Genomic DNA, 138,117 nt, shown 5'->3' on the forward strand with positions numbered 1-138,117 from the left:
GAGATGTGGGACAGTGTGCGAGACGGTTGGAGCAAGTTTGGAAAACGACAGAACTGATACCTCCGGTGCCGTTCCGCCTGCCTGAACTGTTGAGGATCGCCGCCGATATTCTCTTGCCGCCACCTTCCGACAAGGATGGAAACCAGTTTTCCCTTGGGGGCCAGTATCCTTGCTCCAACTTGCTCCGTATCGCCCAGTGAGAGAGAGAGAGAGTAGGAAACGTGCTTTCTTCCCAGAGTTCATCTTATCCAACCAGCGTTCCACGGCTCCCTGTCCAACCACCCCGAGTAAGGCATCTAGTGCCTTGCGGTAGCTTAATGATCTACTCCACCAGACCCGGCTCGGCTCGGAGAACTGTCTTTGGTGCTGATTTTAAATAGTGATATAAATCGTAGACTTCATCTCGGGCACTGATCGAACGTCGTTTGGCAATTGGCTTGCAATTCGTAGACGTTCAAATGGTAAGCACACTCTGCTCAGGAACGCCACCGTTCTATCCACCCTACCTGTTCATTGCCGTTGAAGTTCTTAGCATCTACATATTAATGGGTCCAACGGACAACGGCTAGACATCGAACTAGTTCGATCTGACATGATGATAATTTGGTCTGGTGTTCTCTTTCTCTCTCTGTAGCTCTAGATTAGGGTTTTCGGAATCCTGCTGGTCATCCACAGGCAACAGCAAGAACGTCCCAAGAACAGCCCGAACATGCTAGAGAAAGTCCCATTCGCTGCGGGAGTGTTTCTAAGGGAGGTTTTCGGGGGTTTTCTTCCCCCTTCTATCGCTCTTACTTTAGACCCCTTTTTAAGCGGCCGTTCACCTTGTGCGTAATCTGCACAAAAGGACGTAACGAACGGATTTTGCGCTGTCCAGCGATCCCTCCAGATGTCTATGACCTGCCCGATCTGGTGCTTGATTAGAAGCAATAAGCAGTGTCGTCTTCGTGGTCACCAGCGTTGAACCAATGTTGAACTCGACGTCGGAGCTGACCTCAGCCAACTGTGCGGCCTGTGTGGCATGGGAAATGGCATCCTTTCTCCTGCTCCAGAACAGTTCCAGCAATGACTCGTTGCCGCACTGTGCAGCAAAACTGATTAAATTGCGGCTCAATCATTCGCTTGCGGAAACGCTTCCAAGCCATTAATTCAGGGTTATTATTGATTGTCGCACGAAACTCCGCTTCCCGATACGTCCAATCGTGCGCGACACGGGAGAGTGCGCCGGCTGGCGCCAGAAACTGCAGACACTGCCGGCGTACGTCACTGCCGTGCAATCTCGGTGTCTCGGTCGGTGCAGATGCACCACCTAGTGCTTGACATTGGCACGGCAGTGTGTTTGACCGCCTTCCACGATCACGAACCACATCGTGGAGACCCAATGTGGCCGCGGTGGTGCTGAAGGTATGCGGAAACGGGCAGATGCAGATGGTGGCATCACTTTTGCTATCGTAGAGCACGCACCCACCCCCAGTTACGCTGTGGCGTCATTCAGGTATTGTCGGCGGTTAATAGTGGGTCCGAAAAAGAAAAGAAAAACCGGCAGGACAAGTTTTGGCACCGTAACCGGTAAATCCCGATACTGCCCGTGGCTTCCCGTGGGATTGGATCCGGTCTACACCCGAACTCGCCGGCTTTACGGCTTTCTTCGCGGTGTAAGTTCTTCGGCCCTTCTTCGGCTTGTGGTTGCGTGTATATACATATATAAATTCTTGGTTCACCGTGGTGTATGACATCAGAGCCGGGCAGCGATCGTTTCCGACCGTCCGGTGCTGACAGGCCGCTCACAGGTGGTAGAAGGAACGGGTGAAAATGAGATCATTCGGCCGCAGGTAGGCAGGCTTTTCGAAATTGGCTGATCGAGTCCACTGTCAAGGTTAAGTGCTAGACTCTCTCCCCTTCCGCATCTGAGCCGTGCCGTTTGCATAAAAGCTTAAAATGGTTCTACCGGAAATCGCGCACCACACACTAACTAGGGACAGTTTTGATGCCTTGCTGATAGGGACAGGCACGACCATAGGTGCAGTCTAATGTCCGGGATCTAGTTACCGCCATATAAGTAGTGGACATCAATTGCTCAGGACATGATTGCATAACTTGCGACACACATTGGCACTTCTGGCGATCACTGGGAGTCAATGAAGAATGCCGTTTTGGGGCACACATACGCGTGTGTGTGTCGTGAAAAGAGAAAGGTCTGCCCATACTTCAGGTTGACGTCAATAAGTCGTACAAGCTTTGAGGATCCTGTCCATTCTAGTAGACTGGAAAGCATTCCTTCTCCCACGGACGGAACTGTCACAGTACGGCCACAGTGTTGATTAGACAATTTGCTTTTGCTTTTATAATTTGTGTGCCTGTGTGCGTGTATGTGTGATTTTTTTTTTTAATTTACTGCTTTCTCTCACACTGCTCTTGTTCACGAAACGGATCATTTACTCTCTGTCTTACTTTCGTTACACGGGAAGTCCGGGGCGTCCTGGTGTGCTCTTTCGCACCAGCGCGGCCACAACCGGGGCAGTCCCCGGTGTCTATCTTCCTTTTCGACTGCTTTCACATCACTCGGGTCTTTGCGCAGTTTTTTTTTTCTCTCCTGTTAATTTTCCTTTCCTGCTGCTCGTTTACCCAGTTCGTTCTTTCGCTGCTTCTGACAACCAGAGCTCCCCCTCCCTGCTACTCCTTTCTTCTACACACACATACAAACCGACACACCCCAATTAAATCTTGTTGGAGCGATCCAAGAATTCTTAGGGTTCGTCACCGGCGAAGGAGTTTTCCCTCCGGTGTCGGTGGGCGGAGGGCGTGTAGTGTCCTCTTAGTATTCTCTTCTATCACACCTCTAGCCCTATGCGTGTTATATTCGCGGTCGAAGAAACGGTGAAGATGGCAAAAGAAAAGCGAAGAATAGCCACCTGTCATACGCCAATGGCTGAAGAAGGGGGGTGTAGGGAGGGGCAGAAGCAGAAGAGGATGGCCGGTCAGGTGGAAATGGGTCGTGGTGGGTTCTTTCATCGCCACGGGCCCATCAACTCCATCGGAACGCCATCACTTTTGGTCTCGCTCCGGCACCGTTTCGCTTCCCGATGGCACCAGATTTATGATTGTTCTGATTATTAATATCACCAATGGGCGTCAATCGACGACGGCACGATCGAGTGGCGGGCAGGAGAAATGAGGAACACGACGAGTAAAGAAGGATGAGGAACATCACCCTGTGCTGTGAAGGGAGAGAAAAAGACTGGATAAAATGAAGCACAGATAGCGCAGATTAAGGCGTTGAAGTCAGCACTAGGTTCCCTCTCTTACGGAACCTGCACGACCTGATTAGATTAGGGACTTCCTGGACAAACTTCAATTTTTATTCAACCAACATACTCAAGTAGAACCTCCGAAGCTCAGCGGATAGAGTCTGTAGTTTTTGGATATCTCTGAGCACCTCCAACTACCTGTAGTACCGGTAGAGGTCCTTAGAATATCGTGGAAAGCAGTACCGCTGATGGAGACCTCCGCTGGGTGGGTGGCTCCTCATGCAGAAGAACTGATCTTCACCTGACCCACACCAACCGCAGCTTCTTTCACCCTCGGTCGGAGAGTCTCTCACCTTCTTGTACTGCTCGCTCGCTTGCTTGATCAGGGTATCTTTTGTCCCTCTCTCACTCTCGCTCTTTCTCTCTAGCGGTGTATCTTTTTCGGACCCGTACACCACACCAACAGAGGGGGAAACCCTTGGGCAGATTTTCGCTCGCGGGTCTCTCGCTTCTTTCTCGCTCGCCTTCTCTTTCTCCCCTTAGTGCTGAGCCCATCTCCCTCACAACTGACCCACCGTTTCGGTCCATTCTCACTCTCGCTCACGCATGACCCACCTATACCATCATACAAACACTCGCTCTCTTTCTCCATTGCTCTCTCTCTCGTTCTCGCTCGTTCTACTATACGGTCGCACGGTGCAGCTATCTCCCTCCAGCAGGCTACGGGTCTGCCGGTTGCGAACAGTGCGGGCTCCTCTTTTTGATACACTCTTACGCTAGGCCGAGGGAGCTTCCATCCGAAAACGGCCGTCCGGACAGGAGGAACCCTGGGCGTTCTCCCGTGCGATGTCTCGCTCACACCCCGTCCAGGCTCATGGCGCACCGAGCACCACCGAGTCTTCAATCCCATCCTGCTCCTCGTCCCGTTCTCCCATCATTTCTTCCTTCCTTCCTTCCTTCCTTCCTCTCGAACCATCCTTGTTTCCCTGTGGTGGAGTGCTGGTTCGCTCCCTCTCTGTCTCGTGCGGTTGCGAGGGCGATCGAGTGCGCGCGCGCGCGCACACGCGCTTGCACACACTGTGCCTCCGCGCGGCGCGCGCGCGCGCTTGCTCGGCACGGATTGCCCAGCATGCCGTTTCGAACTCTATATAAACGTTGGCGCATAATCCGCACTCGATCAGTCTAACTTTTTTCGTAGCTAATCGTTGATCGCCAACCAACCAGGAAGCGACATCGTTCTCACCGTGTCCGTGTTCCATCCTCGTTTGCTTCTTTTCCAACCCGGCAATCTCGACTACCACCCAACCGCTACCGAAACACGGATCCTTGGATCGAATTTAAAGAAGAGAGAGAAAAAAGCACTGCAGTAGTATCTGGTTACAATCAAAGAAACCATCCTGTCCACATCCACACCTGTCGTTTGCTGACCTGGTGCCAAAAGCAAGACGACGCACAGGCATCGCAACCAACATCCTTCAAAGAGCATCCTGCAGGATACAACCCTTCCACTGGGGCTGCGATCAAAGAGCATCAGCAGGCAGCGATAAAGTTAAGACCCGATAGAGTTAGTACCCGAGAGCAGAACGTGTGGACCGGGAGTGGAAAATCAACCCTTTGCGGCGGCGACCATCTGCAAGTGTTGAGCAGCTGCAATATCAGAGTAGCGCGTGGTGCGATAAGGATCCGCGCACGGTTGTTCGCACGGTTGTTCCGATCAGTTTAGTTACGCGGGTGTTGTTACACGTTTTCGCTCGTGCACTGTTCGATTTAGCTAAGGAGGCAACTTGATTGTTTGTACGTTATCGTTGCATTTCGTTTGCCAACCACCACTGGTCAGCGGTTAGCCAAGTTTTGTTTGTTTGGTGGTTTGGTGTTGTTACGTTTTACTAAGTTTTGCACTAGGCAGTAAGGTACTGTTTTGTTGTTGTTTTTTTATTTGTTCGTTACGATTTGTCGGGCCATTTTAGTTATCCTCGTGCTCGGTGTAACACGCGCGTGTGTCAGTAAATCGTTCGGAACAAGTGATGGTGTGTTTGTGCGGTGTATGGTGAGCGACTATTACGAAGAGAAGAATTTAAAACGCGCCCGCCCGGACGTCAGGAAACGCACAGCACACTGGACACTGTTTTGGGTGAGTGCTGCCGGAAAGGATCCATACTCCGCTCGCTAACTCGCCAGAGTGCGTCAGAGCACACAGCCGAAAGCAACCGAAAACAAAGACACTAATCAACCCGCTGGTGAAGAGTTATAGGACAAAACCCAACACAAAGTACAATGGCATACACTGGACTGATATTGGCCGTACTGACTATCGTGCTGTCGGTCGTGTGCTACTTCAAGATACTGTACGAATGGCACCGGAAGGTACGCATCCAAACCGTACGTCCTGCCCGGCTACAGAAGCTCGCGGTCCGTGCCCCAACACCACAACAATCAACCACCGAGCTGATGACGTTCCCGCAGGCACCCGGACCGGTACCGTGGCCGATCCTCGGCAGTCTCGCCTTCCTCGGCCAGTACGAGGTGCCGTTCGAAGGGTTTACCGCGCTGGCAAAGAAGTATGGCGATCTGTACAGCATCACGCTCGGGTCGACCCGCTGCCTCGTCGTCAACAATCTGGACCTGATCCGGGAGGTGCTGAACCAGAACGGACGTTACTTTGGCGGACGGCCCGACTTTCTGCGCTTCCACAAGCTGTTCGGTGGCGATCGGAATAACTGTAAGTACCACAATAGCTCTTCATAATCTAGATCTGGCACCATCTCCGAGGTGACTTAGGTTTAAGAGACTTTTATCCATGACCCTAGAGGCTTACCTCGTTAAACCTTAGACTGATAGGTCCAATTACCCTTTGGAGTAGTACCCTTCCACTTCGTAGCCTTATATCTCCCATCGATATGAAATGTCCTGATCAAAAATCTCAAAACTGAAGACAACCGACAGCAGTTACAAAAAAAAAGGCCAACAACGGGTCCCCACTGCAACGATGGCCGAGGGCCCTCTAGGCAGGGTGGCGCCAAACGGCGACACAGGTTTAATCTGGGCCAGAGAAAGTGAAACCCCATGCGCGTTGAGGTCCGGCCGCCGCCCTATCACCTTCACCGCCTCCACCAAAACCACCACCACCACCACCGCCACCCGGAACGCCCGGAATCGGATCTAACCGGACCGGCTTCAGGTCGAGTTGGGTATGTGTGTGTGTTTTTTTGTATTTTCTTTTCTTCGTCTTGTTCCTCTTTTTTTTTTTTGGGGTGGCCTGTGAGACCCAACGAGGCACGGCCGATTGTGCGGACGCGTGCCACGCGCCTGCAAAAACTGTCACTTTGCCTTTTTGCCCTAAAGCGGTCTTGCTACGCTTTGGCTGGATTGCTGCAGAGGGCGAGGGCCACAGAGATACGCAAGAGGAACTGCAGTGTTGGTCGCAGGGAGGAGGGGGGGGGGGGCAGAGAGGGGGCAACGGAAGTATCCACCGGTGGATGATGAAGTTGAGCTTGGTGAGCGACCCCCATAGACCGAGGGCGAAACAGGCTCAAAGGGAAATGGGAGCGAATTGGTGTAGGTGAGGGAGAAGGAAGGGATGGGGGGGAAGCTGGTGATAGATTGGCGAGAGGAAATAGGAAACAATCAACCGCAAACAAACAAGCGGGGAAAGTTGTAGCTGCGGCGGGGAGGAGTTGAAGCTTGCGAAGGATTGGAGAAGGAAGAACCAGGGATGCCAGGGACAGGATGAACTGGAGGGAGGGAAATGCTGACCAGAGAGCCAGCACCCAGACGGATGTGGAAAGGCACTTTCGGAAGAAAAGGGAATGGCTCGCATTTGCGTGTATGTGCACTTCTGCCTTTGTTTTGTTTTGCAGAATGATCAACTCCTCTAGCGGGAAGCGTGGAATGTGGTGGAGAGAAAGTGTGGACAGGAGTGGAGAGAAAGAGTAAATATTAGTTAACTTCCAGAACTGACAGACACATCACCTATGTGAAGCAGTGACCCAGAGTATGGGATCATGGGGGAGTTGTATATCAATCTAAAAGGGAAAGGCATCAGGCAAGAGGTCTAACACGTTTCCCCAATGACCCTTTTTGGAAGCTCAGCTAATGGGAGGATATAGGTAGGGCAACTAGGTTGCTCTGGGTCAAATCTGATCGAGACTCTTGATTAGTACATCCTACCCACAGTACTCGTTCGGTATTCTACCGGAAAATGGTGTGGAATATATATGGATGCATCACAGACATTCGACTAGTCGTCCAAAAATTGTTCCGAAAAAAAGTAGAGACATCGTCGCAGGTTGTATTACGTCAATCAGCACTTCCCGAAATGGTTTTGCAAAACATTTCGCAAACAGTCTGCGGCCGAGGATAAAGGGGGGCTGGACAGTAAGGGTTGGGCGTTTTTTCTTTCCCTTTGGTCCGTACAAAGAATTCATAGTCTGTAGTTGTTTAATATACTTTAACCGAGTCGTCTGTCATCGCTTACGTAGTCAGAACAATTCTGGGACACTGGTATGGATACGGTGGGAAAGCGACAACTAGACCACTGCATTCGTTGCTTGGACACGCTGTTGGGTATGTCTTTTTATGCGCGTTTCGGTGCGATTGGTGTTACTCCATAGTTCGAGCGGAAGTTAAAGGTTGCATCATCGAGGAACAGTGCAGGGGTACGGTAAGAAATTCTGGAACATTTTGTCTGAAGGGACAAGCGTTATCCACGGGCTTGTGTCCAGTGAACTTCGCAATAGTTCCGCATGGCATCGTCCAACAAGTCCGTTGACCATAATGGCCAAGTTGTTGACGTTGGCGCCCGTATTGAAGCATAAAAGAGAGAAAAAAATGAGTTTACAAATGAAGTCGAGCTTGTCAACTGAATGGTGCATTTCAAGTCACGCGAAGGGATATGAGCGACAAAAAAAACTGTCTACATCAGCATACTGCAGCACTGCAACCTGAGCTCAACGCTGCAAGCTTACCATCGAACATACCCATTTGTGACGACATTCGACGCAAATGCAGCCATAGTATCCGGGGCGCCCGTGCATATATTGGCTAGCAGTGTGAACAGGTGACTTGTTAACCTGGCGCTCAGGTTTTGCGTCCCGTAATTGTATCCAGACATCCAGACGTAGATCCAATTCCCTGAAGCTAAGCTGTCAAACCGACTCGAACCAGATAGCGGATTGCTTTGTTTGCAATCGAAAAGCGATAGATTCAGCACGCATCAGGTTGGTACTTGCGGGTGATTAGATCGGATTCTGGCGATCTTTCATCGCATCTGTCACCGATCAGATGAGCCGCATGACGATAGATCATGACCGGCATCCTCTACATTGTAGTTGAGACGTTCGACGATGCTTGGAGAAATCGCATCAATCAACTATTGAAGCGCGTCCAGTTAATCGTGTTTGTTTTGACACTTGACCCGTACACTTAGTTGTTAGGTCCACGCTGTTGCCGTTGTGCTGCCTCTCCTGTTAATTGTAGCCGGCTGTGCGTGTGTGTGCGAGCTCTTCGATTTGACGGGTTTGACAGCAATAGGGGATCGTTCTTGATTGCTGCGGTGCGATGCGCGAGCGGATCATATGGAGCGGTGAGCCATTATTTAGAAGGAAGCGCAAAGAATAAGATCACAAACAGCCAGGGGTGCCAGATATAAGCAACGAACCCGGAATAGATAGGTGAAACAGGCAAAGATGATCATCGAACAGCTCGAAACAGGTTGGTGCGGTTTGCATAGGCGGCCTATTAACCCGAAAGAAAGGAAAGACAGCGTATGGAGCGTGTGCGTGAAAGAGAGCGGGCAAGACTGTACCAGTAGCTGGAGGAGCTGCCAAAACAGAGCGGACGAGCGGATAATCGTCTTACACCGTCGAGCGATCAGGACGAACAGGTGATCTGTGATTGTTGAGCATCGGGTGTTCCTGAATGGTTGTTCGACCGATGTTCACACCTACTTAAGTAGCGGAGATCAACTGCTGGCTGCTGGTACAACAGCTCCACTTGCAGCGTAATGCAACAAGACCTAGGGCGAGATTTCTCAGGCCCCGGTGTGAAGTGCCCGAAACAAATGGTGCGCTCATACATAATTCCTTCTCCTTCCAAAGCAGATGAGATTTGTCTGCTGACGCTAGGCGAGAACTCGTTCCCCCTGTAAAAGCTATCAGCCGCCCTCGATGTTCCAATCATGAATAATTCAACCGCAATTGATTGGCCGGGTGTATTTAATTTGTTCCCTTTCCCTTTCGGCCCGATCCGCATGCTTCACACACCGACACAGACACGCGTAGCTACACATGATGCCTCGTGGAGGCAAAGGTAGAACAGTTAAGCGAGCCCAGATCGCATTTATTGCCCGCAGCAGCAGCAGCAGTAGTTCCACCCGCTCCGACTTCCGTTTCGACCACGGTTTAATTAATATTAATGCAGGCGCAAAAGCGCAGCGAACCAGTTGCTGGTCCAATGGTCGAACCCTGCAGTCTGAAGATTCGCGCCCCGGGTATAGGGTAGGTGTGTAATCACGCTGGATACGATCGTACCGGAAGCAAACGCTTACCTTCCACATGGGTAGCCTGGGCTCTGGATGTTGAAGAACGTACAGCAACTTCGTAACGGAGCAGGACTTCCGGGAGGCTCGCATAGACGGCCGGAGGGGTGGGAATACTGACACAGACCTCTAGATCTGATGGGTAGAGAGTATAAGAAGTAGGACTAGCGGGAACTTCTAACCAACCTTCAGAGTATAGGATCGAGCAGATGAATTTCGATTTCATCTCACCAACATAGCTTACCCTACTACTTCCGGTTTGTGTGCAGATACCAGAGCGTAAAGACTTTCCTCCTGGATGTGTTGCATTTGGTAGGCTTGTGACTGGTTCTTCACAGCTGACCAAATGCGAAGGTATTGTTTATGCCACGAGGGTAGAATAGGCCCTCGTGAACCAACCGGAACAGAAGGTGCATTCAGCGAGGTATGCTCGAGTTGGACGTATGGCATCCTGCATGGCATGACACCGCTAGGCTACACGCGCTCCTTCTTAACTAGACGCTACAGTGACATCGTGACTCACTTTCTGGAAGGTCGCTGAAGCCGGTTAGATCGACCGGTTCCGTCGCCATTCCAACGCGCATCGACAGGTCGTGCCCTCAGCAGACCTCCAAACTCAGGGTGTCGTTTTTTTGGCTATGTGTGTGTGTGTGATTTCGCCGGATCTAGCTGCTCCGATGGCCGGCAGTCCAGTCCAATTGGTGAGCTATTTACATTTGGCACGTGAGTGTCAGGCGCACAACCACACGCGAAACCACGCTACGTAGGACGCGCCACCCCAACTGTTGACCTCTCGCAAGGTCTTGTGTCTGCGAGTGTTGCAAGCGTTATCCACAACCGGAAGAGATCGTTCTACACCGTCGCCCGCCATGTGACGTAACTTTACGATTCATTCACATTTGCGGGCGACGATGGTGTTCTGCGTAATGGGGGAGCGTAGGACCAAACGGATCGCGTCGCTAGTGATCGTTGCACCATTCGGGGAGTACACCGCCACGTACGTGCTTTGCCCAGCCGAGCGCCACTCGGTTGGCGGTCAAAACGATATATTTCGATATTTTATTCGCGCTTCCCAACTCGCGTACATTGGGCTGTTCGCTCGCTCAAGGACTAAAATATTTGCAGACGGGTATATTTTGTTGCCCTCGTTTTGCCCTCTGCGCGCCCACACCATGTCACCGGTCCGCGATCTGCCAGATACCACGATCGTATGCGAAGGCCAAGGATGTGAACTTGGTTGGGTTGGTGCGATTTTAGCACGAGGCACACTCGTACCGGGCTAGAGTTGATGACTGTTTTAATACGGACGGAGGTAGCGTACCGATATTGGCGAGACCTTCAGCTAAAGTTACATAAGCAGGAAGCAAACCGTTTTGGGAAATTACGAAAAGACATAATGCTTGGCGAATCTCTCGTTGACTGGGTGCTGGAATCAATGGTGCAGGAAGGAATATCTATACGCCGTTGCGCCTAGTTGCTACAGCCCTACCACCCTATTTGCTGTACCGAATAGATCCTCAATGTGTTCTATCCTTTCTCTCTGTTTACAGCACTTGCCCTCTGTGACTGGTCGACCCTGCAGCAGAAGCGTCGTAACCTCGCCCGGAAGCACTGTTCGCCGAGCGATGCCTCCAGCTACTATCAGAAGATGAGTGATGTGGGTGTGATGGAGATGCACCGCTTCATGGACCAGCTGGACGAGGTGGTGTGCCCGGGTAAGGACTTCAAGGTGAAGCCGTTGATTATGCAGGCGTGCGCGAACATGTTCAGCGAGTACATGTGCTCGGTCCGGTTCGACTACAACGATCAGGGCTTTATGGCGATCGTGCGCAACTTCGATGAAATCTTCTGGGAAATCAATCAGGGATATGCGGTTGACTTTCTGCCGTGGTTGGCCCCGTTCTATCACAAGCACATGAGCAAGCTGACACGCTGGTCGGCCGAGATTCGGGACTTCATTCTGGAGCGGATTGTGAACGAGCGGGAGCAGACTCTTGGGGACGATGATACCGAGCGTGACTTTGCTGATGCGCTGCTGAAGAGCCTGCGTCTCGATCCGTCGGTAACGCGTGACACCATCATGTACATGCTGGAAGACTTCCTTGGTGGACATTCGGCGATCGGCAATCTGGTGATGCTGGCCCTTGGCTACATTGCCAAGCATCCGGAGGTTGGTCAACGGATCCAGCGCGAGATCGATCGCATCACCGAGCGGGGCAAGCGCAACGTTACGTTGTACGATACCGAGAGCATGCCGTACACGGTCGCCACCATCTTCGAGGTGTTGCGATACTCGTCCTCACCGATCGTACCACATGTCGCCACGGAGGATACGTGCATAGCCGGGTACGGTGTCACCAAGGGGACGGTCGTCTTCATCAACAACTACGAGCTGAACACGAGCGAACGGTACTGGACCGAGCCGAAGCGCTTCAACCCGAGCCGGTTCATCGAGACGGCAACGCTGGCCCAGATCCGGACGGACCTGCGTGACTCCCCGACCGCGAAGCAGGATCTCACCAACATCATCAAGACGAACGGTGTCAGCAGCGAGAACGAGCGCACATTACAGATCGAGCGGGTGCGCAAAAACATCCCCCACTTCCTGCCGTTCAGCATTGGCAAGCGGACCTGCATCGGGCAGAATCTGGTGCGTGGCTTCAGCTTCATCATCATCGCAAACATTCTGCAGAAGTACGACGTGCACTCGAATGACCTCAGCCAGATTAAGATGTATCCGGCGTGTGTAGCCGTACCGCCCGACACCTATCCGCTTGCCTTCACACAGCGCGCGGCCGTGGCGGCACAGTAGCCCAGTCGTAGCGAGTAGCTAATAGTAGTAGTCGTAGTACCAGTAGGTTCGTAACAGGGACCATCTATACCCGCGAGGATGTCCGAGATGTCCTTATATGTCAGAGGCGTGCGTCACGACGAGACACTGTACATAGTTCAATGCCTTCCTCGAGCGGCACTAGACGCTCGACAGTACGCCTCTATGAGATATACGCAATTTATTTGTCAACGCACCGTAAAAAAGGGAACAGAGAGACACACGCACACACAGGCACTTATTTATTACTAATGAACTTTGCGGAGGTGTTGCACTAGTACACGCCTTGCGTTCAGATCACATCAGCAGTTCGTTTGCAGCTAGGGTAGATCTTCGACCTGCAGATATGTGCGTTCGTAGGTTAGTCGTTCGCCCATGGAATTGATGCCACCGAGAGGAACTGATCAATACGGTACTCCAACAGGGTCCTAGTAACTTCGTCTAACATGTTCGCAGGACTCGTAACTTCATATTCCGGTTGCAAATTTGTGCATGTGAGTGTGTCTGTGAGTGTGTGTGGGAGCGCCCGTGTATGTAAGCGCTGAAGCATCTACTTATCTATACGTATGCAAGTACATGGACGCATACAGACATACAACTATAAATTAAATAAGAGCTAAGACTGATTTTTTTCATCTTTACCCTGTGAGACAGATCTAGACGAATTCTATCAAATTCCAAACGAAAACAAAACGATACACTAAGAAGTTAGTAGCCGTTAGACGAATCTCCTTCGCCCGAAGAATTTGTTTTATAATTATTATACTTATATCGTCGACTCCCGTTTTGGCAGCCTTGCCAGCCAGGCCTTGCCCCCTTCCCCTCCCCCGGAATCACCCTGTGTTTCTTTTTTTTTAAGACAGCACGTGCACGGTCCGCCGCGATCAGAAGGAGCAAAAGCATAGCTATGTTAGAGTTTTTTTTTTCTTCAGGGATTTACTGTGAGACGTGATTATTTATGAAATGAAAGTAAAATAAATCGCATTTAATTTGTTATTTGCCGCGACGAGTGTAAACGTATATTGTCACTGGCAATAAGTATTGTATATGATAGAAAAATAAACATTCTATTACGATAACTCATGCGGATCGGGGTTTTTTCTTTTATTAGGTGCTTTCGAAAGAAAAAGTTTTATGTTGTTGAAGTTGTTGAAAACTACTCTCATTGAGTAAGAATTGGTTCCAGAAATTTGAGAAATACTGCGAGTGGATAAAAATCTCCCAGAGACTACCACAAAGGGCCAGCTCCACATCGAAGGATTTGTCTGTCTTCTTCTAAATCTGAGAGGGTCCTCCGTGACTCTCTTTTTCTCTCTCTCCACCTCCCATCCGTGACTAGGAGGTGGAAACTTCGGCGATCATCTGCTATAAGTCGTTCCAGGTCCAGGCCTACGCTCTGATGACCTAGACATAATTGGTCGTCCAACGGAAGTCAGCCAAAACTTCACCTTACTTTGGGCAAAGGTCTCCTCCGACATTAACATAGATATTGAGAATTGTTAGCTTCCAATCAGTCGAGCTACTCCTCTTTTTTTCCTCTTCTTCTTCTACAACTTCTAAAGGGTTTGGTTGTGCACTTCTGGCTTCCTTAACTTGATTGCACCAGTAGCTTTGTACTTTTGAATTACACCAGAACCCCTAGCTCTGATTCCGTCCAGCTGGCCAGACAACATGTGAATGGCACCGTACGACTCACCCCGTAAAGAGGAGATGTGGTTGAGGCCGAAACGGAGATGCGGTTCTGGCATTGATCCACCTGCAGGCCGAGATATGGAATTAGCAGACAATAGTGCTCGATTTCAACTGCAGGTCAAAACTGTGATGCTAAAATCGCGCAATTCAGATAACGTTCGAAACAAAACAACGGTCATTTCAAATTGGTTTGCTCACCCTTCCGATGTGGCTACATTTTAGACCACTTTATGAAATGTTTCACAGGTTGTGTGAACCATTGAGTTTCGCATTGCTTTATTACCATTACTTTATTAAACACTATCACGTGATATTCTTAAGCTCTAGCTTAAGCACTATCGCATAACATCGTTTCATTATATATTTACAAAACTATTTATTTGAATTAACGCAAAATCATCGTTTCACCATTTCGACCCGTAAGGTGATGAAAAGAAAGGTCATCATATTTCAAGCAAAAAGAAAAGAAGATAGAGAGAGACCAATATTTGTATTGTTTCATAGAGTTAATGCAATCTTTTTAAAATACATAAAAGAGCTAAGTTATCGAAATATTGTTGCTAATTAAAACTACAAATAATCCACAACCCAAATCAAAACATTGAAACATTTCCGTTGCAAGTATTAAAACCGCGGGATGTAAACATACCCCAGTCACACTGACAGCTGCACAGCAAATTAACGCAAGCGAAGCGCAACTGTTGTACGGTTCCGTACAGGCAATTGCTAAACAAGAAGCAGGCAACGAGAGGAGCCAGGCGCTCGGATTCGTTTAGACAAAAAGAAAAACATTAGTTACGTGCGTCTAGCAGAGGTTCCGGAGCATCTTCCATAGCGTAGTGCGCCGCAGATTAGCTCCCGTTGCTACTGATGCGATCGCCGTGACTGGCCGTGGTGTGCCGTCGGGGTTTGCGTGTGTGCCATAGGTGCGCCCGGGTTGTGCGAGACGGCACAGTGCGTCGATGTGTACGCGCGCGCTCGTGTATGTGTGCGTGTGTGTGTATATATGTGCGTGCCTCCGTTCGGATCCTGCGAAATACGACGGTGCTTTCATGCCAATTAGGATCAACATTCAACAACAACAACAACACATCCATCACCCATCATCATCATCAGCAGCAGCACCAGCATCAGCAACTAGTCGCACACACAGTCGGCAGTGGTGGATCGGTGTACCGAACGGGATCCCAAGGGAAGCAGCATCTTCCTGGCAGTAGCGAGACCGTCGGCACCCAATCAACAAACCATCGCCCATCAGCCGAACGCGGGACGAAAATAAAACCGCAACGCGACAGACAAACAACCGCAACCGACGAGGACCTGTTTTGTTTGTCTTCGCAACAGGGAGAGCGTACCGTGTAGCACCGGAACACCGGAAACCGATACAGAGCCGAACACACACACACACACACACCCACAGGATGGCCATGTCCAGTTGGATGATCCGAAGAAGCTTAAGGCAAAGAAGTAAGTTTCCTTTACATTTTGCCGCCCATTCACACGCGGACGGGCGAGCATCGTGGTGCCATTAATCTGCGGGCGGAAAGGTCGTCCCCCTCGCCACCTGCCCTTTGGCCCTCACCGCGAGGGTCAGTGACCACGCGAAAATAAACAAACAATCAATACACTCTACACGGATGTAGCGCGAATTCGGAAACGCGCGCACATCGCGCACGATCACTTTCCTTTGTTTTTTTTTTTATTTCGCTTCTTCTTTCCCTTTTTTTTCTTTGCGAACCTCACTTTGCCAGTTCGATAAAAATAACAGCCACCTAATTGAAAAAAACTCAACGCGCCCTTTCTGTTCCGATCCCTGCTGCCCGTTACCCCTTTAGTCCATACACACTCGCTTATTGACAACGTTTTCACGTGCCTTCTTTTTTCTTGCTTGTAGGTCGCCCTGCACCGGAAGATTGTTACCGGCTGGACACGGACAAAACGCTGCAGGAAAATGCAAACGACATCTACACCGGGCTCTGCTCGTTTCACACCAGCATCAACAAGCGGCTCAGCCTGCTGAACGGTTTGGTAAAGCTGATCGATCGGTGGAAACGTGACGCCGGCCTGGACAGTAGCGTATCCGTCGATGTTACGGCACCGCCGTCGGCGGGTGGACGATCGATGGCGGTGCTGTCGGGCGAACGGGACGCTTGCCTCGGGTATACGGCGCAGCAGTGGATGTGTTGCGTCGCCCGCAGCCTCGTACACCAGCTGCCACAGATACGGGCGGGTGCGTTACGGGTGTTGCGCCGGCTGCTGCTCGCACCGTGCGATATGCGTGAGTTTAATCGGCTGCAGCTGGCCCACCTGGTGTGTCGCAGCCTGGACGTGATGCTTCGGAACGGGGAGGAACGGGTGCAGGCGCTAAAGCTGGTGCGGAGGATGCTGGTGGTCGCACCGGACGAACTTCGGCCAGCAATCGTACGGTGTCTGGTGGCGCTCTGTGAAAGTGGTGCCGGAGGTGGCCCTGGTGCAACGGGTCCCGGCGGAACGGGTGGTGGTCCTGGTGGAGGTGGTGGTGGTGGTGGTGGTGGTGGTGGCGGTGGTGGAGGACACATAAGCGGTTCGGGTGGTACGGGTGAGGATCGGCTGTTGCGCTGCTGTCTCGCTACCCTGTGCGAAATTGGCGTGCTAAATCCGCTCCTGCTGATCGAGTGTGGTGGTGTTGGTGTAATCACACGCAGCGTGCTGGAATGCCACAGTCCACGCATCGCGGAAAGCTTGTGCGGTGTACTGCTGTATCTGTTGGAGTGGCCCCGCACGCGCAACATTGCTGGCGTACAGCTAGACTGCTTTGCGGCACCGTACTGTGACTTCACGTATCGGGTGGGCATCATGGATCGGTACAAGGATGCCCGGGAGCTGCGGTTCACTTGCAGCCGGCTTGCGCTGCTATCCGTGCTACGGTCCTGGGCCGGCACGATCGAGTTCTGTGATCCACATCGACCGTCCGGGCTGCGGGCGCTCATCGACATCCTGTACCTGAACCAGCTCGAGATACGGAAGGCGGTACTGGATCTGCTGTACGAGCTGATCGGTCTCCCCCAGCCGGTCTGGACGGACGAGTACTCGGTCGCGATGTCGGTGGTCGATCCGGCCGAGTATCAGGACGCGTGGCGCCTGCACGAAGGTTTCGTGGCCGCGGAAGGGACCGCCATCCTCCCCAGTCTGGCCGGTGCCGTACCGAACTTGTGCGAAATTCATCTCGCACTGCTGCTGTACTGTTTCGTCGAGAACGGTTTGCTGAACGCGTTGATCGAGGTAATCATCTCGAGCGATACGTTCATCTCGGTCCGGGCGACGATACTGCTGGCCCGCATCACCCACCAGATGCACTGTTTGCTGCCGGCAGAAATCTGTGCCCGCACACCGACCGCCACCCTCCCGATGCTGGTGACGCGCGCCATCGAAGGGAATCATCAGGCACGGGCCGCCATAACAGCGCTGCAGCAGCACCATCTCATGTTGCAGAATCGGCCCGCCTCCTGCAGCCTGTACCTGGACTGTATCATCCAGAGCGGTGAGCTGATCAATACGCGAGCCTTTCGCCGAGAGCTGGTACCGCCGACCCGAACCGCGGGCCAGCCGGCCAGCTGGGACATGACCACCCCGTTCAAGTACGGTACGCTCGATGGGTTGAAGCGGGTACGGCACGATTCGAGCGGTTCGAGCGGTGGCGGAGGTATCGGCAGTGCGGCCGGTGGTCTCGGTGGACTGTTTGGGAATCTTTCCTGGAGCAACAACTACGACGGATTCGTGCGGGACGTGACACGCGGCAGTACCCGAACCGGTGGTACGATCAAGCGCACGTCCAAGCGAAACGTGCTGCAGCAGCTGTGGGCAAGCCTGACGGAAGGCGATCGGCTGCTGAAGGAATCGAACGTGCTCGCGGTAAAGGATGCGAACATGTGGGATTGGGACATCATCATCACGATCTTGCGGGTACAAACTATCGATCATAAGCTACCGTTCGAGCCAAGTAACGAATCGCGTGCGTTTTTTTTTTTTTTCAGTCGGATCTGCTCGGTATGAAGCTGGACGAGCAAAATACCCGGTTCGTGCGCCGGATTGTGGACTATTTTAAGCCGAGCAACAATCGCTTCTCGCATCAGGATTTTGCGCATCTCAACAGCAACCGGCAGATGCCGGCATACGTGACGGCCGGGCTGGAGTTGATCGATGCGATGCTTCAATCGCCGGAGGTAAGAAGCCTGGATGCCTATACGTAAGCCACAAATTGTAATACAATGTTCCCCCCCCCATTCCGGCTTAGCTCGAATATATACGCATCCTGACGGATCTGTTCACCGACATTAGCCGACAGCTGATGGCAATTCACGCGAAGAAATCGGCCCACGAGTGTCTGTTCAGCCCGTTGCACATGACCGGTACGATGTGCCAGCACTACTTCCTGTTTATCGGGCGCATGTGCCGGACGGAGGGCGGTCTCGAGATACTGCGCAACACGGACGTGTTCAAGGAACTGACCACGATTGTGCTGAAGACGAACCATCTGTGCTACGTGAAGCTGATCGTGTCCGGGCTGGACTACAGTCTCGAGGGTGAGCCTCGGCTCATCCTAGCGAAGGCATTGCTGCGCCACCCTTCGCCGAAAGCCCGGCTGTACGCAACACAGATGCTGCGCGTGTTGCTCCGTGCCCGGTTGCCAAACTTTGAGGTGTGGGGCATTCAGCTGATGTTGAAGCTAGTGGCGGCAATGCTGGGCGACGGGCAGGCACGGTGCGTGCAGACGGCCGCGCTAGACCTGCTGGAGGAGGCATGCTACGAGCGGACGTACCTGGAGGAGCTCGTGTACTCGTGGCCCCGGTTGGATCGGCTGGGGCCCCGCGGGAAGATGGTGATGATGCGCTTCTATTCGATTCCGCGCGGTATCAACCATCCCGAGGCACACACGGAGAAGGAGCTGGAGCAGTGGGTGAACGTGTACAACGAGCAGTACGTGCTGTTGGTTGAGTCGGATACGCACGCGCACCTGACGCAGCACATCCGTACCGAGGACGGCACGTACAGCAGGCGGCATATGGCGAGCAGTGCGCCGGGCGAAAGTACGGCCGCCGGTGCACCGAACCTAGCACCACATCTGTACGGGCAGCTCGTGCAGACGAGCAAAGGGTTCTCGCAGCTGCTGAATCACGGTCGGCTGCAAGAGCTCGCCGAACGCGTCCGCGTCGGTCGGTGCAACAACGAGCAGGACTGTTTGCGGTTGAAGGCGGCCCTGTGGGCGCTCTGTCACACCTGCACGAGCAAGGAAGCGATCGAGTTCGTGAGCGAGCATTTGCCCTGGCTGTTGCCGCATCTGGTGCAGCTCGTCCGGACCGCTGACGTGTACTCGATACGTGCAACGGCACTGGGTGGGCTTTGTCTGGTGGCCAGCACGGCCCAGGGTGCCGATGCTCTGCGTACGTTGGGTTGGGTTTCGGTGCGGCACGATCGCAACACGCACTGGCCCGTAAACGAACCGGGCGACTGGGAAACGGCGGCACCCGTCGCATCCTCCACCGGTAACGAGAGCGATGGAGGCGATGGGCCCGGCCGGCGACGGCACAGCTTCGCCTCCACCGAGGACGACAGTACGGCGAACAGCTTCTCCTTTCTCGCCTCTACCTGTCTCGTCTCGGTCACCGGTGGAGATCTTTCGCCCATTCCGAGCACCTCGTATCTGGCCGGCAGTGACGACCGGGAAGTGGTCAGCGGCCGTAAACAGCACCGACAGATGTTCCACGTACGGCGACCGCTCCTGTCCAGCTCATCGGCCGACATGACCGATACGGAGGATGTGCCGATGCAGCTGGACAGCGGTGAACGGTTGTTTTCCTCCTTCCGCACCTCCACGATACGAAGCCTGGATCGGAAGTATCATCGTCTTAGCCTGCAACAGTAAGTCAAAGTTTGCGAGAGATTGTTCATCTGAGCTAAAGAAACTCATGTATTGTTTGCTCCGTTTTAGCTACTCCTTGAGCGAAGATGGTCATTACCCGAGCGTTAAAGTGAAAGCTTCCATTTTTCCACCCAAGCCAAACACGCAGGGTCCCTGCTTTATCGGTAAGTTTTGGGGAAACTGGAGACGCTTATCGGGGGAGGGAACCTTCAAAAAGGTACCCAGGATCAAGGGTCCAGCGCGGCAGAATAAGACCCTTTGAGCTGGGTTATGTATCCACGACACTTGGCCCATGAACCCTTGGACGTTCCTACGCCCGTGTTGCGTAACGGACGATGCTGTTCCCGACCTTTACCAGGGACTTCCTTCTGCTGCTCTTCGAACCACTCTTGTGCGGCTTGAGGGCGGTACGGGATGCCTTGCTACATACAGCCTCTAGATGCCGGTACTGCTGCGACTCTGTATAGGCGACCGCGTGTCCACCCGCTCGTTGTTGGCCGATCTGCGGGGTGTGATGGGTGCAGAAGATGCAGACCGTATCCCCCCATCCAACGCTCGATCGTTCCCAAGTTCCTAGTCGCTGCGTCGCTGATCTGCTGGATGTCCCGCCACCCGATGAGGGTGAATGCAACGTCGTCAGCAAACCCGATGATGTCGGCGCGCGTCCCGATCAGCTCCAGACGAAGAAGGTCGTCGTACATGACGTTCCACAGTGTTGGCCCTAGGACCGAACCCTGCGGAACACCAACCGACACCGGTAGCGAGACCAATCCTTCATCCGTCTCGTAGTGAAGCGTGCGGTGAAGTAGTTCCGCAGCATCGCCTGGAGGTACCGTGGCGTGTTTCCTCTCTGCAGAACTTCCCCAATCGGAACTTGGAGACTCTGGGAGTTGGAAGAATTGAACTAAGAGCCGACACCTATTTTCTTCTGATTCGGCTCATCGGGTTCAGATGATTTTTTACTGTCCTATAACCTCGGACTGGTCTCTGTGCACTCTTTATTAGACGGGAAGGTAGTCCTACCGGGGATTCAATATCGGGTGCTACCATGTTAATTTAAAATTTCAAAACTTATTCAAAACTGTATCTTTTACAGGTATCTGCTTCCCGCAGGACATAATGGATCTGTTTCCGGAACTGGAAACACGGCACCCGCTTGCACTCGGTTCGCTGATGCAGCTCGACCGTAGCAAGGTGCGATCGAAGGATGCGGGCCGGTCGATGAAGGTGATGAAGGTGCGGGTGAAGACGGGATCGGACGTAGACGAATGGATCACCGTTGACTACGAGCAGGAGCAAGGGAAAGGGAGCGCACCACCGAACCCGCCAACCGTCAGCTCACCTACACCATCCTCGGCCCCGGAAGACCCGGACCCGGACGACGGCCGACACCAGTGGTGGACGCACGAGAAACACAACCGGTCGCAGTGCGTGCGGTGCTGTCGAGGCAAACGGGCGGACGAGCGATGGAATCCGACCACCGACGACGACACCGACGGTGGCACCCGTGAACGGCCCGTGCTGGACGAAACGATCGCCAACAACGTACTGCGGCACGTCCAGCGTATGGCAAACCCGGTCTGGAGCAAACAGTCCCGCAGCGTCCTGCTCGACATCAAGCAATCGCATCCGGTCGCGTTCCAGGACGTGTGCCTGTACTCGGAAGTGTGCCGCTTGCTGGGCTGCAACACCTACCGGCTCGGGTCCCGCCGCTTCCTGCAGGAGCTGTTTCTCGATCTGGACTTTCTCGGCAGCGGTAAACCGACGGCACCGGGAGAGGTGCCGAGCGTGCTGGACGGTAAGCAGCAGCACCAGCAGCAATACCTAGCCTACCTATCCATGTCGAAAGCCCTCAACACACCGCTACAGATCCAAACGCAAAATCTTCCACCGAGCACGATAACGGGCAAGGGTCCACCGTTGCCTGCCGGTGGCGTAGCGTTTCTGCTGCGCTCCCCACCGCTCGCCAGCGTGCACGAGGCGAGTGTGGAGAATCTGGACGAAATGTCCGCCACACCGAAACGTGAGCAAGGGCAGCCTGCCGTACGTGATCCACCACGGCAACCAGCGGGACCACCGGGTGACGAAGAAGCAACTGTGCGTTTGCGTGAACCCACCACCACTACGTCCTCCTCCTCGATGCCACCGCCACCTGCTGTCCATCGGCCCCGCTCGATCGGTGGCCAGAGTGGTGCTAGCGTGCTCGGCGCATCGGCAAACGCTCGGCCCCGCTTCAACACGCTCGAGCTCGATCTGAGCTGTTCCCGCAACAAGTTCCCGATCCGGGATCGGAGCAAGGTCGACTATTCGCCGACGACGCCACCGGTCGCACCGTACGGCAGCGGGGTACCGTCGTGCCCGGTCGGGTTCACGCTGCCACTGTCCGCGAGCAGCTCGTCGGCATCGTTCGTCAGCACCGGCAGTGCGTCCGCCGTTACCAGCCCGACCCAGTGGCATCCGAACGTGGCGTCCACGTTCGGCCGGCTGTACTGCGAGCAGCGCTTGCGGCTCAAGACGTCCAAATCGGAAGCGACCCTTACGAAGAACCAGTAGCGAACCGTTGCATCATCGCGTCTAGTCAGGAACGCTGTGGACAGCTAGATAGAGGCACTCGACCCCGTTCGATTAGTTGTTTAGATGTATCGTTCCTTTGTTTCTGTTTTGTTTCTTTGTTCTCATATGTATTGTATAGGAAGGAGAGGGATTAACAGAGGGAAAAAAGGGAGAGATCGCAGGGAGGAGCTGTAGCAATCCAAAGTTACGTTAATTCTGTTCCTAACATGGACATTTCCTCTAAAAGCGCTCTACATACATGCACTGCGATACGTTACATCTTTAGTTTGAATTAATTGTAGTTTGTATTGTAACAAGGCACTCATTGTCTCGAGGAGTTGCTTTAGAATGTTTATTTGTGCGTGTGCGTGTGTATTTTTTTGTTGTATTCTTTGTGGAAGCTCCCTCTCGCAAACGAGCATATACATGTAGTGGTGTAGTGGTGCGGGAAAGTGTCAGGCCCTTGTTCGTGATAGAAGCATGGCTCGTCCATTTTCCGACCACAGCCCAACCCAACATAGTAGGGAGGACAGTAATGGTCAGTCCTCGACTGCATCACACCCTCACAATCACACCACCCAAAAAAACAAACGATTGTATTATACTTAGTGGCGTAAGGTTAGCTAGGAGTATATAGAATTTGGAACAGCGGTTTGTTTCTTACCACCCACAACCCCCCCCCCCCGCCCCCCACTACCCCTTTTTGGCGCTCTATACATATATACATACAACTATTAGCCCCGTGATGTGATCGTACATAGCTGTTTGCCTGGTTGGGTGTTACTGATATGTATACCGGATGTGTTCACCGTGCCGCCCCGTGCATCAAACCGTTAAACTAGCAATAATGTGACCGGGTTTTTTGGTGTGTCTGTGTGTGCGTGTGGGTTTATTTGTTCTGTTGGGAGCGTACAAAACCCCCCGTGGGGTCTGTTTTGCTAAACCGGCATCGGAGGCGGAAGCTGAGGAGACGGCACTGCACGTGAAGCCTGCTCTGCTTTGCCACACCGGGACACGACCAACCACCCCATAATCGACAGCTAAAAAAGTGAATAAACAAAAACCAAGCTCCCTTGTTTTTTGATGCACCCGAAGAGTTTTACTTGATGGAATAGGAAATGGCGTCCTGGCCAAATGCAGACGACAGTCGCTGCCCACTCTAGGAGGACATCGTGCACGACCGGGGCAACCTGAAACCGTCGACCCTGACCCGCTGTGAATCGTAAGGTCCTGATGCAGCGACTTCGGTACGCACCACAAACGACTCGAGGTCGCCCCGCACGGCAGAACCCAGGGATCAAATCCCATCCTTAAAGAATATCCTGCCGCTACGAGTAAAATCAAGTCAAGGCAGTCTGAAATGGGAGAGCTAGCCCTTTCGAGGTTATGTAGTGCCAACGAGAAAGTAATCGGGAGCCTTGGAAGGTCACGGCCACTCATCTTTGACTTCCTTGACTTATTTTAGTATCCTACCGAGTTTCTTCTGCCATGTCATTACGGGGCAGTTCTCATTACGGGGGGAACGGCTCAGGTGGGACTGCAACACCGGTCCTGCCGTGTAAAAACCAGCGCTACCTACCATCGGGCAGTCCTTAACGGTCTAACGTTACCCAAATACTGACAAATTCAAACCGTGCACTGCGCATTGCCTACTCACAGGCGCAGACACAATGTTGTAACGCTTCGTAACGGTTATTACGCCGTCTCGCCCCAAGTTTTCAAATATCTTAACGCCTGAGTCTATAAACCCGTTGTTAAAAAAATATTATCGTGAGCTTTGGCCATCCTAGCGCATTATTGAAGCCAAATGTTGTGATTGTATTTGATACAAGCCGAAGATGTGATATGTCCTAAGATCCACAATTTTGGATTAAGATGTTCTCATGCTAGGCAGAAGCCACAGTTCAGTAACAATGATGGATTGTGCGAGGGTTGCTGTGAACAACACGGGTTACGCTATGTCGATCCCATAGCCTAAACATTACTTGATGCGAATGACTTTATTAACAAACAAACCATACACAGACAGTACGTGAAGACACCGAAAGCACCTATGAAAGGTTTTTGAGGACGGAAGCACACGGACAATTAAAAACGCCGCGAGTGGTCCTACTAATTGGCGCAGTTTCTTCGGCGATCTTCAACACACAACAAAAAACTTGATCCCAACTTGATGCGGAAGAGCGCGATAGGTAGAAGGCGTTGCCGGTCGGTAAACGATCGCATTCATCATGCGATCCGTGCTGAACCTTTTTCTGTTACGGATCCTTTCGCTGCCAGCACGGTAGAATCCTTGTTGGGCGACGGTATATGATGGGACGTTTGATGATTAATTGATGGCGCTCCGTAGGCGGCATTTGCTCTCCCTCTCTCTCTCTCTCTCTCTCTCTCGCTAGAGGCGGCGAAGAATCGGGTGGTTGCTTTGTGGTTCGGCAGAAAGGTGGAGTCACTTATCACCAACGCACTCTTGCGTTCCGCATGGCTTCCGGATGATCCGCCACGGGACAGGACAGGAGTGCAGTGCTGGCTCACCTGGTAGGATCGTCCGGGTTTTTTAGAAGTCTTGAAGACTTCAGTCTCGTTAGAATGCAAACCCAGATGTCCGAGTCGGCACAATATAACAGTTGACCGTCCTGCCTGGTAATAGCTTTTCGTTGTCGCTGTACACCGCACCGGGCGCCCCTGTAAATTTATGCCATTTAAAATAATTAATGCGATTAAATGCAGCCTCTCCGAGCGTCGGAGGAGTACTCCGAGTGTGTAGAGGGCTGCCCAGATAACCGGCCCAGAGCAAACACCGCTCTCCGCACCCGTCATGGACGAAAGCCGCGGCATGATAGATTAGGGGATGCATCGGCAAGATTAGCAGCTCTCTGGCGACTTGTGGACCGGGGCGTAGCAAACGGAACAACAAAAGCACACAACAGAAAATAAAATAGTGTACGAATAATACGAATCGCACCGGGCCGCCACTCTGCGAAATTCGTGTCCCCGTGACTTCACAGCGAGAATGGCGGCACGGAAGATGGAGCTGCGCGCGCGCACACACACACACACACACACACACTCGGGGTTTCAAATGCATTTTGAATGTTTTCTGCCAAGCTGAGCTGCATTTATTCGACCGATAAAGTGTAACCCATTATCAGCAGGGTTTTTAAAGAGCGTAGCCACCAGAAGGCGCGCCATTCGCCCCGTACAGCATGGCTGCGGCCGTTTTTGCCGGTCTGGTGGATATTAATCAGTCGACGAACCGGACCAGGTCTGTTGCCTTTTTTTTCTCTGTGGTCGGTCTCAACAGTTTGCAGCTCCAAAAACAGCGAACGAAACCACAACCACAGCCACGAAGCTATTTCGCTCGGTTAGTGAACTGGGTGCGTGAGAAGTCTTTGGGCAATTCCTGACGTAAAGGAGTGAAGATATACATAAGGCTTGTATCACCTCCAAGTCTTACTGGAGAAATGGAGTCTAATATGAACTGATTCTACAATACTAACTTCAAGTGTCCTCTAGTTAATGTACAAATGAAGAGTTTAGAACCGGTCAGGCCTTCAGATCTTCTGGCCGAGTTCCAAAGATGACGGGACCACACTTGGTCTCAGCTGGAAGGAAAGACAGCCAGGGTGTATGAGTGGTGACATTGGACCCGTTAGTCCCGAAGAACCAACTCCTTCTAGCAGCAAAAGGAGGAAAGGAAAAGAACGCACAACCGCGGTGACATTCAACGCCCAAACTCGAAATGTCATCAGGTGTGCGTTCCCTGTGCGTACAGTGTCAGGTGCAGTTCGTACCGTGTATGTCCCACCCGCGCTATTCATCACTCACGGCGCTATCTGTGATCGAACTGTCGGTTAGCGTTTTTGTCCCGCCCGCTCCCTCGTCACATAATTGTTGTTGGGTTTATCTTTTTACAGCTCCTTTCGAGAATGGTTCTTCTCTTTATGTCCACCTTCTAAATCGGTCCCCTTTTTTTTTGGTCTAATTGTGTTTTCCTTTCTAAGGAGGTTTATGAGGACAGTGTTGACGTTTCGTTCGGCTACTTCTCTTGAATGCTATCCACACCTGTGCTAGGGTTGTCCTGTCCTGCAGTGCAAAGATGTACCTTGATGATTAAAGACTTAGTTTTGAGAACGCTTGTCATTAAATTAAGAGAGTTCTAGACATAGTGGCCTTTCGACGAAGTTCCTCATATGAGGCCCCTAATGCGAGGCCCTTAGTACGAGACATCATCACTCTTGAGCAATGTTGAGAGCATCATTGTATCATCAGGTAAATCGAACAACCAAGAATCAATATCCACTACATTCGAAAATGTCCGCAACTTACGAGGATATCTCTTCTTCTTTTGCTTCCAGAAGTCTTGGTCTACCATGTCTGAATTCCTAGACTTGACTTGTAGCTGAATTTTGATTGAGATTTGATATGAGATCCCTCCCCAGAACTCCTAGACTTGATTTACCTGTAGCTGAAAAGTCCGGACGAGATTTGATATCATATCCCTCCTTCTGTGATCTGTGAAGAGAAGAGTGCCAAATTAGTCATCAAATGTTTATCAGACCCATAACGATAGATCATGCTTGGTGAAGATAGCTCACCCAAATGCCTTAAAAGAGGTTTTAAACGAAGAATACCCGAAATCCAGGCAATCAGTCAAACTGCTTCAACTTGAACCAGTTATCTGAATTAAGAGCCCTATATTTTCGACGAGACTCTGAGAGCTCTTCCCACCAATCAGTCAGAGTTCAAGACGCGGTGCACTTTCAACCTCAAGTCTTGCAAAAGAGAAAATACATCCCCTCACCGTGTCCCGCAGAAGAAGAAGAAGAAGCAGAAGGAGGTAAACAAAGCTGCCCCAACATTTTGCCCGAAAACCTGGGAACTCCATCCTGTACAACACCGCGTACCGTACAATGCCGTGATGTTGACCGTAACGTGGCGACATCTAATTTATTGCCAATTTAATGCGTATTTTATGGACCCATAGAGATAGCGTTAAGTATTCATTTACATTAGCATTATCGCCCAGCGTTTCGGGGCTTTGCTCGCTCGCGGTATGTTTATATGCGCTCGGCTCCGTCTACTGCTGCTGCTGCCGCCGCTGCATCCTTGCTGCATTGGTGTGCCGTGCCAAAAATCGTGCTCTCCACGAATCAATGACCAGGTCAACAATCTGCGAAGATCTTTACCTTCGCGCTTGGGGATGGGAGTTTGGTTTCGCAGTGGTCGAAACTACGCCGAAAGTGTGCAATGTTCAGTGTAATCGTGCGGTGGAAAGAGCACGGTGAAGGTGATCGCTTGTTTCTTTATCGCTTAATTTGCGAATACAAGCATTAAGAGGTGACGACATGGATACAATGGTGGGGCATCACTCACCGACAGTTTTCAATGGGGTGAAGTCCAGCACGACATTGAAACTGTTGGTGGACAAGTCGTACACAGACGGAGTAGAAAGATCCCGCATCGAACGATTTACCAGATGCGGTACAGAGATTAGCTTGGAGTATCTTCTTTTAATTACCGACGCTTAATTAATCGCACCAGTCAGAACTGGTCCAGATCGAAGCCAGATCCCTAACATCATCCGGCACGAGGAAAACTTACGGGACGCATGAATTATGCCCATTATAATGGACAGCCATCGGAAATGGCATTTACGATCCTTTCTATCGATCTGATCTCTAGTTTCATGAGGTTCGTTAAACCGCTTTCATAGGAGTGTAAATTTAGTTTTACAGCTCCGCCGCTGACAGTTGGATGGGTGCAAAGCCCGCAATCGCACACACAACAACCCATCCCACCCGATGCATTTTGCACCTCGTTAATCCAGTGCAAATATTCCATAAACGGTTGGCTAATGGGATTGTGTTCTTTTTATTACCTTAGCTCCACTCATTTATCGTGGCTCGCCGATCGCCGATAGTGGGTCATAAAACGCGACGCAAAGGTACCGCGCCTCGAGGAGAGACTAGTTTTTTTTTGTGGGCTATAAACCGATCGGTCGAGCCTGTTTGTGAAGAAAGTGACAAAGCTGGGTTCGGCGTACACCGACACGTCGATTGAGTTTTAAAATGTCAGCAGACGGTGAAGAGGAGGAGGGAGAAGATATGGCTGAGACCGCTATAAGTTAATGTCTTTCTGCTGGACAAGTTTGGAGGAATGTTTGAGATGATCAACCTCGACTCAACTTAAAAGCAAACCTTATCACAGATAGGGTCGAGATAGTTTTATGCTCAAACAAACGAGTTTGATAATAAGATTCCAATACTCTCCAGCTGCTCTTCCATAGAAAAGGTCATCTTCAACGCATGAAGTAGAGTCCTCAAAATTGACGATACAGGTATTTATAACTGGAGCGAAGAGAGCTCGAAGATTTGAGTCTCAGTCTGAGATTGGAGGCCTTTTGAAATATCGTAGAATCCAGTGATTAATCAAATGATGGCTGTAGTACGCCACTGCCTAGAGTCCCGAAGCATGAGCACGGGATATAATTGAAGCCTCCAACATCTATTGTATACAGGACATCTAACGAGTTTGATCCACCACTAGCAGGAAGTCTCTGAATTCTATTGAAGTCAGTGGTAGATCAAGGTCTTTGGAGGCTCAGAGCGGAATGGCAATTAAGGCCCTTCTAATTGTGAGTTGTTTGAGAGTAAGACCAACAGGATTTCCCTCGTGGACGAGACCCTGAGAAACTTTGAGGTTATGCTCTTAGAACTATTGGTGAAAAAAGCATGTCACAGAGCTCAAGTAAATCGCAGGGTTTGAGGTTCAAATCTGATCCACCTAAAAGACTCTCTCTGCTTAAAGACTGTTCATAGTCACAGGCAGAAGGACGTGAAGTTCCATGAGGTCTAGAAGCCAGAATGTATGGCTGCTAGTTCCGCTCCTCTAGGAGAACTATCCTGAAGAGTTCAACTGGCAGTACGTCGTGATTTGTTGCCTTGTTTTCAATTCTCTACTCCCACCGTTCTTGTTCTGGGTTCAAGTCTAATTATCACTATTTCTGCACATCGATAAGACATCATCTCCATCTTTAATGTACAAACGCAAATAAGTCACCCAGACATTACCGTGAGCTGCGTAAATCCTTCATCTTCATTAACAAACCACATACCAACGCCTGACTGCCTGAAACCGCGCACACCGATTGTGCGTTGTGCAAGTTGTGACAACCAAACCCCTCATCTGGCGCTGCTTAACGCGATAAAATAAGGCGCTTGATGCTGTTGCATCCCGCGCGCGATTGCTGAGATCGTTATGCTTATGGCCACTTACCCGGTACTTCACGTCACCGGGCAACACGCCACGGCCGAGACTTGAAAATCCATCCCTTCCTCCCCTCCCCCAGGCGCACTCGGTCGGTGAAGTGGATAAACTCTTGCATCGTATGCACTCGGTAACCGCGGGGTAGAAGCACGGTAACATCCATCACGGAAATTCCACACGCGACATCTTCACGCGCATCGCCGAACGAGAAACCTCCGTCAAGTACCTCGGGGTCCTAGGGATTGCGTACCGCGGGTCACATTAGCCTAATGGGAGACCCTGTCGTCGCGGTTATGTGCGTCGGCGGGGCTTCGCTTGTCACCGGAATTGTCAACTGCACTCAATTACACCCTTTATTTAGAGTGTTTTTAATCTTTTTCGGCGTTGTTGTTGCGTTCCCACATTGCCACCGGTCCGTCCGGACAACCCTTAAAGGGCCAGCGCAAGCTGTGCGATACTCTCTCTCTCTCTCTCTCTCTCTCTCTCTCTCTGTCTCTCCCTTTCTTTCAAGGATAGATTGCTAAGTGGAAAAAGATGTCCCACTTGGGTTGGTACATTCTCCGTTAACCATTTTATAGACTTCCGATCCGTGTACGGTCCCTGGTCCGGATTTCCGAAGTCATCGCGGTAATCACAGGCAGGAAGCCAGCCCTCCCGACACCGAACGCAAACAACTGCTTATGTACATGAATGTGTGTCTCTTTTTTCCACTTTCGTCCCCTGGCACTGTGTTTCAGTGCGCTTCTTCCCTTTATTTAAGGACACCGTATGCCTTGGTAGGAAACGGGCACCCATTACATCCGCACGGATACAACGTCACTTTATGAGTCCTGCGGGAAATCAGGAAACGTATTTTAAAAATTAATTTCAATGACGTACAGAACGCTCGGTGTCTTCGGGGTTGGAGATGAAATCCCAACCGGAGTGCTGTCTAGCGGGAATGATGCGTAACGTCACGTGTACTGCGTGGGATTTAAGATTAGCTCCTTCTTGTTTTTTGCTTTCGGAAGATAAATCGAATGGATGGTGCGAGCACTAGAGTATCTTGGATGGTTTTGTAGCTTTAATTGGAAAGGCTCTAGGCGTTGAGTTTTCTGAGAAACTGTATTTCTATTTCAAATTTATTTTAATTGAAGAAGTTATATCAGATATTGAAATCATTGAGTCCAGGAAAATTTTCTGAGGTTTGGACGGGAAGTCTGAGGACTTCAAAGAATAGACTGATAAGGATTTCTCCGTGTAATCATTGATGCTATCAAGTTGGGATTCATTAGTATTATAGTTTATCTAATCAATCTAGGGGAGGTTCGATGGTAGAGTCGATAGAGCCATCGGTCTTCTCTCATCAGGACTAGAGATGGAATCCTTGAAGTGAGCACTGACCATCCCCGACCATGTGAGGTATCAATCAATCAAGTCTAGTAAACCATTATACGGCCTGGATGACCTAGAAGGTCCTTAGACCAAGAAGAGATATTCATCTAGTTGTGTCTCTCTCCATAATCAGAGGCTTAAGCTACTCCATCTGGTCTTTGGCTTCTCCGGGTTTATTCCCAATGTTTACAAACAGTTCGAAACTCATCATGGCTAGTCCAACTTCAGCATTTTAGCAAACCCAACTCAACCCCTCCAGAATGTGCCCAACAGCAATGATTTTACTGAAGCCCACACTCCACGGTCCACCATTGTCGCTCTATGTGTTACGCTTCGTTGGCGCGGAAAATTATATTACCCTCCGAGAGAATCTTCACCGTGCCAAAAACCTTGACGCCGTACCCTTGTTATCCTCGGTAGCGCCGAATTTTTTTCCCTCTCTCTCTCGTTGGCCTTCCATTTTTGATGTCTCATTTATATCGAACGGGTCGGTAATCCCGGATTCCCGGCTACCAAAATCCACCTGATCCGTCTCGGTTCCAGTGCGCGTGTGTGTGTGTGGGATAAAGGTAACAAATGACTTTTCCGTTCCGTTGCACACGACCCTAGCGAGAGTAGCGGAGGTAATCTAGGCAAGGATGACTTCCAGCAAGGATAAAGTACGCCAACTACCCTTCATTGCCGCATGAGCCAAGGGATAATGGTGAGTGCTTTGGGTGTAAAATATGGCAAAATAAGACTCTAGCCCGCACGTGGCATAGAACGTGGGGGAAGTGGTGGTTGGATGGGTGGATGATACAAGTGAACCGTTAAAAGTCAAATGAAAATTACATTTCCACTTGATGCAGATGGCTCGAAGGGGTTCTGGGAGTCCTAGCTTTTTGGGCAGACAGACTTCGATCTGAACCACTGGATGGTGGATGGTCTGGTGCACTAATTTGGAGCGGGTTAATGGTGTCGAAGCTACCACAACCGATGCCTTTACATAAATCTTGCCCCGTAAATCGGGGGGGTAAGTAGCGAGAGTTATCGTTTGTCACAACGAAAGGGTTAATTGAGAGTCGTGAAGTGGATTTGAGAGAAAATAATTACTTCAAAAGGTTAACAGGAGTGCGTTGGGCAATTAAACCTGAAGCAGGACAAATTGTTGGAGGGCGAAGTGATGAACAATATTTGGGGGACGATGCAGATGTTTGGAAGTCTCATTGGCAGACATAGATATTCCTTATTTTGTCCGAGCTTTCACTTCTCGAGCTTTTTAATTTCAATATCCCGCGAAAGATTTGGCTTATCTCATCACTCCTGACCACTGGAGGAAACTTGATTCTTCTTTTATTTTTGATCAATGCACAAATTCTACGCAGTGTTTTCATCCGCTTCACCATGGTTCAGTTGACATGCGAATAATTAACATCAACCACCTCAGCACCTTCGCACGGTCGTCGGGAAGGTTTGTTTTGATATGCATACTTCCAGTCCGGGTGCCAGCCAAACATTCGGAACGCATCCCTGTATCCACGTTCCATTGGCCCGGTCCAAACTCCAGAGGAAGCAATAAACAAATGTAAGACACAAGAGACACACAGAGAGCCAACAACAAGCCCAAAAAACAAAGCCATTGGGAAGACCGGCTGCAAAACGTTTGCCGTTGAGGACGATAGCGAAGGCAAGGCCGCCTGTTGCGTGTCCTCCGCGTGTGTAGGACAGGGAACAAGCACGACAAGAAACCGGGCGCTTAAAGGTACACGAATTACAGCTGCTTTGCAGGGGCGCGTACACCACACGCGTGTAGACGAATGAGACGACACAAACTTCTTGAAGATATTACTGAAAAAGTTCGGCCTAATGTGCGCCTAGCGATCGTGCCCGATAAGATACAGATATACTCGGTATCAGTATCGAGTTACGGCACACAATGTCCACATCTCGCCTTCCAGCAGGCAAGCAGCCACCTCTCAAGTCACCGAACCGGAAGAACGTGAGGACCGGGCGTTGCGGTGCGTGGGCTAACGCCTGGGCGCTGGAATATATACACGATTATAAAACTGCACATCCACTGCACAGTTTGGGGTCCGCGTTAATTAACCAAACTCACCCGCCCGAAAAATGTTGGCCAAGCACTTCCAACGACCTACCTTGAATCGTCGTCGCAAAACCAGTCGCCAAAGGTCCGTCCAGCGGATATCTGCAGGCACCGGGGAGACCAGTTTGCAATCAACCATTGCGCCTGCTACGCCTTTACCTTGGATGACGGCTTAAATTTACTAGGTCGGGCAAAGCAATTGACCTTAACTTCACATCCGATCGCCTATCGCGCCCAAAACATTAACCGCAACCAAACGAGACATATTAGAGATGATTTGCTTATGAGCCCGTTCCCCGGCAATAAGTTGATTACGATCAAAAGCGGAACGGTGGTTGTTGGTTTGGCGCTGTTTGTTTGTCAGCATAATGAAAAATAAATTATGGCCATTCGTGAAGCAAATAAGCGTACCTATTTCGAATTTTACAGGGTTTCCGAGAAGAACTAACGATGTGCGAGCCATTTCTGGGCAATGGCTAGGATGAAGTAAACAATTGCCAGGTAGAACTGGCGATCTGTTACCCTTTCTAGACTATGGCCAAGTTGAACTAGACACAGGCTAGGTTGAAGTGGATGATGGCCAGGTTGAACTGAAATGTCAAATTTGAAACCTTAATTTTAACCTTAATTTAAGGTAACTCAGTAGTGAAAAGTGAGTGCCGTGAGTGGGGCTAGGGGCTAGGATCTATTCAGACTTTAGCCCCATCTTTCGCCTTGCCTCAACAAGAGGATCAATCTCGTATGATTACTTTCGTCCAAAAATCACTACGAGAGAATTAATCTTGAATTGCCTTTGACAGATGCCTCAGCTACTTTTGCACTCTCAGTTAGAAGCGTTCCAGGCTGAATGACAGTATAGTCTTTCAACACTCCTTATTCTGACAGCTTCCGACAGCTCTTACTCTATCATCGTAAACCAACGAACCGGCCAAGAATCTTCTCACAGCAGAACAAAAACAAAACATACCATCATCCAGGTGCTGACGAACCGCGATAACAAAAAAAAACCTAACGATACACACATAAAAGGTAAATAATAATAAAAATCACCATTCAGCTTTGACAGAATAACACAAACAACACAAAACACGAACAGACACTCCCGGCTGGAACTATCGGATTGGGGCGGACCTGGGCACATAAATCAATATTAACGATACACCTTAACCCAACGTTCGCCGGGACGTTGGGTCTTCTCGGTCTTGGGGCTTCGGTCCGGGCGCACCGGGCAGTTTGGTGTAGAGCCGGTGTTGCTTTACGTGCAAAATTTATATGAGAACGGGCAGCCTGTCCCCTAATTAGTATGTTAATTGTCAATTTATTTCTAACATGAAAATTGATTACCAACCACGAGCCTCCGTGTGTAAGATGGCGGCTGCAGAAGCTACGGGCCGATTAGAGGCGACATTGGCACGACGGAAAACCCATTGTAATAACCAAAAATTGTCTCCTCCATGGTGCTCTCACGGAGGTCGTTGAGCCAGCCAGGAACCGTCCTGAGTTGTCCGGAAAACTGACGACGCCTGTGACGGTTACCGTATCGTGCAATAAGTCATACACACTTGCTGGGAAGTTTGCCAATGATGCCAATGGTGTCGACGCACGATGAGACCGTTTTACATATTTGGCCGAGTCTCGTAGAGGAGTATGTTTACGTACTTGCGAGCAATGAAGGAATGGAGAGCTTGAACGGACAACTCCCTACTTTATTGTGTGTCATAAACGATATGTAAATTACATGTTTACCTCTTCGGAGAGTTTGTTGAAACGATTGAGGTTGAGCCATCCCTTGCAATTTTGTTGAGGGTTCTTCAAAGTCCATACATTTTACAACATCTCCTACAACATTCTCCTAGATATCTTCGACTAGTTAAGATCGTTTTATGCCCTGACATCATATCACCTCACGACCAAGTTCTGACAAAGAATAAGCTCCTCTACAAAGTTCAGAAATTCTTCCAAGATGTCAGAGTTATCAGAATTCTTCCTAGACCTAGATTTAGCTTCGTTCAAACTCTTCTACACCGATACCTATTGCAACTCTGAACTAGGTAAAATAACTCTTCCGAGCTGAAGCTACTCGTTCATCATTTCGTCGCCAATCGTTTCTTCTGCCTCTTTCAACAAACCTCGAAAGGGCTCCGAAAGCCCTGCAAAAGAAAACCAGCAAAGGGTCGTCCCCAACAGCCTTTCGTACCGAGTGTCCGGCCAGCGACGAAGCTTCGGTTGCTTAAGTACACAAATCGTTCGCGAAAATCAAACATCGTCCTTCACACGCCTCCCGGTTGTCGGTCGGCAAAAAAAAACCCCCGGCGAACCGGCCAGCGAAAACGGAAACGCGGATAAAATAATAGCACAGTTACCGTAACAGTAATAGAAACAATAAAGTATTAATGGCAAAAGCCCGCGATCCCGGCACTGTGTTGCCAGCGTCCCGGTCGCCGTGTGCAAACAACACCCGACAACAGCAGCAGCAGCAGCAGCCTCTGGGCCGAGTGTGTGACTTGTGCGAGGTGCGGGTAGCGGGTGTGAAGACGCCGGGGCAGCGGGTTCGGGTCTCGGGACCCTTTTTCGCGTCTCGCGCGACTTCGGAGGCCGAGCCTACCTGTCCGTTCCCGAAGGGCGCGTCTGAGTCTTCACGAAAATGGAAAAATTGATAGGACCACCCCTTTAATGAAGCCCTAATTATAGTGTGCGTCCGGAGCATGTGGCACCCACGTTGGCACGGCGTTGAAATGCAAACCGGAGCGATCTTGGAGAGGTTTTTTTTTGTTTCGAGTGTCTTGGTTTTTTCGCATCTCCCTTTTCTGTTGCCCAAGTCTTCTGAGTGTGCTGGAAGCTTGTTAGACGTTTGTTTTCTTAGTCCTTCGCTGAGGAAGGGCGTGCCGCCATTCAACACCTTCCACCTTTGCGCCTTGTTACCACCCAGCAAGATGCTCTCGGCTCATCGTGTTGTAAGAGGACTAGAGACCGAGTGCAAGGCTCCGAGGTCTCTGGGAGATTCTCCCCGTGGAAGTAACAAGGTGCCGCACTGCACATCGGCTTAGTGCGGCGTGCAGGTCATTCGCAGATTTCGGGTCAACCCTCAGCAGCCCGGACGCAAGTCCAGCGATTAATTACGATACGACCTTACGGCGAGAGTTTATCAACCTTGGGCAGGGATGCTCCTTTGTTTTTTTGAGCGGTGTAGGATCTATACCATCAGGTGGCAATGTGCTCATAAATCTTGCAACACGGCAGCCCTGCCGTAGTCCGCCGACGGCGCAGATGGCGCGTGATTTGCCGCGGAGGTACACCGGAGGACCTGCCCGAAAACCTACTGCAGCTCCCGACCGACCAACCGCATCGAGTCACCCGGGAAGGCTATAGTTTTGCAGGCGGTGTTGCACCGATGCATGATTTATATGGGTACGGGCGAAAATTCGGATCGTGGATCCTGGTCACGGCACCGTCGAGAGATCCTCCATTCCCGAAGGCCGTTTTCTCTGTATGCGTTCCTTTAGTCTGTGTAGGTCTCTGCTTGAAGTAGGTGAGCATGAAAGTGCATCTCTCGCAGCTCATGATTATCATCTTCAGGCTTCCTCCATTTCCCCAATCCTCACGCTGTAAGGAAGAAAAATATTGCCACCGAACGCTGATAATGAGTGAAGGCGCTGAAAAGCAAATCTCGCGCGGCATTTTTCCACCCAAATGGGGGATAGCAAAAAAAAAAACAACCACACAAAGTTGGCGCACAAACCGCAAGGACCACCGGCCGTGCAGGGCCGACAAGAATTACGAGCTCGGTCGAGCTTCACATCTCTTCCCTTTTTACCGTCCCATCGATGACAGTGGTCTGGAAACGTCCCACGTTCGGCAGGCAGGACCGGGTGAGGGGAGTGTGCGAGAAGCGAAATTTAATTTCGATATTTATTGCCTCATCGGACGTGGAAAACGGGTGGGGGGTTCCGATAAGATCGGGGCCGGACCGCCTAGTACGGTGAGGTTGCTCTGGTTCGCACATGAATATTTATGCTTCTTTGCGCGAGTGCGTAGCGTGAACCGTACCTACCACCAATTGCGGACCTGAGGATGAAGCCAATTCACGACCCATGATGAATGGTCGTTCCATTGCTGCTTTCCAGAAGGGGGGGGGGGGGGGGGGGCACAGACTCCATCCGTTTCCCGAGCACCAAGAAGTTTTCTCAAGCGAACGTTGGATTATGCAACTTGAGGTTTGAGGTGTTCTGGGAATTCTGAGGTTCCCTTCAATGCCTGATACCGGGCTAAAAACCCTGTACCATTTGACACATTCTAGCTGCGCTTAATCAACACTAGATGGCACCACCCGCTTCAAGCTCCGTTAGTCCGTTACCAAGCAACACCTTGTTGGATCAATGTCTTGTGTTATTGTTGGGTGTACGTAAAATCGTCCCCGGAGTTGCACAGACCAGTGTATCATCAAGCATCGTGCGAGGTGGTCCCTGTTGTGCGTGGGATGGGCGGCAAGGGCAAGAAAAAGAAGGGAGCAAAGGATACTTCCGGTGGCGGCAGTACAGGTGGCAGCGGAGGAGCGGCCGGTGGCTCCAGCACACCGGCCAAGGATAAACCGGAAGCGGAGGAGGGCGACGAGGAGGATGGTGAGGCGAAACCGAAGAAGGGGAAAGGCAAGAAGGGCAAGGGTAAGGGTGGCAAGTCGTCCAAGTTCCAGGGTGACATCTTTAATGAGGCGGCCATGGAGAACGCGTACTACATCTGTCACAACATCCAGGATGTGCTGAAGTCACGCGGATTCGCCTGGCCCGAGGGTCAGAAGAAGAAAAAGAAGGGCAAAAAGTGAAGTAGTGCGGGACTTTGACGAGATGTAAAGACTGTCAGTGAACTGCTAGTGCCATGATGGTTACGCCTGTTTCTAGGCAACGCGCTGTTGTGTATAGGGTATCGTACGAGCCGTGACCAATAAATGTAAACAAACAGTTCGAGTTGGCTAAAGCTAATGAATAAAAGCAACAAATTCTTACCAAACTTTCCAAAAAAAAACCCCTTTGTAGAGACAGGTTCGTTTCGCTCCGTTCAAACTTCAAACCGAGTGGTGTGTCTGTCGCTTTGAAGTCGCTTCCAATCCGCGTACCTCATCCATCGTGTCGTATGTCATCAATCAGCTTCTGCAATCCCGCGGAATGTCTTAAAACTGAAGCCGCCCGCAGTGCATACCCGTATCAATCAAATCCCTGGTGCGTTCCCTGGCGTGTCCGTTTCGATTGTGTGCGGGATCATCGAAATGAACGGGTTCACCATGAACGGAGGACCCACTTGTGGTCAAAGTCCTCTTCCACGATCAGCTGGAAGTCGTACGGTGAAGAATTCGTCCGTAACGGAGACAGCGGTTGGCCCAAGACGTCAACCCAATACCTTTGAGCCTCCGAGATCACCGAGCATTCCTTCAACGAAAACGAGGGGGGCAAGAATTTTTCGCTGGAGGATCAGTAAACACCACGGCACCAATAGTAGTAGTACCGCGAGGGTCGACGAGAATCGGAATCGGAGGTCACGTTCGAGCTTGGCGAGGCACACCGGCGGGATTTTTATTTGATTGACTGACTCAGCGCTCCGGATACGATAAAGGTCTAAAACAAACACATCACCCCAGGATCCGTCGGCCGTGGATCGTGGTCTTTATTCACCGGGTCGAGCGGGCAGCGTGCAGTGCAGGACCCCGGGATGATGAGCCCGAGACGGACTGCTGCTCGTGCGCCTCCACAAATCTGAGGCCAAAATGGGTATTTAAAATCCAAACCTCCCGATATCTGTCGAGTCGCTCGTTGTCTCGCGTTTCACCGAAAGTCTCACACACTTTAGAACACGACAGGGCACGATATGGTCACCCCCGACCCCCGGAAAGGCAGCATCCGCTTCGTTCCGCTGCACAGCATGCAAATTGATGATTAGTAAAATAATATGGGCAAACACGAAGAAAAAAAAAAACACCCAACAAACGGGAACGCAAAACGAAAAACAGTAGGTGGTAACTAAATGGAACCTGGGATAATGGCGAATCTTTGGGCGAATGGGCATTCACGATCGGTGATCGAATTCCCTGGGCGAGAGTTTTCATCGCGCTACACTCCAATCAGGTTCATCCGCCCGATTCAAATGCACTCGTGTGATATACACCCAGGACCGGGGCTAGCTGTCAAGATCGAAGAATGCTACCGAACCTTGCTTTTCCAGGTAATTTGTTTTGTCTCCAGACTCGCCTTTACCGTACCTTCAAGCTTCTGAATTTTTCGAGCTGTTTGATATTGTTGGTTTTTATCAATTATACACAGAAACAGGCTGCGGATGGCTTCGAAAGGGTAGTTCGTGATAGATGTTTAATGGACACGCATCCATCCATCCCGGTACACGGGGGATGTAAACTGACTGACTTGATTTCGAAGTGATACGATCATCAATCATTGCCAGCCAGCGCAGCGGTGATCCTCGAACGCTCAGTGGAAGAAGGGGAGAAAGAGAGAGAGAGAGAGAGAGAGAGATGAACAACTGCAAACAAGAATCTCGTCGCAAACTTGACGCAAATCGAGCTGACGTGGGCGTCATATTAGGCTCTCTTAACCACCTCGTTCTATCCCAATGACCCAGAGATCCCATCCCCGTGAGGATACAGCAAGAACGAGCGAGAGATGAGTGGGGATGCTACTGGGAGGCACCCAACAGCACCGGGTCAATACAAGTGGCCAGATTGGAATGTCGACTATCATTAGTTTAGCCGGGACCGGTTACCGATTGGGGATAATAAAAAGCGATACTAAGCGTCACTGGTGCACACCGTAACCAACTGTGCATGGACGTTGTCACAGCAAGCGGATCGCGATCGAACCGGACATCAAGTAATGAACTTTAATTAAGGGTGGAGAAATTACCCTGGTGAAGAGCGACTACGCCGAGCCGTATAATGGCGTCCTATTGCGGGTTTGTTTACCTATTAAATCTTACGTCAAGAAGTCTGATGATGTTGTAGGTATGATCAAATTGGGTTTTATGGACTATTAACCTCTAATAAGGCGATTTCTTATATGAACTCTACGACATCCAGTTTACGAGGCTCTCAACTCTTATAGACCTGAAGACCTGAACAAATGAAGGGATCAACATCACAACTTCTACGACTTTCAATGTTGTGAATAAACTGAAATGAACATCTCCTAGATATCTCTTGAGATTTCTCGAACACTTCAGTATTCCAGTCTCCCAATCTCGAACTCTGATCGCTACGTAACAGAATATCTGATCACCCAACAAAACCAGCTCCTTTCAATCTAATCGATCTTCACCGATATTTACTGGGCTCGTTGAAACGTTCAATAGGTGACAACGATAACAACCCACCGTCGTCTCACACTCGGTACCCGTCAAACATCTCCCGGGCAAACAGGAGAGGCACACACGCACACAACAGGTCGATCTCGGGAAGCAAAAGCCCGGAACGGTACTGCAGCGCCTCCCATGCGGGGATGTATAATTACACCCTAATTTTTCAATCATCTCCTCTTCATCGTCCCATAAATTATCTCCCGAAGGTGCTCTCGGGACGTCGCTTCGAGGATCGAGCGTGCCAGAGACGACGATCTCGGTGCATCGGTCGTGCCACGGGCGCCTGCAAAAACTGTACCGTAGCGCTGCTTTTTCGTGGTGTTTACGTTATTTTTTTTTGGGGAAGATTCGTTTCGTTGCAAAAATTCTGCACGCTCGGTTTGTATTCAAATTTCTCTTTTTTCCTGGGACATCCACCAGGGTTAGGCAGAATCGGCGGTACGCGGCATGTGCGCGCCCAGCGCCAAAGGTAAGTTCTTGAACATCTCGGCGCTCGGTCTTCAAACCGAGTCCGGGTCCTATATATTCCAAAACTCTTGGCTTCGTTCCCGGACACGACGGACGAGACCTGACGTGCCCGGGCGAGAAGACGCATATTTTTGTTAGTTTTGAGGTTCCCCGTTTCGCCGTTCCTTGCGCCGTGTTCGTTCGGCGAGCATATCCGAGCTGGATGCACTGGACTGGCCGTTCCAGAGCTTGCGATGTGTGTGAGGTGTCTTGGTCGTTTCGACCTAGCGAACTGCTGCTGGTCCGTTCTCACAGCGTTGTGTCTGTTGGTTTTGTTGACGGTTAAGCCCGCAAGGAATGACGGCAGGTCTGGCGCTGGGCAACTGCTCCATGGCGTCTAGATGCTGCCCGTTGCAAATCTCGCCACTCGCGCTGCCATGGATCCGTGACCCGAAGGTTGGCAGTGTGCGTTGCAGTGCGTTCCTGAAGCCGTAAGGAAGAATTAACATAAAATCCACCTTCCACCAGAGCTCTCTCTCTCTCTCTCTCGGCCAGATCATCCAACAATCAACACTAATCCTCACTCGCCACTCGGACTTCTTCTCCTCTAGCAAAAGCAGGAGGAAGTTATGTGTTGATTTTTTGCATTCGTTTTTTTATACTCTCATGTTCTTGGTGTAGTTTTGCTGTGGTTGTTTTCTTTATATTGGTGATTATTATGCTATATTGTAATTAAAATTAAAACTGATTTTTAAGGCGGATGAATCTTGTTAAACCTGTCTTTAAGTTCCATACACGCCTCCAGGTTAGTTTTGCTACGGGTTTTTGTTTTTGTTTTTCGTTGCTTCTGGTATCTTCCCCTTCCGGATATTCCTCGGTGTCTTCCCCCTTACCCGGCAGCGGTGGGGTTCGTAGTGGAGCCCTCTGCGATAATGTTTGCCCGCTATTGATATGGTCTCTCTCGCAAAGATCGGAGAACCAATGGTTCACCGGCCAGCAGCAGCAGCAGCAGCACGTCACTTCACATGGCAGAAACAAAACGAAATGAAAGCAACAAAACCTCCCCGCCAGCACAGCAGGGGAGTCAAGACCATCAGATTGAAGATTTCGAGAACCTGAAATACGATACCACCACGCGAGAGATGAGCCTGATTGTCGCCGTCTTCTGCTCTGCCCTCGGTTCCGACACGAGTACACCGGGCGTACCCGGGGAAGGTGGAGATCGGCGGCCAAGGCAGGGCACAAAAACGCATCGCGAACTTCGTGTGCGCCGTGGACAGGCCGTGTGAGGATTTCTGATCTCCTCGGATATTTCCCTCCCCCAGTTCCGCCATCTCCGTTCCCGCGTTTTGGTTGTTGCTTCCCCGGAGCCTTAACGGAACCCCACGAGAGAGGGAGAGAGAGGATTTTTTTGACAACATTCCTACGAAAATACCACGAACCGTGACGCAGTGCGCACCGTTATGTTGGGCAGAGCACAGACCGAAGTATCCGCGGCACAGGTACAGTGATCGATCCAAGGTGTCGAGCGGTTCGAGAATTGCCGATCAGGACAATGCTGCAAGTACGCGTGTGAGCCCGTTACTCATGACCTCCGTACAGTGATGACAGCTGAGCGTCCTCCAAAGCTCACCAAGCCCACGTCCGCTCCGACGCTCCTAACACGTTGACAGACACGGCATTCTTGCTTGGTGACAGACGTCCAGCACCCCGTCTCAGTTGTGGCCTAAGTGCCGCCGCCCCAGACGTGAAGAATTTTCCATTAGCCTTTTGTGAACTTGAGACACTTTTCCACAATGCGCACAGCAACATGTGTCAACAATCGGCTGCTTCACGCAATCGAACTTCACCGCACGCGAACGGCGAACCAGCTCACCGAACCGAACCGAAGTGGTGTAGTTGTTTGCGAAACGCGGTACGCGTCGGTATGCCATTTATTTGCACGGCAGACGAGATTTATGGGTGGCGGCATCGCTACAAAAGCCGACGACGCGCACCCTTTAACATGCGGCTAGAGGTCGCTGCTGCCGAGTACGTACGGCCGACTTGGTGCGGGAAGGGGAGTGGGGGGGGGGGGAGGGGAGACAAAAAATGGCGCAACAACAAAGCGACCAATGTATCGACTCGATCAAAATCCAAACCGAAACCTTAAATCAATATATATAAAACAAACAGCGCACTTTGGTTAGACGACGACGAGGCCGAGCAGAAGAGGCGGACAATTGAGGTTCATCCGTACATTCCCCGGTAAGGTTGTGTCCCTTCGAGCGGTACGGATGAACATGATCGAACGGAGTGCTGGGGAAAGAATGGGATAACCCCGACAGGCGATGACTGAGTGCGAACGGAACGGTATTGCGGCAATAGCTGCCTTTGATGTTGCATGATCCTTTTTTTTTTTGGTGCGCGGAAAATCCGGTCGTCTGGCCAACACTGGCCCGAAAGAAAAAGGGCGCCTGAAGGAGTGTTTTCGACTTTGCATCCATTTAGCATTTTGTAAATTAATACAGGGTTGCAAGAAGTGGAAAAAAATGCCTTATCCTGGTACGTGACTCAGAGATAGAGCAAAACACGCTTACATGTCAATCCGTATCTTCGAGAACGCTGATGACATCCGGATAAGCTCTTTGGACTAGATGTAGTGATCAGTTAAGCCTTGCAGAAATCCAGGCGAGTGAGCCTCGTCCTTCAGGGATATCCGTCTTTGTTTAAAGAGGACTTAGCATCCAAGAGGCTTCTTCGTTCGAGAGTTCTCACCGTGGAAAGGAACTCTTCGTCTAAATGACCTCTTCATCAAAGTGACTTTGTTAACCGTACTAGAGACCTCCAAATGGCATCACCGTACAGGAAACCTCGTTGTCTATAAGATCTTGTAGTCTAAAATCCAAGAGACCTCACCGTGTAAAGGAACTCTCCATGCAAAGGATCTCTTCGTCTAAGGAACATTATTGTGCGACCTAATTGTCTAAAGAAAGTTTTGCTGTCGAATCCTAGGTCCAACATTTATTCCACTGACATGTGCATACTGAGGTTATGATACGCCTTCCTGGTGGAGCTGTCACTCCCAGATTTTCTCTCTCCATGAAGATGATAGCGCTCAGTAACGAAGGATAGGTAGATATTGCTAGGCTCAGGAAATCATGCTAGTGGTATAGGATAAAGCTCTAGGTTTTTGAAGGCTATTCTGTTACTTCTGAATCTTTGCGAGCTGTATCAGTAGACTGGGTTTAGCAAGCACAAAAAAGGTTTGGGGTCCTGGACGAACGTCATTTAACCTCACATTTATAACTTCAAATAAGTGACAAGATGGTAGAACCTTTTCACTCCTACCCATCTTATCGTTCATCGCACCACACGCCACAGATACCATACATCCCGGGGAAATATTACAACGCTTCTTCACAGACCCTACCGATATATCGTTCCAGTAAGTGAACTTTTTTTTATGTAGAGCAAAGAAAAAATGGGAAGAAAGAAAACAACGCAGGAACAAAGCCCGCAACGAGGAAAGCGGGCATAAAGAAAGCCATAAGTTATCGGTGTACTTAAGTCGCTTTAGATGAAAATGAAATGGAAAAATATTTCTGTTTGCCCGGTTTTGCCCCGTCGACTGCCGGTGCCAGCGGCAGTTTTCGCCGTGCAAACGAACCGAAATGTTCGTCTTTCTGCTTCACTTTACCCAACGCGCTGGGTTGAGGTTGAGCGTTGGCCCAACACGGGGCGAATGCAAAATAAAAGAGGAAAACCCCCGCACAAAACACGACACACAGCTTGCCCCAAAACATGATCGAAGTAATCAAATAATTCCAGCCGGGAGATTTATATTATCGCAATATTTTAATCCTTATTAAGCGATTTAAATACGTAAATATGCGCACGGCTCGGTGATGGCGCCGTACCGGGGCCGCGGAATATGATCGCGCTCGCTAATCGAGACGAAATGAATGTTGCATTCTGCGGTACAGTGCGGAAAAATTGATTTTTTGTTGTTGCTGGGTTTCGCCCCTTTTTGGCGAACATTACCGTGGCGATGATAGGGAAAATGAGGCAAATGCAAACAGAACTACCATTCGTAAATGTACGGCGCACGCTGTACTTGCCGCCCAACGAACATTTTGGCCGACCTGAGCGAGCGAGCGAGAGAGAGTGCTGGCCTTCTGTGCCATATTCCTTCTCACAATCGTGGTCCTGTAGCACAGTTGTCCAATCCTGGCACGAAACCGGCAAGTGCGTGCGCGTGTGCTTGTGTGTATGCGTCTGCGCGGTGGAAATTGATCATAAGCATAAATCATTCACTCAAACGGCGGCAGACGGAATCGCAATCGAAAAATCGATTCTGCAGCCCTTTTGTCGGCACACCGCAGTCCGGATAGTCGGGCCCCGGGTCGGCACCATTGAAAAGGGCTCTGTTTTTGTATGTTTTTTGGGGAGGTTGTGTTTGTTGCATTATCTGTCCCCATTCAGTGCTCCATCCTTGGGAAAGAGAAGAAAAGAATCAAGCGCAGAAGAAGCGATTACTTGTGCCATTTTACCAACGGGAAAAGGAGTCATTTTTCGTACGCAACATTGTTGCTTTTAATGGACTTTCCTATAAAATGATTAATTTTTTATTACATAGCTTTTAATTATACTAAAAGAGCTCTTTTGTTTTTCTTTTGCAGGAGTGGAATTTTAATTTACCGGCTCTTTCAAATTTGACAGCTGTCAACATTTGAAACCTCGAAATTAAAATGGGTTTCAAAAACACTTTCTTTCCCGCTAGCTACTATTATTTGCATAATTTCGTCACGGTTTCAAGGTTTTGCGACCTTGCTGCAAGGAAGGACCTCGAAAGCGAACGGGAAAGGTCCTCGCAACGGTAGCGCACGCACAACGCATGCAAGGTGCAATCACTTTCACCCGCTACGTGTCAGTGCAGTGGCACGCCAGGAAGTCGTTAATAAGAAGCGTGCAAGATATGGTGAAAGCTAAACAAACAGTAAAGTTATCGCAGGGAACACGAGGCGGGAAAAGGCAGGCAAATTTAGGCAGGGGTAACCTATATCCTGTCGCACCAGCTTTTCCTTCCTCAACAGACTGCATGAGGGCTGTGAAGGTAGTGTCACGCTAAATCTAAACGTAGTTAGTGGAGCTACAGCGACGGACATTAGAGTAAGACTAACTTGTGAATGAAAACTTAGCCTCAGGGCAGATATTGTTGACTATTGAGACCTAATTGAAATTCTTGAAGAAATTTTGCCAGTATTATAGGAAAGGGTATGGTAACTGGTATAAGCGTGATGGAGTTCTTGTGCTGATGATGAAGTCTTTCTACCGGGAGGCCAAGCCCACTTAAAGTTGTAGAGTCATAGAAGAAAGAGAAGTCAGTAGTGCTAGTTCCAGTCAGTAGACTCAGAATCGTGATATTATCTGAAACAGCTCTTGGTGGGTATATCTTCCATTGGATAACATTCTGATTACTTTGTGAAGCTCCACAGTTGAGCCTTCTGAGGCCAGGAGAGTTTCTGACGACCAAACCGAAGAGAAGGACTGTCAAGGAGTAGGTAAAGACTACAGGATATTGTTTCTTGCTCGTTCGATTTCTTAGCATGATTATGTGTTTTGTTTCTAGGTGCATCATTTTCTTTGCCTTTCAATGCTACTAAGCAGCACTTAGGCAGCACTTTCGAAGCTCCCCATGCTCAATACCGCCACAAACAAACCCCATTAAGCCATGTTTGTTTACATAAACCCATTAAATATTACACCTCTAGTCGTTCCAGGCACAGTTACCCTTAAAAAACTCACAACAACAAGCCCACTCGCTCGCTCGTTCTCTCTTCGTATGCAATTATTCACGGTACGTTCGATGCAAAGCTGTCCGTTTGAAATAGAAGGGGCAACTTTTGGGTTGGCGTGTCCTGGACGGCGTGCTGAAGTTCCCGCGTGTGCGTGCCACACACACACACTCACCCGAGACCCACCGTTCATAACTGTTTTGCATGAAATTGAAAATGAAATACGTCCATCGCGTGCTAAATTAAATTCACATTTAGTTATTGTAACGTTTCACCCTTCTATGTTGCCCGCTGGTATGGAAGGGCGCGAGTGTGGCAGCAGCTTTAGTGTTTTGCCTTTCTCCGTTTCTTTTTGCTGTTGTTACTGCTGCTGTTTAGTCGGTAATGGTTGGTAATTCTATTATGGTTCTCTTCCGAATTCGACTCCTATTCGAGAGATCTTGAAAGTGGATAAGGTAAGTTAAAATTGGAGCTGAAGATGTGAAGAATCCCAATGATAGGGGATAGCAATTCTAGATCGAAAGACTCTGGTCTATTGCTCCAAGATCTCCGGACGATCGTTCCTGAACTCTTGAGGATCTCTTATCACTAATGTCACACAATGGACAGTAGGCATCTGTCAGTATTGTCCGATTGACCGATAGTCTGGAGCAACTCCGAACAGCCCAGAGCTTACCCCTTTTTGAAGTCGTCGAAACCTTCTACTCCAGCTCGCAACGTAGTTACCAATCTCAATCGGGATTCTTTATCTGTGCCCGTTGCATCCAAGAACCACCGGACACCGTTGACTTAATTTATTCTCCCATCCCTGGATCCTTTTTCCCTCTCCAGGGTGTCCTATGTGGCAAAAAAGTAAACTCACACACACACACATTTGCAACCGAACAGAGCCGAAAAAATGCATCCGGTCAAGAATTATGACCATGGCGATAAGATTCATCGCATCCTGCGCCGTCGCCATCGAATTGCTTCAAACAAACAAAGGCCAACCTGAAGCAGTGGGAACCGGTGCACGGTGGGGCCAGGGCCGGAATCCGGGACAAGACGGACGAAAAACCAACAGCAACAGCGCTCTTCGCACACACGAGGTGAAGTTTCGATTTCAACGACAACAACCTACAGCACGGGTCGGAATTTCTAAAGGGTCGAGCTCCCATCTATCCCAGCGAGGTTGTAGTACCTCAGTGATCCTGGTGCGGACGGTATGTACGGCGATGAAGATACCGCCACAGTTGAGCCCGCGTTTTTGGGGTCCCAGGCGGATTTCATGTTTTCTCCTCGCTGTCTCTCTCACTCTCTCTCTCTATTCTTCCTTTTGCCGCCTGCTGCACGCCTTTTGTCCATGTTTTTTTGCTGCGTGTGCATGTTATCTAATATTCATTCCCCGAACGCGGCACCGCGCGGCATCTTCGGGTCTTCCTCAAAACCGTGGAGATTGCGACAACAGGACACAAGCGCAAAGCGTTCCTTCGCTTTCCCAGCACAGTCTGCGAGAGTGAAGGCCAAACCTTCTAGCATGCGGTCGGCCCGAACTGTCGCAATTCTTTTGACAGAGATAAATTATCAATTACGGATGAAAAATGTCCACAGGTGACAGGCAGGCAAAGATCGGGTCTCGGTTGTTTTTTTTTTCTTCTTAAGAGCCCAACATGAGCGCTGTGGAAGGTTTTATTATGGGACGAACGCTCACTGGATCAAATATCAGCGCAGCGGTGCTATTTGGAGGGCTTTCATGGCGATTTCAATCGACGTCCACGGAGGACACGGATGTCAGCCCCCAAAACAATGGCACCGGACCGGGATAGTGAAAGACCCACCGATGGAGTGGAGTCCAGACTGGAGGTGTTCCGGGGGAGAGATTATGGGGAGATCCTAGCAGCAGCAGAAGAAGAAGAAGAACATTTTATTCCAAGATTTTGATGCTGTGCTTCCTTGCCGTTTCTGGACGAACCTTGAATCCTTGATTCGTGCCGGACCGTGTTCTCGCTCGTTGGTGTTCTCTGTCTCGTGGAAGCTATGCCCAGAAAGGAGACAAAATCCAGTCCAGCATCACGTCTTACTCTCACACACAACACTGTATCCTTTTTTTTTTTTATTTGGCTTGTTCCGTTTGCCTTCCCTTTCCGGACATCACCCCGTCCTTAAGGATTGAGTTACGGTCTAAATGAGAACATAAAGTGCCATAACAAGCGATAACATGCAAACAATAAAACTCTACAAAAGCACCCCGTTGCGTTGTTGTGTGCGAGACCGCGGTGACTGCCCGTCCGTCTCGCCCTGTCCCGTGCACCTACCAGCGGCGACATGCGAAACGGTTAGGTAAACAGCTCCACCCTGGATGGATATAATGACCAGGGTAGACCGGTAGTCCGGGCTGCGGTGAGTAAACAGCGCCCAGCCCAAAACGGTACCGCCCCCGGTACTTTATGGCCCGTAACGCGACAAGATGCGCATTGTCGGTATGAATTTGTTTTGACAGGTTATCCGAGACGGGGAAGTACGAGTGGACACACCACCACACCAGACGAAGATTGCCGTGTGCCGTAGGTGCCGATTGCATCGTGTGCAGATTTCGCGCTCAAAGTTGATATTGCGAATGTCGGTGGGACCAGCACGAGGACTTTTCATCAACAAAATGTTCTGAGTTCTGATGATTACCTAATTATGCACCGCCTTGCAGAGATTGGCCCGTGACCACCAAATTGGTAACTAGATCTTGCCCTCGCACGCATTGTTTGTATTATTGTACTGCTCTTTTTACCCCTGTTTCATCCGCTTCACATTATCGACCAACGTTTGGTGACAAATTGAACAATCGAGTGGGATGGATTTGAGGCAGCAGTACTCTCTCGCCCCGCTTCCAGTCTCGCTATCTGTCAATCTGAGCAACGCACGCTGACGAGATGCTGTCATGCAGACTTCATACACCGTGCGCGATAGTGACCGAAAATACTGACAGCACAACTATGACATTAATGACGAACTGTTGACGTACAAGTATCGTCCATCTCGACATCACACGGTGCGTTAATCCTGCCGTCGGTGTTTTTATCGGTTACCAAGGGTAACGCGTGTGGGTGCGAATTCACTCCCTTCGCTCGACGGCCGCGGACTGCCGGGAGAAATTGGATCCGGATGGTTTTTCGAGTACTCTCCCGGTGTAGAGTTCACCCTAAACATGACAACTTCCCTCGACAGCGGGAGGTTCCGTACCCGGTTCTGCTTGATCTAAATTTGATTATGTTGAATTAGATGCCGGTGCCGGTGGAGTGCATTAAAGAAATGAAAATAATTGTACCGTGGCCTTTTTTCCTGCTGCTGCTGCTGGTCGCATTAAGGGGTGCTACACTGGAGTGGATGTAGATAGAATCTTGCCGAATGGTATTTTCTGAGGAGATCTCTATGTGTGGTAGCGTATATTGAGCGATATCTTTATTTCTATACATCTCCACAATATAACTTGGTTCTCAGCTAGTTTGAAGAAGATCTGTGATGTTTTTTTTATCTCTTGATTCTACAGTTTCAGAACCTAGAATAGATAGAATAGAACGAAAACACAAGATCTGATTGTTTAAAATCGATACCACACTCAAGAAAAACGTAGACCAGAGCCTCCGATTATTTATCCTAACCTCATCCATTTCGCCACAATAGCTGGAATCTGTTTTCAATACCATAACAAAGGGGAAAACATCCATTAGATTGTAAGTACATCTCATCACACCATCCTGCCAGCAACCGTGCAGAAGGGTCACCAAAAGTTCAGTGCGCCACCCGTGAGACGGAAAATGGAAGTTTCACCCGGTACGCCGACCGGGCGCGTTGCGTGGTGAAGAGTAATTTGGCTATGATTTATGGTCACTTGATGCTTGAAGCTGCTCGCCCTCGGTAAGCGCGCGGGAGAAAAATGGCAACAAATGGTGCAGGTTTTTCCGATGCTCGGTCGATTTTTCTCACCTCGACAATAGAGTCGGGACGCGGTGCGTGTCCAATCTGCGTTAGTGTTAGAACGATGGGTGATTTTTTTTTCCGGTGTTGCTTGTCGGCCGAAATGGGGAAGAAGATGCGGTTGGGTTCTTATCGGAGCGTAAAGATATCGCAGCAGCTGGTACGTTTCCCCATCGTACGAATCGTGCGATGGGATGGATTGAACTTTCACATCTGCGGAGAAGATAAAACTTCCCGTCCCCGAGAAGTTGTTGGATCATCAAAATTAATGTTCTAATCATGTTCGATGGTTGAAGTGTACATCATGAATTTTTCCAAGAGAAATAGGAAGAACCTCTGCAACGATCAATATTTGTATTATCCTACTAATTGTATTTTGTAAGGTTAAGCTACACCTGTCACGTACACATCATCCATTAGCTCGTGGTTACTCTTTTGGTTTAAAATAGAATCATCAAATCCACAAGTGTGCTCTCCCGAGGCTTACAACTCCAAAATCTCCGGGAACTTCCTCACCAAGACCATTCCACCCCTTCAGTTCGTTCCACTCCGCTCGGTCTGATGCTGGTCTGCAAGGTCTCCCGAACAGTGAACGCGCATCATTCGCTTCCCTGTTCCAGCGCACCGACTGCAGAAGCCCCAGCAGTGCCAGGCTCCGGTTCTTCATTCTAGCCCTCGCGCCCCAGACTCGCTCGCGTTGTTGGAGTTGTTATAGCCCGCACGACGCTGATCGTTATCGTCACAGTACGGCTCCAGTTTCTCGGCCTCCGTAACCCAGACCCCAGGCCCCGTTACCATGGGCCTCATTGTTTTACAGCCATTTGCATTAAACGATCGTAAACTACGGTATTTTATTAGATAAGTTTTCGATTTATTTGTTTGCTCATGTTACGGTTGTCGTTCTCCTCTGGGGCTCGCTTTCCTTACGTCGTGCGTTCCTTGCAGTCCCGGGCACGGCTCGGAAAGGGAGAGGAAACCGAGGGCCGAGGCATCTGGTCCGGACGGTGCATCTGGCTTTTCGTCCAACGGTATCAGCTACGAATGGTTTGTAGTCATACATCTATACACATTTTATTAATTGATTTTCATTAAGTCGCATCCAGCCGAGCAGGATCACAAATCAAGCGAGAACGTACTGCTTCAGACACCTTCAGATGTAAAGTGAGCGTTCCCCGTGGTCTCATCCTCATCCCACCGTCATCTTCTCCGTTACCCAAAGTTGGTCTTTTGTTTTAAGCACACCAAGAGGAAGTTTGGTGGAGGCTGTGAGTAGGACAGCAGCACGGCAGCACAGCAGCAGCAAACGGGTTCGCGACCGGTTCCGTCCGAAAAAATGTTCCTCCCGTTGGTTTCCTCGGCACCCCATCAGGGTTTTGGGATCGAACGAAAATAGCTCCCATAATTAGCTGAGGCGCGCTTGTCACGCCTTAGGGGCCTCCGGGTCTATTGCTATGATAGTTTCCAATTAGGCTGCGGATTTCGATGAGATATCTTGAAGATATCATCGCTTGGTTGGTTTACTTTTTTCCTTCTTCCCCATATTTTCATTCTCAACAGCTTCCAACGAGAATCTCCGGACTGGAACCCCAAGTCCAGGGGGCCTTCCCGAGCAGTATCGACGATCTGTCAAACTGGCGATCCCCGGCTAACGAATCGTTCTGGCCCCAAAACCCAGCCGAATCTTGCGGGCTGAAACCGGGTGGGAATAAGCTGTTTTGCATGTTCATTTTCGTACACGGGGACGTTCCTCAGTATCATATGTCGCTTGCCGTAAGCTAATTGGGTAACTGCTCCCTCACCTTTCGTACGTTTCGCACTTCACTCACTCACGCACTATTTATTCGTTCGAGTCCTGTCGGTCGGTTCTGGACATCGTAACACACCGGCTGACCAGTTTCGAGATAAACGAGCACCTCCGACCAGGATCCATCCCACACTCGGTCGTGGCACTGGTTTAATAGCTTAATAAATGTCCTGCTTTACTTTCCCACTGTGGGCCCAGAATTCTCATTTAATGAGAGTGTGCCAGCACGCAGCGTTTGGGTCAAATTTTATGATGCACTCGATGCCGTATTCGAAGTCTCTTTAATTATAACTTCCTCAAACTGGAGATACCGGTACGCCCCAACTGGAAGATAGCGTGGCTGCTTGGCCTGCACCGCTATAAAATGGTGCACAACTAATACAATCAACTGCAAATGTCACAAACATCATTAATACGCTAATATTCGCAAGGTGAATGGCCTACCAAGACAACATTAACTTGCCTGCCATCGTATTACGCCCCATGTCCAGCAGCGTATCTGACGCACAGTCTCCTGCGTGCGTGGACATACTGCAGCAATATGTTTAGAACGCTGTTGTGTCCACTGTGTTTTTTGGAGACTAGTTTTATTTCTTCTTGTTTTGGTAATAAAAATCAAACCAAACGTAAGCGAGTCCACCTTTCGCCTATAAAAACTGTTGTTGTGGAACCCAGATTCCTCGACGCAGGAGCACTGTGTTGGAGCAAGAACAGACACATCGTAAAAAACCAATAGATACCTCCGGAAGAAGCACAATAAAACAAAATAGATTTATCGGGTTCCGTGGAAGAGAGAGAGAGGGAGATTTGCATCATTGTACGCTGGAAAGAGTGCGCGAAACCGATTAGAATTATTGGAAGCGTTCTACCAGAATGGCAGAAGAAAAGTAAGTTATAGCTGTCAGATGGAACGAGAGCTGTTGCGCTGGTCTCTGGAACGCTGCCTGTGTCTCTCTCCTTCTATAACCCGCGGTGCCAATATTCTGAGCCTTAGATATCTTTTTGTTTGATTTGCTCTCCCCAGAGGTTCAGTTGGAAAGTATTTCTTTTTCTGATGGTTTTGTTTTTTTTTATTTGCTACTACTTCCAATCGCCACGGCCCTCCACGTTATCCTCTCGTCCAAGTCCGGAAAACTGTCGTACCCTCGTACGGCGACGGCAGGTTGAGGTTATGAGATGAAGATAAGGTTCGCTTGTCGTAGATTATTCTTTTCTCGATTTTTCATCTCCCGTAGCCGGCTGCTGTCGTTGCTCCTGATGCTGCTGCTGCTGCTGCTGCTTGCTACGGTGACTACTGCCTGCTTCTCAGGCTTCCACCAGCAGCGTCTACGGAACCGCCGTAGCATCTCTGTGGTAGAGTTATCTAACCTAGGTGAGGCTGGGAAGCATGTTTTTTGGCTTCCATGTGTAAGATAACAATAAGATAATGATTGAAATCAATTCCCCTGCTTCGAGATCGAGATCGAGCGGCCCCCGCAGGTCCGGTGGTAAGAGGTGAAGTCGAACGAACATCCGTAACCGTAGTGTTGATAGGTTCGTTATTGTGTCCCATCGTTTATGGTTGATTTGATTCGAGTCCCCGCCAAACCCGTTTCCATGTCGCGTCTAAGGCGAGGGCCGTTTTCTGGACGCTCGATTGGACTAACCCGTATGCGTGTGCGTACAAACCAAATGTCGCAGACCTCTTTCGAAGGTACGCAAGCCATATGGATTTCATAGTCCAGTGACTCACCGGGTTGGGCCGGACGGTACGGTGTTGAAAAGCAACGTGCGCGACCAATCTTCCGACGACGCTTGGACACCGAGTCTACCGCGGACCTGCCGAACGCACCTACCCAACCGACCCCGGTGCGGTAGGAGCGATAGAGCGAGAAACGCCGGCGTATGCAACGAACGCCACGAACAGAGCGAACAGCGGAAAATAACGCTACCAACATAAATAAAACAGAAACCATTAGCATAATTCCATAATTTAAACTTTTCGTATTTTGTTTACCTTTTATTGTTAGCTTTGAATTGGTCGTTTAAATTAATTTACTTCCCAAAGTCAATCCTTTAATTGGACTCGTTTATATATTTATATACACACATGTGACAGCAAAACAAGCCCTCATTTATAGGAGAACCCACCGTGGCTGCGTGGAAGCGGGGTGTGTGGACGATGCGGTGCCGGTACGCGCGTGGGGCCAACCGCCGTGGAGTGCATGTTACGGGGTTACGGGGCCGTGGGTTGACAGCTACGAAACGGACAACTGTCACTGGTGAAATAAAATAATCTATAACTTTCGTTAAGTGATCAATTTCCGAGCGGACGGACAGGTTCCTATGGCTGTGGGAAGGCTGTGGTTCTCGGAATTGGGTTGTGTCTGTTAGCCGTCGTTCGTCCGGGCGTTATTATTCATTATCGTCGCGGACATACGAACTTCGGATCGAGATCAGATGATACGGAGACGGTATCGAACTCTCTTCCTTGGAGGGTAATCCAGATCAGGCGATCCTGATCGGGAAAAAAGTCCCAGGCATAGCTGAAACTAGAAATGAAATTCTTGACGTACTCACCTACCGGGTAGATGCTGGGAACGGTCCCATATAGCAGGCCCACACGCAGCCGATGTTTAACGATCCGCCAACTTGTTCTAGCGAGTGCCACACATTGTCGTCATTGTTGTGCACATTTTATTGCGAGCACTGACTGACATTAGTCTTCCCCAGGAAGACCAGCAGTAAGACCTAGTGGTTCACCCTTCACAAGTAACCTGATCCGAGCGGACCGGAGATCCGAAATCAATCCGAATCGAAATCTCTCGGAGATGTTGGACGATAGCGTGACAGCTGGCCGGTCGCGTAACCTGATGCCGTACTAGATCGCACCGAATCAGATCAGCCCGATACGGGTTGTCCCGAGCTGTGAGACGCGGATTCTCAGGAGCTCGATCCTGCTCCTGAGCAATTGCGCCCTTCAAGAGCTGATAGACGAAACTCATACCTCAAATAGCAGCAACTACCCTCTGTTCCTCCCCTATATCCGAACGATGCGTCCGATCAAGCGCATCTCAGCGGCTTTAAAAAACCCGGCATTAAAAATGATTGCATTAATCCCCAATTCCGATGGTGAATAGGTGGTCGTAAAAAACGCACACACACACACACAAGAGCGACAGGAGAGAAAGAAAAGTTAAGCCTTAATTTAAGGCGTCGCACCGCGTACTCCGAACTTGCGCGGGACATGCGCGGGTACCCGCCAATACAATATGCGGTCGATGACGCTGTCGACACGGCCATTAATCAGTGGCACCGTCAGCTTTCGGGGTCGGCAAATATGCCAAACCAGCTCCCGGAAGCCGGAACGGTACACCGGGACCGAGATGAAAGGAAGCGGGAAGAGCAAGGAAAATAAAACATACGGCGGTGCGCAAACCAACCGCCGGTGGCAAGATGGATACATTGCGCCGTCGGCAACACCCGCGGACGCGGCAAGCGTCACCGGGCGACGGTTAATGCGCGGGAGCGCTAAGCCACTTTGACATCTTAATCCTAAGTGGTATTTAAGGTTTCAAATAAAAATCATGATACAAATGTTCTCACATCGTTGCATCGTCGTGGCCGGGAGGTTCTGGCTGGCGCCCTCTGCTGTCGGAGGGGCACTGCGCCTCTTCGTTCGAGCCCTGCTGACAGCACGATCGGTTTTTAATGCGACCGCGAACAGTACCGTCGCTGACGGGGCAATTTATTTCCTATTTATTTATCACCGGAACGGCGCGGCACACCTATCTCGTTAGCAACCGTTTGGAGAATGTCTGGCAGGAGAGTCTGTAGAAGAGATCGCGCGGAGAGCGCAGAGGGCGATGTTGGGAAATTGATTCTTTATTGATGTGATGTTCTGTGTACGAAAGTATTGAGTTCCAACATTTTAACCAATAGCGCAGGATGCACATGAGGTCTTGTCTGAACTATCAAGAATCTCTCAAGATATTCTACATTCTCAAAACACGCATCAGGCTGATGTTTTGGAAGCTTTAGGGCATTACTACAAGATCCCAGACGTCGACCTATCCACTAGACTACATTCTTGAGATGCCTTGAGAATCTCTTAAGGTTGTCCGAAGAACATCTTACACAGTTGTGTCAGCATTCATGACCTCCTGTTGGTTTGAAATGGAAAACAAAAGCCATGAAGTAATTCCTCTCAAGCGAGGATCGAGCACTATCTCTCACTGCCCAACATATCTCTGAGAGTATTTTTTGTTCTTGATTTAGCCCAGTTGTGAAGCATATCAACCTCAATGACATTATAATTCATTACAACAAGATGAAGTATCACGGTTGACATCGCTACCGAGATGATTTGTTTCAAAAACGATCCTCTCACCTCCGAACTCCATGCGTCTTTGCGCACGGTACGGTAGACCTTACGCGATCGTAACCAGCACATCACTTTCATAAATCCTTCGAAATAGATTTTTAATTATTTCACTTAAATCTCTCATCCCTTCCCGTGACACACAGGGCGCGAGCTGTGTGGTGTGGTTTACCGCACGATGACGCCATTTACGTCGTGCGTTGAGGGTTTTTTTTTCAGTTCGTTCGTCCGTTTCGGTCACCGTCGTGAAGGTAGCACCGAGAACGTGACCGTGTTCTAATTCATTAGATTCCTGTCAAGGGTTTGCGCTCTGCATCCGCAGCCTTCTTGTGTAATTTGTTTCCTTCTGCTTCGTTCCTGCGTGGCATCAATTTCTCTGTGCCTGCTGTCGTGTCGTCAGGGCGCCGATATCGATCGTCCATCCATGCGTTTCGCTCACGCACGACACACGGGCTGTGCTTCGTGATCTCGAGATCACTCTGCTCATTCACGTCCGCGCCGGACGGACGGAGGCCTTACGGTTGGGCTGGGACCAACCGGCTGTCGCTTGCGGAGTGCGTCTTGAGAAAATAAAAATAATATTTACGATGATTATAAAAAGCATTAGAGGCATAAAATATTAACTTGTAGATTTTTGTTACAATTCCTCCCCGTCTAGGCCTCTATCAAACCCGAGGCCCTCGCTGCCTATCATCGTATAACTTGCCTTTCGGAACTCCCACTCCCAGCGGTGGCAGTAAACCGTAGCCCATTTGTCGGGCGTGAGATCTATTCTTAGGACCCTTTAGGATGCAAGGGCTCGTTCCCTTCGCATCTCACTCTCTCGCTCTCTCCAGCCAAGTGTTTGCCGTTGCGAGCTGGGACCATCGGGAAAACAGTCCGAGGTTCCCGGAATCGGTTACAAATGGATGGCAGAGCGAAGATTTATGCTTTGTTTGTTGAAATTGATGCAAACATTTGTCGCCTATTTCTCATGTCATGGGAGAGATCCATGGGAGAAATTGAGACGGCACCACCGCCAGCGTGCCGTTCCAGCAAACGGGGTCTTCTCTTGATCTTTCCCTTCCCCCCCCAAAAAAAGGAAGAAGCAAACACAGAAGGAAGTTGGAGCTATTTCATCGTGCTTTGTGCGGGCTGTCACAAGTTGGCCGGAAAATGAGATTCATCTCATGCGGTTAATTACTTCATCTCGTGTTTTTACTTTTTATTCCTCTTCTACGGTTCCAGCTCATTTTCCTTGGATGGGTTGGATTGGGAGTTGGCTCATTCCTACTTGTTTTTTTTTATAAGGTCGTTATCTTAATCGATCCTCACTGATACATCTGTCACGTGTAACACATCGCTAGGAATTCTGAAACCCTTCTTCGACCACAACTCCCTTTCGTATCAGGACAAAAAAGTTCAAACTCAAGCTACTTAACACTTGAGCTCCAGCAACTCTAAATCAAACTTCCTGCCGTGCTTCCCGGTGAAAGCTGACATATTGGACGGTGAAATGTTGCTCATCCACCATGTGTCTTTCCGAGTCACTTCCCGAAAGTACAGAATGGGATAAAGCAGAACAAGAGGCAAATAGAATTTGCTGGACGTATCCAACTCCTTCGGAAAGCAATCTCTCTCCGAACAGTATTCCAAAAGAACCATCCAGAAATTATGCATACTAGCAGCCCCGACGCACCAGGCTGCTGGGAAGGTGGAGTGGCGTATTTTAAGCCCAAAATAAACAGCTCCAAGCATTAACGGTGTGCCACCGACCAGAGGTTAAAACCAAAAACTGTTGCAGAAACAGATTTTTGAGATGCCAACTGCAAGTGGCAATAGCGTACCCCGGCAATGGGTAATTACCTCTGCGCACCGTGAACCGAATCCACGAACCACCACCAGCAACAGCAAATGAAGCGTTCTTTGGAATTGTTGTTTGCCTTTTTTTGTTTGTGTGTGTGTGTATGTGCATTCCCTTCTTCTGCATTTACGAGCATAATTACATTATTTGCTTTCAACAGGTCTGCGGAAATTGGGTAATTTTTGAAAAGTGGCATGCACTTAAACACACAGAACCGCCCGCTGGGGATGGTGGAAGACTTGGAGAATCGAGCGAGGGACGGGCCACCGATGCCAATCAGCGTGCAGTGCAGTGATGGTACGTTTGATCAGCGAGTGAGGACCGTTTTCGTGTGCAGGGTTACCATAGCGAGACCCTGCTTGTGGGACCCTCTTGATTTGCCGGTGGGATGAGTGTTCCTGGTGCTACCGAACTGTTGTGGTTACAGGTTTATGATTTTACCGAACCGTCCACAGCTCGCTAACGAGCAGATGATCGATGCCCGGGACCAACGAAACAAAAAAAAAAAAAAGCAGACAAGTTGCGAGCATCACCAAGGACCTCAGATAATCCACCAAACATCTGCAGACGGCCACAGCCACTTTCAACACCGAACAGGCACGACCGAAGAGTTTCCTGGAGAATTCTCTGGAGCGGTTTTTTTATGTTGTTGCATCCAGCCCGTCTGCGACAGCTAATAAGCGCATGCACTGAACTCACTTATCCGCTGTTTAACCCTTGTGTGCGATGCACCGTCCGGGTTAAGGGAGCAGCTGTTTTGACGAGTTAGCGCCACTATCGTACGAAATTGGTTGCGTTTCCCACCAGTTCGCTAGAATTGCCAAATTTCCGAAAGCTGCTTGCCCCCTTTTTTTTCGCCTGTGTGCGCGCTAATATTATAATGATCTCCTTCTTCTGCCGTTCTGTCAGATGGAGGGTTTGTTTTTTTACTTCGAGAGCCAGTGTGTATTAACGTGAATAAAAGGCGGAAAATGAAGCTGCGAGAGAGAGAGAGATAAATGGTCAATCCATTAAGGAACGTTACGAGAATGACATTTTGCACACTTACAGCTCCACTTGATGGGTCGAGGTTTATACGGGCGGCTCCAGAAGTTAAGTATCAATTATGATGAATTTATGTGATCCAGCGCTACCTGCACGTCTCATCTATCTTGCCTGAGCTTGGTGGGTAACTTTAGCGCGACCTCTCCGGAGCAGCCACACACGAATAACGAATAACTCATTGGGCCTAAATCCAACCCGTCGTCCGCCCGCAAGTATCAGCACGGCAAACCGTTTGGAGGTGTATGGTTGCGCTTGATTAATGTCCACATTTGATCCATTACTGCAGCGTGGTTTGCTTTGGAAATGGAATGTCGGTTTATTTATCGGTTGCCACATCGGGTGAAAAATAAAGCCCGAACCCCGTCCGTACTCTTCCTTCTCGGCATGAACCTCCAAAAAATCGCCTCAAATGATTCTGGCGTTCCAATCCATCTCGCTTACCCGATATGTCGGTGGCAGGTTCGGCTGCTCGTGTCCGATTATTGCCGACGGTGCGTTCCTTTCTGCCCACCGCGTAATGTGTTTTCGATGTCACGCTTTTTCATCGTCGTAAGTACCCGGTCCCGTTCCAAATGGTCTGTCAGGTGACGGACGGATGAGGATCCTTCAAACGCATGCCCAGAAGTAAACAAAACAAACAAAACACAAATCAGAACTTAAGGAAGCCTAAACAGCTTGGAAGTGATCGATTTTTTAACATCACGGATAGGCAAACACCTTCACCGGCTCGCCGCAAAAGATTACCACCGGAGGTGCTCGGAAACTCTGGACCGCGGTCCCGGGCTACGGTGAGCACGGTGCCGGGTCTAAACAAATCATCCCGAAAATCCGTCGAAGATGAGAGAAAGAGAGAGAGGTAAAAACCGGCTGCGAACGATAGGAACGGTGGATATGATTAATAAGCGAGTGTCCCATTTATTTATATTTAATAAATTATCTAGCTCTCTTCCACTCGCTCTGTCTCTCCACTGCCGAGTTTGTTCGGATGACGGGAAGTGTTTGTAGGAGTGGATGACCACGATATCCACGGAGATGGATGCTGATTCACGCATACAAGGCACGTGTGATCCGTGTCCTCCTCGTCATACACACAATCGATGCGCCGTAGTGACATTTGCCGTGCGTGCTACAAACTTGTACGCCGTATTGTTCGTTGTAAATAAATTACCCATTAATTGACGTTTGGAAATGCTGCGATTGAAATAGTGAAATAGTGAAGGTGGGTCCAGAGTGGCCCCGAGCTCTCCCCGGCAAATGCCACGAGAAATCGTTAGACAGAAAGCCACGGGGTGCAGGCGCCTTGCGTTCGGGGACTGCTGCAAGATCAAGATTGTGTGGGGCAGATTCCGTCGCCGGTGTGCGTTGGTTGAGATTTCGTAGGTAGGTTGCGCATACCACTCTTCCGAGTTGCTGTCCGGTTTATTGAGGTTCTTTTTTCCCCCCTGGTCGTTGGTGGCTGTTCGTCCAGCTGGGACACTGGCGCGGGGGAGTTTACACCGGTAACCGTTCGCTAAGCTTGGAACGTCTCGGGACGATGCTGTTTCTTTGTTAGAAAACAGCATGAGCCCCAACACCCGTGCTCCAAGTCCGCACGGTCCGCCGATACTCGCATCGCCTGATACAGAATCATTCTGTCAACGTTTTATTTTTACTGTGGCAAATGTTGCCCTGCCGTCCCGTGGCACCCTCGTCCGCGTGTGTGCGTGTTTTTATAAGCCTTCCCTCAACCCGGCCGAAGGCTGCCGGTGTCTATTAATTGGATGAAATTTGATACTTTCGCTTCGTTCCACGGGCTTCGTTTATAGGCTCCCCACCATCCACCGAGACTGACCGGCCTGTCCGAAATGGAAAGATCATCTCGATCGATTTCTCAGTGAGTAGGATTCAGTCGTTTTTTTAAGCTGTTATTTGGACTTGCTTTGTTTTTGTCTTGCTTCGTACCCTCATCCACCTTTCTTCAACTCACGGGCACACACTAGATGATACGATCGCGACACATTGACCATCCAGCGTTCGAGTTACCAAGTCGTGTAACATAACCATCGCAAGGGAGGAAGGTCTTGCTGGGCAACTCGGACAACTTCACCGGATAAAAATGGTATGTCTTGATGCCAAAAATTTTCGTTAACCTATACTTCAAATTATTTGCACAGCTCGTCAGTGAGAGGACATCTTATTTAGGAGAAAAAATTCTAGAGATTAAGCAAGGTTAAGTAGGGTCAGTAGGAGGAGGAATTTCGGACGACTCATTACAAGAAATCGTCTTAGTACTCCGACTCTTTCTGCATACAGCTTAGGCACTATAACCTTGACATACTTCACTCGGATTTTCCGCCTAATGTTTGTGAAGTCGACACAGTTAGGTTTTCTGGTAAGTCAAACCCGGCTAGACAATGCAAGTTCTGTAGAAAAATGTAGAACTACTGCCTGGATATTCAATCAAGAAATCGTCATTCACTCTTATCTGGATAAACAACGTAGAGTTCTTGGAGATGCTATTGGTGAGATTCTATACCGATCCTGGCAAGTTAAAACCGACAACACTACCTCAAACCTACCAAGTTTTTCTATACATAGGAACTACCTCACCATACACTTCGAGTCTGGATTGAAGTGTGAGTAAGTATTTACACGAGGGTCGTAAATTCCGCACACCACTAATAAGCCCATTCGAACGAGTCACACCAGCGACGGTGGTTCTATTTTCATCGCGATTGTTTTACCCATTTACGACACCCATCACACATTATTGCCAGATGCCCAGAGAGCAGCCCGGTTTAACTGCTGCTCCCCATCCGTCAACCTCACCGATCAGGAAGGTTTTAATGGTCCAATTCCAACGTCCGCGTTAGTCATCCGGCGATCGGATCACCACCTCCAGATAAAGCAACAAAAAACTGTGCCTCAGCAAGACTGTGAGATGATCTTAATTGAGGGCGGCAATTATGATAGTTTTAATTTAGGTTTGCTCTGTTTCTTACCGCCCGCTCGATGAGGTTGCAGTGTTCGGATTGGTTCTTTCCAGCGCTGTTATGTGGGAGGGTTTCTGCCTGCCTGCCTGCCTGCCCGCCTGACTGCTTTATCGTATCGCCCTTCGCAAACCCCCAAAGAGACCCAACATGGCAGACATTTTTTATCTGCGGTCTTCATTCCTTCGTGTATGTATGCGGGAAGCGCACGCAACAGCAATAAATCCTTGTTGGTGGCGATAGGAAGAAGGGGCACGTAGAGCACAACAGCAACAACAACGAAAAAATCCGTCAATGAAAAAAGGGAAACACCAAACGAAGTATATATATAAAAAAGCTACAGACACGGCAGGCTATAAATGTTGTAGCATGTGTATGAGGTGCTCCAGAGGGAACGGGGTGACGGTATGGGGGTTTGGGGTTTCGTAAAATTATTTCTTCGTTTGCTTCCGGAGAACAAACGGAGCAGTAAAATGTAGCCATAATTTCCTTCCCTAAATGTGCCATATAAAGCAGGATTTAGTGTTGCGGCAGAAATGCCGGAAGAATACAGAGTTTGGTGAGACCGTTGGATAGAGCAGGAGAAGCAGGAACACAGAGACAACGCAGTGCAAACAACTAAACAAGCAGTAGCGCGCGTGCGGTCAGTATCGTTCACTCAAAACCCAAACATCCTAACCGACCGTCGTCCCTCTTGGACGAGTAGATAGCCGGTGAGACAGACCGCAAACCAAACTATTCTACGCCGAGCAGGGAAACGGCAATACGGAGACTAGTCGAGCAACACGAACGGCAAGATAGGCGATAGAGTGAGAGCACCAAGAGCCAAGAAAAAAAAGACGTAAAAAATCGTCATCATCAACACTTTATTCAAGTTTTATCTCGCCCTCTTTAACATCTCCTTAAAGTTCGCTACCGTTTCCGTTCCTCGCTCCGTTACACCCCGGTACCGGTCACGGACCTGATCACGGAACCTCATCTCACGGAAGTTTTGGCTTTGAGGTTGGGCCAGATAGTTTCCCCTCTCGGGTGTAGTCTGAAGATTCGTTGCAGTCAGTTCCAACCTGCAGCATCCATTTTTCAATGGACAGGGGTTAAGACGAGAATCTTGGTGGAGTTCATTACAGTGCCCTGCAACTGGGAGGCTACTGAGCTAGTTTTGGGGTTCCAGCTATTGTTGCTGATGTTAACGCAAAGCAGAGATTCATCCGGATGGTGATGAAACTTGTCGCTCACTGTACATCGCGTTGGTAGTGGTAGTGGTCCTGTTCATCTTCAACCCTCAATGCTATCCCACAGAGTGGGGTAAGTTGGTTCAACACTGCCGAACAATGTAGGGCCGCGATGGTGGAAGAAATCGCGTCCAACCCTAAGTAGGCGTGGCCTCTCCAACGGAATGAACACCGGCCGTATATCCTTGCCATGCTGGGCGAGCATAAACACGCACCCCGCGTTTAAAACACACACACGCACGCATCGGGTTGGTGCGTAGCTGGTCCACGAATCGTAGACCGCGAACCGCGAACCGTTGACGGCGACAGCGTTTTCGCTGCACGCAACCGCAACGAACACGACGTCGTCAGTAACGTTCGAGTAGTTGCCGGGTACGCAGGGTCGGTCGAATTCCGTCGGTACTGTGCCGTCGTTGAGCTCGTGCGGGAAAGAAACGGATTGGGCCCGGGTGATGTTGCGTCGACAGTTGCGGACATAGTTGTGGTGCGATCTCAGGATTAGATCTTCGGATTTGTTTTTGTTTTGTTTCAACCTCCGACCAGTGGTTCGAAGTGTGTGGGAGTTTGTGAGTGAGTGGAAAGCCAAAACAGAAGAGGTGTTGTTAGTCCTGAACAAAGTGTTGTTTGCGTTATTCCTGCAGAGGAAGATAGTGCCGGCTCTAGCTGGGTCGTGCAGTGCAGAACACGTGACAACTGTGTCTCCTGTATCATCTATATCAAGACCTCCAATCAAGCCTATCAACCAAATTCGCTACCACCTCCATGTGTTGCCGTGTCCGCACCGAGCTCGTCAGAACTTTCGACGAGTGTTCTTAGGGTCAAAAGTGATTAAGATACCACGGCCCCTAACTCCAAGTGCCGCTCGGTATTCTCCTTCGCGCGTGTTTGTGTGTCTGAGTGTGTGTGTGCTCCAGTGCTAGCTTAGTTTTGTGTCAAACCTGCCAAAATGCTCGTTCCGCCCGAGATGATAGCGGTCCAGTCGAAACTTATCTACCAGATGAACAAATACTGTGCCGACCGGGTCCAGGCCCGGAAAGCTCAAATACACAAAACCATCCAGGAGGTGTGCCGGGTGGTGCAGGACGTGCTGAAGGAGGTGGAAGTGCAGGAACCACGCTTCATCTCGTCGCTCAACGATTACAACGGGCGGTACGATGGGCTCGAGGTCGTGTCGCCGACGGAGTTCGAAATCATCATCTACCTCAATCAAATGGGCGTGCTAAACTTCGTCGACGACGGTACACTGCCCGGGTGCGCCGTGCTGAAGCTGAGCGACGGCCGCAAACGGTCCATGTCGCTGTGGGTCGAGTTTATCACCGCGTCCGGTTACCTGTCCGCCCGGAAGATCCGGTCCCGCTTCCAGACGCTGGTCGCGCAAGCCTGTGATAAGTGTTCGTACCGCGACTCGGTGAAAATGATTGCCGACACGACCGAGGTGAAGCTGCGGATTCGCGAGCGCATCATCGTGCAGATAACGCCCGCCTTCAAGTGTGCCGGTCTCTGGCCACGGTCCGCCTCGCACTGGCCCCTGCCCCAGATACCGTGGCCCCATCCGAACATCGTGTCCGAGGTGAAGACGGAAGGTTTCGACATGCTGTCGAAGGAGTGTATCGCACTGCAGGGGAAGAACTCGGCGATGGAGGGTGATGCCTGGGTGCTCAGTTTTACCGAGGCCGAAAACAAGCTGCTACAAGGTACCTAACTACAGCCGAATGCATGCGAACTCGTGCATTGCTTTAGAACAAATTTTTATTTTACTATCCTTCAAAAACCCATGCGCCTCTAGAACACCTATAAAAGCCCCAATAAATTACAAAGCGTGCCATAAAACAGGTACACTAACATTGCTAGACCAAAAACAAACCATCAAAGATTAACCTCCTCTAATGGATGTAGAGCATTAATTGCAAAAGCAATCAGTTGCTTCCCTTACGGTAGCAAACACCTTCCGGGCCCCTCACAGGGCAAACCTCGCACCACAGAACTAGCTTCACATAATGCGTCTTAATATCGACATAAAAGCGGTCCATCACGGTAAAAGCGCGATCGCCTGTAGCACAGCTCCCGTCGTTACGCGCTTAACGTTCGTATCCACATTAAGATATCCGGAGCGCATTATCGTGGCCCAACCGAGCTGGGCCATCCGTTCGGCTGATAGTGGCAAATGGATAGTTTGAAGATTATTTTAAACGAGGACGGTTCACTTTCTAGGAGCGCTGGAAAGATTTATGGCCCGAAGAAGACGAGCGATCTTGATGTTGGCTGTGGCGTTTTGTGTCTTTCTTAGCTCAAGAGAGGACTCATTAGAAATATCACTCAGAATGATAATTCGTGATGAGAGTCGTTAGATTTGATAGATTCTCACGAACGAAAGCAGTTTGACAGATAGTTTTATCGCTTTTCTGACAGTTGTGAACTATCCTGAGCATGTGTCGATCAACTTGTCTAGTGTTTCTGTGCTTGGGCAGATTTGTTGGAGCGTAAGGATCTCTAGCAGTCCAATATAAGGCATCATTTAGCATTCACAATCTAGTTTCGCACTGCACAATAGCTTTAAACGATGCAAACTCTCTCCCAACACTAATCCGGTGTGCAATGCATTTATCGCAGGTGGCTGTCGAAGGCGGTGCCTCAGCATCCTGAAGACGTTGCGCGACCGGCACCTCGACCTACCCGGCAACCCGGTCACCTCGTACGTGATGAAGACGCTGCTGCTGTACGAGTGCGAGAAGCATCCGCGCGAGATGGAATGGGACGAGAACTGTATGGGCGACCGTATCAACGGCATCTTTCTGCAGCTGATCTCCTGCCTCCAGTGTCGCCGGTGTCCGCACTACTTCCTGCCAAACATGGACCTGTTCAAGGGCAAGTCGCCCGGTGCGCTCGAGAACGCATCCAAGCAGGTCTGGCGGTTGACGCGGATCATGCTCACGAACTCGCGGTGCCTCGAGGAGCTGTAAGGCGCACCGGCAGGACAGGCACTCTAGGCTAAGCAATGTGGTAGGTAGGGAGGGACCGGTGCAAAAGCGTATGGCGTAATCGCCTCGCCATGTCCAGAGGGCGAGATAGAGAGAGAGAGAGGGAAATAGAGAGAGCGAGAGAGAATCCTTACGTACTACTAACTCTAGCGAGGTACTAAATTATTATGCACGTATACTATATACACTAAGCTAGTTCGTCGATAACTTATGTCTTAAAGGTGTTTTAATCTACTAAAAACAATCTGGATCCATTGTCTGGATCCGCATCGCGACAAGAGAAAGTTCCACAGTTAGATCAATTTTGTTTTCTCAAGCTCCTTTTCCATGTTACATGATGCTTCATCTGACGTTTTCAGTTTGACAGATCGAACCAAACCGAAGCATAGTAAACATTAAGCTAGAGCTTACTGGACACATAGCTAGTAATGTCAGAAAGGGTATGTGTGTGTGTTTTTTTTTTCTCTTTTTACATGGCTTACGTTCCTTTTTCTCTCGCAATCTTTCCACCACCGTGTTGGAAAGATTGCAAGGTGCATCACAGATCACACTGTAGTACAACCGGCAGTCCGGGGTTCGCTGGGTCGCAGTACGCAAAATCAGAATCAAATCTACTAGAATGTAAGGCGAAAGGCGACTCTACCGTTGTTTCGTGAACGATTGCAACCGACGCGGTATGCGAAAAAAGCAAAACACAAATCGTTGTGAAATTCACAATCGTGCATGGGAAGATATTAAAATAGACAAAATGGTAAACAAACACTACAATTTAAAATAAACGATTCAAATACCTTTTTTTTCATGTGCAAAACAAAAACCAAAAAAAGGTTAAAGAAACGGTGGTCGATTGCGTTGTTTTTTGTTTTTAGGGGGTTATGAAAATCGAGATGAGAATTTAAGGTGCTAAACAGTTTCTTCCGAGAGCAGAAAAATATTGATTTTCTCTGTCAAATTTCTACTCTCCGAAGATCTAATAAAAAAATTATTTACAGCAGGACTCAATAAGCCGGATATCGAATCTCGTCTGGATCGTCTCGATGTGTGCAGTACTGTGACTGTCACGCTACGCGAACAATCCAATCATAGAAGCCATAGATATTGGCAGGACCTCTTGAGGACTTGAAGCTCCACTAGAGCTCTTGAGCCTAGATGGACTATTATACCTCTTTAGGACCTAAGAAGTGAGCAAAGCGTGCGTGTGTGTGTGATTGTGTGAGTGCAAGTGTGTTTCATCCCCCCAAAAAGTCAAACCAAAGTGTCAAACTCCTCTACCCTAAACAAACACCGTTCAGCAATGTTTGTGAACCAAAACAAAACAACAAATAGTCCATTCAAGACAATTATCCGTTTTGTCTGTTCGAATCATCGCAAATAATGTGCTGTTCTGCAAAGAAAGAGCAACATTTACCACATAAGTTTTGATGCGTTTTTTTTTGTTGTTGCTGTTGATCAGTTTTCATTGCGTTTGGACGTTTGTTTTTCTGTCAACACGCTTATCGGTGTCCGTTATCGGACGGTGTGGTGTCGCTTGTACGAAGGAAAACAGACAAACCAAAATAAAATTCTGATACACGCGCCCGTTTCTGTGTGTGATGCACATCTTCCAACAGGTACCTTTTTTCGAACTGCAATATTATAATCGGACGGGCTAATAACCGTCTATGCAACGGGTTGAAGAGCGCTCGAGCGCCCGACGTGCGGCAATAAACGCTGACAGCTTCAACGGCCGTACAAACCAATTTACGATTATTGGGCTCATAATTTCTCGTGGTTCGGGCCGGGCCAGCCGTGCGTTAAAGGCGTTAGGCGTTGTGCCGTTTGCTGGCTTGCTGAGGTGAATATTCCTGATGAAGCAGAACACCGAGCGAGCGGGAGAGAGAGAGAGAGAAATGCACAGCAGGTATCGGGATACGTGCGCCTAATCGGAGTGGTTCTCGATTAAAACTCGATATTCAAATCGGTGAAAGGTGTCCACCGGGTTTTGGCTGATTCGAAACCGCTCAAAGCAAAGAACAGCAGTAAGCAGGAAAGAATGTTTTGGGCCATCCTTCGCTAATAAAATGCTTAATCGGAAAGCGAACAATGTTAACACGCACTTTCGCCATATTCGTCCGCGTGTGGCGCGCGCGTTCCACTTCATGTGCGGTTCTCGCAGTTATCGTTCCCGTGTGTGCGGAAACGGATCCTTAACGCAAAAAAAAATGAAGAAGAACAGCACGCAAATCGTCTTACAGCCGTTGGATGTTGGAAAGCAGGTGGGAAGCCGAGCGGGGCAGAGCTCGCCGTACCACGATTCCACACCCGGGGCACGTCAACGTCAGCGGACCTGCCATTATTCGACGCGAAGTTCATTTTAAATCAGCAAACTGCAATTTGATATGGCAGGTAAAAGGGATGTGTACCGTCGTCTTCGTCTGCTTCCACTTCCAACGTGCTATAAGGTTTGATCCACACACACACACATTCAGGATAATGCTCCTGAAACGAGCAGCAATCAGAGTGTGGGTTTAGTTTTAGGCAGGCGCTCGGGATTTCGTTTTGTTCGTGTCTGTGTATGCACACAGAGAGCGACAAATTTTCCATCCCCCATTTATTACACCGGTCTGTACAGCGAAAAATAAACACTGGCCCAAAACAAAAGAAACTACAACAACAACAAAAAAACGCGGATTACCGGGGGGGAAACAAACAATAATGAACCGGTAACAAAAGGGCGGAATCTTCGATCGGAGCTAAATATCATATTTCCCACTGCAGCCTGTTGTATTGCATTTGTCTCTCCGATCAAACCCTGTAGCTGGTAGAATATGTACGCTCTCTAGCGTTTGATTGGTGTAGTGTTGCTCGTAGCGCGGTTGTTAAAACGCTCCACCGGTACCGAAAGAGCAAGGATTCAAATCTTATCCCAAGCCCCGGGCACTTCTTACTTCGCTGGGCAATTGTTATCCTTTATCCAGAAATAACGTGCCTTATAGTAGAGGTGTTATACTACTACTTGGGCTTCTTACTTCGCTGGACAAAATTTGTATCCTTTATATCCGCAAAAATAGTGCGCTTTTATAGCATGTGTATACACTTGGGCCTTCAGTGGTTCCTTGGACGGATGAGTTTGTTACTACTCCACTACTAACTCCGTCTTGACTACAATATATATGATTGAGTAAGTAAGTAAGGCAGAGGCTCTCCGACGCAAGTTCTATCAGTTGTGGAAAAGTCGTCTCTCTCTCTTCAATCGACGACGCGTTTACCGCACCCAGAGTAGTAGACCTAGAAGATTTCCGATGTTTAATTCGTTCCACCGTTTTTTTGTCCATCACTGCTCTGATTCAACTGATAACACTGTAATATTGAGTATGTACTTAAAGAAAGCATGGTAAGAAAGACATCAGTCAGATGTATAAATCACTCTTAGAATCTCCTCTATAAGAATTCATTAAAAAATCTAACTTCCATTCACTTTTAAATGCCTAACTCGACGTTAAAGTGCCGCGGCTCTACACACCGCAGTATCTTCATCCGGCTACCTTTTATTTCCCACGTTCGAATATTCCCTCCAGCACCTGGAGCATAACAACAGCACGAAAAACAAACAGATAGGTTTGGGCGGATAAGGAAGACACCCATAAAGCACGCACGCGAATGGTTTGGCGACGGGATCGATTTATGAACCATTAATCAGCCAGGTGGGACAAACATCATGATCATGATCATTCATGATTATGGTCATCTTACTCGTTAAATAAACGGCCCACGAAACGAAAGTAACCAAAACAAAAAAACGAAACGCAAAGCCACGAGAAAACCAGTGAAACCCGAGAGGAACTAAAACAAAAGATCAAGCACATGGTTGGACATACTTCATCTTCTGTTCTGTCGTGTCCCGTGGTTCGGTACGGCTGTAAGACGATCCCACCGATAACCCAAAAACTCAAATCGACACTAAAAACAATTAAGCAAAAGGTAAGGGTGTCACCGTATGCCACCCACAATCACACAACTCAACGATGTAAACACGCACTGCCCACGCTGATTTCGTTTGTCTTGGATTTATGCTTTAGTGGCAAGATGTTCAACCCGGCTGTGGAGATGATTTAGATGTACTCTGCCTATCGAGCGCTAGTGTCTGCTGATGTGAGTGTATGTAAGGTATCGAGAGTGCCTTATGCGCAACTTCAACACTGACAGTTTGGTATAGTGCGCTTGCCTACTAGCTGTCAAAATGCATTGATTTTGATCATTTGTTTCCAGGTGGTTGGATCATCTACTTCGCAGCAAACGTCACTGTACACAGGTTTGAGCTCCATATCTGAGGACTCATGGGCGACTTGTATAGCCGGTGCTGAATGTAAGTTGCAATCAACTTCTGCCTATCAGTCTGATAGATCCTACCATTACTTGGCTCACCCTTAGCAGCAGAATCTTCTGCCACCGATCCCACAGCTTCAGACATCCTCACCGCCTAAGCTAAGCCGTCGATCCGATAGGTCTTATTTCAACGCTAGCGCATAAATATACATTAATGATGTGAAACACGAACTGGGCGACCCCGCAGGGAACGCACGCGCACCGACGCCGAACACGATGGGAATGAAAATCAATAATGAAAACCGCACCCCGCCCACTGGTGGCCACCGTTTTCCTGGTAACCGGGTCCTCCCGCAGCCTCCAGCCTCCAGGGCGAGGCTTCCTGCTGCCGTTGCGCTGCATGTATCGTAATTCCCATCGCCTACCCGTCTGATCCGAGCGTTGGACCAAAAATTGGTGAATTTATCTCCCCCGGAGAGTTTTTTTCTTTCTGTTGTTTCATTTAGATTTTTCTTTCATGCTGCGTATCATTTACAACCTTCTCCTTAATACTACTTAGAAAGCAAACAAACGAACCACACATCATTGCTTGCCATGTGACAATCGCTTGATGCTTACTCCCGTTCCTTCTAATCTATCGCCGAAGCCTTTGCGATGCCGGATTTTTGACACGCAAGTGAAGAAAAGCCGAGAAAGCAGCAACGAGAAGTAAAACATCCATTTATTAACATCCGACAAGAACAACACAACGTTACAAGCACGTCAATATGAAAACATGATAATTTCCTAATTTATTGCCACTATAAATTTTAGCGTTTAAAGTAAATATAGCAGACGCATTACGGTGGTTGTGTGAAGTAGCGACGAGGGTACGGCGAGGGACTGCCTCCTTTATCTGGTAGACTTGAAAGACTTCCAATAAACACCTGAAGCATGAATTAATAACATTAAAAACCTGACAACGAGAGAGAGAGAGAGAGAGAGAGAGAGAGAGAGAGAGATGAGTGGGAGAATTGACACAGAGAACAGCAAGAAGAATCCATGGGCAGAAGAAAACCCCGAAAGAAATTTAAATGAATTGATGGTAGAGAGATTTGAAAGATTTGATAGCGATTCGTGGTTCCTCATTGTGGTGCCTTTTTTGTCAACGGAAAGGTTCGATTTTATTGTCTTTCCCACCGCAGCCTCCGACTTGCGGAGCTGACCGGAAGAGCTGATTTTTTTGTTTTTGTCCCCTTTTTGCAATGTGGTCCACGAAATTCGCACGAAATAGCCGGAACCGGTTCACATTTTTACAGTGCGTTTAGTATTATTGCTTCATTTCGTTCTCTCTTCATTGCCCAGCTTGCTGTGTGTGTTTTTGCAATAGAGTTTGCTTATTAATATTTAACAACGCGAACTAATTACGAGCGCATGCGGCTGCATTCCACAGGCGCAGGTCATCAACACAAAAATGTACCGCCAAACCCTTCGATGCACTTTCAAGAGGAAGCTTTTATTTCACTTTTCACCAAGCGTAAGTGGATGGTCCAGATAGGGTACTCGGTATACGCACTGGTTATTCGATGCGAAACGGGATACTACACACTGGCCGGTAATCGAATCATGATATTTGCTCTCGGTTTTATATCGTGCGCGCTTCGATAAGAGTAGAGTGATTAAAGAGAGAGTGAGAGAGAGAAAGAAATAAAGAGAGGGATTTTATTATATATTTTTTTTTTTTGAGAAATGCTCTCCAAACGACAAATCAGTATAAATGTCCCCTACGTCGTCAGCTCTGATCTGCGGAAAACACTGCGCTGTACTTCCTATGTATGTATGTAGTCATTTTTCCAGGTGTTAGAATAACTCAAGGAGGCGTATTACTACAAGCTTACTTACTGATCAGATGCTACAACCGCTCCCAAGACCTTCATCTGCTGAAGTTCCTCTACCAACTCTATAAGCCTTCTGGTAGGCGCATCAACGTCATTACTCGACCTCGATTTGATTCTATCACACCTCCTCTGTCCATCAGCACAGCCTAAAAGACTTTACAGACTTCGTTGACTGCATGAAAGTCAAAGCCTTGGAGGACTACAAAACTGTGATCTACAGTCTCAAGAGGACATGACAGTTACATTAAAATGAGAATATCTCGAGTAATCCTCGAAGCTTGCTGTGCATTGAAGAGTTAATTGAAACATCGCCCCATCTCACACGTGTGTGTAACCTTTACCGATCTTTCAATCAATTCACACACAGATACATTCCCTCCCTCTCACTCTCCCTCTCTCTCTCTCTCTCTCTCTCTTCCGCCTCTATAGATCACGAAATCAAATAATTAAAACCTTCTCCGGTCGAACCGGTCGCACCCCGAGGCCCTAATTATGATGTTGAAAGACGACAAAACAGTCATTTCTTCGCGCGTTCCGCGTGCGTTCTAATTGCGTGCCTTTCCTTTCTCCACCCTCTCCCCAATCACATGTAAACACTTGTGCGAAAAGGATGCTGCCAGGATGCCTCCGGGCCGGTACGATGCCCATGTTTAACACATGTTTCATTAGGCGTCCGGAATACTAACAGCCAGAACGTTTTGCTTTCCGAACGTCAAAAGGTGACGATGATCAGGCCCGCCAATGGACCTCGACGCCCGGTAAACCAAAAAAGGTGGTAGAAATAACAGTGGGAAAAGAAAACGCCCTGACGGAGAGGGGAAAAAAAGTAGCGCAATGAAGCCATCCGCCACAAGGTGCGTCCGCGAATTTTTCTCGTCCGGCCCGCGGACCCATCACGGGCACAAACTTGCCAAATTTATGAGCTTGATGATGGCCCCGGTGAAGGTCTATAAAATTAATAAACATAAGCACTGGGCTAGCGTGTGTGTGTGTCAATATGCACGTTAGAGTGGGTTTGAATACTTCTGATTTTTATCTTCACTAAGGTCAGGTTGCTTTGCCATTTCTTGGCGTTCGATTATTGGGTGTGTTTGTTTGTTTAAGTGTTTTGTTCACACGCTTCTGGGCCAAATGATTTGTTGCAATTTTTAGTTTCATTTTCTCCTTTTTGTGTTTAATTTTTTCATTTCTTTATTGAATATTTGTTTTCCTTTTCTTGTTTATTTTCTTGTTCTTTTTACCATGATACAATTTTTTTGTCTTCTAGTTTATTTTCACTTTCTTTTCTTTTTCTTTTTGCTTTTCTATCTTTACTTTAATATTTTTCTTCATTTTGTTCTACTTCATTTGTTATTTCTATGTCTTTCTTACTTTATTAATCAAACATTTCTTCTCTTGTTCTGTTCTCTTCTCGCTGTGACTCTTTTCTCTTGCCTGCTTACCATCTATTTTCGTGTTAGGACATCACGTAGCCACCTTCAGTATGCACCACGCGTCATCGGGATATCAATAAAATTATTAAATGTAACCGACTCGCGGCAGTACGCGCACAAACTTGCTGATGAGCTTCAAATATTGTTTTTTTTTTGCCTTCTGCTTACGTTTGTGCTCACCTGCGTGGCACGGTAACCAGTGTGTGTTTCGTCGGTCGATTAAAATGTGATAACTTGCGCCTGTCCGGTCGCATACAAAGTTTCGCACGTATGATGGATGTCCCAGTGGCTTGATGCAGAATGTCATACGTTCGCAGGCACGTTCCACTGCTTGCCGATTGTTGTGTGCTGCTTTGCCTTATCAAGCTGTGCATCAACATTTATTTGCAGTTTTTGCTTAAGTAATTCCGTTTTTAGGCTATAAACAATTTCATTTTAAATTATTTTATTTTTAGTTTTATTACTGAAGTATGGCAACTATAAAGCACTTTACTAAATTTTATTTTTTACTGCAAAATTTGCTTTCTCCCAACTCGCAGCTTGTGGCAAATTCTCGACCACAAAGCTGATTCCCGATGCAGCTCACAGTCTGCTTTGGCTCTGGCTTACAGTCACAATTCTGCACCGATCTCTTCTCTGTATTGTCATTTTAATAACTCTCGCACGGGGTTTTTGTTTCTTTAGTTTCTGATTTCTTCTTTCCACAGCAACCTGTACCACGTTACGGTTGTGGTTTTTGCTGATTTTTGCTCCCCCCTCATTGTTTTCCATCTGTCGGTTACTTTTATTATTATTTAAAAATAATCGCATCGCAAACTCCTAAATGTATGCAATTGCAAGCAAATGGAATTTAAATAAACCAAAATGCAATACAAATAATCGTTTTTCTGGATGCATTTTTGTATGGTTTGCATTACTCGTGCATTCTTCCCTTCCCTCCCCTTCCCATTTCCTTCTACCGTTCATTTGTCTTTAACCAACCCTGTGAAAATGTTCACGAAAGGGGGTGGTTGTGATATATTTTGAGGATTGAAGTGAGACTGTGTGCACTCGTATCGCTGGTCGGTTTGCAACTGTGTATTCGTTTGTCCATAATGATTTACATGTAATTCGAGTAGTTCGTGTAAGTGTATAACAGTCGAGTAGTCCTAATCTTAATCCTTAATTGTCTACTGTTTAATTCGTGAAATTTAAATGCATGCTCGAAAATTGTAATATTAAATCCTGTAGTTCAAATGCATGCAAGATTATATAATTATTCTAATTCCCACATTCCCGGCCACCAAAGAAGGAACTTCTTTAAATTTCATGCAAATGTGAATTCAAAACTAATCGTGTACTCCTGACGCAATGCTTATCTCCTATCTGCCTGTTATCATGTGTGTGTGTGTGTATATGTGGGTGCGTGTGGGCGTGTGTTTGTTTATCTTGATCCGTGATTGACACTTGTGAATGTAAACAATGTAGCGTGGTTTACAAGTGCGCATTAATCAGTGCATGTGGTTTCCGTGGTTTCAAGATGACTTAGCGGGTCTGGATTTGGTAGAACAGCTAGACGATTAGCTGCGCGGACGATATGCTTCCCTGAAGCAGTGCGCAGTGTAACAACGCGAACTACCCCGTCCTTTCCTGGATGTACTGCAACGATGCGCCCCATGGGCCAAGAGGTAGGATGAACATTGTCTTCCTTAATAATCACCAATTGATTTTGTTGTAGGACGGCTGCTTTACCGGAACAATATTTGGCCCGGGCTTGTAACTGTTGCAGATACTCCGGATACCATCGGGCCCAAATCGATTGGAGATGTTTTTGTACCAATTGGTATTCCTTCAGGTGATTGCTCGGCGTATTGGTGTAATCGATGTCTGGTACCGCTTGCATATTGCCACCGACAAGGAAGTGGCCCGGTGTCAGTGGTTCTAAATCACACGGCTCATCGGATAAAGGTGTTATTGGCCGTGAATTTAAACATTGCTCTACCTGGGCAAGCAAGGTAAGCATGTTCTCCTGCGTGATGCTTGTAGTGCCGATGGTTCTAATGATGTGTTTTTTAGCTGCTTTCACCGCTGCCTCCCATAAACCTCCAAAATGCGGCGCTCTCGGTGGGATGAATTTCCACTTCATCTGATTCGTCGCGCACCAATCAAATATTGCAGCTCGATCGTGTTCGTCGCATTTAAGCATCTTGTAGATGCGATTCAGCTCGTGCGCGGCTCCCTTGTGAAGCTTCGCGTTATGAATAAAGCGCAAGCCGTATGCAACAACCCTTTGCAGTGTGTGGTAAGCCGAAATTCGGGAAAACAACCTGTTCCGAAATTCGCAGATTGTAGATGTTGTTGCAACCCGTGGTGAAGTTAACCTCTCCTCCTCTGCGCTCTCAGCCTCGTTTGGTGGTGAAGTGTTTTGTGGCCAATCTTCAGCGTTGCGTGCTAACCAATGTGGCCCGTGCCACCAGCGTTCACATGCCAATAGTTTCTCTGGTGTTAAGCCACGCGAGATGTCGTCTGCTGGATTGTCGGTGCCTGGAACATGCTTCCAGCACTGTATGCCGGAAGTTTGCTGGATTTTAGCCACCCTGTTGGCTACGAACGGCTTCCAGCGATTTGGTACGGAGTTCAACCAGTGAAGTACAGTCATTGAGTCGGTCCAACAGATTGTAGTAGCAGAAACCTTCAGTGAATTAATCACCTTCTCGTGTAGGAGTGTGGCCAATCGCGCTGCACATAATTCCAACCTAGCTATAGAGTGTGAGTTAGATAATGCGACGACTTTCGACTTGGCTGTTAGCAGCTGTACGGTGACTCCTTCCAAGCCTTCAGCGCGGATGTAACAACAAGCGCCGTATGCTAGTTGTGATGCGTCAGCAAAGATGTGTATTTGCAGACTTGTGGCCGTGCGTTGAGCTATGTACCGTGGTATTCTCAGGTTGCGCAGTGAGGATAAGGTAGAGTGGAAGTTCAACCATTCTTGCTGTAGGTGCGATGGTAGCTCGCTGTCCCAATCCCACGATCTTCCGTTCTGCTTTAGAGCCCACAGTTGCTGCATGAACATTTTGGCGATGATGATCGTTGGACCCAGCAACCCGAGGGGATCGAATATTTTAGCTATGTATGACAAAACTAGCCTTTTTGTCATGCGGGATGGTGTAGGTGGTATATCGATCCGAAAACGTAGAGTGTCAGCAGCTGGTTCCCACATGATACCTAACGTGGAAACCTGCTTCGAATCCTTCCATTCATGCGTTAGTTGAACTGCTACATCTTCAGACGGCACGGTTTGCAATGTTTCGGTGCGGTTTGAAGCCCATTTCTTCAGTGTGAAACCAGCTGAATTTAACATGCCTGATATCTGCTTCTGCATTTCAATCGCTTCATAGATATCATCGGTACCCGTTAACAAATCATCAACGTAGAAGTCGTTTAGGACAGCGTTCACTGCCAGCGGGTACTCTTCCTTGTTGTCAATAGCAGCTTGTTTCAAGGTCCTTGTAGCTAGAAAAGGAGCTGATGCTGTGCCGTACGTAACCGTCTGTAGTTCAAAGGTTGAGATGGGTTCAGCAGGATCTTCTCTGTACCGGATGCGCAGATATCTACAATCATCGGGACTGTGTAAAATTTGCCGATACATCTTCTCTACGTCGGCAGACAATGCGATGGCACGAGAACGGAACCGAAGGATGATCGATAGGAGATCTTCTTGAACGACTGGTCCCACCATGAGTTTGTCGTTCAACGAGTAACCACTCGACGTTTTGCACGATGCATCGAACACGACGCGAACCTTCGTGGTTGTGCTCGACTCTTTAACAACGGCATGGTGTGGAAGGTAATAGTGATCTATCGAATCATCTGCAGGACTGGTAAGTCGTTTCATATGCCCCAACTGTTCGTATTCTCTCATGAATTTGGCATACTCCTTTTTCATTGTAGGATTACTGTTCAACCGCCGTTCCATACTACGCAATCTACGATCAGCTATTTGTTTCGACTCTCCTAAAACGACATTAGGATTGGGGTTAAAAGGCAAACGAACGACATACCTTCCACTTGTAGTGCGAACAGTTGTTGCAGCGAAATGCTTTTCGCAAGCATTCTCCTCGACCGATAGCACAGGATCCTCGGCTATGGTTTCGCTCTCCCAGAATCGATGCAGGATCTCCTCCAATGTGGCATCGTGTGCAGAAAGATGACACAGCCGCGGACCGGCTGATATATGATGAGAGATGCCGCTGACAACCCAACCGAAACGGGTTTCAATCAGCCACGGCTTGCCTCTGCCAATAGAGCGCTTGCGACCGGTGTGCAGCTCCCAGAACGTATCGCCTCCGATGACGATATCGACTTGCCCCGGATGATTAAAGGTGCTGTCCGCCAATGCCACATCCGGCATTTCCCATGAAGAGATGTCCGTTGGTGAAGTAGGAATGTTTGTACATGGCGTGTCCAGAACCAGGAACGCCATTTCCGTTGAGAAGGGTTGTGTCTTGGAGTGAACGGTGGCGACGATCGAACCCTTGACCAGCTGTACCGAATTGCCGATGCCCGAAACAGCGACGTTGACCCTTTTGCGACTGGTCAACAGCCTTCGAGCTAGGTCTTCCGCGATGAAATTCGATGTGGAACCCGAATCCAATAAAGCCCTTGCTTCGTGGATGTTGCCGTAGTCATCCTTGATTTGGATGTTTGCCGTTGCAAGGAACACATTGTCGTCATCCGTTTGAGCAGACATTGTAACCGTTGTGGGAGGAGTGTAGCGTGGAGTGTGATGCAATAAGCTGTGATGACGCTCCCGACATATGCGACACGAAAATTCCGATTTACACTCCCTCACCTGATGATTGCTGCTCAAACAATTCCAGCACAGTCGATTCGTTGCAACAATGTCTCGTCGTTGCTGAACTTCTTTACCTGTGAACACTGGGCAGTTGCGCAAAGTGTGACCTTCGGAACACTCCAGTGGACACTTTGGCGGTTGGATGAGGGCAGACGAAGGAACAGGAGCCGGGCGAGAAGTAGCTGCATACGCGATGAACCGTCGTTGCACTGGCTGCCGACTGTTGCCGGCCACCTTGGTACCACCAGCGCTTTGATCCATCACGAAAGTGTTGGTCGATTTCAAGATTTGGATCCGATCTTGAACAAACTCGATCACATCCTTGTATTTGTCCCGCGTGAAGTGTACCGAATGCTTTTCCCAAGCCAACAGCGTTTCCCGATCTAACTTCATAAGCAGCATATTCGACAGCGGTGTATCCCACGAATCTACCGGTTCCTTTAACTTCACTAATCCGTTCACGAAGCGCGTGAATTCATCCACCAAGTGGGAAAGCTTATCCACGCACACCGAATGCACTCCGGGGAGATAGTGCATTTTCCGATAATACTCACGGATTAGTAGACGCGAGTTGTCGTACCGTTTAAGCAGAGCAGCCCATGTGATTGCGTAATTGTCTTCCGTTAGAGGTGTGTGCTCGAAGGGTAGTGCAGCCTCTCCTTTTAGCGATGAAAGTAAGTACTGCAGTTTTGCGATGGACGGAAGCTCAGGCGAAGCGTCGATCATAGCAAGGAAGCGATCGCGGAACGACAGCCATTTCGTATGATCTCCATCGAACGTTGGAAGCTCGATTTTGGGTAAGCGTAGGTTTGGTGCGTGCGGTCGACCAAAAGCGAGTGTCGACGAAGCCAAACCTGTCGTATCGTTGACCGCTCCTTCTTCCTTGGGTTGATTTGCACGTAAAAATGATTTCAGCTTCCTGCAACGTTCCTCGAAGTGGATTCTCTCCATAATGCACGCTTCGATTGTTGCATCACTTTCGTCGAGTTCCTCCAGTTTAGAAATAGCGGCGAAGAACCCTGCCTGATGCGATTCCAAATTCTCTAACACCTCCGGAATCTGTTGGGCGTCGTTGGGTTGGAAATCCGTCTGGAACCGCTCCATGGATTTAATGCTTTCCACAGCAATCCTTTTCTTCAACTGCACTGCCTTGATTTTCTTATCCATTGCTTCTCGAAAATATCACACGAAATATCACACGACGGTAACGAACAACTCGTTGGCGCGAAATTCGAAATGGTGGAGTGTAACCGACCGTTGCCCTTGACGCGGGGCCGAATGCGATGGCGAATTTGTCACGTAATGACTTGCACAATTTCCGTATACCGAGTTCCACTCTTGGTTGCAGAATGAAACTTCCTCTCCGTATATCACGATCCGGTTCGAAGGACCAACAAATGTGAAAATGTTCACGAAAGGGGGTGGTTGTGATATATTTTGAGGATTGAAGTGAGACTGTGTGCACTCGTATCGCTGGTCGGTTTGCAACTGTGTATTCGTTTGTCCATAATGATTTACATGTAATTCGAGTAGTTCGTGTAAGTGTATAACAGTCGAGTAGTCCTAATCTTAATCCTTAATTGTCTACTGTTTAATTCGTGAAATTTAAATGCATGCTCGAAAATTGTAATATTAAATCCTGTAGTTCAAATGCATGCAAGATTATATAATTATTCTAATTCCCACAAACCCTAAAGCAGTAGAAGATATTCAAGCGACGCTCGAAAGAAAATCATCAAATCATAAAACTCTGACCGTCAACAGGCGGTCAAATAGAACACGGGTAAGAGTATGTATGTGTGTGTTTGAGTGTATGTGTGTAGTTATTTTTATTTCCCTCTATTTCCACCCCAAACCAGGAATAGCAAATCGGACGCTTGTCTTACAATTTAATCGTTAATAGACTCGCTCGGTACAGTTTAGAAGGAGAAGGAACACACACACACACACACACAAGATGGCCCCATGTTTGGCCATGTTTTTCGGCGTGGTCACCTTCATAAATTAGTGTCGTACAGTATGTTCCTGCTTCCGGGAATGCCTTCCCGTCCGTCCGAACCGTCTTCGAATCACCTTTCATCAGTCTTCTCCGTTTGACTGCTCACAGGGAAGAACGCTCTCTTTCTCGCTCTCGATTTTCCATTGTTTTTCCAAATGAAATTAAAAAATGCCGCATTTTCCACCTTTCGCCGTGTTGCCTTAATTTCTTTCTTACTTAGCTTTAAAGCTGAATTTTTGTTGTTCTTTTTTGTTCGGGTTTTGTTTTGTGAAGGAAGCGACGCTTGCACAGCCAAACTGGGCAGATGTAGTTGAGATGCGTTTTAAATCGAGCCTGGGTTGATATCATTATTAGTGCGGGAATGTGGCATTAATTAATGCGATTATCTACACACTTCGGGGCGAGATAATTAAATGTTGTTACTGCTCGCTCGAAACATTATTCTGCAGTGTTTTCCACGGTCGGTCGAGTTTTTTTGACGTGCCGTTTCATGAGCGAATAAATTTTATACTTTTAAAATGTTTATAAAACGAATAAATAGGAATAAAAAAATTTAGTAAATAAAACCACAACTTATTTTAGATTATGAAATCAATAAAAATTTATTTATCTGATGCAGTCGTGTAAACACATCTTATGCGTCCGTTTTTTCGTTTTCCTAAGCACACTCGTATACTACTTAAGCATGATTTTGTCCACCATTTATTTTGTTGTTGCTTTTTAATGTCATCAAATATTCCCTGTGTGTATACAAATATATCTAACGTTAACAATAATTTCAAAAACAAAACAAAAATCCAATTCCTTCCGGTTGATTGAAAGCTTCGCTTTTCCTTTCTTATTTACAAACAAAAATTCTGATAAAATGCCAATCCTTCCGTTTTTGCACCGTTCGAGGTTCGATTCGAAGCACAGCACAGCACAGAACGTGAAACAAACATAACCTTAAAATTGAATCTGTTACTTGTTTTTTGTATTTTTGCTTCGCATCACAACTACACCGGAAGCAAAAATTGAAGCAAATGGCAGCAGAGACACCTTAAACATCTAGCAATTATCACGTTCACGTTTTGTCACTAGTTTTATAAATATTGCCGGACCGTAAAACAGAGAACAAATCCAGAAGAATGCAAAACAAATAAATCGAGTTCTAGTTGACCGAGTCCTTATTTCTTGCCGCTTCACTAGAAAGTTGGTGTAGGAAAGCTTACTTTAAACGTCAAAACTAAGGCAGACGACAGACATCGTATACAGTTCACCTCGTTCGGTCCTCTAAACGTTCACAACGTTAAGCGTTTACACTAATTGCTGTTGTGGATTAAGAATCCATCTCGTATACATCACGCGTACAGTGTCTTGGTGTTTTTCTGCACCTCACTAGATATCCGGACACCTTGATATGGTCGGCACGCTGGAACCGTTGGGCCTAGACATAAACCCCCTCTTTCCTGACTACAGCCTATCGAACGCCTTGCTGCTGGTTAGAATGTCCCGACAGAGGCGCCACACGTGCTTGGACGCATTGTCCAGTGCCGTCGGCGATTTGCCCTTGAACAGGTCCAGACTCGGCAGAAAGTAGTGCGGACAGCGGCGACACTGGAGGCAGGAGATGAGCTGCAGAAAGATCCCGTTCAGCCGATCCGCCACACAGCCCGCATCCCACTCCGTTTCCCGCGGATGCTTCTCGCACTCGTACAGCAGTAGCGTCTTCAGATGGTAGTACCCGATCGGTGCGCCGGGCAGATCCAGATGCCGATCGCACAGCGTTTTCAGGATGCTAAGACACCGCTTCCGATAGCCACCCTGCAGCAACCGATTCTCGGCCTCGGTAAAGTGCAGCAGCCAGGCGTCGCCCTCCACGTTGGCGTTCTTCCCCTGCAGGATAACACTCTCCTTCGAGAGTAGATCGAACCCTTCCGTCTTGACCTCGGCGACGAGGGCCGGATGGGGCCAGGGAATGTTGAGTATTGGCCAGTGTGCTGCCGACCGGGGCCAGATACCGGTACACTTGAACGCGGGCGTTATCTGCACGGTGTAACGGTCGCGGATACGGAGCTTCACCTCGGTCGTGTCCGGCACTAGCTTCACCATGTCCCGGTACGGACATTTCTCCACAGCCTGGGCAACGAGCGTGTGAAAGCGGGACCGGATCTTCCGGGCGGACAGATACCCGGACGCGGTGATAAACTCGACCCACAGCGACATCGAGCGTTTGCGGCCATCGCTCAGCTTCAGCACTGCCGCACCGGGCAGTGAGCCATCGTCGACGAAGTTGAACACTCCCATCTGGTTGAGGTACAGCACGACCTCGAATGCCGTCGGCGAAATCACCTCCAGGCCTTCGAATCTGAAAACGGAAAGTAGTAGCAGCACTCAAGATCCTCGCACTGTGAGAAGTACCTTCAATCATTGCTCCCCAAAATTGTTGAGTCAACTTACCGGCCATTGCACTCCACCAGGCTGGATATGAACCTCGGTTCTTGGACCTCTACCTCGCGCAGCACCTCCTGCACGATCTTGCAGATCTCACGCAGCACGATGGCGATGTTGCCCATGCGCACCTGCACCTTCTCCGCGTAGTACTTGTTGATCTGGAAGATCGTCTTCGACTGCACAGTGATCATGTCCGGTGGTACCAGCATGGCTGAAAGGTCCTTTGCTTTACTTGCCTGCCTCGTGAAGGATCTCGCGCTCTAGTCTGTGTGTCTGTGTGTGCGTGTGCAGGATCTCTACCACCGCCGGAAGCCAGCCGCCTTCAACTGCACTAGAGTTGGGCTAGGTATATCCGGTTGCCGGAGGGTACGTGTCTGACCGGTGAACAGGGAGGGTGAGTGTTGCGATCGGTTTCACGGCACGTCATGTGGCCCGCCGCAGATCATCGCCCAACTCGTATCCGGCCGGTACGCACCGGTTGTGTTTTCGCGTCCGGATACCCAGGTCACCCGCGACTATGATGCCCGCGGGAAACAAAACCGTTTCGCAAAACCCGTGCACACGATATATCTCAATCTCGTGGCCGCGCGATACTGGCGGGTATTTACTGGCCGGGTGCTTCCACACGGCATCCGCTCAAACACATACGCAGGCGCGCGCGCGCGTTCGCAAAAAAAATCCCTCCCCACTGTCCACCACCTCCTTCGGACAACCTGCGCCAAGCGAAAAGGGCACGCTCACGAACGATACTAACGATGGCGACAAACGCTACGCCTGGCATCCTCCGCTGCCCTAGACTCCAAGGCGCAGTCACCCAACCTGCAACCCTGACGCGTGTGTCCAGCATATCCTGCCGATGTACCCCGACGCCGAGGTGTGGCTCCTGAGGTGTGTGTTTACCGAGGACCGTCCGTGTTGCCCCACTAAAAGTACGCGACACTCGTTAGCTGTCTCGCTCGCACCGTTTTACTCCAACTTCGCTGCGGACATATGGGCGCCGACCTGATACCATCTGCGAGAAGCCGCTACTGGAATTCTCCCTTCTCGATTCCATCAGATCTTGCGTGAACGAATCGTGGTTCGGGAATCGGATCTATCGGATCCCCACCATCTTGAAACTCTATCACACACACACAAACGCCCGCACATCGGAATCCAAAAACAAGGATGTCTGAATATCTGGAACTGGTACAAAAGATACGCATTGCGAGTATCTTACACTTCCTGGGAGCTTGCCGAATGAGAGACTCCTCTCTTCCATGTCCCGAAAGCCAATTCTAAATCACAATTACAACTTTCATCCACAAAATTGCACAAATCCTCTATCTGCCATTGAATACAACTTCCCCAAGGATTCCCCAAGGAAGCATATTCGGGTTGGGGTTCGAGTTCAGCTTCAAATGATTTGGCCCGTCTCTCATCGCTTACTGTGTTCATTTCATTCATTTCCACACACACACACACGTGGCTGCAAGCACGCACATGGCCCGATACAGATCAGAACATAGCATAGAGAGAGTGGGCGTGGCTATCTGTGCCGCTTGCAAGTGTATGGGAGCGTTCATTTCTAGTGAACAACTTTACTCTACAATGTTTCTTTAACTATTTCTGAGAGTGTTTTTAAATAAAGGTACGAATGCTGTAGCAACTTTAAGATATTTCCTGTATATGTCGTCACTGTTCATAGTATACAATAACAGTTAAATTGAGTATAAAGGAAACTTTATAGTGATGTTTGTGACTGCTTTGTTTAATAGATATTTAATAGAAATCCTGCTTTAACTTATACGCCCCTAGAATACATCTCGATATCAATTCTCTATTTATGGTAAAAAAAAATAGATTATTGGAGATCTATGATGACTTGAGCTATAAGATCTAAGACGCCTCTTTGGGAAAGCTTTGACACTTTAACTTTAACATCTAGATACCTTTAGTATAAAGGAAGGAATTATGGAATTCTTCAAGTATTTCTTGCTCAGACGCACACATTCGCTCGCTCTCAATGTCTCGAACCATCTCGTTCGATCTGAACCTTTCTTCCTTCGTATCGATTCACCGGACACCGCATATGGCGTGCGCCAATCGGTCAACCAGACCGGAAAGCGAGATAACACATGTCACACGGAAAAGCTCATAAAATTCAACATTTTCTAATGTGCTGTGTTTTGCCCCGACTTGCCGGGCAAAATGCTCACTGGCTCGGTACTATCGAGCGCTTTAACCGAGAAGGGCATAGATAAGATTTGGAAGCCATCATAAATAAATTAGACCTGTTTTTTAAGGTTTGGACTTTGACAGTGTCCAGGGTTTGTAAGGGGCGTCGTAAGCGGTGCAAGCGGGCAGATTAAATTGATTTTTTAAAGTGATCATGAATTGACCCTAAAATGTGTTGTTGCCCCATAGCCACCTGCTACCGGTGGTGCCATCATAAAGCTATGCTATGAGAGTAGGGCCTTAATGTTTCCTTGTCGACAGTGAGCATTAAGAAACAAATTTAACGACTTCAAGCATGGTGAAATTTAAATGAAATAATCCTCAATTTGTCTGCTTCCGGGTGAATAGCTCAAACACACCATTACAAGCACACCATAACCATTCTCACTCGAAATAGCTCAGGAAATATTATGGAAGTAAGACACGGTTCACTGGGATTATCTCTTCCATTCCTTGTCTAGAATCGGAAACTAGAGCTATCTTGTTGCCGAAGCGGCATCATCAACCACTAGCGATCAGCACCGGTGTGTACTGCGTGCGGTGGTGCGGGCCGACTGCAACCATTCCCATTGATATTCTGGCCCGTGCTGCAGATGACCGAGTTGCACCGTTTGCATCCCGAGCACGCACACAACACGGTCTTCACATTCGCTTGTACATGCATGCCGAGTTTCACATCCGATCCGTTTATCTGACATTGGCGATCTAGCCAAAACTGTCAGCTGAACCTGAGCGTCATAAATCCTGTCGGTGTATGTGTGTGTGTGTGCCTGCCATCGTCGGCAGGTGAGGGAACGCGCGGCAAATTGTGCCTTGAACTGGATACCTATTGCTATAGCAGGAGCTCTCGGTGTACCATTCACTAACTCCATACTGGGTCGAAAACTGGTTTAAATTCTAAGCAATTCTGCTGGCGCTGTAATGTTCGATTCTGAAATCATGGATAGAATGGTCCTTTGAATATCTCATTCTTCAATGTCATACCTCCAAGCTCAGTGTAGACCTTCTATGCACCTTGGATTATGTGAACTCCTAAGCAAGGTATGTCTGACTCAGTGTTTCCCAAGTTACTCAGAAAATATGAGAAGGTCGACTTGATACGAGTCCTTCTTTTCCTTGACACAACCTCGAGAGGTGGATGAGACTATTGAGACCATTTTAGGTGGCCATGAAGTCCTTGAACATTTTCAGATTTTCTAAAGTCTCCAGACTCCTATGCTCAGTAAGATTGTCCAGTAAGACTTCAACAAAGATGCCGATATTATACTCCATAATGAGCTGGTAGCAACAAAGTCTTCAAGCATCAAATCCCGTCTGGACATATCTATCTCATCTGAATCTCCTTGTTGGATGGAGGAAATAATTCAACGACATGAAGTACATTGACAAGTATGTCCCTGATTACTTCCGACCACGGTACAAATCGGTTCCACATTCCCAGTCAGTCATGCAGTGCATTCGCGCCACACCGCACGGGAAAAGAAACACCCTTTGGCAGTCGTGAGTTAAAAATTGCACCCCCCCACCCGAACGACACCGACAAACGTCCGACCATCCTCAGAACGCGCTGGCGGCTTTCAGAACCAAAGACGGTAGCTGACGCGTCTAAAATTGTGATTTCAGTTTAATTATAATTTATTCATTGTGACACACTCGTAGTACGTGAGAGCGAGAGAGAGAGAGGGAGGCAGCCGAGATTTGTGATGCTCTCGGTCGCCTCATTTGACTCATCGTGGTTTTCCACGTGGTACACGTTAGTAAATAACAACACCAGATACATCTGACATCCCCAGCGGGAAGGGTTTGCACGGGGTAGAAGGCGAGATGGGGTGCATGTGATGCACTTTCACCACCTTACTCCTAATTGCGTGCAGGCGATGCAGCGAGCGCTGCATAATTTATTGCCTGGTGCCGTGACCAGGATGGCACCGGCATTAAGCCGGCCCGTCGCGCGGGGAATGATTTTCCAGCCGAACGGAAAAACTCGCGCGCCGTTGTCAACCGTGGGCCCGCGGTGTGTTGCTTAATCATTCCAATATGTTTGTCAGTCATAATCAGTCAGCGGGTACGACGGTGCTCGGCATCTTTTCGGCTATTTCCGTTAATTGCCCGGCGGTTGCTTGCACTCAATTATGGTGCCGGGCCGGGAGATCGGCCATGCTCCATCGAGAAGCTCCAGCTTCACGAGTCAGATGGGTCACTGTGGCTGCCTTAGATCTCTGAGGGTTTCCGTCTCTGCGCGCTGTACGGTGTGTCACACGAGTTGATGTAGATTTTCACCAGCACCTTTAACTCCGGCTCTCTCCAACAAAGCATCACCCGGATCCGTGGAAGATGTCGACGCTGACAGTTGAAATGATTATTTCAAGCTCGCGGACCCTAACCGCTGTGTTTGGCCCAAACCTTAACAAAGACATCCTCACTTTTCTAAATGTACGCAAACCATTAGAAGAGTAATTTCTTCACCAACACACTCCATTGTGTTCGCATTGCTGCTGGTTCTTCGGTTCGGCTGGAACTCGGCGGACCTGAGACCACTTCAACGCATCAGCAGGGTGCCACGTCTTCAGGAAATATCACGAAGGGTTCTAATGGAATTAGGATTCTCGTCCCGGCGAACGTGCGCACAAGTGCATCTAAAATAATTAGAAAGTAATGCAATTAACCGGGTTGCACCCTTCGGCTAAGGGGGTTCGGCTAGGCGCCGGCACAATAAATCACAAGCCGGTGTAATTCGATTGAGATGACATAATGAAGAGATATCGTTTCCGACGCTTGTATTCGTTTTTCCTCCCCGTACTCTAGCTGTCGATCTCGAGGTCGAAGAAGATGATGTGCATTTTGTTTTATTTTTATGCTGCTATATTGGCACGCATAAGCTAGCAGTTGGAAGAATTTTGCAACAAACCCGGGATTTGGGAAACACACCGGTTGGTTAGGGAAATCTCGGGATGGCCTTTTTTCCAATTTCGAACCCTCGCTGGTTGTGGTCCGTAGAGCGAAAGAGCAGTCAAGCGAAAAGCCATCTGTAATTCACTTTCGGACCGGCCGTAACATAAAACACACCACCCTGCCGTCACCAAGTCCTCCTCCGGCCCAACCCATGGCAGGTCTCTAATCGTACATCCCACGGGAACTGTTCCAAGTACCAGGCGTCTGGATTACTGTTTTCCCGGGCAAATGCTTGGGATTTTTCCATTTGCCGTTTCCTTCTCGAGCGCGATGACGTATAATTTGTACCACAAACAATGGGAAACATGAAGCCGAAGGATTGCGACTGAATGGGGTTTTTTTTTTTTTGCTGAGCTCGGCGATGTGCGATTCACCCTCGAGAGGAAACGTTGTGTCGTTCGCCCTCTCGAGCGATGCGCAAATCAACTCCCAGTCGGCAGCAGGGAAGGAGGATTATGTTTTGCCTCGTTCGGTAAACATTACACCCCATTAACGGGTGTACTTGGCACTGGAAACGAGGGGACACTCGAAATCGGCAGGACACACTACGGCCACAGCACCACACCGGCAGCCCTTGACGCGGTACGTGATGGGGGTTTATCTATGTTTTGCGGATTAATCTCAGCATGTGACACCCGAGCTGTGCGAGAGAGAGAGTTGAAGGGGAGGTAGTTGAAGAGGAAAACTGCCATCCGCGTACGAACCTTATCACTGTGAGCACCGTTCAAGATCAGTTGTCAAACAAAATCGTTCATCGTTGACATGTTTGAAACAGCAAAAAAAGAGAGCAAATGTCACATAATTTCCACTGCTGCCCGGGGGCGTTGGCAAGGGGGAGGAACGACGAGGGATGGGGAGAGGATCGAGGGACTGCTTCCTACAGGTGGAAAACAAGCAGCGATGAGAAGCGTTGCTAAATTTAGAGTCCGTTACTTCGTGTAGCACGTTTTTTTGAATCCATGTACTGCGAGAAGCCTACTGTTAGGCGCATACACATGAGTTACAAACGTCCTGTGCGTTACGGTGCTCCATTCACGATATTCGTTATATTTTTGGTTTTCTTTCCCATTTTCATCCTAAAAATACATCTCTTTCAAGTAATTATTAACTCAGTTGAATCCAAACATTAAAGTGAAATAATGTTAGCCATTCTTTTCCTTGCAGCTTCTTAGATAAACTCAGTGTCGTCGTACGGCCGGTTAGCAACCAGCATCCATTGACTGTCGACCTCAGATAGGTGAAGTTTTGGACTCCTTCAAAGAAGAAAAAGACCTACCAGTACAACAAACCTTCCTAAACCAGTATTAACTTTGCTCCCACAAGGAGTAAGCTTCTGCCACATAGAAGAGCCTCAAACTACTGATGTCTATGTGATCAGCGTATATCAATATCTAGATGGCCTTAACGAAGATGGTGGCTCCGATGTTTCCATCTCCGAGTCTCGGATGGTGCTCTCCAACGCCAGGATGAAGAAAGAACGGGCAAAGCCATCTCTCAAGGGTTCCCAACACCTCAATGAAGACATCCTAGCACAGCGACGCCTTATGACGATGACGCACCGGACATGCTTGAAAATAGTTAAACCCCCGTCAGCTATAAGCGGAATAAATGTACACTCTGTTTCTGGTATAATAATTTAGACAAATCCCTCATATCATATGGTTGAATCCGTCCCGTAAGATCAATTTTATTGAGCATCTCCGTATCGTATAATATTCAAAACAAAACCTATCGGTTTTTTTTTCGGCTATAGGCTTCATTGTTTCCCACGTACGCGAGCACGCGGCCACACAACGGACGCAACAATTGGAACAGGAAAAAAATATTGAAAAAAAAAGCAGCCTACACGCGCTTCCTTCAAGGCTTACTGGGTGCATGCCTACTTCCGGCGCGCGCGCACATGCTTCTGTAAGACGGCGTTCGATTATTTACAATGTTAAGAGTAGATTCCTTTCCTGTTTTCGCTACAAAAAATATACGCACACATACACACTCACACACACACAAACACGGAACCGACCGTAAAAACCTAGCTGAACCGGATGCTAGTTTCGCTATCTTCTCGACAATTTGCTAATTTGCTAGTTTTCGCGCCGTAAACGACGCTACACGACGCTGCCCTATTGCGATGTGTTGGTTCTCGCTCCTGCCAACCAAAGCCGACGGTTTTTGCTGTAACATAAACAAGCGAGTAGCTAGTTAGCATGGGGAGTTAAGTTGGGATTGGGTCTATTCGGGGTGGCGGTGTGCACGAACCGGGTAGCTACAACTCAATTGCTACTAGTAGTAGTAGTAGTAGTGATCTCCCGTCACGTGACAAGGAGACACATGTTCTGCTTACAGCCAGTTACTAACAACAAAACAATACAACGTAAGGAAACCGCACTCAAACCGTTTCTTCTTGCTTTTCGCGAATTTTCCTCTCAATCGTAAACCTATTACCTGCCATAAAATGATTGGTTTCAGAGTCTGTCTAGCGTTAAGGTGGCTCTGCAAAGGCAACGCCGCGGGAAAGCGTGTCAGCCACTTCCCGCACGCGTATAAAAGTAACAAGACGGGGGAGAAAAAAAAAACAAACAAACAAGAGCAAGGATCAACCCTAATTAAGCGCAAACGAGCGTTTGTCGCGATTTTTGCCGCGCGAAATCGTGCGCGCCTTAAAGGCGGCCGCATTGATAAAGCGCTGTTCGGCTTTCACCGTTTTCCGGAGCCGTTCCGGCTCGTCCATCTTCGGACCGAGCTGGAGCACCTCCCGCACAAACACGTTCTCCGCCAGATGCACGTTCATGCCGAACCCGAGCGCGTTCCGCAGGCACGTGTACTGATGGTGGATGGCCCACGTGTTTAGCACCAGCAGCTCCCGGCCAAACTTGATACCGATCTCGGGCGAGATGTCCTCCTCGAGGTAGTGCAGCACATCGCGGAAGGTCGCCCGCTGTACCTTGCGGTCCCGCTTCGCCCGGTACTTGTGTGCGTCGGTCGCGAGCTTCTGGGCCGCCTCGATCAGATCCGGCAGCTCGTCCTCCAGGAACTCGTCATCGTGCTGGCGCCCGAGCTCGAACATCAGCGCGAGCGTTTCGCCCGCTACCATGCGCACGTCCAGTATCGGGCTCTGCAGCATGCCGACCAGATTGCGCACGGACGGTACCACCCCGGTGCCGGTTCCGCCGCCCATCAGCGCCACAAACTCGCCCGGTGGCAGCAGGGTCAGCAGCAGCGACCAAGCGCTCAGTGCCGCACTGTGCAACGCGCCAGCATCGTTACTCGCACCGCTCGGGCTATTGTCACCCTTCAGGTAGCTGCCGGCAAATATGCTCTGCAGCACCTTCATCAACGGCAGTATCTCGCCGAAATCGTCCACACCGACGAAGCACAGCAAGCCGAGCGCGGCACAACACTTTGCCCGCGCATCGTACGCAGCCGACCCGTCCTGGGCCGTACTGAGCAGTACCGGCTTCAGCACCGTCACCAGCTCTCCAATGTCCTCCAGCGCTTCGATCTGGATCACGAGCAGCGGTATGATGCGGGCAGCCCACGACTGTTCCACACCCTTGCCGCGTCGCAACGACTTCTCCACCGCATCCATCAGCGTCACCTTTCGGTCCTCCAGAAAGTCGGGGATGTAGTGGTGCACCAGCACCTCGTTGATGATCTGGAACGCGTTGATGCGCGTCTGCTGCGCCTTGTCCGACGCATTCTCGATCGCCTGCAGCAGCTTCTCCTCGTACTTCTCGAACCCGCCGGCGGCGCTGCCCGATTCGCCCGACTCGCCCGACTCGATGCTACCGTTGGGACCATCGGCCAGATGCGTTTCCGAGTGGCACGAGTAGGTGCTCGCATTATCGTTCGACGTTTCGTCGTCGGATTGATCGTTGCTCTGCTGCCAGCTATCGGCGGCTGCCAATGGAAAGTATGGGAAAAGGGAATTATAAATCTTTACTGGCCCCCCACCAAAAGGTGCTATTTGGATGAGTAGTTTTCTTTTTCGTGTGTGCTAAACCTTATCTTATCGCCACCGGAGGTGAGCTTCTGACCCGTGTGCACTTCAAATTTATGATAAAAAGTGGTGCTGTTTGGGATTCCTTTTTTCCCCACCAATGATTAGGAAAGTTTGCACAATTTGAAGCAAAAATGTGGCATAAAGAATAAATATAAGTTGGCATACATTCATGTGTGTGTGTGTGTGTCACATGGCCTGGTCTTGCATTAAATATTATTAAAAACAAGTTAGCTGCCAGAAAGCAGCAACAGAGCCGACTTTCTCTACTATGATCCAATATTGGTAGGCCTCCTCCCCACCTTCTTTGGGAGGCGAGATGAAAGAAAACTCGCGCAAATGCAATGATGAATCGAAAATTGGCCGTGCTGTCAACTGCACAGTCACTCGACTCAAACCCTCCCCATGTCGAACAGTGCGCAATCGCGTGCATACCAACACATAAAAGCCACCCAACGGCACAGGTGTATGCGTTAAGGTTACTGTGAGCGTATATTGTTTTCCGTTTCTTCGGCGAACCAAGAAAACGCACCAAAAAAAAAGCCCCAAAAACGTTGGGGTTGAGGTGGTTGTTGGCTAATAAAGGCAGCTACAGCACACATTCGACAGAGTGGCCCAGTTTGGCAATAGTTTTGTCTTTTGCTACAGTTTTAAAATTCAAATTCCATTCTTCCATCCTGTCGGTAGTTATGCTCTTCGCCTAGTTTAGCCTTTGAAGTAGATTGTATTCTTCCCGATCAGGAATCGGCACAGTAGAGACTGGGTCAGAGATATCCCATGTCGATGATTCAGCGCTTCAAATGTCATAGATATACAGGAATGTACAGGAATGCAAACAAGTCTGTGGCTACGTAGATGCGTCAGTACCGTGTACACGCTGAAAAAACGACCAATGCCTCAGACACGAGCCTTTCCAATATGTTCGGCCCGTGCCGGATAGAATCAGCTGACTTTGCCCACCCCCAGGCCTAAATCGTGCCTTTACGGAAACATGCGTGCACAACGCATGGTCACGTCGTAGAACGAGGTCAACCATGGAACCCTAACACCCTCCAGACCCCTCCTGGCTCAAGGACGACGTGCGTTCGGATGCACGCACTGGACACGAGCGACACGACCCGACACGGTATGCCGCATGTAGCAAGTGTGTGTGTGTGTGTGTCTTTCGTGCACGAACGTGTTTCGGTGCATTACCAATACACACCTGTATGTTTTTTACGATTTCGTGGCATGGTTGATGGCGAGCTTCGTTGTTCTGCCCTGGTGATGGTAATCCTTGCCTCAAGGGCTTGAAGAAGAGTTGAGTGTAGAGTAACCCACTACCACCGGCCAGTCAGTCAGTCCCTGGTTTTGTTTCGCGACGCCCTGTGAGAGAAATCGGAAAACGGAGGTGGTAAAAAAAAGCAGTTAAAACCCGTGGCCAAAACCAAAAATAGGAAACATCTGTTATTTTGGTGTGTTGCGAGATGAAAGCAGACGAAACAACAGTTGCAGTCTTAGAAGAGTAAAGGAGGAATGAGCAGAGAGAGAGAGGGGGAGGGGGAGGGCGGTTTGGTTGGGAGACGGAGTAGTAAGCCAAATGGAAAGCTAGACTCGAGGAAACGTATCTTTTTGCTGGGAGAAGGTTAGCAGTATGGGACCGTTTGCGCGGTCACACTGGGGGGTATGGGCCACCCGAACGCACACACATGCGCTGAATGCACCACAAGTCTCCGGTTTTATTTTTGTTGGCATTTTCTTTACCATTTGTTTGTTGCAAAATGAGAAACGTGAACCGCAGCTCCCCCAGCTCTTCACGTGCCTTTCGAATGTAAAGGCAAGGCGAAGGTGCACGGGCAAGCGGGTTTCAGGGGTTTTGATTCTGTGCCAACTCAAGAAAGGGAAAGATCTCTGGTGGGAACGAAGTCAGGTTAAAATTTAGAAAAATAAAAAGTCAAATCACCCCACGAACCACAGCTGTTCTAACCCACCTACAACGGTTCACACTGATCGGTTTACCAACACACACACGCGCGCTCACGAACACGATTCACACTCGACACGAACAACAGCACACTTCCACGGCGTGATGCGTGGTTCTCGACGCCTGCTTTGATCGTTCCTACGAAGCAAACTGGGTTATCGAAAGTGTACAATGTTCCTTCTTTTACACCGTTTTTGGCTAGCTTTTCGCGCCCAAACGAAGCCCAAAAAAAAACGATGCCTTCCACTGTTTCCTTCCCCTCCTGACGCACCCGTGTGCGTGTCTGTACTGTCACGGAGCACGGACGCGCGCGTGTCAGCTGCACCAGTGTCTATTAGATGGCGCTAATCAGGAAGCGTTCCCTTTTATAAGACTGTTACTAGCACCGATTTCGACACCGTTCGCAACAAACTCCACCGCACTGGCAACCGCTGCACATCGATCCACTTCCGCACACACACCAACGGATGCAAACGGCAACAGCAATGAGTAATTGTCGTGGCCAATGTTATGAAATAATGAACAGTGCATGATGCAGTCCCGTCACGCGTCTTCTCTCTCTCCCGCAGCGATGTTTTCGTGGTCCACGGACACGGTTCGGGTGGTGGCGGATGACGAATGGTGCGGTTGAGAACAGAAATAAATACAAAAAATCGATGGCGTTTGATTCACTTTGCTTCAACTCTTTCCTTTCCGTTCCGGGGCGAAATGATACCGTGGATAACCCCACAGCGCACAGTGGATGAGTAATGATTGGATGGAAGCAGGATGAAAAATTACGTACACCACCAGCGCAAGGCGTGCGTGCGCGTTTTGCTCGTGCCAGCAGGAAACGCAATGCGGGCTGTCACACGCTCGGTCGTCCGTCAGTCGCCATGTTGCCCAGCTGTCATCCTTTGACAGATGGGCTCAGATGATCAAATAAAATCTAGGGCTGTAAGCAAGGTATATGGATATAGGAGATAGAGTTGTTTAGCGCAAATTGATATTTCTCTACCTGACATAACAGTTCTTTGCAAAAATGCAACCAAATCTCTTCAATCCTCTGTGGGACAATATTTGATATGCGAAGATGACCCATAAACTAGCAAAATTGCTCAAGGGACTGAGAATCGAGGCTGTTTGTTCATGTTGGTAGCCCCATACCATATGATTTTGTAAACAAACTCTGACATATCTCGACTAAAATGGCGCCCTGTCAAATCGATAAAATTTCACCTTCTAAATACATACACCTTGGGCTGTAAGGCTGGTGGCATTGCTCGGTTGTATACAACTAGTCGGATGGATTTGTATGGGATTTGACAGCTGAGATTTGGTTGTACACGACCGTCCGACCAAAATCAAAAATTTTTGATTTTGGTCGGACGGTCGTGTAAACCGAGTGAACTCGCTGGTATAAACTCAAAAAAAACCTTTGTTTTTCTTCAAATGACGGATTGCGGGATTATTTGTAAACAAGTGATTTTGCTACAAACAGCTACATCGCCATGGCAAAAACTGTAATTGACGAAGAATTTTTGATCTCTTTAGTGCAAGAATCTCTCCTCTGGACTAATGTATGGAACGTGTGTGGGCTGTTTTGTGATGAGATGTTCTATCTTTCCCAAAATGTAGTCAAATGTTCTTTTTGACATCCTCATATATTCGAAAAACTTCTGTTCGTCTTGTTGAAGTTTTGGAAACAACACGTAGTATTGCCCGTTTAGCTTGCGATCCTTAAATATACTGTTGACTTCATTCCGCCTTTGTTTTTGCAACAATAAGTAACGCAAGGCGAGGCTCGTACTCCGTAAAATCTTTTGTTCAGTATCAGAATCCATTCTGCAAATAGAAAAAAAATATTTGAAGTAAAAACTTTGTATTGTTTATAACATCTAACCAACAGATAACAGACGTTTCCACATGCGTCTGCAAAAACGTTATTGAACTTGATCGGCCCGGGGTGTGATTCAGTCTCACAGGACTGGCTGGCACAGATAAAATAAAAAAGAGAAACTCCTTCGTATGCGGAGGTGCTAGGCTTCGAAAGGCGGAGCGAGACAATGCCGAATGTGTCTGTTCACAATGTAACCGAGTACCAAAAGGATGCTCAGGGCAAATTATACACGACAAGATGACCAATATTCATCACTCCGGTGGACAGGCCCGGCTACCGAAACTGAGAAGCTGTTTTGTGTCGGCCGTATGTCGGAGGAGGTGTATTCCTCCTGGTGTTTGCTGCAGCGATCATGTTGCAGCTGTTTTTGTAATAAACCTAATATATAACCATATATATGGTTAATATTATAACCAGTTTAAAACAGATAAACTCACATTTAATTTTCTTTTTTCGTTAAAAACGATGAACTCGCTTATTTTGTCGAAACGGATAACTCGCGAACCTGATTTATTTGTGTTTATGCCTTCTTTGTTTGTTTACATCCAAATGTCAAACCGAAAAAAGTCGTGCAACCAAATCTGACGAGCAATGACACGCTTCTCGAGGTCGTATACAACCAAAGTCGTATACAACCGAGCAATGCCACCAGCCTAAGGGGCGGCGGCAAACGTTTGCGTCATAAACTATATTATAAAAAATGTAAAACATTTTCAAAACTATATTTCGAAACTTTTTGTGATTTTTGTTGCATTGGAAAATCCGAAACTCTAACATCTAATTGATTTTGCAAATTTTACACCGAAAAATATCGAAAGCGGTCAGCCATTTTATTTTTGCTGTTAGCCGGATTCTGCATCAATGTGTCAATCCAGGGCACCCCAACACAACATGAGAAAAATGGCATCAGCTATAGAACAAAGCCGGTTTGAAATTTAGCCTCTCTGCTTGGCAACCCCTGCATACGTTTTCACAGTACCAGACAATGCAGTCAACGGTTGCTAGTCGAGAGCTACGTAAATGGAACGCAAAAATATTCCAATCTAGTTAAAATTAGACTGTTTTTAGTGTTGTGTTCGTGTTGCAATATTAATATTACGCGAAAGAAAGTATTATTTTTCCCAGAAACGAAAGAAAACGTTCCAGTAATGTTGTTTTAAGGTAAAGTTCATCGTTGCCGGTAGGCTGATACATTCAATAAAATAATTGGCGATTGGGACTAGTACAATACGCGGCAGGCGGCAACGCTAGTCAAAGCGATTAAACCAAGGAAGCTTTATAGAGATTCGAAAGAACTTTAAAGAGCGTCCGAAAGTGATTACAGATCGTTGAGGAAGTATAAAAAGCCCATCGGAATGCGTGCAGAGCACAAAAGATATCACATATTCGTTCTGGGGCTTTAGTCCCCTAAAGATGAGCGCTGCGACAGATCACACCTCCCAAAAGAGCCCCACACCCATCGATCGAAACCGAGCGCGAGCACGGAAGAGCGGAATCGCAAATGCAATTTTTCGCAGCTGTCATCAAGTTGCACTTGAACAAAGAACAGCAAAGCGAAAGTGATGATGACTAAGATCAATCGAACAGACTACGCGGAAACGGGGCACCGATGAAATGAGAAACAAGTTGATAGACGCTCTAGCTACGGAAATACGTGAATCCGGAGGATGGAATTTGCGAACATGATCGGATGCTTTTGCTATGCGTGTTTGACTTACGATAGCGATCTTTTTTTTCCCTTAAGATACCACTCTGAAGAGTTGTTGCCGCAAAACAACGTAGCGCAGCTCTAGTTTTACCACACACTTTGAAAATAATACTCTCTCCATATCTCTTTCAGGATTTCCAGCTGCCAAGTGATTTTAATTGATTAAGTGTTATGTTTTAAATCTAATATTATTTTAACCAGAGCAGTTCTACGGTATATCAATCAACATGGAGCAAAACACTGCCAGTAAAGTGCGCCTTGGTTGTTGCATTATAAGTTTATATTAAATTGTTTTCTTTTTTGTTTTCTAAAATTTCAAGACACGGAAACGGATATCACGTGGGATGACATGCTTGAAGTTCTTGAGACGATTGCTTTGGGTAAATACATTTCTTTATTTTTTCTCTACAAATAATTTTTTCTTCGCTTATTAGGAGGTCATAAGACCTCGTAAATAAAATAAAATAAAATAAAAAGAAATAAAAGCTCAAATAGTTCTGTCCAGTTCAAAAAGCCCGCTATTTTATCCAAATGATTTGTCAAACCATTTGACAATGAACTCTAGGGCAGATATGTCAAGTCAATATTTGGCATATTATTTGGTTGCTTGGTTTTCCCTCGCATTGCACTCGCATAAGAAGCTTATTCGAGGTGAAATTCGAGGTGAAATGACTGCCGGGTACATTGGCTGGGAATTCGCAGGTGCATGGTGTAAAACAAGCTCTAGCAAGCCAATTGTATTTTCGTATTGGTTCGTACTGTAGTGAAACGCTGCACAAGTAATTGATTTTTAGCTAACTACAACCTTTTTTTTTGTTCTCCCAGAGCCACCGTCTCGGCCGGTGGAACCCCCAAGTCAAGAAAATCAAACAGCGGTCCAGGCAATCATAGCTGATATGTTGGAGGGCTGGTACTGCCGGACGATGAACGAGGAAGCGCAGCGAAAGAGCCCTCTCATGACCATGATAGAGGCAACGCAGCCGAACCCGCTCATGTCCTTGATGAATGACGAGGCACCGCACATGACTCCGATGATTTCCATGATGAACGAAGAGCAGCAACAGCCGTCTACTTCGATGCTGGCGTTGCTAAATGAGGAACCGCCAACATCAACACCGCAGCGGAACCCGATGCCGACAGCCGTACCCGAACAGCCGACGATGGACGTGAGCAGCAGTGTGGAGGACGACACCGACGAGGACGAGTCCGGTACGTTCGATATCGATTACAAGGAAATGTACACGGACTTGAAGAAGAAAATGAAAATTCTTATCAACGTAAGTATACGCGTACGGATGCGCCAAACACAAACGAATGATGTTATTGTTGATCGAGGTTTTCTCTTTCCAAATTGTAGGAAAACATCTACTTTAAGCACAGCTTAAGGTCTCACCACAAGCGTTTGCTGAAAATTATTCGTGACCGTTCGTTTTTGCTCGATCGGCTGCTGAAGTATCAGCAACCGCCGGCGTCGTCGTCCGACAGTGATGAAACGGTCGAGTCGGATGATTCCATAAGGGTGGTCGAGCCACAGCCGAAGAAGCGCAAAGTTGAACCGTCCACTTCCCAGAGCAATGTGTCCGCGATGAAGCCACCGGCTGTACCCAAGCGCAACAAAAAAACAACCAAAAAGCAACAGCAACAGCAGCAGCAGAAGCAACAGCAGCAGCACAAACAGCAGCAACAACAGAAGCTTCAGCAACGACAGCAGCAGCAGCAGCAGCAGCAGCAGCAACTGCCACAACCCCAACTGATGCCAACACAACAGCAGGAACAGCTGGGTGGACCGGTGTTACAGATGACTTCGCATCTTGCGGTCCCACACCAACAACCGGACACGCAGCAGCTGCTGCAGTCAGACCAGCTGTCACAAGCGTCGCAAGATATGCTTGACCAGCTCCCGCCCGAAGATCAACTGCTGCTGCATATGCAGCAGGACAAACTGATGGATTTGATCAAACAAATCCCCCAATCGCAGCAATTACTGCAAGCATCCCAGCAGCAAGCGCAGCCACAACTTATGCAGCCCCACAGTTCCCAGATGCAGCCAACGCAGCAACAGCTGATGCAGCCGATGCAGCAGCAGCAGCAGCAGCAGCAGCCACAGCAGCAGCAACAGCAGCAGCAACAGCAGCAGCTCCATTCTCACCTACAGTCTCAACAGCAGCAGATGCTCCCACCGCAACAGCAGTCACCGGTTGTACAGTCACCGGTGAACCTGATGAACCATCCGCATATGATGCAGCTACAGGCGATGCAGCCACAGGCACAGCACCAGCCCCAGGTGCAGCAGTACATGAGCAACCCAACCGGACAAGTGTTACCACCGATCAGGCAACAGCAGCAGCAAATCCGCCAGCATCAGCTCGACCAGATGGAGATGCAGCAGCTGCAGCAGCACATACTCTTCCAGCCCTCCACGTTCGCGCAGCAACCGGCGACGAGCAGCGCATATCAGTTTCCACTCTCCATGATGTCGCAGGTGCCGACGGAACTGCTTGCCAACACCTCCTACACCGAGCTGGACGTGTCGCCCGGTGACGACAGTGCGATGGAGAGTCAGATGACGAAGGAGGAGCTCGAGCGGCACCTGCAGTCACGGCAAACGATGCCACAGGTGATACCGGAAGGTGAGCTACCGATTGAAATGTTCAGCAACAACTCATCGACCGAAGCAAGCGATCAACTATAAGCTAACATTGCACGGAGCCAAACGTAATTTCGATGTACCTCACTTTCAACGCGTAAAGTGTGAGATTTTTCCAGCGGTATGGCACACAAAAGTCATGTCTTCGATAGCTGCAGTCTAGTGCAACTAAGCTGAAATGTCTATTTAGTTGCTCTAAGCTTACGGGGACAATGCTAACTAAGTGTTATCGAACAGTTCATCAAATCTCTTTGCCCAGTATTGGGATATTTAAACCAAATTTTTGAGAGCAGATAGGTATTGCAAGGTCAGGACACATGTAGCAGTGCAGGTCTAATGCACGGCAGGACCGAATTCCATCGCGTCAAGGAAGCCAGAAATGGTAGAAACTAGAAAAAAGGAAGGCAGTGAAAGACGAACGTTTTAAGGTCATGTACCACATTTAAGTTATAACGATTCCCATTCATCCATTGGCGCATTTCCCATTTTTTGTATGTAGGTGTGTGTTGGTTCCTCTACTATGTATCGCGTAAACCTTCGACCAAGAAGACAGTTGAAATGGAATAAAGTATTCCAAACGTAATAGACTTAAGCGTTGCCCTTTATATCGTTCGTATGGCTAAGACATACGCCTGTATGAGACGCGGTATATCGATTTAGAAGATGATAACCAAAAACAGCAACACCGCTAGCGCGGTACTAATCCAGATCAGCAGGCAGGTGCGCTTCTTCAGCGCCTTGATCTTGTACTCGCGGGCCTTCTGCAGCTGGTGCGCACCGTGGTCCGTGTTGAGCGTGGCCTGTTGCGCGTGGTACTCGATCACCTGCACCAGACTTCCCTGCTCCATCACCAGGCTCGATATGCGCACGAACATGTCGCGCACCTCCATCAGCGACTTCTCCAATGCTTCCAGCTGACTGTGGCGCGTCATGATGTCACGTAGTATTTGCCGCTCGCGTTCCGTTTCCTCCAGCAGCTACGAGATAAAAAAAGATGAATGGGGAAAACCCCACGCTAGAGACATTCCAGTACCCTAACGAATCGGATCTCACACACTCTCATACATTGCCTGCGAAGGGTGACCTTTGATTGCCGGTAAGTTGCTCGAGTGCCTCATCGTCCGTGATGTTGTAGTTCACTGCAGAGATTTAGACCGGGTGGTTAGTATGGTCAGCATCGCTACTAGCCGTCTGCGCCATCGCCCTCTTACTTGCTTTCGCTTCCAACTTCATCATCGACATGATACGATGCTCGTAATACGCCACCAGCTCCTCATGCTCCCGGTACGCGGACAGGTAATCGTCACGAATCACCAGAAACTGTGTGTTTTTGATACGGAACAGCACCCCGGTCCGGTGTATACTATCGTCGCCGAGTTCCGACTCGAGCTGTTTGATGGAGCTGTAAATACGCTGGCAGAGCTGGTTGTTTTCCTTCATCTTTTCCTCTATCCGATCGCGAATCGCTACCGAACGAATGGAGATAAGATTGAAAGCAGTCAGCAATGGGGTGAGATCTTAACATCTGACGCAGAGAAATAAGTTATTACGTTTGTTATTGTAGTGAAATTTGGAGGTACCGATCTGTTTCCGCATGTCGGTAATGTTGGCCCGTATCGTCTGGATCCATGCAGTAAGCTGAGAAAACTGAAACGAGACAGGATCACAATTTTTATTCTTCAAGAACGTCTCGAACTAAAGGACTGATCCCTCATCCTACAAGATGGGTTTATCATAGCAGAGATGGCCGTGAACTGGATCAAACATATCGCCAATAGTATTTATGATGAGCTACGCTCAGCCCCGCATTACTACAACCGGAAGCTGGGACTGGGTAGAACATTTATAGTCCTATGCCTCACATATGCCCCTCAGACATGGTCTCTATCCAAACTAAACGAACCCCTCTTAATGACGTTCGAGAGATCGTTGTTCAGAAGGGATCCAGAAGGCTTTCTGGAAGTTTGAGGACTCTCTAGAAAGACAACGAGCACTTGAGAGCTGTACAAAGGCTAACCAGGCTGTCGTGGGCAATTTATGCCATTCGAATTACATCCAAACCGAAGTTAGCGGGAGTTCTTGCCCTTGGCGATCGGTTGCTTTCCTCCCCGATGATCACAGATTGATTGAATAGGGGTCTCCAATACGTATTTACTCAAACACTTCTCTTGGTCGCTGCTGAGGCCTTTTCGATCAACGTCACGCTCACGGCTACAACTAATTCTGAGTCACATGGACGGCGTCGTCTTAATGATGGACAGTTGAGATTTATTTCAGAAAGGCCAGTGTGTCAGCTATATTCTTCACCAGCTTAGACGGATGCTCTGAGCCCTGTATCAATTTTTCGTTGACTAGAATTAGAAATCCGTCAAACTAGATTCAAGATTTACCTTTTCGAGATTTTGGAAGATTTCTTCCTGTGATCTGGTCAGCGGCACCTCCAACTGCCCGGCATCATCCGGATTGTGGTTGGCGTACTTACTTCTCTGCAGTCATTGCACAGGTCCAGACATGGTGCCAAAGTGGGTCCAGAAACAAAAAAAAACAAAGAGTAAGAGGAATTCAAATGACTTGATTACTGATTGGTTCGCGAATCGCGTTCTGTGTTGTGCACTCATTTTCATCGTCGCCGCGGGATGGTTAGAATAAAAGAAAAAAAAAAGCGGACCTCCACCACCGCAGCAACGATACTACCATACGACCCTGGGGACGTTGCCACTAATTGACGCTAATTGAAAAACGGTTCAGCACTGTGGCATATCCGGTCGACGGTAACTGGTGCTTGCGAACCGGTTCGGTGAGTGGTGGGGGTGGAGGTGGGAGGGAATCGGATCAAACCGCCATTCACTTACGCTTTTCAGCTCCGCCAGCCGATCCTTCACCATGGTTGGATGCGTTTCGTGGTTGATGGATGGAACAGGACAGGACGACGCGCGTTATACGGCGTCGCTTGGTGCATTTGAAGTTGAATGCTGTGTGGTAGATCTCAGCAGTGGATGTAGACGGTGTGTAACGCGACGGTCAACGTTTGTTACTGTGCAGAGATCACACCACCCTTCCCGCACCACATTTCCGGTGGAGAAGAATTTAAATGTTTCGGATGTGTGAGGAGGCTACTTTAACTACTTCAGGCACATTGACGAGCGATGGGGCCGAGCTCAGTGATCGATTCCGTACGCGCACTACGCACGGCTTATCAGCGATGTCAGGTGTGGCTGTGATTCATTAGACGAAAGCAAACCTCCTACTGAGGGCCATCGAATGGTTGAGTTGCACGGATTTTGTGAACTGGCCGAAACCCCTCGGCGGGGACTCGCGTCGCGCTCGCTGACACACTATCGGACCGGTACGGAGACGAACCTCTCCGTTAGCACTAAGCCGCTAACTAGCAACCGAGCTGGAGAGCAATAGCACGCATACTGCACTGTATGTGCAAACGTACACCACGCTGTTGCTGATGTGGTCTAAGCACATAAAGCCCACTTCTCATGGTGGCGCGCGCACACACACGTGGACTCGCCGCAGCATGTTGCCGCTGTTCACTTTCTTGCTCTCTCCAATGAGGCTGGCACCGTAATATAGCCACAGTTTGCGCACCCCATCCCCCGTGCCGTCGTGCTTACTGTATGTACAACACAACACCACAGTGGAGCAGCCCCAAGTGTTCCAGTTCTTGTACGTCCAGCTCAATCTGATTCACGGTGTTAGTTTGGCAGCGCACACACACCGATAACGAGATGTGGGGGGGGGGCGATAAGATAACGTGCATCTCGTTCGTTTTGCGATCACCTTTTTCTGTCTCGTTTAACCGGCCCATTTTATCTAATTTTAGTGCGCATTTAAGTAAGGGCGAAATTGTATCGATAAGCACTTTAGAGGTGTGGATCCTTCTTCTTCTCTGCTTCTTGGCCTAATGGCGCCCTCCAAGTTCATGATTTACTAGACTATTTGATGCCACACGTAGCCGGATAGTCGCTTCCTCCTCGACCATCGAACCTTACCTTTGATACGTAGGTATCATCAAGTCAAGAAAGCCGGACATAGCAGTCCTTCTAAAAACCCTAGAGCGCTGACACTTCGTTTGGTCTGCGGCAACTATCCTCGATATCGCTCACGGTTTAGCGCCGTCGTCTGCCAATCTGTTATCCCGGCAGTTCTAGCAGACACATCAACGGCCATCACTCCATCTCAATCTAGGCCTACCACGCCTCCTCTGTCCATGTGGACGGCCTAAAAGGACTTTACGGACTGAGTCGTCCGGTGTTATTATCATGACGTGACCAGTCCACCGGAGCCTGGCGATGGTGAGATCATCGTGCAGCTCGTAGAGCTCGTCATTGAGCCAAAAATCCTTCTGAGCATCCGCCTTTCCGAACGCGGCTAAGAGGGTTTCGTCAGTTTTGTACAGAATTCATGTCCCAGAGGCGTATGTGAGTACTGGGACTGTAAATGTTCTGTACAGAGTCCCAGCTTCGTCCGTCGCGAGAGGTATTTAGAGTGGAGAAGATTCCTCAGGCTGTAGTATGAACGGTTGGCAGCCAGCACCCACCTTGCGCGTAACTCAACATCAATGTTGTTGTCGGGGCTGACTTTTGACCCCAGATATGGGTGAAGTTTTGGACGCCCTCGAAGATGCGATCACCTATCTGTACAGCACACGTAAATCAGTGTTTGTTAGCAAGGTCGCTGGTGGTGTCACCATCATTTTGGTTCTCGCCTCGATAATCTCCATCCCGAGGTTTTGTGCCGCTCGCTCGATCCTTTGGTAAGCTTCTGCTAACATACGAAAGCCCTCAAACCAATTACGTCTAAGTCATCAGCGTTTGCCAGATGTTGGATTGACTTATAGAAGATGGTCCCGGAAGTTTCCACCTCCGAGTTACGGATGGCTCTCTCTAGTCTTTCCAATCAAAACGCTTCAACACGCGTAAAATACTTTCATCATCTCAATCCTTCCTATATACTATTTCAAAATGACGGGGACAAAATGGGGGAGAGGTTTGTATTTAGTAGTTCCGTAATAATGGTTTCTGTACATTGTTCTTTTTTGTTCGCTCGTGGTATATTCCTTAGTAGTAGTTTTGTGTTTGTTTTATAGAAATATCGTCCCTACTAAACTAGCTAAGGTTCGAACGAAACGAAACTCATTCGACCTAGGCCGTGTGGCCTAGCAAGGCGAGAATAATGCAGCCAATTTAAAGCAGGTATGTCTGAGCTACTGTCCTTGATGCTGGGTCCGCCATGAAATCTGTCCATTGTTTTCCAAGTTTACCGTATCTCATTGTTAGTAGTCGCTGTAACGCAAAACTGATGGCACTTGGACCAATTCTTGAGCGATGCTTGTCCCTGCAATTAGTGTACCCTGACTCATTGTAAGATTTCCTACAGAAGTGGCAAGGACCATAACGTCTGACATACCTGGTTTAAAGGTGCGTTTACCGTCAACAATTGACCACAGAAGCAATGCAAACAAAATGCGAAACAAATGGAAGGCGGCAATGAATAACTTTTAAAGTTTGGTTTCCTTCGTCACCGGTTCCCATCGGCTAGTCCCCCCCCCCTACGAGGTAGGCGTAACCAACAACGGTTGTTCGTTTGATTTTTTGATTTGATTTGTTTGCCGGGAAGGGTTTTGAAACTTTGATACATGTTACATTCCAGGGATTGGTTCGCCGTTCTGTTGTGCGTTTGCTACGAAACAACTGACCTTTAGTGTTTCGTATTTTATCGAATCTAATAAACAAGCGAATAGCTAGTTTAATGTGAAGCGTATAATTGCAAGTATAATCTCGAAAACACAAAAAAACTACATCACCTAAACACCTAAACTAACTTAAATTGGAAGTAAACAGTTTAACTTGTTTGAGAAACATTTAAATGATAAAGAAACGCACCCCAGCTTTGCTTCCTTCTCAGCAACGTAAACGTTATCATACGTAATACTTTCCATCTGCCGAAGTTTGTAACTTCGAGCCGATCAACGTGATTTGCAGTTTTGCTCGATTCTGTGTCATGGTTTTTGCTGCCATCCTGTTACGCGGTAAAGCACAGCGGAAAGGACCGTGTAACATTCGTCTCCGTTCCGTGCCATGGAAGCATCGAACAGTGTCGATTAACAACGTTGATAAACGCCTTAACAGAGTCCCTAGCGCAGAGCGCAACAAAATAACAGTAGCTCCCCCCCTCTGATACATTCGATGGCACACCGCCACACAACCGGAAGGCCCTGATCTCATCCCTGAATACTCATCTTGTTTGAGTTTTGTGTAATGAGCCGCTGTTGAATACTATTGTGTGTGTGTGTGTTTTGTATGGGTCCTGTCGTGTTCATAACTTCTACCGATTGCTTTATGGGATCGCCTCCGACGGGCTGGCCCTTGTAAGGCTTTGGTTGTACGTACCATACAGCATCAGGTACGCCTACTAACCAACCTCTCTCTCTCTCTCTCTCTCGCGCGCACTCTAACCGTAACCGTATTATTTGGCTCTGCGTCCGATATACAGGTCTCTTGGGTCTACCTTGTACATAGCTATTCTGATACCTAGTTGTTAGGCATAAGTTTCCCTTATTACAAGCCACTTCCCTTAAGTAATACTTTAATTCAAGAGTTAATCACGCCAACTTAGCCAAAATGGTTTTTTGTTTCCAGCGGCTAGTGCTAGCTAACCCCTTATCCGGTTAGGCTTGTGGTGTCCTATTATTTTCCCATAGTGGCAACGAACAGATCGACTTCGTTACTGCCGGTGGATATGTGCAGCTTTACGTATTTCATTCCCGGTTAAGTGAAGTTAGCAAGTCAGGTTTTTAGTCAGAAGATTTAAGAGCAAGGAACATGAATAACGCTGCAGACGAAACTTATGAAGGGAAAGGATTTCATTCAATCGTGAATCGATCAATTTAACTCTACCCGTAACCTTAATCTTACAGTTCAAAATTCGGCATAAAACTTGAAGTTTACTCTTGTACGCGTTTTTGTGAAAACAAAACAAAAATACTTTAGGGACAGCTCAATGTATGGTTAAAGCAGAAAAAGTTGCTACCAGCAACGAAAGTAGAACTTAGTTGAACAACGTAATTGCTTAGGGTAGTGGGAAAGCTTAATATAACGGTTGTTCTTCTTACTTGAGTCGGAGGTGTCGGGCTACAACCGTTCTACACTAGTTCACCTGTCCCAATACTTAGTGAGGAAAGCCTAAATTGTTGTGTATAACGTTAGTGAGGTTTGTAATGTCCATTGTTTGTCTTAACGTCCCCAGCACCTAACCCTTGGGCGGGTCCCCTATCTATGACACCCACCTGCCTTGCCACGGAACGTATGCTAAAGCTTGCTGCGCTCGTCGATGGTGAGATTCGTTCAAGTAACAGTCCAGCGTGCTTGCGAAACGATGCATCCAAACACCGTCGTACCCCGTAGACTAGGGAAGCTGCTGGGCCCGCAACTCGTCCGCAATGTCCTGAAAGCGTGCGATGTAATCGACGGTGTTTTCGCTCATCACTGACATGTCCACCTGCAAGGATATAACAAAAGAAAACCCCGTCGCGTTAGGATGCTCCTCGCTCAAACCATGCTCTAGAGCAGCACCACTTACATCCGGATCGGTCGGTGGGAAGCTACGGATCGAGGATGGAAACGGTTCAAAGCTGTTCAGGATGCTGGACAGCGACAGATCGTTCAGGTTCACTTCGCTCTCTTTCTCATCTCCGGTTTCCTGGGGTAGCAACGCGGCGGATGTACCACTGCCGGAAGGTACGATGTCCGGGAACAGGTTCGCCATCATGGAGGATGAACTGGATGGCAGCGAGAGGTCAAAAATGCTAAGACTCAGATCGCTTATCGATAGCTCTGCGCTCTGGTTCTTCACCGGGCTAAGCACCGCAAACAAATCATGGCCGGTCCGTGGCCGGTTGGAAGACGTTGGATTGGTATCTCTATTAGTATTGCTCTTGCTGGAGTCGCTCTCGACCGCTGGGATCGACACGAGGTTGTTGCTGGTGCGGTTGAGCGTTAAGTTTAGGTTTGCACTCTCATCTGCTGCAGCTGGCTGCGGTGGTGGTTTGGCGGACGGTTGGGCGATTGGTTGCGTCGGGGGGACGTTCGCAGGCTCACTCGCGCTCGGGATCACAGCTGCCGGGGGCATGGCCGGAGGAGCTACACGGGAACCGGCCGTATAGGCGGATGAGGAGGTAACTGTTGCGGATGGTGGCGTGCGTACCATATTCGGAAGCAACGGATGCGCGTGCTGCCGATTGACCCGTGATCGCCACCAGCGCGATTGCTTGTAGCGGGGAGGGACGTGCTGCGATAGGGTACATTAAGGTTAGAATGAGCTGGCCTAGCGACAAGCGCTTCCCAAGAACTACACAGTACTTACAAGTTCCGGCACAAGGTGATTGATGCGCACGGGCAGCATCGGGTGTTTAAACTGCAGACAGTCGTCTTGTGTCGATTGAATGCCGCCATCATTTTCAGCACGCTGCAAGCGTTTGAAACGGAAAGCATTAGTGTCAATAAATGTAAGTTCGAACGAGTGCGATCAGCCAGCCAGCTGAGGATGCTAGAGCAGCACGACAGCAATGACATACCTTTGGTTTCCGGTCTGCCGCACCACCATGACCGGTACGCTTTTTTGCATTGTTGTTCTCCAAGCTGGCCAAAAACAGTAGGCTCTTCAATCGACGGCTAATCGAATCGACCGGACACCGTGCGGGTGGCTGTTCCTTAACATCCTCCTTCACAGTAGCCGCCGCTACCTCTTCTTCATCCATTGCTGTAGGTTCAGGCGCGGTCGGTTCCGGAACGACCGTTGGTTTTGCCTTACCTTCATCCATTGGCTGTTCGGAATGCTCGCCACCCTCTTCCTTCATTACCAACGGCGCAGTCGGTACACACTCCTTCACGGTTTGTGCCACCGTCGCCGCCGCAGTGGCACGATCCTCCCGAACCCAATCGTACTCCAGCTCGACCTTCATCTCGACCCCGAACATGATGTACAGATCGCCGACCGTAAGATCACCCACGCTGTCGAGCGTCCACCCATCCCGGATCCGCTGCATCTGTTCCTCCGACACGAGCGGCCGGAAGTGGTTCATCGCGGGCACGGTCCCGTTCGGTTTGCTCGCGTCGCCAGCCTTTCGTCGGTGGTACTTCTTCTTCTTCTTCACCGTCACGATGGTGGTGGTAGTGGTGGTGTTGGTAGTGACGGTCGTGTTCGTGATGGTGGTCGTCGTGGTGCTGCTGGATAGCCCCCCATTTCCGCCACCCTTGATCGCTTCCTCACCCGCCGAACTTTCGGCCGTATCCGGTTGGTACCGTGCGCCCAGCAGCATATCACCATCCATCAGCGCAAATCCATCGCACGAGTTATCGCTTTGCCGTGCGACCAGCGCATCCGAGTCCGTCGACCGCAACGGAGCGTAATGATGCCGGTGGACTTCGCTGCCGAGAAAGTCCTTCAGCTCGGTCGACTCGTTCGAAGCGTTCGGTGATTTGAACTGCTCACTAAAGGCACCGTTTTGTACCAGCAGCTCGACGAACGGTTTCTCCTCGTGCGGCTCTTTGCCACCGTCGTCGAACTTCGGCTTTTTGCTTTCGTTGCCCACCTTCTCCGAACCACTGTCCGTACGCTGGCGCCGGCCCGCGCCCGTAATGCGGTCCTTGCAAGCGGCCGGCTTCTCTGCGACGCACAACGTTTCGCCCGGCACCTTTACCCCGATCCGCTGCTCGTATGAATTGAGACAGATGCTGGTGTTACTTTGGAAGTCGGTCAAGCTGATCATCGGCCGATGGATGACGACGTTCTGGGCCGGTACGAACCGCAACACGGGCAGTCCGACCATCCGTACGCCGTCCTTTGCATCCGCCGGCGTAAACAGCTGTATCTCGTGCTGCATTCGCTGGCGCGACAGCTTGGACGATACGGTCGCCGACGTACGCTTCATCTCGTCCAACCGCTCACCGAGCCGCACATCCTGGGCGCGCCATTTCTGCTGAAACATTTGCAGCAGCGCCGACAGTCGCTTCTGTATCGTGACGGTGATGCGTACGCGCGGATTTTGCGCCAACGACTGTACGCGGCCCCACGCCTCGACGGTGGCCGGCTTCAGCAGCACATCGACCCGCGGTGGTAGCTTGATCTCTTCCTGCCACTCTTCCAGCTGGTTTAGCTTCCGCAGTGCCCGACAGGAGGGTGTTTTGATGCGAATGTTTTTACCCTTCTCGCGCACCGTCGTAAATCCGTTGTAGACCAGATCCTTTAGCTTGTGGAAGTACTTTTTGTTCTGGAACGGCACCTTCCGGCGCATCTCGCCGTAGTTGATCAGTGCGTACAGCTCCTGCGCTTCCCGCTTCACCTCGTCCGAAAAGTGCACGTACTTCATCACTTTCTGGTTAAACTGGTAGTACAGGTTGCGCACATCCTTCGACTTAAACACCTGCTGCTCCGCGTTATCCTTCCGGCGCTTCTTCGTGTTCAGATAGTTGAGGATCGCTTCGAAATCTTTCCCGTACTCGTTGAGCGCTTCGAAGAACAGATTTTTGTCATGGTTGCTCCAGACCACGCGCATCTGTTTCGGTTGGATGGGCGCTTTCGAAAGGGTGGAGGTGGGTGGTTTGGCCGCTTCCTTGCGCTCGGTCAGCGGCGGTGTACTGCTGCGTATCGAGTCCATCCGCATCTTGTGCTTGACCCGGGCGCTCGTGCGCAACGTTTGCCCATTCTCCAGATCGCCGGACGGGTAGAAGGTGGTCACCGAGCCAAGCAGCTCTTCGGTCGGAAACGTAACCGAACACCCGCGCACGCTGTCCTTTCGGGGTGGTTTTGCCAGCTTCGCCGATGGGCCCGGATCTGACGCCGGTTGGTCCTTCGCGTTCGGGGTGCAGCTATCGAACTGCTCCGGTGACTTTGAAAGCTCGCACGGCCCACTCGTAGCTTCCTGTGTACCATTGCACTGCTCAAGCGGAACCATAGTGGACCCGTTCGTTGCGCAAATGTGCGCCGGTTGCTTGAAAGTATCCGCCGTCACATCAGGATTGGATGAGGTAGAGGTGGTGGTGGTGGTGGTGGAGGAGGAGGAGGAGGAGGAGGTGGTGGACGCGAAATGTAGCGCGACATGCGTTGTTAATGACGACGCAGTGGCGCTGCCGGCAGCCGTGTTGAGCTCCTCCGCAAGTGAACCATTCTGGGCCGATGGTGTTGTGAATCGCAATTCCTTAAAGTTGCCTATTCCCGCGAAACAATTGCTGCTACTGCTGCTGGATGCGTACATTCTTTTAAGCAGGACAAACTATGGCCAAACGCATAAGGTCATTGAAAGCAAATGGGCTGGCGGTGGTCGACATCCGGCGATGAATCATAAGCGTTGGGGAACATTCCCTCCGATGGTCTCACAGACCACCCTTTCCCGATCAGCCAGCCAGCAGCAGCACGCCGAGCTTAGGTGATCCGTTTCCCGAAACGAGGCAAGTTCTGTAATAGAGGAAAAGAGTGTTAATATCGCTTCATCTTGTTGAACATACCCTTCGCTAAATTGCGCTGCCTGTTCAATGCCTCTTCTAACAGATCTGTCGAACTTGTTAGAAAAGTTTAAAGGTGACAAAAATAAAAACGCACACATTTACCTCTACCGTGGGGCAAACAATTAAATTTTCATTACAATAGATTAGACTCCTGCACTAATCTGCCTCACGTCCTAAAACGTTTTTCGGTGTGTGATTGTTGGTCTGCTACCAACACACACAGAACACGCAGGTATTACGTGTCTTCATTTTAACAATTTCTTTCCTATTGATTGATGAGCTCCGGCAATGTATTTGATTGTTGGTGTGTAAATTTGGAAATCCTTCACGTTTTTCCCCCCGTTTTCGATAATTGATGTTATCATTCACGGCTAAACGGCAACAGGGCCAAGCGTCCTAGCTAGGTTTCGCCATTCGAAAGGTACGCCAGTGACACACTTTTATCACTCATGGCTTCTAGCTAATTGCACCGTCACGAAATAAAATACAAGCAATTTTTATCATAAAACTACGCTTTGTTTACATTCTGGTGGTTTCCTCCAACCAGGTCCACAATTTCTTCATATTAAATTACGAGCTACGGAAAACGGAAAATGGCGGAGAGTCTCAGGTTCGCGAAAGTTTTCAACAGCGTAAACGTACAATTATTTTTACCACCAGGTTTTGGTGCGCTTCGTCGCTCCAGAGCGGGGGAATAAAACCAACCGGCCCCTTGCTAACAGGACGCACTGTTATGAAAGAAAACGGAACGAAAGCTTCCCCACAAACGGCACAACAGATAAACGATGCACTGAAACGAAATAGTTAACTAACAGAAAACGCAGACTACGTCCCAAAGATGTCGTTCGGCTTTGGTTTGCATTCGCGCTCGGAGGCTGCATAGCTTCATGGGGCGAACCGTTTTCCTTGCTTTGGGCCGTTCGCTGGTCGTTGTCAAAATTGAAACGTCATAATAAACAGCGTTCGCGGGGAAAAACAAACAGGATGGTTCTGTCGAGGGTTTTTTTTTTTTGGTGCGTGTTGTTTTGCTGCTTCGGCACGGTTTCGCGATTCGGATTAACCTGTATTGTGCTTTCGTTTACATTGTACGGACAAGGGAAAAGGGCTCTTTTCTAGCGAGAAAGAATAGTTTTCAACATCACATGGCGCGAACAGCAGAGTAATCCTGTGACCACGGTATCTACCAACGATTGAAAGCAACTGTGTGTTTTTTTTTTAAATTTCAAAATAACTCGTCCGCCACAGCGATTGGTGCCGATTTCTTATTTATTCTTATATTACGAGTCTTTTTATAAGATTATGAAAGCATATTAAACAAAATTGCTTTCATACACTTTGTTTTTAAACTCACGCACAAAATAAAACGACTTTTTTAAATGTTTTTAAATATATTTTTAAAATTATTTATTGTTTTCTTTTTGTAACGTAATAAAATGTGCAGCTCGAAGGAAATTTTAGTTAGTAAATTTAAGAAGCGCATTAATCGCACAAACGCTTTATTTTCCAAATAATTTTAAGCAAAAGATTTAATTCGGTAATGTGCATGAATTGGAACGAAGCTGAACCGACCGGTATAAACACACCGGCGAATCGTTCGATAATTCGGGCGTGCTCGATTATCCGGGGTTTGTAGAAGGTAGGAAAAATCCATCCGACCTGTAGCCAGCACCTACTCGTACGTCGTTTGTTGCTGAAATTTACTCGTGCTTTGTGCAAGGAACAACCTTTCGAGATATTCGGTGCCGATGTTCGGTGATAAAATAAAGCTAAAAATTGAATCGGAATACAAACGGCATCTCGTACCGGGCGATAACACGATGCAAAGCGTACAGGTATCACACCAATGGTCGAGCAAAACTCGGCACATTTCAGACATCAGAAAACGGGGTAGCCTATAGAGGGTGAAATTCAGGGGCCTGTTTCCACAAACGCGTCAGCGCGCGCGTGTGTGTGCGTGAAACGATTCACAACGAGTTATGGCAATGCCCATTTACGAACCTGGACGCATCCCGCTGGGGGTTGGGTGCCGGCAAATGAGACCTTTGATAAGTGAAATTTCTGTTTTACGTGAAACGATTTGGAAATATTGCCATTCGAGATTGTTTTTTTTTTTGGAAAATGTGTGGAAAATAATTGTTGCAATGGGTTTTATGCGCAAAACGTTGTGCGTTATGGAAGCTACCTAGGCAAGCATCTGGCATGTGTTCGGGCGGGCGTATGGAACGAACGAATGGCTGGGCTGGGTTTTTTTTCTTGTGTCATTTACTACATATGTAAACGCTAACCCCTTGTGACTTGTAACAAAAAGCAAGTTCAAGCTATGAAACATCATCAACGTATAATGTGTTGAAAAAAAAAAATACCGCGATGAACTGTAACGCCGCAGAGCGTTACACGTTTCAAATAAAGGGTTATGTTTCATTTAAGCTAATATATTTGCTGTGGTTTATGTGCAAGTAAATGCATAAAACTTTAACTTGATTATGCTGATTCATGAATATCCACCTGTAAAGTCTTTATGTAAGCTGATTCCTCAGTGCAAATAGTTTGTAGCGTTAAATGCGTTAAACGTGTACGGCATGGTTTATCGTGTCATTTTTCATAAGATATGTTTACTTTTAGGATTATGGTTGGCTTTTCGAAAAGAAACTACCCTCAAAGTCTGAATCTTCTTCTACAATCAATATTAGACCATCTTTCACAGGAAGATGTCTTGCAGAGCGAAGTTATCCGAGAAGTTCTGAACAAAGTCCTTTGCAACTTAACTGATTTGTACCAATTCGTTCTACTATCAATTTGATTGTATGCAAAAATGTACATTTGTAGAAAATTCATCGACATAATGTCGGTTGATTTTATCCGGAGCGCGCCAAAACGACTGATTGCGAGACTCGCCAACAACACAAGTCCACGATCGCAAGACCCTAGTTTCTTCTTCTGTAAATGAACGTCAACGAAGACTACGTCTCATATCTAGTAGATGTTCTAACAGTTTTAAAGGCAGTAATATTAATATTTAGTAGAAAGTTCTAACAGCCACTGCAACGGCAAAGTGAATTTGTTTCTTCTGCAAAGTTTTGTTCAGTTTGAAGTCGAAATTTTCCACACGAATTGAATACCCGTCATGAGAGCCAAACGTTTAAAGAAATGCCGGATAAATCAACGTACGCTTTTCGAATGCGACACGGTATCGTCACATAGTTAGTTTGGTATGGGTTGAAGAAGCGTAACAAATCTAGATGAATATTCCCCCAGTGGCAAGTTGCTAAGTGTGTGGATATTGCTAGTAGAGGTGTCAACTTTTGAAAAACCGGCTTAACGCCCAAGTAAAAAGTAGCAAGAACCAGTGACCGGGCAAGGGAGATCGAGCTCTAATGATAATGATGTTCCCCCTCTATGCATGATCGTGGCAGTATAGCGTTCGACAGCAGCGCGTCAAGTGGATATCGGGGACTCGAACCGATCTACACTTGCCAAACACGTCTCAGCTGCATCTCAGGCTGCTGGGCGGTGGTGGTGGATCATCTTCGGAGCTAATGCAACGTTTCGAGACGCATGTGAGCGTTCCAACTTCACACCCTCCTTCCCCCACTACTCGCTCTTAATGGCTCACCTATCTGGAACGTGGCCAGCGGAGCCGGTAAAGTATGTATTGCCGCTTAGTAATAGTAATTAGCAAAAAGAAAAAAAAACAAAAAAGAAAAGCCAAGAAGCCAACAGAAGATCCCATTCACCTTTGAAAGTTCCGTTTCGGTACCATTCGATGGGGAAGCATCGTTCTGGACGGGTGATTGTCGGGGTGGTGTGTGAAGCCAGCCGGAGGTCTTGCTATGCCAGCAGTCACATCACACCGGTAGGCAACCACTTATTGGCAACCGTGCCGGGCAGCAAGAGAGTACGGGATACGCCCCGGGGACTGGCGTTACTGGCGGAACTTCTGGTGCGAATGCCCCAGGGACACTGGTGGTACCGGTATGCTGTGGGTGGGTGAGATAGGCAGCAGGATGTACAATGCGTATTCAAGACCCTTCGAGCGCTCCTGAATAGTTGCATTATGGCCTGTGAACTGTTCTTCCATCAGCTGTGTGCGTGACACGCCAAAGCACACGTACACATACACACACACACACACATACAGACACAACATCGTACGCGTATTGTGCCAGTAGTTAGCTGTTCACTGTCCCTCGGTTGTATTCCAACATAACGCGTGCGCATGCGCTGCCATAACTGGGTGCGTGCGACGGGCAACCCTGAACAACGGCATTCCAGAACAGGAATCCTTTTCGTTTGTTGTTTTCCATCGGAATTTTTTCTTACCATATCCAACACAAAATCCTGAAAAAAAAACAAAACATTTAAACACATCTAGGAATGACCGTCCCCGACGAGGATACACGGGAGGCGCGTCGCGAGATCATTCATTACCATTATTGCCGTTTTATTTTCTGCTAGCAGTCGGGCAACGAGTCAGGAACCGCAGAGGGACCGATGAGCCAACAGCAACCCGCCGCAAGCATGGACATTAACACGAGCGTGGGCCAAGAGCAGCAGCAGCAGCAGCAACAGAACGATTCGCTCAGCGGTGGCGAGGGTAGCGATACCACGCAGGAAGGCGGCAGCAGTGTCCCGGGCGGGGTGAAAGAGCCGCGACATTTTATTAAAAAACCACTGAACGCATTGGAACGAAAGAGAAGTGGTACGTTGGTAGTTTGGATTGATTGTTTTCACAGTTGTTCATTGCTTGCAATATATATGTTCCACAACACACATCATTTTGTTAGTTATTTTAAAAAACAATATGAAATGTCTAGAATCCAGGAAATGGGTAGCAATCGATCGCAATAGTTTGCAGTCGTCTGTAGCAGACATTGACTTCAAGCTAGCTGCGAAAGACGTAATGGGAGATGATTACACAACACTGCGCAAATATGAGAGATACGGCAAAGCTATCTTAATAATCTCATACAATGATCAGATTGTCTCAAAAAGAATGATCCCATTGCTATCATCCTCTCATGTGAAGCATTTGTTTTCGGGGTGAAGCGAGTTTCTATGAAAATTATGTCGATTTTTTCCCCTCATTATAATCAACTTACAACAACCCCACGCAGAAAAGGAACGCAAGGCACGTCAGCTGCGCCGGCTTCGCAAATGGTTAATGCCGAAGAATGCGATCGTGGCACTGCACGAGCTGCAGGGCCCGGGCATGGCCGAGTTTACCGTGAACACGAACGGGCAGGAAACGAAAGCGGAAATCGTCATCAACAACGTCAAGTACGAGGCAACCGCACCGAACAAAAATCTCGCGAAGGCAAAAGCTTCCGAGAAGGCGTTGCGGGATCTCATCTTTGCGCAGATGACACGACTCAAGCAGCAGCGAACCGCGGCACAGCAAAAACAGCAGCAGCAGCAGCAACAGGTGGTGCCGGGAGCTGCTGCCACCACCGTCGACAAGGTGGACGGACCGGCAGCAGCAAAGCCCGAAGCCGAACCGATGGAATGCGTCGAATCGGAGGACCTGCCGATGGAACATTTGGCCGCGTTCGCGCTGCACAAACTCTTTACGCAGTGGGAATCGGAAGGATTCGAGGTGCCGTTCATCAAATCGTCCCGGGCGAAAACGGCCGCCTCGGCACCGGCCCCAGCGGAGAATGGTGGTGGTGGTGGTGGTGGTGGCGGTTCGTCGATCATGCCGAAGGTGACCAAGACTGTGGCGGATCTGCCGCCGAACGCAAGCACACGCCATCCGACCGCACTGTTTGCATACGTAAGTTAGAGCGCTCCCCAAGACGCAAAATTGCTACCAAGACTAATAATGCTACCGGTTTTGTTCTCTCTAGATGCGTCCACAAATTTCGTACGAAGATCTCGGTTCTAACAACGATCAGCTGAACCGAGAATTTGTAGCCGGCTTACGGTCGGACGGTCGCTATTTCGTCGGTAAGGGCCGTTCGAAGAAGCTGGCACGGAAGGCGGCCGCTATCGATGCCTGTAAGGACCTGTTCGGGGTAGTATTTGACGAGAGTGTACTTAGTGGCTAGAGTCCGGGCGCGCGCGTTGCCAGTTGCCACTACACATACTGATGTGTAGATGCCTGATGTTATATATAATTTTTATGTCAAACCCCTTATATACTGAAACCGATAACAGATCATACAGGCAGACACACCGAACAGGCGATTCTGTCCGTATTGCATAGTAGAGGTTCCTCTGCCTCACAGCGTAGCACGTTGCGCGAAAGGCTCAACCACTCGGACAGTGTCGAAGTCAATAGCTGCATTATGTAGTTGCGGCTGATATATTTAAGATTCTATTTAGTGAATTTTTTTAAGCTTAGGCTCAATTCAAACACATGAACACATGTTCATGTAACAACAAAATCTACTTGACCACAGAGGGAAAAGGATCTTAATTAATTTATTTTACTCCTAGATTAAATTGTATCAAACTGCGATTTTATAAAGGAAAAAAAAATACAGAGGACACTTCTCCTATGTAATACGGGCATTTTTAGAAGGACCCCTAAAGAATCGTTTTCCTTCGTCTTGATAGCGTAGCTGGATAACCAGCAGAATAGAGCAAACAAACAACCAACCAGAGTCCCTGGAGTCATTGGATTTGAAACATCCGAGATCCTATTAGCCGTTTGATAGAGAATTGCTAGCGCAAAGACGGAGAAGTCGCGGACCGTGGACCGTCACACTAAGCCCGTGGCTTCCGGTCGACCTGAGGATGCGTTGCGTTCCCACAAACAGATTGTAAAATACGTTTGTGTTTCGTTTTGTAAAATCCGTTTCTGTTTCGTTAAATATTTTTGTACGTCTAGGGAAAAACCTTGCCACTCAACTACCGGCTGCTTGCTGAGATGATTCTTACGGTTTACAAGCGCCATAAGTCACATTATGTTAGGGCTAGAACACGTGTTGAGGCTCGTCTGTTTTTGATACGGTTTTACGGCGCGAAGAAGTAAAAAAAAACTCAAACTCCCTCCGCATATTTCATCCCAAGTGACGAACGCAAACAATTCCAAATGATGAGCACATTAACTGTAAGATAGATAATTATATGGAACGCTGCTATATCTATACTAATTCCGCGATGGTTGATGGCTATGCAATCCGAATTTATGTACCTTGATTGTAGTTGGGACAATCGACAACTCTACCTGGGGTGGCCCGGTGGTAAAGGCGACAAGGGCATCGGTCTTCCTACGGCAGAACAGAGGTTCAAATCCCTGCTGGACCGTTCCGCCGTAGTTGAGGACTGACTCTTCTGACTACGTGGCATCATAAAGTCTAGTCTAGACCAGAAATGGTAGGCATAACCCAAGAGGTCGTTAGACCAAGAGGAGAGAGAGAGAGATTGTAGTTGTGCTTCTTCGATCCAAACAATGGAAGTTCGGATTTCGTTTCGCGACCACACGCAGATCATGTGTCGGCAGAGTGCCTGGTAGGAGGAACACTGGCACCAACGATTGTTCGGTAGTAATTGATTAAGAATTGAATGCAGGGGTATCTGAAAGGTTAAAATAAATGTCGAACACAAAAAGTATAAGATGGGGGGGTTATACGCCCCGTTCTCGAATTTTCGACCTCACTAGGAGGTGGAGAGGCTGTAAAACCCGGCTGCAAGGAGCAGCTGTAAATGATGTAATCTTGCAATCGAGTTGCAGCAACAACAACAAAAATGGCGCAACAGTATAACAAAAGATTCAATACGACCGACCTCCCTTCCCAGATCGCATAGTGGTTTCTGTGATTGACATTTAGGGCCCCCCGAGGGCAAGCAATTAAGCGCTGCAAATGTAAAAAGTGTGCATATCAAAGAGAGCAATTCGCAGGGGTTAGGCAGATACCGCATTGGTTGCGTGTTTTTTGTGTGCTATACAACGCTGTCCGGGAAATATTTATAGGTCGCCTATAAACTACACAATATTGGTAAAGCCTCCTTTGGCACAGAGGGAAGTGCACAGGAGGGAAGGGAGGCGAACGCGCGGCGGTTACCGATGATAACCGCAAGAGTGTGTAAAGATATTTGGACGCTTCATCAAACCCCCTAGACTGTCCCCCGTCATCGAGATGTAATCGTCCTTCGCGCAAAAGCGTGGACCTAACCTCAAAAAAAAAAAAAAAACTCAACTCCGAACCAAAAAACAATGCAGCGCGCAGTGAAGGAAAGTACTGGAGTGTACCTGTATGCTTTGAATTACCCATTTGATAAGACTCAATTATTGGCTTCGAGTATTGATACGATGGAAATTATCTTCGATAAGGGATGCCCACTACCCTCGTTTTGCTGTTGTTGCTGTTCGCGCGCTCGCGCGGGTCGGCCATTCAAGCTGGCCCATCGGTATCGGTGGTGACGAAGACGACGACAACAGCAAGCGGGCCGGAAACCATCGCGGCACAACCGAACGGCTCGCGGTTGATAATCTTTTTTCGCACCGACCGTCAGTAAAACGGACGCGACCGGTGTGGCAGGGTTTCAGTGCCCGGTTGGATGCCTTTCCTCGATCAACTTGTACCCTTGGTGCGGTGTAGTACTGTGATTTGAAGTCAACCATCGGTTGTTGTTGCTGGTTCTCTAGTTGCAGTGTGCAGATCTTTATCGGCTATCCCATCGGTGGCCATACGGTGTGTTGGTTGTGCCCGGTGTAGTACTTGCACGGACGTGATCTGCAATAAACACACGCAACTACGGTGGAACGACGAGTCAAAAGGTAATTGATTGATGATGAGATGCATCTTCGTTGTTTGGGTATGTGAGCTGAGAGGTATAGGTTTACTGAGCACATCAAACCGGTCACAAGGCTCTTCAAAGTTGAAGTTGTCGTAAGAGGTGTAATGTGTAGTCTGCAAGAAGCCCAGGAGTCTCGCGCGACATCTGAACGACAATTAAAACCCCCAAGGTAGAAAACGGTGTCGTAACCGTTTTTGGGGGAGTCCCACAATATCTGCGTCTCAAGTTGAAGTTATCATCCGCCGTACGACCTTCATTCGACTCTTGATGGCGTTGAAATCCTCCACGGAATAGGATTATCGGGAAGCTGTTCCGAGTTGATGGTAATGGTGGTTGGTCCACACTACTCAACATACCGGGCTCGTTAATGGGGTTTAAAAAAAAACAAAGCGTTGAAACCACATTCGGCAAAGTGGTCGTCCGGCGGTAGCCCGGAATCACGTGTGCTGCCCGGTAATGATACCATTTATTTATTCCAATTTATTCCACCAAGCTGCTTGCGCCAAAACCTGCGCCGCTGCTGCGCAATCAGCCGAGCACACAGACACGAAGGATCCAGCCGAGCGCAAGTAGAGCGAATAGACGACGCAAAGAAGTGGAAACCTCAGAAAATGTGGTATTCTGTGTATGGGCCGGGCCGGTGCTGCATCGGTACCTCGAACCGGTTGACTTAGAAGCGTGTTGTTCAAGGTCGCACAAGAAAAATACGCGCCTCCCGGTTCTGTACCAGGTGTGGAAAAGGAGTTGGGTTAGGTTTCTTGCCAAAAAGGTTACGCTTCCTTGTTGGACGAGAGAGGAATAGCTCGGAACCAAGGGCGTATCTCGCTGCACAGTTCAACGGCTCCGAAGAGGACGAGCCTCCTGTCAGGCAACTTTCATTTGTCCTTGATATGAGATGAGGTACCGACCAATCGGGGGACGGCTTGCCTCTGCACGAAACTGCACCCCGTAGGCAATTGCGGGCAATTATCGATCGTACGATCCCGGGGCCCCCGTGCACCAGGCGAAGGATGTCATTGAACTACAAAACCCATCGGAATCTGCTATTCGCTTGAGTTTAAGTTCGAAAGGAAGCCATTCGATCATTACATACATTCCCGATCGGCGGTATGCATATCATTTCGTCAAGTTTGCCATTATCGTAACGCCTTTTGCGCACCTTGTTAGCTGCGTTTGTCGGGGCTTTTTTGTGCCTTTCCTTGAGCTTGGAAACACCCAAAGGCAACACCGGAGTCTGGCTGTGCTTCGCATCGCTTTAATGATATGCCTGCAAACGTCTCCAAGAAAATCACCCAATTCCAGTTTAATGTCTCTGAAATTCCACCTGCTGCACGTTCGGATATCATGATCGCGGATCGTAAAGTGAGGGATTCCCATATGGATGGTTTTTTTTTAAACATGTTCAGTATGTCATTCGCGAGTAGTTTGGAACGATGTTTGGGATGTCGCAACAACCTAGCTAGCTTGAGGGACTAATGGTTGAGAAATTTGGGAAGTACCAAGCATCGATGGAGGTCGTCTAGATTGAAATCCCCAATTTCTAGACTACTCGTTGTCCCGACGAGCGTGAGACACACAGCGCGTGGAGATGGTGGCTGACCTCGCGAACTTAGTGTCGCGCAACCGGTACTTACTTGCTGCAACAGTGCAGCAAGGGCACTCCCGCCAAAGCATGTGGAGGCAGCACGTACGCGTACTACCGTTATCGTCGCTGCACCGTTATCGTCCAACAGCATTGAGTGACCATTTGCGGTCACCAGCAGCAACACACTACATCAACGTCAGCCCTAAATCGGCGCACGGCGGGGACGCTTGTCAGTCGTTCCGTGTTTCTCGCTCTTCTGGGTCGCCTTCCTTTCTCTTTCAATATACGCTACCGGTATCTACACTTCATTGACAGTCAAATTATCAGCGGTAAAAGCCAAACAATTACAGGTGTAACGTGGACGCGGACGGTCCAGTTTAAACGTCCGGTCTATGTGATCCATCCTGAGAATGTCACCTTCAGTTACCTCACCGGGTTTTCTGGATGATGCGTCAGGGAGATAACCGGTGGTACGTACGCCAGATGATGTAAGAAAGCTTTCTCGCTGGATGTGGTGGTAAGCAAACAATGGGACGTCTATATTACATTATTTATGACCCTTGGTTGTCACCTACGTCGCGCGTCCGAAGCGGATTGATAATTGGGCACATTGTTAATTGTCAAACTTGCTCAATCTCTCGTATCGGCAGGTGAAGATCGAAGCACTTATCTTACCGTGGGAGGGTGGACGGAAATAGCGATCCATAAGCTTTCCAATCCTCGCCTATCAGCGAAGAAACAAGCCCGAAAAACCAGTGTCTGATTGTTTCGAATCGCTCGTTCTAGAATATCGGTAGGGTTTAGGTCCGGTTGGGCATACGGCGAGGGTGTTGGTGGTGATACCGCAACAGAGAAATGGTTGTAAATTCCGCTCCATCCCCACATCCTTGCCTCTCTTCCTCCCCGCCTGCTCCTCCACAACCGAAGGAAGGCAAGACTTTTCGTGCACAACCTTGTTAGAGGTATACTTGCACAGCGATAGAAAAGGGCCACGCGATATCTAAATCCCACATCCTTTTCGTAATCTTTATTAGTTGATAATGGAAAACCGAGCTCGCGCGGTGACTATCTTAACAACAATGCAGTATTAATGGTACAAAAAAGAGAGTAACACACCATCACCATCAGCACCTACTCTGGTAAGCATCGGTATGATGAAAGGTGATATCACAGATTGGCTTTTGGCGGGGGGTCGTAAGCTGCTTGCTGCGGAAGGATTCTATCGGCCACTCCAGCACCGACAATGCGCTCTATCGACAATGGACGAGATAGGAAACACTCTGCCAGGTTCATAAAATCATTTAGATTTCCTAGAATGACACTAGTGTAAAGTGTGGGAGAGCTTCGGTGCGCGATCTACAGTAAATGTTGCGTGGAGTAGTGTTCCGACTTCATACGGCGCTCGTTACGCATCACAGCACCAATCCCAATGATAGGTTGTCATTGATTGGTTTGCCCTTTTCTTCCCATCCATCCACCCTTCTAAATGCCTGTCCTCCGGTGTAAACTTCAGGAAGAATGATATGAAGCCGGATGGGCGATAGTTTGTCCATTATCGCGAAAAAAAAACCCCTATCGAAGCAGGTACTCTTGACGCATGGGGCGGAAGAGATTGTAACAGGGATTAATCGACGGAGATACTGTTTCGATGGGTCGGTAAATGTCAACATAGATGTATCAGGCTAGCGAACAAAAAAAAAAAAGGATGGAGAAATATGGTCAATTGTTTGTACCTCCATAACACCGATGGTGTATGAAGAGCATAAAGATTATGGCACGTGTTGTGTCATGATTAATTGATTGCCTGTGATAGTGCTAGTGTGAGTGTTTTTTTTTTTTGCTGATTCTACTTTATCTATTGGATCGGTCGGTGAAATGGTGGCGAAATCGAAACATCCAAAACAATCATGACACGCTCGCTTTGCTGGGGCGCCGGCAATATTGGCGAATCGATGTAGCAAGCAATATCGTTTGCTGTACTCATCAGGTACGTGTCGAGCTTTAGGTGCTGAAGTGGGAAATAAAATATTGGCGAATGATTTACTACCGTTTTCAGCATGGCGGCAGTTTGAGTGTTTTGGTTTTGACCCAGATGTTTGGGTACTATATCCTAGAATCCAATATGGCCGTCGGCTTGAACAGGGCGTGAAGTGTGGCCTGAGAAGATATCACCGAGACATCGGTTTAATGGCAATGCACTAATGTGCGAAATAAAATGTACGAGATCGCGGTCGATGACTTCGGTCATAACGCGTCCGGTAAGGTTGATAAACAAGAAGCTGGTTTACCTCGCGCGCGTGTTAAAATATTCCTCCTCGACAACTTTATCCACTTCGTTTGCATTGAGTTGAACTGTTTTCTTACCAGAAAAACCACAATGTTAACAGTCCCGGGATAAAGTTTTTCAGCAGCTACTGCATGCTCGGTACGCAACCGAGAGAAACCAAGAAAAGTTCGCACGCACCGTTCGTCACGGCGTCCGACGGACAACCGTGCCAGCAGCGACCTTGGCATTGCCCGAAGGTGGCCGATGTTTGCAGATCGGACGACTCGTTGCGCTTGCGTTGGCTACGCAGTGAGCTTCGATTGGAAAGGGAGCTTCGGAAGGAAGCGGTGTGACCATAATAAAGAACGCATAACGTCCGCTGGCGTCCGGTGCAGGGTCGTGTGGAGCGATCGAGCGAATCGCTTCCGGTTTAAAAAAATGATGGCTGTGGTGTAGCGAATGTGGCCGATGGCCGATGTAAACCATCTTTAATCTGCGATGGAGCATAATAATGCTTTTTTTTGTTGGACCTGTTATATAGGTCCACGAGACCAAAGCGTGCCGGGGTTGATAAGTTGTTGCAAGTAGAAGTAGGTGGCATTAAAGAGGTGGAAACAGATCAGTAAAATCTAAGGATATTGATATAGGTTTGCAGATTTTTAAAACGATTTTTCTTATTGTCTGAGACTCTACAAGCCCAAGAGGTTTTGGCCTGTCATTTCTGGGATTTCTGGGACATTCCCAGACCATTGGGACATTGGGACCTTGTAGTTTGGACACGATCCACATTGGCTTTGATGCCAATCTCTTCGTATTAGCAATTGGCGACGTCATTTAATAGACCCTAGGGTTAGTTTAAGCAGTTACTGCTTAAATCGCCATTAATAGACAGATCTGCGTAAGCGATAAAATGAGGTGATGGTGGAAGAAACATGGCCACTGTTGTGCTTATATTAGCGCCATTTAAATCGCTCAAATGCAAACAAACCATTAATATCAAAATAAAACAATTAAGTTACCCAAGCCAAGCGTTCGAGTTCGCGGGCCTAGCGGCAACTCGTAAAAAAATCTGAAAACCCCCGCCAACTCCATTCAACCTTTTACTCGAATAGTAAACATTCAAAAAATATCCAAAATAAAAAAAATGGAATCAAAATGGTTGTAAACAACTTTTTTGTGTAGTAGTTTTCTGTTGCTGTTGTCGTTTGATGCACCACCCACCACGCGGTAAAATTCCCTTTTCTTTGCCTTCGAACTCCCTCCCCTGCCACTGTGAAACGTGCCGAGTGTTGGAAAAACTGACCCCACTCTATTAAGCATACCTACATACATACACACCTGCGTTTTGGAGCACACGCCGGACTTCCACGGGGTTTCCCGCGATCGTTGGGGGAAGATCAGACGGACGCCTGATCGTTGGTTTCGCACGAACCGAGCTGCACCTAGCCCGACCGCGAACATCGTCTTTCAGTTCCTCGACGGAAGTCCGACGTGCTACACCGGACCTGCAGTGCCCGCGCATTCTTGGTTTAAATCTTCGCTTCAAAGCGTTTAATCCTGCACTAGGATATAGGAGAGTTTTAAAGATATTGTGCAGTTTTGAGGAGATATATCTTGAACAATTGGTCCGTGTGGGAGATTTTGTGTGTGATCTTGCTGGGTTTCAATTCTTCATCAATCAAGCATATTAAAACGAACATTGTACACCTGCAAACCCAGCGATATACCTACCAGCGTGCTCTGGGAGGAAATCAACGATGGTGCAGACGGTGTTAAAGCGGGTAAGTTCAACAGTGCCTTGACTGCAACCGGGTGCAGGCGGAAATCAAACAACCGTTTCCAGTACAAATTGTTTCTCGTGTTAAAACGTGTCTCGACCTGTTTGAATGCACTTCCGATGCATTTTGCCCCCGCTCGTTTCGAACCCGTCGTCGAGCGTTGGGGCGTTGCACTATTTACAACGCTTGATGCAAGCTATCACCAGCCCAGCCATATTACATCAACGGTTTGTCAAACATTGCTTACGAGCGAGCGAGAGAAATGGGAGCGACGGATGTTCGTGTGAGTCGAGCAAAAGGTACCACGCAGATCGGAATCTAATATCGGCGAGACCGGTTGGAAAGTGGAATGGGAATGCAGCATTTAGAAATAGTTGCAGTTTTGCGTGCCTTTGAGTGAAAACGCATCTGCGAGGGTGAATGTGCAGAAAGCGTGCAGCGAATGATAGGGCAATGCATTTTCTCCACTCGAAGGGCTCACTAAAGAAAGGGGGATGTAGGGAGAGGGTAACGCGGGGGGGGGGGGGGGGGGTGGTTGGAGGGTTGTAATGGAAACTCATATCGAGCAGCTGTGAAAATATTAATCCACCACAGTGTGATTGAAAAGCGGCAGTTGGCTTTGCGATTAAATATTTACCGCGATATGATAATTGGAATTGCATACCTTCGGGCGTTAGCAACTATTGGCAGATTCTTATCGACCTTCTGAGCGTTTTGCTCGTGCGACATGTATTGAAGTTCTATTGGATTACTGAAAGCGCGGTATAAATCAATGCCTCGTTTACAAGGTTTCATTGTGCCGTTTGTTAGCTCGCATCTGTGTGTGTGTTTTTTTTTAAATGTCGATTGTTACACACAATAAAAGCTACACGTGCTAGCACCAACGTGCCGTCGGTGCATTGTTAGCTGTTAACTATCCGCTATTAACGGGAACGTTCAGACGATAAACAGATTTAGTAACTGTGTCGTAGCAGACATAAAAAACCACATTGGCGCATGTTTTGAGAGGCATTTTTCGAATAACACTCCATTGCCGGGCTGTTTCACGTACGATTAGCAGGTCTGCAATCAGCTACCAACACGACCGAAGTTTGTTGTTCAATTTTGTATCGTTTGCTGCAAAACGATGGGGAGAGAAGTGTGTGCACAAATGTATAAATAAAGTGCTTTGCGTTAATCGCATTTGGTGGTAAATTGGTGTTGATGTTGAGATGTCGCATTAGCATGTCCCGTTCCAGAGTTATGCGGAAAACAAGCGCCAAATTTACGTTTCGTTGAAGCTGCGTAACAAAACATGCCTTTTTTAGTCACACAGGCAGCAGCATTACGTTATTTTTGAAGAAAAACGATAACCATGCGTACGACGATTCCGCCTTCGCGTAACTGCGCAGCAGGCAGTGTGCACGTACTTTAATGATTATTTTATATTTGTTGCACCGTTTGCCAGAAAAATCATCTTTTTTAATGATACGTCGATGGGGTTGGCAATGAAATATTAATTGCTACAGTAAACAATCGATCCGCAGTGCTGGAAATCAAGCATGGCAAACACCACCATTTTCTCAAGTGGTGGATTTTTTGTTTGTTTTTGTAATGTTCTGCTTTGATTGCCAAATATTTGCCTGTTCACATTGCATTGTTCTATACAATACCGTCTTTACCCGAGTTGCGCTGCTTTATTTTGATAAATTTTACGAATAATTTACATTATTGAATATTAATTTCAATTTACAAATGAGAATTAAATTGCTTATGGGCATTTGCGGAACGCGGAATAGCCAATAGACTTATTAATTTGATCGCAAAATGAATGTAATTCATGTGACCAAAAAAAAGGTCCTCTTTCCCCGATATGATGTTGAACTTGCTATGAGAATTTTAAGGGCGGTCACCACCCGATAGGGTATCGAATCTCGTCCGAACCGCTTCTCCGTATGTAAGATTGAATATCAAGCTACGCGTAAAATTAAGTCAAATGAGGAAAGAAATTCCTTTCGCGGTTGTAGGAAGTCTTTCGAGAACATAGCGTATAAAAATTATAGGAATTACGAGGATTTCTCTAGCCCGCATTATCCGCGCATGTCAGGTAGCGACTGTATATCCAATCTTGTTTCTGTATAGCAAGGAAAAGCAGTGTGCACATAATCAATGCGATTTTAGTTGCAAATTATTTTTCAAAATTGAATATCTTTTCCCAGCCTTTAAAAAAAAAACCGATTGTGGAAATGTAATTTAGCAATCATTTAGCAGCAGATAACATTTTCACTGGTCATGCACGAGCCACCCTGTGCTAATGCTATCGGCGCCCATTTGTACTAAATCCAGCTGTCAAATCTTGCAAACAAAAACAAAAACAAAGGCGATCTGGCAAAGGTGTTGTTACAGACAAAGCGCAGGCTGTGATTGTGATAAGAATTTTCGCAAATGAAAACGCGCAGTTACTTCGTACTGTTCACGGCCAAAACTTAAACATAGCAGCATGTCGGACCGCGAGGAAAGGGAACCACTTATAACGCCCGCTTTGCCAGCGAACCGGTCCGGCGGTTATGGCACTGGTGAAAATGTAATACACACCCGTCGTCGGTATTGAGTGCGCGTTTTACTATGTTAATCACTTACCTGTTTTTTTTTTCTTCCTGCAGGCGCGCGACGCAATGTCCAAGTTCGTGGTGAACAATGTGGCCGGTGAATCGGGCCGCAAGCTGCCGCAGTACATTGCCGGACTGGCTGCGTCCGGCGGTGCGCTGGCCGCCGGTACGTTTCTCGGCTGGACCGCTCCGACCGACAAACCGCTGACGGAGAAGGGCGAATATGGGTTCCCGATCTCGGACGAGGCGTTCTCGTGGATCGGTTCGATCTCGAACCTCGGTGCGGCCATGATGTGCTTCCCGATCGGGTACATGATGAAGGTGATTGGCCGCAAATGGTCCATGCTGTCGATGGTGTTACCGCTCGTGCTTGGCTGGCTGCTGATTATCTTCGCCGAGAACGTGGCCATGATGATGGTCGGTCGGTTCTTCCTCGGCGTCGGTGGCGGTGCGTTCTGTGTGGCGGCCCCAACCTACACGGCCGAAATCGCGCAACCGTCCATCCGCGGTACGCTCGGTACATTTTTCCAGCTGATGGTAACGGTTGGCATCCTGTTCGTGTATGCGGTCGGTGCCGGGGTGGACGTGCAGGTGCTCAGTATCATCTGCGGCGTGATACCGCTAGCATTCGGCGTCATCTTCTTCTTCATGCCCGAGAGTCCGTACTATTTCGTAAGTTGAAACACTCACTCACGCATATCGACGAATGATGATTTTGTATCACGCCCTTGCCTCTCTTTCTGTAGGTGGAAAAGGGACGCTACAGTGAAGCATCGAGCTCGCTGAAATGGCTCCGTGGCGCACAGTACGATGAGGCGGCCGAAATTGAGGACTTGAAGCAGGCGGACGAGAAGGTGAAGGCGGAAGCGATCCCGATGCTGGTTGCGTTCCGGCAAAAGGCAACGATCCGTGCGTTGATCATCTCGCTCGGGCTAATGTTGTTCCAGCAGCTGTCCGGTATCAATGCGGTCATCTTCTACAATTCGGCCATCTTCGCCAGCGCCAACGGCGGCAATGAGATGAGCTCGGCTTCCATCATCGTCGGTGGTATACAGGTGGTGGCCACGCTGCTCGCGTCCGCCGTGGTGGATAAGGTCGGCCGACGTATTCTGCTGCTCGTGTCCGATTTTATGATGGCCGTTTCGACGATCATGCTGGCAGTTTATTTCCAGCTCAAGCAGGACGACCCATCGAAGGTGGATGATTTGAGCTGGTTGGCGGTGCTGGCCGTCTGTTTGTTCATCGCCATGTTCTCGATCGGTTACGGACCCGTCCCGTGGCTGATGGTGGGCGAACTGTTCGCAAACAACGTGAAAACCTTCGCTAGCCCGATTGCGGGTGTGTTCAACTGGCTGCTTGCCTTCCTGGTGACGAAGGTTTTCACCAACCTGAAGGACGCGATGGGCGAAGCGGGCGTATTTTGGCTCTTCTCTGGTATCTCGCTTCTCGGCACGGTGTTCGTGTTTGTGATGGTACCGGAAACGAAGGGCAAATCGCTGAACGACATCCAACGGTTACTGGCCGGCGAGAAGCTTAGCACCGAACAGAACGGAACAGAGGCCCGGGAAGATGAACGGGAACCGCCGATAGCATAAGACTGTACACGAGCCCATTAATGCGGTGTCTCCAGCGAAACACTATTGTTTATAGAATCCGGAAAGGATGTTTTGTTTGTTTTGTGTAGTAAACACACATACACACACGACGTGCGGTTTAACATTTTTTTTCGTAGCTTGCGAACGTCGTGCTCTGTCGATGTGATAAAACGGCAACTGTTTTTGGGTGCAGGACAGGGTTCGCAACGGAATCGGTCCGCAGGCAACGCAATGCCATTGTAAAAGAAGCGGCTGGCAACCGGTCGCAAATGTTCAGCAATGACTGTATTGAATAGCTAGGGAAGCCACTAGGGAAGATACGTATCAATTATATTGAGAGTGTATGTTAGCAAACAGAAACAGTGTAATTTAAAGCAACATTCTGCATTAGAAATAGTGGACGAAAATAGGAAGTAATAATATTTTTCACGATCACGATTTTTCGGGCGTTGTGGTTTAATTTACGACATAAACTATTATTTCCGAACGATTCAGCTTATCCTAGATAATTATGATCGGTAGACCGTATTTCCTGTACCTTCACCGGCCACAAACACGCGCACTTGCATCACCACACGGCGCGTTGCTTTAGCCGGAAGGAAACGAACTGTTCGAGTTGCGCGACTTCAGCACATTTTGGTGACACTGTCTGTTTGGCATATTCGGCGCCAAGAAGACGTTTTCTGACTCGATAATAATGAACGCAACTTACCTAACCAATTTTATTGCCATTAAAACCAATTCAACGTAAAATATTTGCCTGTTTCACCTTGTTTCCTCCAAGCACTATCGTTCATCTGCCGCCATTATGCTGGGCGCTGTTTAAGCTTGACTGTCAAAAAAAGTAAACAAAGCTTTTGACAGTTCGCCTCCGATTCCGAAGAACGCCCGGAAAACCGGATGCAATTTCGATCGGCCCTCGACCACCCTCTAGGGTGGTATGTTTTGTTGGTACAATTCGCAGTTAAATCACCCGGCACGGCAGATAAAACGAGAAAGAGGACAATCATCTTGCCCTTATCATTAACCCTTATGTAAACATTGCATTGTGTCAAAGCTGGTCCGGCGCCGGTTCCATCAGATTGTTCGTACGTATCAGCTGCCAACAAAGAGGGAACCATTTCTAGATCATCTACCGTCCGAACCGGTTGTGTAATTACATGTACTAGCGGGCCTAGGATGGACACTTACCGAAGGATTCTGGTGTACGCGACGGTTCTCGCTGTCGCTGTCAGTGCCGGTGCAGATCTGGCCCGGTACGATCATTTCCGGCTGTACCGGGTTCTTATCCGAACGCAGGCACAGGTGGAGATGCTGCAGCAGCTAGAGGAGCGAAGCGATAGCTACTCCTTCATGGGTCACGCCAGACAGCCGAACCAAAATCTAACCATCATGGTTGCACCGCACAAGATTGCCGAAATCACGGAGCTGCTCGATCGGTACGATTTGGAAGGCACGATCCTGGTAAGTAATTGGACGCAGAATCGCATTCGGTTTTCCTTATGTAAAACATTTTCTCCCTTGTGCAGCTGTACAACATGCAGGATCTTATCGACCGGGAACAGTCTACGATCAAACCGAAAACTACCCCTCCGGAAGATTTTAGCTGGCAGTACTATCACCATCTGGACACAATCAATGCATGGCTACGGTTGCAAGTATCACGCCATCCTCAGCTGACGCTGATCGAGCTCGGCTCAACCTACGAAAATCAATCACTGTACGGTGTGAAGTTGGAGAAAAATCCCGCCAACAGTGCGGTCTTTGTCGAGTGTGGTATACACGCGCGTGAATGGATCTCACCGGCCAGCTGTACGTTTGTGCTGAACGAGCTGCTTACCTCCGACCGGGCAGATGTGCGCCAGCTGGCCGATAACTTCAACTGGTACATCTTTCCGGTGGTCAATCCGGATGGGTACCGGTACACGTTCGAGGGTGATCGGTTGTGGCGCAAAAACACCAAACCGTACGGTATCTGTCGGGGTGTGGATCTGAACCGTAACTTTGCGAGCGACTGGAATGGGCCGGGTGCAAGTTCCGATCCGTGTCGGTACGATTTTGCCGGTGGCAGTGAGGCGAGCGAACGGGAAACGCAAATGTTGACCCGATATTTGGTGGAGAACGTGCCGAAGCTCAAGAGCTACTTTTCGATTCACTCCTTCTCGCAGCTGGTGATGTTCCCGTACGGGTATAAGACGGACCGGGTGCCTAATTACGACGATCTGGTAGCGATTGGACGGAAGGGTGTGGAAGCGATCGAGCGAACCCACGGCATGAAGTACGTTTCCGGTGCGATGATTGAAACGATCTACCCATCGTCCGGGGACAGCGTCGACTGGGTGTACAGTGTGCTCGGTGTACCGGTGGCGTACACGTTCGAGCTACGGGGACCACCGGACAGCACCAACATGTTTGTGCTGCCCGCGAAGGAAATCATTCCGACCGCCGAGGAGCTGTTGGCTGCTCTCGTTGCAATGCTGGGCGAAGCCACGCGGCTAGGATATTACGAAGGTGATGCGTATAAGCAAGAACTTTGAGCGTGAGATCTTCCAAACGAACTGCGGTTGGAATTTAAATGTATGTTTTTGCGTAATGAGAACTGTTTAAACTGAGTTATCTCATTCACAACGATTTATGGTCATTTTAAATATTTAGCAATGATAAAACATTCTCATTATCTCGTGATAACAGGTTGGCAAATAAAAATGGGAAATCTGCACGATCATCAACGACCGTTACTGCTCGAACTGGTCGTACTGGTCGAATTTCTGTTAGTACAAATCTGACATGCGCACTATGCGATAAACTTAGGTCAAAAAGTAAAAGTTTTACCTTGACTATTAATAAGATGTGGATTAGAAAGGAAAAAAAATAAAAATTATAGGAAAACTGAAGAACTTAAAAATACGTTTTTAAATAATACAGAAGTCGTGTCCTTTAATCAGTAAAATGTTATCAATATAATTTTTTTAACTTAATTTTGTGGCAGTATCGTTCGTGCGCAGTCCCATAGTTATGAGGTTTTAGTACAGCACAAAAAAGAAACACCGAAACGGGCGGTTTATTTATTTACACTTTACCAGCATCCAGGGAGATAAAGAGATACAACGGTTACTGTGCGTGTTAATCCTAGTCATCGTCTGTATTTTGACATTCAATGGTTTGCCTTCAACAGGTTCGCCAAGATAAGATAGTTCACCTGTGAAGCAATAAGGTTCGGTAGCAAAAGTAGCGTAAAGAAACCCCTGATAGTGGCACCATTTCAATATGATTGATTTCTTTCCGCAGCTAGCAAACGTACAGCTCTACGAACGACGGGAGTGATTGATCTTCAGTCGCCAGCAAGATGTCTGGTAAAGCGGTTTCCATTCTGTCTGTGGTGCTTGCTTTAATTGTTATTATTTTACCGATTGAAGGTGATGTTGCTGTGGAAACGGCTGCCCGGTACGACAACTACCGACTGTACCGCGTAGACCTCGCGACGGACGATCATGTGCAGCTGTTTCAGCAGCTGGAAGCTAAGAGCGATAGCTGTACGTTTTACGGCCATGCACGTCAACCCGGCCAGCAGCTAACGATCATGGTGTCCGCTAGCAAGGTAGCTGATTTTGAGGATCTGCTCACACTACACTCGGTTAGTGGTCGTGTGCTGGAGCGAAATGTGCAGCAGCTGATTGATCGTGAAGCAACCACGGTTAAACCGGTCACAACCGACCCGGCCGAGATGGGTTGGGAACACTACTATCAACTGGAAACGATTTACGCCTGGATGGATTCACTTGCCGCGCGGTATCCCGAGTTTGTAAGCACGCTCGAGATTGGGACCAGCTACGAGGGTCGTCCGATCAAGGGCGTTAAGCTGTCGCGCCGGCCGGACAGTAAAGCGATCGTGGTCGAGGGTGGCATACATGCGCGGGAATGGATATCACCAGCCACGGCCACCTATCTGCTGCACGAACTAATCACGTCGACGGATCCAACCGTCCAGGAGCTCGGCACAGCGTACGATTGGTATTTCTTCCCGATCGTTAATCCGGACGGGTATCGGTTTACCTTTACCGGCGATCGGCTATGGCGCAAAAATCGCAAACCGTACGGACTCTGCCGGGGCGTAGATCTGAACCGCAACTTCGACAGCAACTGGGGCGGCATCGGTTCGAGCGACGATCCGTGCAGTTACGACTTTTCCGGCAGCGGTCCCTTCTCCGAACCGGAATCGGTCGCGATTGCAAACTTTGTACGGGAGCACGTTGGTCCGGCCCGTATCCGGACGTACATTGCGCTACACTCCTACTCCCAGCTGCTCATGTTTCCGTACGGTCACACGGCGGAAAAGGTGCCGAACTACGCCGATCTGCAGACGATCACGGCGAAAGCGCTCGATGCGCTGACGGCGGTAAATGGGACGGCGTTCCGGGGCGGCAGCAAGTACGAAACCATCTACCCGTCCAGCGGTGGTTCGATCGATTGGGCGTATCAGCCCGGTGGCGTACCGGTGTCGCTTACGTTCGAGCTGCGCGGACCGCCAGACTCGACCGATATGTTTATCCTGCCGGCGGACCAGATACTGCCGGTTGGGCGCGAAACGCTCGCTGCGTTCGTCGCGATTGTGCGTGAAGCGGCACGGCTCGGTTACTACGCTAGCTAGCTGCCCGGTATGGTTTTAGAGGAGAAATAAAAATATCTTCGCGACACAGCACGCGCACCACACTGGTGCGATCGATCGATCGGGCGCGCAAGGCTAAATTTATACGCGAATTTGATTGATTGAGCTGGTTTGTTTGCAACGCGAAAGTGAGTGTCGTGATAACGCGAAACGTTGAGGTGAAAATTGTTGCTAAAGTTTAACCGGAAGCGAGCAACACCATTACTATGGAGAACGAGCTGTATCGTATAGTAAGTGGGCTGGTTACGTTACATCTGAAACGAGACGCGTTCTGTTTAAATTGTAATCAAGCTTATATGATAGGTTCGGTTAGTATGCAGTTTTGGCCCAAGTTTGCGTCTAGTAGGGGCGGCCCAATGATAGAGGCGACAACGGCGCCGGGAATCCCATCCGGACCGTTCCCTCTTAGTGAGGGCTGCCTATCAAAATACGTGGTATCATGAAGTCTCGCAAGCCATTTTATGGCCGGCATGACCACGCAGGTCATAGGAACGTAATCCGTGAGCTGGAGACCGAACGAGAGATATATCGAATTTCTAGAAGAAAGTCTACGTTCGCTGTCTTCCGTGCTCAACTCTCCATTTGCTAATAGCGAGTTCGCGCCCTTCGCAAGAATAAGTAAGCTTGAGCTCTCGGGTATCTAAGGGTATCAGCAAGGACTGACTGTCCGTCTATATGGGATTAATAAGTCTGTATGGCCGGCATGACCTAGACGGTCGCTTAAGCCAATAGGAAGAGTTTGTCGGTCTGCTCGTAATGAGATCGCCTTTTCCAAGAAACTCGGACCAGGGCTATTGTCAATCTCTGACAAGTTTAACTCCACCTGACTCCCTTGGCGGGAGCCAATGAGTTCACTAAGCTGACGAGAATGTGCCTGGTGAGGCATCCTCATTACGTGCCCCAAACATTGTACCTCTTCAGCTCTCACTGCCGTCAGGCTCCTTGCATGTGGCGTAATACACCAATAGTTGTAATATTCCACAACCCAATTCTTACTTAATCCAATAGTCTATTGTCTCAACATTCCTTCAAGGAACCGACTGAAAGGACTTAAAGGAGTTCGGACATGTCAGATGTTTCTCTCTCTCCCACTCTCTTTGAACGAAGTTTCCCAGATGCTGGAATCTCGGCTCGGGAAAATTACACAGGCCAGCATGCCGGCGTGCGTTGCACAAATAGTTGTACTGGGCACGTTGGGTTAACAACTTTTCGCCCCCCCCCCCCCACCGTGCATTATGATTTGGGTCACGTACGGCAACAGTGCCGCAAATGGTCAAACATTGTTCGGTTGCGGTTATTGATTGCAATCCTGGAACCAGTTAGTTGCCGGATACTGGAGCACCGGCAGGAATGCAAATAAGCTGTTTTGTTTCGCGCCAAAACCCATTTGGTTAACTAACGACTGTCTCAAACTGCGGTGCGTTTGATGCACAAAAATAGCTGCACCGTTTAAGTATCGTGCTCTATCTATCTCGTACAATTAAAACAGAAAAAATACTTGCGGGACACCAGAGAGTTTCCCCTATGAGGGGGGCGAGTTGAGGATGAAGGGAGTCAGACATAATTTTAATAGACAAAAGAATGACCCCGTCCATGTTAATTGCGGTTGACTTCGGTCGACTACAGCGCGTCCCAGGATTGGCCCCCCCGCAGGCAAACTGGGCAACACTTTGTGGCACGTTCTGTGGCACGTGTCGAAAATAGCATTCATAACGGTCAGATGGTCCGGACGGTGTTACGACGGTACGTTCGGCAAACGGAGACAGATGGATTAAAAACTTTGCAGTATGTTAATGAGCACCGCAAAATAATGTCTCGCCGCCGGTTGTGTCCTTTGGCTTTGGAAACCGTTTGGGTGACGGCACAAATGCATTGCAAATGAGCAATGAGTGTGTGTGTGTGTGAGTG

General features: G+C 48.6%; 13 protein-coding genes and 3 long non-coding RNA genes across 38 annotated transcripts; 10 read left to right on the forward strand and 6 right to left on the reverse strand.

Annotated features, from left to right (window-relative positions):
• Positions 1–4,416: 4,416 nt before the first annotated feature.
• On the forward strand, positions 4,417–13,693 carry LOC118502985 (cytochrome P450 307a1). Its single transcript, XM_036035780.1, has 2 exons — positions 4,417–5,964; positions 11,331–13,693. The coding sequence occupies exons 1-2, from the start codon at positions 5,520–5,522 to the stop codon at positions 12,590–12,592; spliced, it is 1,707 nt and encodes a 568-aa protein (XP_035891673.1). The 5' UTR covers positions 4,417–5,519; the 3' UTR covers positions 12,593–13,693.
• A 1,304-nt stretch (positions 13,694–14,997) lies between these two features.
• LOC118502989 (rapamycin-insensitive companion of mTOR) lies at positions 14,998–23,842 on the forward strand. Its single transcript, XM_036035795.1, has 6 exons — positions 14,998–15,769; positions 16,197–18,244; positions 18,316–18,504; positions 18,576–20,200; positions 20,271–20,365; positions 21,298–23,842. The coding sequence occupies exons 1-6, from the start codon at positions 15,724–15,726 to the stop codon at positions 22,752–22,754; spliced, it is 5,460 nt and encodes a 1,819-aa protein (XP_035891688.1). The 5' UTR covers positions 14,998–15,723; the 3' UTR covers positions 22,755–23,842.
• A 13,951-nt stretch (positions 23,843–37,793) lies between these two features.
• LOC118502996 (small lysine-rich protein 1) lies at positions 37,794–38,461 on the forward strand. The gene has a single exon (XM_036035808.1). The coding sequence runs from the start codon at positions 37,955–37,957 to the stop codon at positions 38,294–38,296; it is 342 nt and encodes a 113-aa protein (XP_035891701.1). The 5' UTR covers positions 37,794–37,954; the 3' UTR covers positions 38,297–38,461.
• An 18,402-nt stretch (positions 38,462–56,863) lies between these two features.
• Positions 56,864–60,893, reverse strand: LOC118503012. Of its 2 annotated transcripts, none has more exons than XR_004905106.1 (4): positions 60,798–60,893; positions 60,495–60,657; positions 60,058–60,348; positions 56,864–59,986 (listed from the first exon to the last, which is right to left on the reverse strand). It is a non-coding gene; the product is annotated as an uncharacterized LOC118503012 (long non-coding RNA). The 2 variants fall into 2 exon arrangements; XR_004905105.1 differs by having other exon boundaries at positions 60,771–60,868.
• Positions 60,894–63,430: 2,537 nt separating this feature from the next.
• On the forward strand, positions 63,431–68,058 carry LOC118503006 (protein mab-21). The gene is made up of 2 exons (XM_036035820.1): positions 63,431–65,948; positions 66,865–68,058. The coding sequence occupies exons 1-2, from the start codon at positions 65,201–65,203 to the stop codon at positions 67,212–67,214; spliced, it is 1,098 nt and encodes a 365-aa protein (XP_035891713.1). The 5' UTR covers positions 63,431–65,200; the 3' UTR covers positions 67,215–68,058.
• Positions 68,059–68,337: 279 nt separating this feature from the next.
• Positions 68,338–73,516, forward strand: LOC118503018. Of its 6 annotated transcripts, none has more exons than XR_004905109.1 (5): positions 68,338–69,066; positions 70,790–71,192; positions 71,291–71,378; positions 71,481–71,577; positions 71,643–73,516. It is a non-coding gene; the product is annotated as an uncharacterized LOC118503018 (long non-coding RNA). The 6 variants fall into 6 exon arrangements; XR_004905112.1 differs by having other exon boundaries at positions 68,339–69,066; positions 71,646–73,516; XR_004905107.1 differs by having other exon boundaries at positions 68,339–69,066; positions 71,291–71,369.
• Positions 73,517–82,256: 8,740 nt separating this feature from the next.
• On the reverse strand, positions 82,257–85,231 carry LOC118503035 (protein mab-21-like). The gene is made up of 2 exons (XM_036035871.1): positions 84,120–85,231; positions 82,257–84,027 (listed from the first exon to the last, which is right to left on the reverse strand). The coding sequence occupies exons 1-2, from the start codon at positions 84,320–84,322 to the stop codon at positions 83,133–83,135; spliced, it is 1,098 nt and encodes a 365-aa protein (XP_035891764.1). The 5' UTR covers positions 84,323–85,231; the 3' UTR covers positions 82,257–83,132.
• A 5,705-nt stretch (positions 85,232–90,936) lies between these two features.
• Positions 90,937–96,129, reverse strand: LOC118503052 (interferon-related developmental regulator 2). 8 transcript variants are annotated; one of them, XM_036035923.1, is made up of 4 exons: positions 96,027–96,078; positions 95,250–95,380; positions 94,484–94,644; positions 90,937–93,179 (listed from the first exon to the last, which is right to left on the reverse strand). In XM_036035923.1, exons 3-4 carry the CDS (start codon positions 94,509–94,511, stop codon positions 91,882–91,884), a joined length of 1,326 nt encoding a protein of 441 aa, XP_035891816.1. In that variant the 5' UTR covers positions 94,512–94,644; positions 95,250–95,380; positions 96,027–96,078; the 3' UTR covers positions 90,937–91,881. The 8 variants fall into 8 exon arrangements, with proteins under 8 accessions (XP_035891816.1, XP_035891834.1, XP_035891808.1 ...); XM_036035941.1 differs by having other exon boundaries at positions 95,222–95,380; positions 96,027–96,076; XM_036035915.1 differs by having other exon boundaries at positions 95,915–96,052.
• A 560-nt stretch (positions 96,130–96,689) lies between these two features.
• On the reverse strand, positions 96,690–97,774 carry LOC118503092. Its single transcript, XR_004905123.1, has 2 exons — positions 97,559–97,774; positions 96,690–97,066 (listed from the first exon to the last, which is right to left on the reverse strand). It is a non-coding gene; the product is annotated as an uncharacterized LOC118503092 (long non-coding RNA).
• Positions 97,775–99,421: 1,647 nt separating this feature from the next.
• LOC118503044 (transcription factor SPT20 homolog) lies at positions 99,422–102,059 on the forward strand. Its single transcript, XM_036035881.1, has 3 exons — positions 99,422–99,580; positions 99,655–100,106; positions 100,187–102,059. The coding sequence occupies exons 2-3, from the start codon at positions 99,726–99,728 to the stop codon at positions 101,519–101,521; spliced, it is 1,716 nt and encodes a 571-aa protein (XP_035891774.1). The 5' UTR covers positions 99,422–99,580; positions 99,655–99,725; the 3' UTR covers positions 101,522–102,059.
• LOC118503082 (syntaxin-4) lies at positions 101,617–104,948 on the reverse strand. 2 transcript variants are annotated; one of them, XM_036035968.1, is made up of 6 exons: positions 104,329–104,946; positions 103,867–103,962; positions 103,027–103,123; positions 102,688–102,942; positions 102,542–102,615; positions 101,617–102,453 (listed from the first exon to the last, which is right to left on the reverse strand). In XM_036035968.1, the coding sequence occupies exons 1-6, from the start codon at positions 104,359–104,361 to the stop codon at positions 102,133–102,135; spliced, it is 876 nt and encodes a 291-aa protein (XP_035891861.1). In that variant the 5' UTR covers positions 104,362–104,946; the 3' UTR covers positions 101,617–102,132. The 2 variants fall into 2 exon arrangements, with proteins under 2 accessions (XP_035891861.1, XP_035891870.1); XM_036035977.1 differs by lacking the exon at positions 103,867–103,962 and having other exon boundaries at positions 101,894–102,453; positions 104,329–104,948.
• Positions 104,949–106,464: 1,516 nt separating this feature from the next.
• LOC118503097 (protein cramped) lies at positions 106,465–114,270 on the reverse strand. Of its 2 annotated transcripts, none has more exons than XM_036036010.1 (5): positions 113,644–114,270; positions 110,061–112,939; positions 109,850–109,951; positions 109,067–109,774; positions 106,465–108,985 (listed from the first exon to the last, which is right to left on the reverse strand). In XM_036036010.1, the coding sequence occupies exons 2-5, from the start codon at positions 112,737–112,739 to the stop codon at positions 108,893–108,895; spliced, it is 3,582 nt and encodes a 1,193-aa protein (XP_035891903.1). In that variant the 5' UTR covers positions 112,740–112,939; positions 113,644–114,270; the 3' UTR covers positions 106,465–108,892. The 2 variants fall into 2 exon arrangements, with proteins under 2 accessions (XP_035891903.1, XP_035891892.1); XM_036035999.1 differs by having other exon boundaries at positions 113,632–114,270.
• Positions 114,271–114,615: 345 nt separating this feature from the next.
• On the forward strand, positions 114,616–120,083 carry LOC118503125. 6 transcript variants are annotated; one of them, XM_036036082.1, is made up of 4 exons: positions 114,616–114,821; positions 117,445–117,688; positions 118,104–118,759; positions 118,833–120,083. In XM_036036082.1, exons 1-4 carry the CDS (start codon positions 114,735–114,737, stop codon positions 119,031–119,033), a joined length of 1,188 nt encoding a protein of 395 aa, XP_035891975.1. In that variant the 5' UTR covers positions 114,616–114,734; the 3' UTR covers positions 119,034–120,083. The 6 variants fall into 6 exon arrangements, with proteins under 6 accessions (XP_035891975.1, XP_035892004.1, XP_035891999.1 ...); XM_036036111.1 differs by having other exon boundaries at positions 114,621–116,634; XM_036036106.1 differs by having other exon boundaries at positions 114,621–116,634; positions 117,448–117,688.
• Positions 120,084–121,294: 1,211 nt separating this feature from the next.
• On the forward strand, positions 121,295–131,981 carry LOC118503100 (facilitated trehalose transporter Tret1). 3 transcript variants are annotated; one of them, XM_036036044.1, is made up of 3 exons: positions 121,295–121,711; positions 130,003–130,620; positions 130,695–131,981. In XM_036036044.1, the coding sequence occupies exons 2-3, from the start codon at positions 130,015–130,017 to the stop codon at positions 131,541–131,543; spliced, it is 1,455 nt and encodes a 484-aa protein (XP_035891937.1). In that variant the 5' UTR covers positions 121,295–121,711; positions 130,003–130,014; the 3' UTR covers positions 131,544–131,981. The 3 variants fall into 3 exon arrangements, with proteins under 3 accessions (XP_035891937.1, XP_035891928.1, XP_035891919.1); XM_036036035.1 differs by lacking the exon at positions 121,295–121,711 and adding an exon at positions 127,048–127,363; XM_036036026.1 differs by lacking the exon at positions 121,295–121,711 and adding an exon at positions 129,691–129,923.
• A 417-nt stretch (positions 131,982–132,398) lies between these two features.
• Positions 132,399–134,329, forward strand: LOC118503113 (zinc carboxypeptidase-like). The gene is made up of 3 exons (XM_036036056.1): positions 132,399–132,631; positions 132,713–133,007; positions 133,073–134,329. The coding sequence occupies exons 2-3, from the start codon at positions 132,723–132,725 to the stop codon at positions 134,078–134,080; spliced, it is 1,293 nt and encodes a 430-aa protein (XP_035891949.1). The 5' UTR covers positions 132,399–132,631; positions 132,713–132,722; the 3' UTR covers positions 134,081–134,329.
• Positions 134,330–134,434: 105 nt separating this feature from the next.
• LOC118503120 (zinc carboxypeptidase-like) lies at positions 134,435–136,423 on the forward strand. Its single transcript, XM_036036069.1, has 3 exons — positions 134,435–134,757; positions 134,832–134,896; positions 134,960–136,423. Exons 2-3 carry the CDS (start codon positions 134,890–134,892, stop codon positions 136,189–136,191), a joined length of 1,239 nt encoding a protein of 412 aa, XP_035891962.1. The 5' UTR covers positions 134,435–134,757; positions 134,832–134,889; the 3' UTR covers positions 136,192–136,423.
• The last annotated feature ends 1,694 nt before the right edge of the window (positions 136,424–138,117 follow it).

This window comes from Anopheles stephensi, chromosome X (assembly GCF_013141755.1).
Source record: "Anopheles stephensi strain Indian chromosome X, UCI_ANSTEP_V1.0, whole genome shotgun sequence".
Classification (NCBI taxonomy): domain Eukaryota; kingdom Metazoa; phylum Arthropoda; class Insecta; order Diptera; family Culicidae; genus Anopheles; species Anopheles stephensi.

Excerpts from the sequence above, each read along its gene's own strand:
- LOC118503035 (XM_036035871.1), bottom strand. The coding sequence starts at position 84,322 with ATGCTGGTACCACCGGACATGATCACTGTGCAGTCGAAGACGATCTTC. Across the intron at positions 84,028-84,119 it reads CTGGTGGAGTGCAATGGCCG|ATTCGAAGGCCTGGAGGTGA; the intron begins GTAAGTTGACTC and ends TTCCGTTTTCAG.
- LOC118503006 (XM_036035820.1), top strand. The coding sequence starts at position 65,201 with ATGCTCGTTCCGCCCGAGATGATAGCGGTCCAGTCGAAACTTATCTAC. Across the intron at positions 65,949-66,864 it reads CGAAAACAAGCTGCTACAAG|GTGGCTGTCGAAGGCGGTGC; the intron begins GTACCTAACTAC and ends CATTTATCGCAG.
- LOC118503113 (XM_036036056.1), top strand. The coding sequence starts at position 132,723 with ATGGACACTTACCGAAGGATTCTGGTGTACGCGACGGTTCTCGCTGTC. Across the intron at positions 133,008-133,072 it reads ATTTGGAAGGCACGATCCTG|CTGTACAACATGCAGGATCT; the intron begins GTAAGTAATTGG and ends TCCCTTGTGCAG.
- LOC118502989 (XM_036035795.1), top strand. The coding sequence starts at position 15,724 with ATGGCCATGTCCAGTTGGATGATCCGAAGAAGCTTAAGGCAAAGAA. Across the intron at positions 20,201-20,270 it reads CATCGTCTTAGCCTGCAACA|CTACTCCTTGAGCGAAGATG; the intron begins GTAAGTCAAAGT and ends GCTCCGTTTTAG. Across the intron at positions 20,366-21,297 it reads GCAGGGTCCCTGCTTTATCG|GTATCTGCTTCCCGCAGGAC; the intron begins GTAAGTTTTGGG and ends TATCTTTTACAG.
- LOC118502996 (XM_036035808.1), top strand. The coding sequence starts at position 37,955 with ATGGGCGGCAAGGGCAAGAAAAAGAAGGGAGCAAAGGATACTTCCGGT.
- LOC118503097 (XM_036036010.1), bottom strand. The coding sequence starts at position 112,739 with ATGTACGCATCCAGCAGCAGTAGCAGCAATTGTTTCGCGGGAATAGGC. Across the intron at positions 109,952-110,060 it reads CGGCAGACCGGAAACCAAAG|CGTGCTGAAAATGATGGCGG; the intron begins GTATGTCATTGC and ends AAACGCTTGCAG. Across the intron at positions 109,775-109,849 it reads ATCACCTTGTGCCGGAACTT|CACGTCCCTCCCCGCTACAA; the intron begins GTAAGTACTGTG and ends ACCCTATCGCAG.
- LOC118503100 (XM_036036026.1), top strand. The coding sequence starts at position 129,840 with ATGTCGGACCGCGAGGAAAGGGAACCACTTATAACGCCCGCTTTGCCA. Across the intron at positions 129,924-130,002 it reads GTTATGGCACTGGTGAAAAT|GCGCGCGACGCAATGTCCAA; the intron begins GTAATACACACC and ends TTCTTCCTGCAG. Across the intron at positions 130,621-130,694 it reads CCGAGAGTCCGTACTATTTC|GTGGAAAAGGGACGCTACAG; the intron begins GTAAGTTGAAAC and ends CTCTTTCTGTAG.
- LOC118502985 (XM_036035780.1), top strand. The coding sequence starts at position 5,520 with ATGGCATACACTGGACTGATATTGGCCGTACTGACTATCGTGCTGTCG. Across the intron at positions 5,965-11,330 it reads CGGTGGCGATCGGAATAACT|CACTTGCCCTCTGTGACTGG; the intron begins GTAAGTACCACA and ends CTCTGTTTACAG.
- LOC118503044 (XM_036035881.1), top strand. The coding sequence starts at position 99,726 with ATGTTGGAGGGCTGGTACTGCCGGACGATGAACGAGGAAGCGCAGCGA. Across the intron at positions 100,107-100,186 it reads AAATGAAAATTCTTATCAAC|GAAAACATCTACTTTAAGCA; the intron begins GTAAGTATACGC and ends TCCAAATTGTAG.
- LOC118503125 (XM_036036082.1), top strand. The coding sequence starts at position 114,735 with ATGTTCGGTGATAAAATAAAGCTAAAAATTGAATCGGAATACAAACGG. Across the intron at positions 114,822-117,444 it reads ACACGATGCAAAGCGTACAG|CAGTCGGGCAACGAGTCAGG; the intron begins GTATCACACCAA and ends ATTTTCTGCTAG. Across the intron at positions 118,760-118,832 it reads CGACCGCACTGTTTGCATAC|ATGCGTCCACAAATTTCGTA; the intron begins GTAAGTTAGAGC and ends TGTTCTCTCTAG.
- LOC118503052 (XM_036035947.1), bottom strand. The coding sequence starts at position 94,511 with ATGCCACGAAATCGTAAAAAACATACAG. Across the intron at positions 93,180-94,483 it reads AAATCGTAAAAAACATACAG|CCGCCGATAGCTGGCAGCAG; the intron begins GTGTGTATTGGT and ends TTCCATTGGCAG.
- LOC118503082 (XM_036035968.1), bottom strand. The coding sequence starts at position 104,361 with ATGGTGAAGGATCGGCTGGCGGAGCTGAAAAGC. Across the intron at positions 103,963-104,328 it reads GGCTGGCGGAGCTGAAAAGC|AGAAGTAAGTACGCCAACCA; the intron begins GTAAGTGAATGG and ends CAATGACTGCAG. Across the intron at positions 102,454-102,541 it reads GGTCACCCTTCGCAGGCAAT|CTGCTGGAGGAAACGGAACG; the intron begins GTATGAGAGTGT and ends TTTATCTCGTAG.